The 144,179-nt window shown below is 45.0% G+C and overlaps 3 protein-coding genes and 1 non-coding gene across 11 annotated transcripts; 3 read left to right on the top strand and 1 right to left on the bottom strand.

Annotated features, from left to right (window-relative positions):
* Positions 1-16,897: 16,897 nt before the first annotated feature.
* On the top strand, positions 16,898-45,355 carry LOC142776279 (uncharacterized). Of its 8 annotated transcripts, XR_012887416.1 has the most exons (9): positions 16,898-21,460; positions 22,242-22,329; positions 22,388-22,477; positions 23,195-23,254; positions 24,025-24,115; positions 24,735-24,857; positions 38,196-38,357; positions 39,249-39,336; positions 45,220-45,243. XR_012887416.1 is itself a non-coding variant. In XM_075879651.1 (8 exons), the coding sequence occupies exons 1-8, from the start codon at positions 21,416-21,418 to the stop codon at positions 45,223-45,225; spliced, it is 591 nt and encodes a 196-aa protein (XP_075735766.1). In that variant the 5' UTR covers positions 16,898-21,415; the 3' UTR covers positions 45,226-45,355. The 8 variants fall into 8 exon arrangements, 6 of the variants coding, with proteins under 6 accessions (XP_075735766.1, XP_075735770.1, XP_075735767.1 ...); XR_012887417.1 differs by lacking the exons at positions 24,025-24,115; positions 38,196-38,357 and adding an exon at positions 24,489-24,629 and having other exon boundaries at positions 45,220-45,259; XM_075879651.1 differs by lacking the exon at positions 38,196-38,357 and having other exon boundaries at positions 45,220-45,355.
* LOC142776278 (uncharacterized) lies at positions 45,273-60,406 on the top strand. The gene is made up of 4 exons (XM_075879649.1): positions 45,273-45,407; positions 46,449-47,150; positions 50,433-50,543; positions 60,146-60,406. Exons 2-4 carry the CDS (start codon positions 46,553-46,555, stop codon positions 60,295-60,297), a joined length of 861 nt encoding a protein of 286 aa, XP_075735764.1. The 5' UTR covers positions 45,273-45,407; positions 46,449-46,552; the 3' UTR covers positions 60,298-60,406.
* Positions 60,407-69,430: 9,024 nt separating this feature from the next.
* On the top strand, positions 69,431-83,894 carry LOC142777248 (uncharacterized). The gene is made up of 4 exons (XM_075881573.1): positions 69,431-69,524; positions 70,569-71,270; positions 73,502-73,612; positions 83,651-83,894. The coding sequence occupies exons 2-4, from the start codon at positions 70,673-70,675 to the stop codon at positions 83,800-83,802; spliced, it is 861 nt and encodes a 286-aa protein (XP_075737688.1). The 5' UTR covers positions 69,431-69,524; positions 70,569-70,672; the 3' UTR covers positions 83,803-83,894.
* A 21,097-nt stretch (positions 83,895-104,991) lies between these two features.
* TRNAT-UGU (transfer RNA threonine (anticodon UGU)) lies at positions 104,992-105,064 on the bottom strand. Its single transcript has one exon. It is a non-coding gene; the product is annotated as a tRNA-Thr (tRNA).
* Positions 105,065-144,179: the final 39,115 nt, after the last annotated feature.

A 144,179-nucleotide genomic window follows, 5' to 3' on the forward strand; every position in this document is an offset into this window, starting at 1 on the left:
GTATAAATCTGTATCATGTTTTTGTATCTGTGCTCGAATCACATTTATCTGGTCCTCGTACAATCCCGGCTGTTGACTTTCAAAAGTATGGAGCTTATGAAGTAATTCATAAAGAGCGCGCTTTTCAGCTTTTTTTCTTTGCGCTATTTCGCATGAAATACTAATTGCCTGATACTTGACTCTTTCTTTGAACCTTTCCCTTGAGCGAAAATTGGCAGCTGTCGACACTGTGTTACCTCTTGTACCGATTCTTTTACTATTTTGACAAAACAATCTTCGCGCAACAACTGTATGTTAAGCTTCCATAGGTCCCAGTTTAGAGGGGTTTTACAAAAATTTTTAGGACCCCAAGAAACAGTGACCAAGCAATGGTCTGTAAAAAATATGGGCTTTACAGCATAATTATGAATGTGAGACCATAAGCTTAGAGATACATATACACGGTCAAGCCGAGCATGAGAGATGCCTTGAAAGTGCGTGAACCTCACCGAGGAAGGTGCATGCGCTCCCAAATCTATTAAATTGTGGTCATTCAATAGTTTCTGCAATGAGGCTGCACTTGCATCATAACAATTTGTTATATATGAATGATCTCTAGCGTCACAAACACAATTAAAGTCTCCAAAAACTACCAAAGTTTTGTCAGTGTTTAGTAGTGAAGTTAAAGAAAGGAAAAAAATTCCTTTCATTCACTTCGGAGGGAGCATAGACACAGATAAACCTCCAATTATGGGAATGAAAAGATAAGTCGCAACAAATGAGGCGTCCTTCCCCATCAACATGTAGTGACGTCAAAATATGATTCAAGTGCTTTCTAACTAATATAAAGCATCCAGCGGATACACCACGTGCTGGGCTGATGTATGAATTGTAATCACGGAAAACTTCCTGTGCAAGATCGGCGTCACGAGCAGCGGAAATCTTAGTCTCTTGCACTGCAAGTACATCAATCTTGTAATGTTCAAGCACGTGGCGCAACTGCTACTGACGCCGTACATTCCTCAAGCCACGTACGTTGAGTGTCGCTACACACATGGGAAACGTTAGCGCAGTAGCCATTTTGATATCTTACAACTTTTGTAGGTCACCTTTAGCCACAGGGAAACCTATGGCTTTACCGCCTTTGCACTTTTTAGGAGCACTTTCCTTAGGACGCTGGCATAGGCGGCGCGTCTCTCGGTCCCCAAAGAAGGTTACACGTGGACCACACGAAGACACTTGCTCTGTCGTGTCTGGCGCACTCGTTGTTGCTTCATCGGTGACCGGTGCCTGACGCTTCCTTGTCTGACTGCAATCCATTCCTTCTTGTTCCTCATTGTCAGGAGGCTTGTCTTTAAGGCCTTCCAAGTGTTGTTCGTCAGCAGCATTGCATTCATTTATGCTTTCACTGGCGTCGTTAGCGGTGTTATTTTGCGTGCCAAGCGTATCCATGGACAAGTGTTCCGCTTCCTTTAAGGCACCTTCTGCTCCTCCTGCTGCTTCTCCTGTCGCATCAACTACCTCAGTGACATCCATAACATGCTCCAGACGTTGGTGTTCTGTGCCTTGGCCAGAACGGAGTTTGTTGGCATAAGTTGACACGCAGGCATCCGACGAGTGACCAAAACACTGGCACTGCAAGCACCTCGGTGTTTTGTACTGTCGTCGTACATGCCCCACTCGCTTGCACCGAAGACACAGTGGAGGCCTACCGGGAATAAGTACGAGGCATTGGTGGCCATAAATAAAAGTTTATCCAATCCAATCCAATTGGTGGCCATAGATTGACATAAGGTGTGGTATTTAGCTCACAGTGATGGTGTCCTTGAGCTCCAAGGCAACGTCTCTATTTGTTGTCATTCATTGTTCCATTCCTGCACATCTCCATGCCTCTCTTTCAACGGACTTCACAACGCCGTAAGCTTGGAACGCCTCTTCAACACGTCGCGATTCAAGATGAGGCGTAAGCCAAAGAAGTTTCAGCCTATATTCTTGGTCTCCGGATCTAGCACCATGCACTTCAGCCCTTTTACACGGAGCTCACCACAAGTGACGAGTTTCTGTTTCGCCATGCTGCTTGCACACGTAACCATCCATTCATGGCTCATTTGATACTGGCCAACTCCTATAATGTCCGCTGTGCTCACCACTTTAGGCAGTGCGCCACGGAAGTCTGGGGCACGGTACGGCCTACCACTCAAGTCGGCATGAAGAAAAACGGAATTCAAAACGTCGTTACCGGTTGGAAGACGTGGCAGGACGACTTTATAGCTTGAGTCTTCATCATAAAACGGAGTCGATGATCCTCGGCCGTTGGCCGATACGCTGTTACCAGCAGAGAGCATTTTGGAACGCAGCCGATCGGTGCGGCTCAGCCTCGTCCTGCAGGACGAGGCTGATGGCTCTTGTTGCTTTGGTTATAAGAACTGTGCAGTGCCTTCATCTTCGCCACTCATTATCATCATCGTTTTTTCCAACCATCGTTTCGCGCCTCTCGTGTTGGTCGGAAGCATACTTGACTCCCTGTTTTAGGGTGGTGCCTGCCTTTGACACAATACATGTCACCAACGCCCATCCGCCTGCTAAAACACAATATTGCCAGTTGACAATGCCACGCTATCGCGCGATGATCTGGCCCACCCTGCATGATTCCTGTCTCGATTTCATCTTCGAAAATACGGCCCGGCGTCAGTGGGAAGCCGAAGCAGTAGATGCATCAGGCGTGAAATTTGTCCGTCGGTGGCGTTCAGCGTCAGGGTCAACAAGAAACAATAGATGAATTAAGCGTGAAATGCAACCGTCGGTGGCATCCAGCGTCGGCGTCGCCAAGAAGCATTAAGCGTATCAAGCATGAAATGTGTCCGTCGGTGGCGTCCAGCGTCAGCGTCAACACGAAGCATTAGATACATCGAAGTCACAGGTAGCACAAAAAAGATCACAGCATATCCATGGAGTGAATGATGATGAGTGGGGCCAAGCGTCTATCAGTCCGTCCACGCTTCCGCCTATCTCATCCATTCGTTCTTGCTTCCGTCCATCTGGCCTTCCATACGTCCATCCGTACTTGAGTCCGCCCATGCGTGCATCTATCCATCAGCCTGTTTGTGCACCCATGCGTGTGTCCCGGTGTTCACCTGTCTGTGCGTCAAACAAACAGACAGACGACGGATGGACGCCGCCAGCAGATGATTGATGATTTGCCTATGAAGCTCTGCGAAGCATCGCCCCACTTACCATCATTGTCTCCGTGGATATGCTGTGAGATAGTTACTACATACTTGCGTGCATACAGGTGACGACCGACCCACGCCTTAAGAAACTTCGCACCTAAAAAATCATGGCATATCCATAGGGTGATAGATGACGAGTGGGGCGAAGCGAGCTGGTGGAGAGAAGGACGGACGGACGCACGCACGCATGGACGGACGGTTAAGTTTCAAGCTTGATGCATGTAACATCTTGATGGCGACGCTGGACACCGCCGACGGTTACGTTTCGAGCTTAAAGGGCCTATCAATAGTCTCCGACTTTTTTTTACACCCCCAAACAAGCTCGATACTTTGTAGAGTAGGCAGCCGCAATCACGTTTTCTGAATATTACAATGCTGCGCGCCACGCACAGCCTCCGTTTCGATAAAACAGTTCCCGCGCTCCTTTTCTACGACTGACAAATCTCATCGCACACGCGGTGACGACGACTCGGTGATCGGAGACGTGACGTAGCACACAGCTCGTCAATTGGTCTAAGCCAGGTCTCAAAAAAACAGTACATAGTGAAGCCGACAACAGTTCCTGTTTCTGCCCACACCTACGACAGTTTTTCAATCATACAAAATGCCGAACTACCCATATTCTCCATGCGTCAAAATTGAAACAGTTCACTGTCCCAGTAGTTGGCAATGAACAGATAGTCACCCCACCTTTTGATAGGCGCACCCACTAAGAGTCGCCTTTGTTGTGTTTTTTGTTATTGCTCCCACATGGCAAAACAATCTCCTGCCCCTATATAGTTACTCTATATGCTACCTTTAGGGAGCAGAGTTGCGCCACTTTTTTTCGGGCGCCGCTCAACCGGCTCCTGATGATTTCAGCAACGCTATTGGTCGCGCGCCGTCACGTGGTGATAGGTTTCTCAAATGCACTGCGGAGAAGCCAACTCTATGCAGACGACGCCGACAACGCTGATGCTCCGCAGATTCCGGGCAGCCCAAGCGCTGTTAACATCGGGTGGGGTGTTATTCTCGCGCATTTTCGCGTTTTCGCAACGCTTCTTAACGAATCAGTACTGTAGCGATGTTCCCTGTTGGTCGCGATAAGTGTGGTAGGAAAGGCATTCTATGTTGAATTGTACTACGTAAAGCCCATAGGGTTAGAAGCACCGAGAGGTGTTTCGCAATGACAGGGTGTTGTGTGCCGAACTGTCACAACCGCAGCGGAAATGGCAAGGCGCTTTTCGCGGTGCCACGACCACAATGTGCTGCGCAAGTACGCTGGCGACTCCAGTGGCTTCTGCGAATGGGCCGTGAGAACCTGCCTCCGAAAAGAGCTAGGCTATGCGAGGTAAGTTGCATTCGGTCATTGTGAAAGTCGTTACTTTATTCATTAACAGCGCACAATAGCATTCACTCTGTGTGCGTGTCTAGGTAGAGGCATTGTGACCATTTACGGGCTGTGTTCAATTTTCCTTATGTACTATCGCTGACTGCAAGTTTATTAAAGTTGTTGCAGGGCCATGATAAGAGTTAGCAGCGTCATACGATCGTGTAGCCATTGTGTCCAACTCGCCCTTCCTAATGAGCATGGTTGTCGTTTCTGTGCTTATGAGCTATTTGCGTTGGTGTATTTTAGTTGCATCGTCTTCTTTGTTTTTGTTTTGTTTTTAGTGGACGTTATTGTGTTTCGAATCAGAAATTGCAATAAAATGCATGTAGTTGCTTGCCTCGGGAGTAGTTTACTATATCGGCGCTGCATCGACAAAAATTGGTGGCTAATTAAAATTGCCTAATGAGCCACTATCTTAGCATGCGTATAACAGTTATTAGAAACGAACTGCAGTGTCACATATACCTCAGCCTTGGCATATGATTGTAGCTTCGCTATTGTGAATCTGCTTTTCGCGTGCCTATACAAAAATGTTTTTGTTACCTTGATAAGAAGTACTTTGAACAGCAGGGATAACACTGAGAAGCTAGCTATCGAGTTGTGAACAAATGCTAAATTACAGTGGCATGCATGGTCGTACAGTGCTGTATTTTTATTACTCCATTAGCCCAACAGTGCTTATGTCTTTGATGCATTGTCTTTTGCACTAATTGTTATGGATTAGTCTGCATATCTGGAGGACCACTTCACTCTTGACCGATTTGAAGATGAGAGTCTACCAGGAAGGAAGCGACTAAAGCCAGCTGCAGCTCCCAGCATTTTCTGTAGTGAGGGTAAATTGAAACAACTCTCAGCGCATTTTGCTAACATTCTATTTTTTTATAGCTCACCATTGTGCCATATTATCTGACAATAGCAGATCATCATTGGTTCCTGACAAGAGTGAAGAAGCAGGGTTATCACCATCAAAACTAGGTAACTGTCTAATGAAGTTCACAATTTATCAAGATTACTGGTATAAATGAATACCTGCCTTGGACCTTCATATTGTCTTTACGTGTCTCCGTCTTGAAGGGAGGCATTGAGATGCAGCAGAAAAGAACTGCACGTACATTATCTACTGGTGCTAAAGGCTTGTATTGATCTTCAAATGGTTGACAGATGTCTGCAATGTTTAGCGTGTTTTATGCAATCTTATTTTGCACGTGAGTTGCCAGAAGTATCAGCTACACCTGATATCCCTGCGGCGATGATCCTGGAACATTGATTGATTCCACTGTCTTCAGGCGAGTAAATAGGGTACACTTTGAAAAATGACTTTTTAAATAATTTTCAGTTTCATGCTCGCGTAAGCATATTCGCTTCTATTTCATTTATACTGTAACGGCCACAGCATCAGCATTGCATTCAGACTACAGGGACAATTGCATGAAGAATGTGCTGCTAGTGCATGCTAGCGTTCAATAGCAGTCAATAAAATACTTCTGAACCCAGCGGTCGTGTTGTGTTCGCCCTCCGTCTGTTAAAACCGAGACTTTGCCAGTCTGCCAGGTCGCTCATAGCCACAATACATATGCTTAGTATATCTATTTTGCCACTCTCAAAGCGACACTTTTCTAGTACGACAGCCTTTGCTGGGTCATTCTTGACACAGGTATTCTTGATAATTTCATTCTGTGTTTGCTTTGCAGGAGTGACCGGAGCACAGCAGTCCGTTGATTCTTCTCAGCACTCACTGCCTGCCTCGCAAGGTCTGCTCATTACTCCAGCTTTTCATTGGACAAATTTAAGCTAGTTGTAGTTAGGCAGAACTATTGTTCTATTCATTTACTCTAATAAATGTTCTAGAACATTCAAACTAGCAATTTAAATGTCCCAGAGTAATGATATCAGAGCCTAGAGCTCTGCCTTCTGCATGAGTCAGTTACCTCGTTTACTCTAAGCATGCTTATATTGACAAAAGTTTAAACGAAACAAGCTTAATATTGCTGTAATCTAACTTTATATCTCACCGAATAATATGCTCGGATGTGTAGACGGTATGTTCTTTTTGCTTGTTGTTAGCTTGCCTTTTTTAAACTCAGCACGGGGAAGTAAGCCTGCATATATGCAAAATAATAAAAATATGTCCAGGCATGGAACTTCGTATGACTTATGATTTTGTTGCTCTTATTCAGCAGTAACTATGAGCTGGCTAACTCATGCAAGAGCTGACGTGCTCAGTCTCAAATCAAGTTGTGAGTCTGAGTCAAAGCGTGGCTGTGTAATATTTTGGTGAACTTGAGTATGCTTGAGAAAAATTTTAATGAGTAAGTGAAAGTGAGATCTAAATGAATAACATATTTATTGTGTGATTCTATATTGTGGTGCTACCCATTCAACTCCAGAAATACTGTCAAGGATACATAGACCCATGTGTATACTCGTCTCTTTCCACATACTTCAAAACATGCAGAACATAAAAATTTTGTCCAGTGGTAGAACTGTTAGGACTAAGTATGCATTATATGCATTTTTTTCAGCAACTGTGATACCTGCCAAGTCCGACAGAGTGCTTTGGCTGGAGCGCAGGCTTGACGTGGAGCAGAAGCGGTAGCGTAAAGCAGAAAGTGAGAGAGACAGGCTTCGCGAGCCACTTGGCCGTGTGTTTTCTAGTGGCCAAATCAATGTACTAGAAAAAGGAACCATGCGAGGGAAGTGTTGGTCGCCAGCATCGGTTGAAAAGGCGCTCCACGTAAAAGTTGCCTGTGGCAGCAAAGGATACGAGTTTGTTAGAGAAAACATTGCCCCTTTACCAGCAACAAGATCCCTGCAGAGACACATTGAACGCATAAAGTTCAAACCTGGTAAATACCACTACACTATCAATTCTGAAGTATTTAAGACGTCCCCTGAGAAGCTTGAACCACTAAACTTCAAGCAGGTTGATTTCGTAGAGTTCATAAAAAATGAAATAAAATAAAGCTAACCAACCACTTATATGCAGGTATCCTGCATGAAGTTTTTACAGCCCTGAAAGAGAAGGTGGCTACATGGCCCCAGAAGAGAGACATGCATGTTTTTTAATGAATGAAATGCAGATTTCACCTTGGCTTGATTACGACGTGTCCACAGGGAACATTATAGGTAGGATAACTGGGTGTATCAATAGACTGACTATGCTTAGGTGGTTATTTTCATGCATTTGTGTGGTTTTTTACTTCATTGATTGTATATTTTGTTTTTTTCAGGTCAGCCAACTGTGTGCCCTTCAAATCCATCCACAAACGACCAACTTGCAAATCATGCACTTGTTTTTGTGTGTGCGGGGTTGACAAACAGGCGGAAACAAGCCCTTGCTTATCAGCTGCCATGTAAGTTGTGAAGTTTTTTTTCATGCCTGTGCCCCTTTAGAACATTTCAATTTCCTGGCCCCACTACTTTCTTTACCGCACCTATTGTGCTCTGAGGCTGGTTGCTGTTTTTCCTAGAGATTATATGTCTAGTACCTTCACATAATATGAAATGCAATTTAGAATGTTGCCCTAGCACCTTTGTCTAGAAAGTTGTGCATATAGGCCACACTTCTGCTAAAATCATTTTTACACAGTTATCCGATGTGGTTTTCTGAATTTCTTCTTCGGTAGCTTCATCTTTCGATGCAGGGGAAGTAAAGAACTGCCTCTTCGATGTAATTATGCATTCTGAAGCTGTTGGCATAACAGTCAGCGCTGTTGTGACTGACATGGGACCTGGCAACATGGCCATCTGGCGACATCTGGTATACAAGCTTCAAAGTATGGGTAACCAAAAATCTCATACCCTCACCCTTGCCGGAAAGGAAGGCACCTGTACTTCCTTGCTGATGCACCTCATCTCTTGAAAAATCTCAGAGGTCACCCTATTCGAGGCCAGGAGATAATTTCACATGACACCACTATTAAAAAAGAGAACCCTCCAAGCAAAAATGTAAGATTAGTGCCTTCTAGTTTCACTGCATAGGCTTGGTTTGTGAACACAAGCTGTTCACTGGAATACAGATGCTGTCAATAGTTTTTATTTGTTAGAGAATGGGTGATACCACATTCAAAAGGGTTTCTCCATTTGCAAGTAACTCCGCATACCTTAATGTAGCCACTACGGCAAAGCGGCAACAGCTATTGTCACTCTGCTGTAAACGGCATCTTTTTAGTAGTTTAGTAGTGCTGACAGTTGGTATTGGTTCATGGTTAAGAACGGCACAAGAATACGAGACACAAAAGGAAGAAAACACAAGGACCAGCACCTTATGTTTTTTTTTGTGACCACCTGCTGTCATATATGTGTTAGTCGACTAATAAAAATTGGTTGAGGGTCCGCTGCCCGTACTTTTGCTTTCATAATTTTTGTGTCACATGTTCTTGTGTCATTCTCAACCATAATCAAGTTTGCTTAATATTTGGCGAAACAACTAAATACTGTTGAATCGAGCTGTGCAACATTCTTCAGTATACCTGTCAGAAACCTAAGCCTAAATTCTAACAAGTGTGCCTCTGGCACCGCTGCTCAAACGCGTCCATGCTAGCGACAATATCCATGCGATCGTTGCGCGTATTCATTGCGAAGCCGACATGAGCATATTCAATGCGAAGCCGTGAAGACAGTTCACACAGAAACTGAGCCCTGTGGTCAGTCACAAATAAAGAACACTATCACTCGTTCTAATTGCCAATGGAATCATCAATATTGTCGTCATTTGACAATAAACATCAGTTAAGTAGCCGTGACTTGTAAATATTGCCAACCAATTGCCTCCTCTTTGTTGAAAACTACGCTTGCGAGTGTGCTCAGTGGGTTTTTCTTGTGAATCAAGCATTCGTAGAAATAAAGATATAGGCTGCCATGCATTGTAAATTGGCTTTTGCAAAACAGTGCCAACTGCTATGTCAAAAGCATCCACCATAATGGAAATTGGCACAACTGGTTTTCTGTGCGCCACCAACATTAATTACACAATACATTAGAAATCCAATGAGGATTGCTTCCAAGGGAGGACAGAAGATTTTGAGGAAAATTCCGTTAGCAGGGGCTGTATTGCAGCTGATGTTTCCACAAGTGGGATGTCTGCTTGTCGAAACAAGTTGTCAGCCAGTCCACTTTTCAAAATGCTGGCTCTTTCATAAACCCCATATACGAATTTTTCATCAATAAATATTACAGGCCATTTAAGATTCAGTTTGGTGGTTATTAGACAGAAAGTCACTAATTAAATCGTGCAAGTAAAAACAAATAGTTAGCGGTCAGGGGTCGTTCAACTAGTAACGCACATGCTATGCTATGACAACTGGATAATCATTTAAGTCAAAGTGCATACTTATGTCCTATATTTTTCAGGTCTCCCTAAAGCACATAAAGAAGGACAGTGAACTTGATGCCAAGCACAGCTGAAGCTCTTGCCACACTTGGAGCTGCGGGACTTGGAGCCTTCGCACTTCGATAATATAGACGTTGCTAAAGCACATGCTCTTTTTCACCATGCTAGAGCTGCTGGCCTTCGGTACCTTGTTCACAAAAATCATCTCCCAGAAGAAGCTCTCACTACAGCATTTTTCCTTGAACAAGTTTTCCGATGGTTCGCTATCATTACGCAACAAACCATGAAAACTGCTCTGACTGAGCTCTGCCCTCAGAAAGGAGATGAAGCGAAGTGCTTTCTCATTACTTTCATAGGTATGGTGACAGACATGGTGATTGTCGACAGAACAGGTAAAAGTTCCTGGAAGCCTTTTCAAACAGGTGCGCATCTCTCCACACTTTGTGCTGTGGAGTTGTGCCAGCTGTATATTGCAGAAAGGCAATTTAGGTTTTTGATGTTGAGCACGCTGAACCAAGATGCCTTGGAAAATTTATTTAGCATAATTCGTTTGAAAACGCCAATTCCACGTGCAAGATAATTTAAGGCAACTTTCAGGGTAATCGTGCTGGCACAATTCTCCAAGCAAGCCACCATGGCTCCTATGCAGTCGATGACGCGCAAGATCTTTTAGCTTTTCTGAAAGATAAAGGTGGATGCGAGAAGCAATTAGGTGAACAGGTGGATACCAGCTTTGAGAGCGTTTCAGAGCTGTGTGAGGACGAAGAAGATGGCTTTCTTTATTTTCCTGGATACATCGCATATGCTGTTATTCACAAGTACAACTTTGCTGTATATGCAAGGGGAGCATGGTTGACAGCAACAAGGCCAATCCTGAGCTTTTGCCCTTGAAATGCTACATAAAGGAAGGACGAAATCCACTGAAAGTTCCGTCTGACTTGCTTGTAAATTGCTGCAGCATGAGTGTGAGCCACTTTTTTGAGTGAATGAATCTCTGCTACTCGATTGAAGCTACTCGTTGGAGAGCTTGAGGAAGGCTGCTGAGGAAAAGTTTGAAACTTTCAAAAAAATTTCATCATGCCGCAATGTAGCACAGAGGACTGCAACCCATTTTTTCTTTGCAGGCTGAGGTTCGCATCAAAGAAAAAAAAAATGCTGAGCTTTTGATACAACTTCAGCAATCTGCCAAGTGTGGCTCCAAAAGCGTTGGAATGCGCATGTTATGCCAAAGTGTCAATTAGGGCACCACGTTTATGTTACCATTCAACTCATTTTAGAGATATAGCAAGTATAGTTGTTGGGGTCTGATTTCGCACAGCCACATTATGATTACGAGAGATACCGCAGTGGGGGGGGGGGGGGGGGGAGACTAAACGTTTCGACCACCTGGGGTTCCTCAACATGCAGCTAAATTATTCTCAGTTTCAGCTGATGACAATGCCACGAGAGTCTGCAACATGAAGGGTAAAAGTGTGTTTGCTTCCTAATGGATCGCCATTACTAATTTAGAGTTCATGTTTTGAACTTCTTTTTCACCATTTCAGGCACCACCCATGATGAATAGTTCTCTTTTAGAGCGGAAAATCTGTGTTTCTTATTCAAGGCACTCGGTATTGCAATAACTTTAGTGTAGTATGGTAATTTATGTGTTATAGTAAACATTTTTAATTAAACTTCTTGATTCTGAAGCCATTCATTATTTGTTAATGTATCAGTCAAATGAAATCTGCGGCAAGAAGTATACTTGAAATTAGTTTTTGGTTATTTGGACACTAGGAAGAGATAAGATATACCTTCGACAAAGGTCAAGGAATGTCGCACGACTGGTCGAATATGGTACTTTCTTCATATGCAATTGTAAGCTGCAAAATGAAATTGAATGAAAACAAACTTATTATGCAGGAGGTTACATATGCCCAAACGTCATTGTATTTTGCTCTGTTGTCTCGTTGTAGATGCCGGTGTACTTTGCGATGTCAGTGCACGTTAGACACCAGACGGTCAAAATTTTCTTCGAGTCCAATACTACATCTCTCCTAATGATATCATGGTTTTGGGACGTACAACCCCAAATATTATTTCCTTGCTCCTAGTCAATTCGAATAGCAAATACAAGTGGTGTACAGAAGTTTTTGAATAGCGTGTCAAATGCTAAAGTTTGTTCAGTCAAATGAGCTAGCACTTGGCATATATTTTTCTAATGTTATGGAAGTGCAGTGCAACATGTATTTGCTTGTGTTTATTGTATAAGGATGAGAAAAGTGCACTAAAAGCCTCGATATGTTTTTGTGGTGTTACAGAAAGATTTCACATGTGCAACTGACGCCTCGCTATGTTTTTCTAGTGTTATAGAGATGGTAGTGTTATTAATGTATCTGTTTGCTTGTGTTATTTGTTTTAGGCTGTGGCAAGTGCAATAAAAGTTTCATGATACTTTTTCAATAAGTTATAAAGATGCTAGTGCCAAAAAATTGGTTGTATACATGCTTGTGTTGTGTCAAAATGGAACTAGTGCAATGAAACCTTCATGATATGTTTTCGTGGTGCTATAGAAATGCAGTGCAATAAATATTTGTATGTTTGCTCGTGTTCATTCCTTGAGTATGTGAAGAGTGCACTGAAAGCTTCTATACGTTTTTGTATTGTTGTAGAAAGATGTGACGAGTGCAATGAAAGCCTCCCTATGACTATGTTTTTCAGTGTTATAGAGGTTCTAGTGTGATAAATGATTCCATGTGTCATTGTGTTCATTCATTCAGGTTGACAAGTGCAATAAAAATCTCATGATATGTTTTTATAGTGCTTCAGAGGTGCAGGGCAATATTTGTATGTTTACTTGTGTCCACTGATTTAAAATGTGACAAGTGCAATAAAAGCCCTATGAAGATATCAATTTTTTAGACCATGTGCATGAAAATTTTGAGTACAAGGCACCAGCTATGCTTCGTGCTTGTATAATTACTTTAATTGTATGTTGTGCAGCGGGTGTTGCTTTAGAAATAATAGTGTTCAGTGAGGAATGAGTAAACGCTTTGCTTCTTTTTATTTATGCACGGCACTACAAAACTTGCTCTATTTGCAGTACCCAGATCTGATGAGTGAAGAAAACGACAACGACGGAAGTGCGGGGCAAGGCGCGTGTAATGTGCGCGTGAGTGTCAGCGAATCAGCTGATGACCTGTGGTGGCCCATAGAGGTGGCGTGCCACGATTGGGCCACGGGCGACCATCACGTGGCAGTGGGCTTTGTGGCTGGGGACGAGCCGAAGCAGCGGCAGACGGGAGACAGCGGGCCGAAGCGTCGGACGCAGGCGATCCAGGTTCCGGCCAGGGAACGCGGCCGTCCACGCTACTGCCGTCCAACTACCAGCTGGGGCGGCATTGCCGGCACGAGTACTGCATCTCGGGGCACGGCCTGGCCTGCTGTTCTCTTCCTTGCCGAGGGCATCGCGGATCTCGGCGAGGCGTCTCCACGGTCAGCCGTTCGACACAGGGATGAACGTGGCCTGGCTAATGGTCACGGTTGCGCCGAGCATCGCGTCTCGGCGCACGCTCTTCGCTGGACGGGCTGGTCATGCCCCGCATGGAGCATCGCGTCTCCGATGCGGGTTGACTGCTCCGTGGCCGCACCCATGCCATGAAGCGCCGGTGTCACCAGAGCGTCGCACTTCGGCAAGGGACGAGCGAGATGTTCTGCCGGGCGAGACGCGGGAGTGCGCACAGAGGAGCACGGAGCCGGGCGAGGTTCAGGGTGGCCGAGGATCCAGGTGCCAGGGGAGTTCTGGCTGAATCGAGGATCACCGAGCGGTGCCGAGCCGTACCGAGCGACGCGCCAGACTCGGACGTGGACCGCGAGCTCATGAGCTGCAGTGTGCACCCGAGGGTACCTGGCGGTGCCCTGGCCAAGAAGAAGGAACGTGCGGAAAAGAGAGCTCGAGGGTTGAGGCCACGAAGGCAGAGGAAGCGGTGCACCGCTCGAGAGGACGAGTTCCTGGCAGCGTTCCTGAGCCGGACGTGAGACCCGTACGTGTCGGCCAGGTCGAGCTCCGGTGTGTCTGTTCAAGGTCCAAGGCCGAGACCTGCCGAACGGCTCCTGCCTGGGTGCAGTGGCCGGAAGCAGGTTCGTGGACGAGGCCTACCGGGTGTGGTCCTCGTGAGCCGTGCCCTGATCCTGGACCTCCGGAGTTGCGACCCTGACTGCTGGGTTGGCCGCGACGTCCGACTCAACGGCGCTGCACACGGTAGCGTATCCGTGCGCCGTCAGCCGTTCCACCCATGCCATGAAATAAAAAGTTCATGTTAATCCTTTCTCGTCCGCTATCAACAAACATAGTGACGAACGTCCGTTAACCATCACACCAGAGATGCAGTGAATAGGTTATACGTGAAGAGATGGTCAGCGTATGTCGGCTGCATACGTCCAAATTGGTCTGACTGTTGAAACGCTAAAAAATGGAGAAGTCAACCTAGAATAATTCGAATCGGCAAGGTGTTTTACTAAGCGCGTTCGATTATTGCAGCTTTTAAACCTTAAAAGAAAGGAATGTTGGACGTGTCAGGGCTGTTGAACGATTCAAATCAGATGTCGTTGAGCCGCGATTGTAATACGAGAGCCCTGGGTAACACGGGCGTTGCACGGCCACTCTCGATCGCCATCCAGCTTGGTTCAGTTGAAAAATTAAATACAGCTGGCTTTCTCGCACAGTTTACAAATGAGCCCAACGCAACAAAACATTATATCACTGACTGGCTCAATTGCGATCAGGAGTGCAAAAATAATCTGATATTTGTAAATGGGTTAAAACAGCGGAATTGAAAACGAAGCGAATGTGCGGGCACTTAATATATCTCGCTGTTTCAATGACGAGCCGATCCACTATGTCTCATTATTATATAACAAGAGCGTAAGCATAATAACAAGGCTTGTTGGTGTGAATGTAGCAACTCAGCTTTGCTCATACCTTCCTAGAAAATGAAATGGCAAAAAAAAAAAAAGAATGCTGCTACTCAGACGCGTCAGCGCTGCTCCTACGCGGGTGGTGAGTGGCTTTCCCGCAAGACATTTGAACCCTAGATGGCGTATCTTGGCGCAACTCTGCTACCTAAAGGTAGCATATAGAATTACTTTACTGCCCTAAAATTGAACTTCAGAAAATAGGGCCAACTTCATCTCCGAGTTTTTGAACGCAGTTTTGCTGCAAATCGTTATCGGCTGAAAATCGAGCAATCTGAGTGCGGAGAAGCATCCGCATCGGGTTAGGAAACCTATTTTCCGGGCGACCTTACGTCTGGTTTCAGGAACAACCTAGTAGAATAGAACTGCACAGGGCTGTTCATTGCTGGCATGCACAATTTTGTAGTTGATTCTTCGTTGTTATCCGTTACACGTTATAGACTCATGTCTGTTACGCGTTATAAGTAAGACAAAATGGGTGGCTGTATTTTGTATAGACAGCTAAATATCGTGGAAATGAAGATATATCGAAACACTCGTTCCCTCCTCCACTCGTTTCCTTCGTTTTTTTTCTATGTTTAACCTTGCTGAAAGTATGAAGAAACCAGCTAGCAAGAATGTCCTACTTGGATACATGGCTAAAATATCAAGTAGTATTCAAGAACATAGCGAAAGGGCTCTATGTGAACTTAGACACTAGGTGAAAATAGTTAGGCGAAAACTTCAGGTGAATCATCGCACGCCATAATCGACCGTCAACGGCAACACGAGTGGCACAAAAAATATCACCGGAAGGTGATGACTTCACCATATGACGTCAGCATGATATCAGAGATAACAAACTTATAGGACGTGAATGTGACGTAAAACATGGCGTAACTGGATGATTTCATCACAACCGGCCGTCACCTGATAAAATGTGGGGTGATCACAGAGGCAGTGCAAGACAATGCGAGGTGCATAAAACTTGCATTATTTCCGATCGCTGAGGTAGTACAGAACCACGCTAGTTGGAGAAAACTTTCGGGGGGTGCCCTGGGATGATCAGAGTAACGACAGAGTAGATATAAAGGAAGAATACCTTCGATTTTGAGCAATCCTAAACCAATGCATGCGTGAATCGGAGAGATTTTTAAGATTGGTAGACGAAATATTGGAGTGTCACATCGTGTGACGGCAAAAGTAAATTGCGTGTCACAGGCAGCTAGCGCTATGCAACAAACACGCAATCGGAGCAGCATGTGCCCGCCCTGTCCCTATACACAAAAATCTGAGATGCCATGCTCCACTAAATTCCACGGCAGAAACAGAAGCCATAATCATGATGGGGATGGAAGTAGAGTGAAACACACACACACACACACAACGAGAAGAGAGGGAGAGAGAGATACACGGTAATGTAATTACACAGGCCTCAAATACTGATCGAAACTTCAAGACCCTGTTGTTATTGATAAGTCACTTCCCAGACAACACTCGATGTCCTTAGGTCGTCCTCATATGGTACAATCGTCCTCGCACAGTTCTCATTGACCTTAGTACTTAGTGAGGACGCAAGCTGGTTTGCCCCGGAAACGTCTTTTAGAGTGCTTTCTGAGGACAACAATTGGTCCGGAAAAGGGCCTGTTAAGGATCTTTTGGGGATGACAAAAGCATTGCACTCAGCACTTAGATATAATTCCTGAAGACCTTTGCGCACCAAGTAGATGCATTTTATACGTGAAAACTTTCTCCACGAGTTTGTTTCTTACAGTCATAAAGTTATTGTATATTTTCACCTCGTTTTTTTTGCAAAAAATTTTCAAATTATGCGTTGCGCTTAATGAGATACACATAATCAATTGGCTTAGGTATTGAACACGGTATTGCGAAGTGGCCATATGAAACAGTGTGTTCTTAAATGTCACAGCCTTAAATTATTCATTATACGCCGCTGTAGCGCGTAATAACAAACTAGCAGCTGGAAACAGTTGCCTATACATCACCATTCTTTATAGTCAAATCGCCAAGCCAATCCAAGCCAACTGACTGTCAAAATGGCAGCGGCGGCCCTGTCAGAGTAAGTGCAGTGAACTAGTGAAGGTTCGTGTCCTTTGTTGTTTGTGTGCATGGTTAAAAGTAAGATATGTGTGAGAGTGTAAGTCGTAGGTGATGACGGTAGGTAAATTGCCGTGTTGATGGGTGCACTGGGCTGCTCATCGTTCAGACTGATCATGGATGCATTGTCACCAGCCGACCGCGGCGAGGTGTGGTTCGAAGCAGCCTGGAACAACAGACAATCGAGATCAATTGGGCTTCGAAGCAGCCTGGTCCCAATGTGAAAGGATCGACTTCTGCATCTGACACAAGGCCCGACCTCGGGCAAGTCAACGCCCGTGTCGAGTGCACTGATAGGCTGTCAGAGCGGAGCCTCTAATACTAGTGAGTGCATTGGACGCGATACACGTGGTGATAAGGACACTGTGTCAAACTTTCAAGGAAGATTACAAACGTAGTTGATTGAGCTGTGTTGACTGCCTTGATACTGCTTTTCTTTTTTCAGACTATACGCGTACTCGAATGCCTGACAAAGCTGTCAATTCTGATTAATTACTGTTAAATAAATAAATTTCAGTCAACAAGCTTTGTTAGTTTTACTCTAATAGTCCAGCACTGTCGCCTCTCTGTTGATTGATACAGTATATATACTCGAGACCTCGCAGGTGTTTTTCTTTTGATGTATGGAAATATTATGAAAAGAAGTAAATCATAAGTAGTATCACTGCCCACAGTACCGAACCGGCCACGCTATCGTTGTTCTGAAAAGATACTGAAAAAGTCCTGAATTGTTGTTTTGAGGACGTGCGGAGGTTGTTATGTATATGGACAAGGGGACGGGATTAGCGCATTTCTAGTACCATAAGAGGACATTCTGAGGGCGTCATATTGTCCTCACGGATGCATACTGAGGACGTCCTGAGGTTGTGTTTGTGTTGTCTGCGTTAGGGTCAAATAAACCATTCGTGATAATACCTCGCCATTGCCCGAATAATTTGCTGTGGTAGGTACGCGTGTGAACTAATGATGAACCTTTTGAAAACTTGCTCACAATGAAGGAGCCATCACCGACAGATTCTGCGCGAAAGTTGTTTATTGATAAAACAAGCAAACCGACTATAAAGCATTGCGTACACATTAACGATGTTTAAGGCTCGAGAAGTTTGCGAGCGACCACACAAAATCAAGATTACGGAACTCCTCACGAAAATACAAAATGATCGCCATATCACATAGGTCTAAAAAAAAGAAGAAAAAAATTGCCGTGACCAGGAGTCGAACCTGGGTTATTGCGGCCACAACGCAAGGTACTAACCGCTGTACGACCACGGCTATCCCGCAGGACGAGGGCGATGGCTCTTGTTTCTTTAGTTATAAGAATTGTGCAGTGCCTTCATCTTCGCCATTCATTATCATCATTGTTATTTTTCAACCATCGTTTCGCGCCTCTCGTGTTGGTCGGAAGCATACTTGACTCCCTGTTTTAGGGTGGTGCAAGCCTTTGACACAATACATGCCACCAACGCCCATCTGCCCGCTAAAACACAATGTTGCCAGTTGACAATGCCACGCTATCGCGCGATGATCTGGCCCACCCTGCATGATTCCTGGCTCCAATTCATCTTCGAAAATACGGCCCGGCGTCAGTGTGAAGACGAAGCAGTAGATGCATCAGGCGTGAAATTTGTCCGTCGGTGGCGTTCAGCGTCGGTGTCAACAAGAAATAGTAGATGCATTAAGCGTGAAATGCGACCGTTGGTGGCATCTAGTGTCGGCGTCGCCAAGAAGCATTAAGCGTATCAAGCGTGAAATGTGTCCGCCGGTGGCGTGCAGCGTCAGTGTCAACACGAAACTCTAGATGCGTCAAACGTGAATTGTAACCGTCCTTGTCTTACAGCGTGGGCAACACGAAGCATTAAGTGCACCAAGTGCGAAATCTGTCCGTCGGTGGCGTCCAGCGTCAGCGTCAACACGAACCATTAGACACATCGAAGTCACAGGTAGCACAAAAAAGATCACAGCATATCCATGGAGTGAGTGATGATGAGTGGGGCCAAGCGTCCATCAGTCCGTCCACGCTTCCGCCCATCTCAGCCATTCGTTCTTGCTTCCGTCCATCTGTCCGTCCATGCGTCAATTCGCCCTTGAGTCCGTCCGTGAGTGCATCTATCCATCCGTCTCTTCGTGCGTCCATGCGTGTGTCCCGGAGTCCGCCTCTCTGTGCGTCAAACAAACAGACAGACAGACGACGGATGGACGCCGCCAGCAGATGATTGATGGTTTGCCGATGAAGCTCTGCGAAGCATCGCCCCACTTAACATCATTGTCCCCCTGGATATGCTATCCCCCTGGACATCGACAGCCGTGGAGCTCGCGGCACTCCGCAGCGCACTCCGCAGGATTGACCAAGAGACACCACAAAAATGGGGCATTTTTACTGATTCGAAACCAGCTCTCCAATGTCTACACAATGCTCTACGTCGTGGACCTCAAGACCAATTGGCGCTCGAAATACGACAACTGTACCATCACCTAATAGACGAAGGACATGACATATCTTTTCAGTGGTTACCAGGCCATTGCGGCATCATCGGTAACGAGCATGCCGACAATGCAGCTAAGAATGCTCACGAAAATGGAGTGATGGAACCTATTCCACTATCAAGAAGCGACGCAGCAGCAAAGATTAATACGCTTGCGCAGGATGTCGCAAGGTCTATGCGGAATACGCCCGGTTTTCTCCACACCCGTCTTCACCGCCTGGACCCATGCCTACGACTTACTATTCCATCTGGCCTACCCCGATCCGAGACGACCCTTCTCTGCCGTATGTGGCTTGGGGTGTCTTTCACGAACGCTTTTGCCTGCCGCATCGGAATGAGAGACAGCGCTACATGCGACCATTGCGACAATGACGAAACAATTGAACATATTTTATGTCAGTGCCCCCAGTACAGCTCTCAGCGACAGTCCCTCTCAGCAGTGTTTGCCCGCCTCGACGACCAGCCATTCTCTGAGCAGTCAATCTTGGAATGTCGGAAAGATCGAGCTTCACGCCAGAAAGCAACGAAGGCGCTGATGAAGTTTCTGCGAGCGACCCGCCTCGTTGAACGATTATGACACTACTGTGTGCGAGTGTGTGTGTGTGTGTTTGTGCTTCTCTTCCTCCCTTTTCCCTTACCCCTTCCCCAGTGCAGGGTAGCAAACCGGATATGTTTTCTGGTTAACCTCCCTGCCTTTCCGCATTAAATTTTCTCTCTCTCTCTGGATATGCTGTGAGATAGTTGCTACATACTTGCATACATACAGGTGACGACCGACCCACGCCTTAAGAAACTTCGCACCTTAAAAATCATGGAATATCTACAAGGTGTTGGAGGACGAGTGTGGAGAAGCGGGCTGGCGTGCAGACGGACAGACGCACGCACGCATGGACGGACGGATGGATGGACGGACGGTTACGTTTTGAGCTTGATGCATGTAACATCTTGACGGTGACGCTGGACACCACCGACAGTTACGTTTTGAGCTTAAAGGGCCAGTCAATAGGCTCCAACTTTTTTTTACACCCCCAAACAAGCTCGATACTTCGTAGAGTAGGCCGCCGCGATCACGTTTTCTGAATATTACAAAGCTGCGCGCCGCGCACAGCCTCCGTTTCGAAAAACAGTGTCCGCACTCCTTTTGTACGCCTAAGAAATCTCATCGCACGCGCAGTGACGACGACTCGGTGATCGGAGACGTGACGTGGCACAAAAACAGTACATGGTGAAGTCGACAACAGTTTTTGTTTCTGGCCACACCTACGACAGAGTTTTTCAATCATACGAAATGCGGAACTACCCATATTTTCCATGCATCAAAATCGGAACAGTTCACTGACCCAGTAGTTGGCAGTGACTGGACGGTAGCCCCACCTTTTGATAGGCGCACCCACTAATAGTCGCATTTGTTGTGTTTTGTGTTGTCGCTCCCAGGTGGCAGAACAAAATCTTGCCCTATAGAGTTACTGTATATGCTAGCTTTAGGTTGCAGAGTTGCGCCACTTATTTCCGGGCGCCGTTCACCCGGCTTCTGCGAATTTGCGCAACGCTATTGGTCGCGCGCAGTCACGTGGTTATAGGGGGTTCAAATGCCGTGCGGAGAAGCCAACTCTAAGCAGACGCCGCCGACAACGCCGACGCTCCGCAGATTCCGGGCAGCCCAAGCGCTGTTAACATCGGAGGGTTGTGTTATTCTCGCGCATTCTCGCATTTTCGCCATGCTTCGCAACGAATCGGTACTGAAGCGATGTTGCCTGTTTGTTGCGATAAATGTGGTAGGAAGGGCATTCTATGTTGAATTGGACTATGTAAAGCCCATGGGGTTAGACGCATCGAGAGGTGTTTCGCAATGACAGGGTGTTGTGCGCCGAAGTGTCACAACCGCAGCGGAAACAACAAGGCGCTTTTCGCGGTGTTATGAGCAAAATGTGCTGCGCAAGTACGACGCCGACTTCTGTGGCTTCTGCGAATGGGCCGTGAGAAGTGGCCTCCGAAAAGAGCTAGGCTATGCGAGGTAAGTTGCATTCGGTCTTTGTGAAAGTCGTTACTGTATTCATTAACAGCGCACATGAGCATTCACTCTGTGTGCGTGTCTAGGTAGAGGCGTTGTGACCACTTACGGGCCATGTTCAATTTTCCTTATGTACTATCGCTGACTCCAAGTTTATTAAAGTTGTTGCAGGGCCATGGTAAGAGTTAGCAGCGTCATACTATCGTGTAGCCGTTGTGTCCAACTGGCCCTTCCTAATGAGCATGGTTGTCGTTTCTGTGCTTATGAGCTATTTGCGTTGGTGTATTTTAGTTGCGTCGTCTTCTTTGTTTTTGTTTTGTTTTTAGTGGACGTTATTGTGTTTCGAATCCGAAATTGCTATAAGATGCATGTAGTTGCTTGCCTCGGGAGTAGTTTACTATATCGGCGCAGCATCGACGAAAATTAGTGGCAATCTAAAATTGCCTAATGAGCTGCTATTTTAGCATGCGTATAACAGTTATTAGAAATGAACTGCAGTGTCACATATACCTCAGCCTTGGCATATGACTGTAGCTTCGCTATTGTGAATCTGCTTTTCGCGTGCCCATATCGAAACGGTTTTGTTACCTTGATGAGAGGTACTTTGAACAGCAGGGATAACACTGACAAGCTAGCCATCGAGTTGGGAAAAAATGCTAAATTACAGTGGCATGCATGGGCGCACAGTGCTGCATTTTTATTACTTCCTTAGCCCAACAGTGCTTATGTCTTTGATGCATTGTCTTTTGCACTAATTGTTAATTATTACTCTGTATATCTGCAGGACCACTTCACTATTTACCAGTTTGAAGAAGATAGTCTAGCAGGAAGGAAGCGACTAAAGCCAGCTGCAGTTCCCAGCATTTTCTGTGGTGAGGGTAAATTGAAACAACTCTCAGTGCATTGTGCTAACATTCTATTTTTTGATAGCTCACCAGAGTGCCATAGTATCTGACAATAGCAGATCATCAATGGCTCCTGACAAGAGTGAAGAAGCAGGGTTATCACCATCAAAGCTAGGTAACTATCTAATGAAGTTCACAATTTATCAAGATTTTCGTTGCGAATGAATACCTGCCTTGGACCGTCATAATGTCTTTACGTGTCTCCGTCTTGAAGGGAGGCATTGAGATGCAGCAGAAAAAAACTGCACCTACATTATCTACTGGTGCTAAAGGCTTGTATTGATTTTCAAATGGCATGACAGATGTCTGCAATGTTTAGCGTGTTTTATGCAATCTTATTTTGCACGTGAGTTGCCAGAAGTATCAGCTACACCTGATATCCCTGCTCCGATGATCCTGGAACATTGATTGATTCCACTGTCTTCAGGCGAGTAAATAGGGTACACTTTGAAAAATGGCTTTTTAAATAATTTTCAGTCTCATGCTCGCATAAGCATATTCGCTTCTATTTCATTTATACTGTAACGGCCACAGCATCAGCATTGCATTCAGACTACCGGGACAATTGCATGAAAAATGTGCTTTTAGTGCACGCTAGCGTTCGATAGCAGTCAATAAAATACTTCTAAACCCAGCGGTCTTGTTGTGTCACCCTCCGTCTGTTAAAACCGAGACTTTGCCAGTCTGCCAGGTCGCTCATAGCCACAATACATATGCTTAGTATATCTATTTTGCCACTCTCAAAGCGACACTTTTCTAGTACGACAGCCTTTGCTGGGTCATTCTTGACACAGATATTCTTGATAATTTCATTCTGTGTTTGGCTTTGCAGGAGGGACTGGAGCACAGCAGTCCGTTGATACTTCTCAGCACTCACTGCCTGCCTCGCAAGGTCTGCTCATTACTCCAGCTTTTCATTGGACAAATTTAAGCTAGTTGTAGTTAGGCAGAACTATTGTTCTATTCATTTACTCTAAGAAATGTTCTAGAACATTCAAACTAGCGATTTAAATGTCCGAGAGTAATGATATCAGAGCCTAGAGCTCTGCCTTCTGCATGAGTCAGTTACCTCGTTTACTCTAAGCATGCTTATATTGACAAAAGTTTAAACGAAATAAGCTTAACATTGCTGTAGTTTAACTTTATATCTCGCCAAATAATATGCTGGGAAGTGTAGACGGTATGTTCTTTTTGCTTGCTGTTAGCTTGCCTTCTTTAAACTCAGCACGGGGAAGTAAGCCTGCATATATGCAGGATAATAAATATATGTTCAGGCATGGAACTTCGTATGACTTATGAATTTGTTGCTCTTATTCAGCAGTAACTATGAGCTGGCTAACTCTTGCAAGAGCTGACGTGCTCAGTCTCAAATCAAGTTGTGAGTCTGAGTCAAAGCGTGGGTGTGTAATATTTTCCTGAACTTGAGTCTGCTTGAGAAAAATTTTAATGAGTGAGTGAAAGTGAGATCTAAATGAATAACATATTTATTGTGTGATGCTATATTGTGGTGCTACCCACTCAATTACAGCAATACTGTCAGGGTTACATAGACCCATGTGTATACTCGTCTCTTTCCACATACTTCAGAACATGCAGAACATGAAAATTTTGTCCAGTGGTAGAACTGTTAGGACTAAGTATGCATTATATGCATTTTTTCAGCAACTGTGATACCTGCCAAGTCCGACAGAGTGCTTTGTCTGGAGCACAGGCTTGACCTGGAGCAGAAGCGGTGGCGTAAAGCAGAAAAGGAGTGAGACAGGCTTCGCGAGTCACTTGGCCGAGTGTGTTCTAGAGACCAAATCAATGTACTAGAAAAAGGAACCATGCGAGGGAAGTCTTGGTCGCCAGCATCGGTTCAAAAGGCGCTCCACGTAAAAGTTGCCTGTGGCAGCAAAGGATACGAGTTTGTTAGAGAAAACATTGCCCCTTTACCAGCAAAAATAACCCTGCAGAGATACATTGAACACATAAAGTTCAAACCTGGTAAATACCACTACACTATCATTTCTGAAGTATTTAAGACGTCCCCTGAGAAGCTTGAACCACTAAACTTCGAGCAGGTTGATTTCGTGGAGTTCATAAAAAATGAAATAAAATAAAGCTAACCAATCACTTATATGCAGGTATCCTGCATGAAGTTTTTGCAGCCCTGAAAGAGAAGGTGGCTACAATGGCCGCAGAAGAGAGACATGCATGTTTTTTAATGAATGAAATGCAGATTTCACCTTCGCTTGATTACGACGTGTCCACAGGGAACATTATAGGTAGGATAACTGGGTGTATCAATTGACTGACTATGCTTTAGGTGGTTATTTTCATGCATTTGTGTGGTCTTTTACTTCATTGATTGTATTTTTTTGTTCTTTCAGGTCAGCCAACTGTGTGCCCTTCAAATCCATCCACAAACGACCAACTTGCAAATCATGCACTTGTTTTTGTGTGTGCGGGGTTGACAAACAGGCGGTAACAAGCCGTTGCTTATCAGCTGACATGTAAGTTGTGAAGCTTTTTTTCATGCCTGTGCCCCTTTAGAACATTTCAATTTCCTGGCCCCACATACTTTCTTTACCGCACCTATTGTGCTCTGAGGCTGGTTGCTGTTTTTCCTAGAGGTTATATGTCTAGTACCTTCACATAATATGAAATGCAATTTAGAATGTTGCCCTAGCACCTTTTTTCTAGAAAGTTGTGCATATGGGCCACACTTCTGCTAAAATCATTTTTACACAGTTATCCGATGTGGGTTTTCTGAATTTCTTCTTCGGTAGCTTCATCTTTCGATGCAGGGGAAGTAAAGAACTGCCTCTTCGATGTAATTATGCATTCTGAAGCTGTTGGCATAACAGTCGGCGCTGTTGTGACTGACATGGGACCTGGCAACATGGCCATCTGGTGACTCTGTGGTATACAAGCTTCAAAGTATGGGTAACCAAAAATCTCATACCCTCACCCTTGCCGGAAAGGAAGGCAGCTGTACTTCCTTGCCGATGCACCTCATCTCTTGAAAAATCTCAGAAGTCACCTTATTCGAGGCCAGGAGATAATTCTACACGACACCACTATTAAAAAAGAGAACCCTCCAAGCAACAATGTAAGATTAGTGCCTTCTAGTTTCACTGCATAGGCTTGAGGCTTGGTTTGTGAACACAAGCTGTTCACTGGATTACAGATGCTGTCAATAGTTTTTATTTGTTAGGGAATGGGTGATACCACATTCAAAAGGGTTTCTCCATTTGCAAGTAACTCCGCATACCTTAATGTAGCCACTACGGCCAAGCGGCAACAGCTTTTGTCACTCTGCTGTAAACGCCATCTTTTTAGTAGTTTAGTAGTGCTGACAGTTGGTATTGGTTCATGGTTAAGAACGGCACAAGAATACGAGACACAAAAGGAAGAAAAGACAAGGACGAGCGCCTTATGATTTTTTGTGACCACGTGTTGTCATATATGTGTGAGTCGACTAATAAAAATTGGTCGAGAGTCCGGTGCCCGTACTTGTGCTTTCATCATTTTTGTGTCACATGTCCTTGTGGCATTGTCAACCATAATCAAGTTTGCTTAATATTTGGCAAAAAAGAACTAAATACTGTTGAATCCAGCTGTGCAACATTCTTCAGTATGCTTGTCAGAAACCTAAGCCTAAATTCTAACAAGTGTGCCTCTGGCTCCGCTGCTCAAACGCGTCCATGCTAGCGACCATATCTATGCGATCTTTGCGCGTATTCATTGCGAAGCCGACATGAGGATGTTCAATGCGAAGCCGTGAAGACAGTTCACACAGAAACTGAGCCCTCTGGTCAGTCACAAATAAAGAACACTATCACTCGTTCTAATTGCCAATGGAATCATCAGTATTGTCGTCATTTGACAATAAACATCAGTTAAGTTGCCGTGACTTGTAAATATTGCCAACCAATTGCCTCCCATTTGTTGAAAACTACGCTTGCGAGTGTGCTCAGTGCGTTTTTTCTTGTAATTAAAGCATTCGTGGAAATAAAGATATAGGCTGCCATGCATTGTAAATTGGCTTTTGCAAAACAGTGCCAACTGCTATGTCAAAAGCATCCACCATAATAGAAATCGGCACAACTGGTTTTCTGTGCACCGCCAACATTAATTACACAATACATAAAAAAATCCAATGAGGATTGCTTCCAAGGGAGGACAGAAGATTTTGAGGAAAATTTCGTAAGCAGGGGCTGTATTGCAGCTGATGTTTCCACAAGTGGGCATGTCTGCTTGTCGAAACAAGTTGTCAGCCAGTCCACTTTTCAAAATGCTGGCTCTTGCATAAACCCCATTTACGAATTTTTGTCAATAAATATTACAGGCCATTTAAGATTCAGTTTGGTGATTATTAGACAGAAAGTCACTAATTAACTCATGCAAGTAAAAACAAATAATTAGCGGTCAGGGGTCGTTTAACTAGTAACGCACATGCTATGCTGTGACAACTGGATAACCATTTAGGTCAAAGTGCATACTTATGTCCTATATTTCTCAGGTCTCCCTAAAGCACATAAAGAAGGACTGTGAACTTGATGCCAAGCACAGCTGAAGCTCTTGCCACACTTGGAGCTGCGGGACTTGGAGCCTTCGCACTTTGATAACATAAACGTTGGTACAGCACATGCTCTTTTTCACCATGCTAGAGCTGCTGGCCTTCGTTACCTTGTTCACAAAAATCATCTCCCAGAAGAAGCTCTCACTACAGCATTTTTCCTTGAACAAGTTTTCCGATGGTTCGCTATCATGACGTCACAAACCATGAAGACTGCTATGAGTGAGCTCTGCCCTCAGAAAGGAGATGAAGCGAAGTGCTTTCTCATTACTTTCATAGGTATGGTGACAGACATAGTGATTGTCGACAGAACAGCTAAAAGTTCCGGGAAGCCTTTTCAAACAGGTGCGCATCTCTACACACTTTGTGCTGTGGAGTTGTGCCAGCTGTATATTGCAGAAAGGCAATTTAGGTTTTTGATGTTGAGCACGCTGAGCCAAGATGCCTTAGAAAATTTATTTAGCACAATTCGTTTGAAAACGCCAATTCCACGTGCAAGAGAATTTAAGGCAACTTTCAGGGTAATCGTGCTGGCACAATTCTGCAAGCAAGCCGCCATGGCTCCTATGCAGTCGATGACGCGCAAGATCTTTTAGATTTTCTGAAAGATAAAGGTGGATGCGAGAAGCAATTAAACGAACAGGTGGATACCAGCTTTGAGAGCGTTTCAGAGCTGTGTGAGGAGGAAGAAGATGGCTTTCTTTATTTTTCTGGATACATCGCATATGCTGTTATTCACAAGTACAACTTTGCTGTATATGCAAGGGGAGCATGGTTGACAGCAACAAGGCCATTCCTGAGCTTTTGGCCTTGAAATGCTACATAAAGGAAGGACGAAATCCACTGAAAGTTCCGTCTGACTTGCTTGTAAAATTGCTGCATGAGTGTGAGTCACTTTTTTGAGTGAATGAATCTCTGCTACTCGATTGAAGCTACTCGTTGGAGAGCTTGAGGAAGGCTGCTGAGGAAAAGTTTGAAACTTTCAAAAAATTTCCATCATGCCGCAATGAAGCACAGAGGACTGCAACCCATTTTTTCCTTGCAGGCTGAGGTTTGCATTAAAGAAAAAAAAATGCTGAGCTTTTGATACAACTTCAGCAATCTGCCAAGTGTGGCTCCAAAAGCGTTGGAATGCGAATATTGTGGCAAAGTGTCAATTAGGGCATCACGTTTATGTTACCATTCAACACATTTTAGAGGTATAGCAAGTATAGTTGTTGGGGTCTGACTTCGCAAAACCACATTATGATTACGACAGATGCCGCAGTGGGGGGGGGGGGAGAGACTAAAAGTTTCGACCACCTGGGGTTCCTCAACATTCAGCTAAATTATTCTCAGTTTCAGCTGATGACAATGCCACGAGAGTCTGCAACATCAAGGGTAAAAGTGTGTATGCTTCCTAATGGATCGCCATTACTAATTTAGAGTTCATGTTTTGAACTTTTTTCACCATTTCAGGCACCACTCATGATGAATAGTTCTCTTTTAGAGCGGCAAATCTGTGTTTCTTATTCAAGGCACTCGGTATTGCAACAAATTTAGTGTAGTAAGGTAATTTGTGTGTTATAGTAAACATTTTTAATTAAACTTCTTGATTCTGAAGCCATTCATTATTTGTTAATGTATCAGTCAAATGAAATCTGCGGCAAGAAGTATACTTGAAATTAGTTTTTGGTTATTTGGACACTAGGAAGAGATTAGATATACCTTCGACAAAGGTCAAGGAATGTCGCACGACTGGTCGAATATGGTACTTTCTTCATATGCAATTGTAAGCTGCAAAATGAAATTGAATGAAAACAAACTTATTATGCAGGAGGTTACATATGCCCAAACCTCATTGTATTTTGCTCTGTTGTCCCATTGTAGATGCCGGTGTACTTTGCGATGTCAGTGCACGTTAGACACCAGACGGTCAAAATTTTCGAGTCCAATACTACATCTCTCCTAATGATATCGTGGTTTTGGGACGTACAACCCCAGATATTATTTCCTTGCTCCTAGTCAATTCGGATAGCAAATACAAGTGGTGTACAGAAGTTTTTGAATAGCGTGTCAAATGCTAAAGTTTGTTCAGTCAAATGAGCTAGCACTTGGCATATATTTTTGTAATGTTATGGAAGTGCAGTGCAATATGTATTTGCTTGTGTTCATTGTATCAGGATGAGAAAAGTGCACTAAAAGCCTCGATATGTTTTTGTGGTGTTACAGAAAGATTTCACATGTGCGATTGACGCCTCGCTATGTTTTTCTAGTGTTATAGAGATGGTTGTGTTATTAATGTATCTGTTTGCTTGTGTTATTTGTTTTAGGCTGTGGCAAGTGCAATAAAAGTTTCATGATACTTTTGAATAAGTTATAAAGATGCTAGTGCCAAAAAATTGGTTGTATACATGCTTGTGTTGTGTCAAAATGGAACTAGTGCAATGAAACCTTCATGATATGTTTTCGTGGTGCTATAGAAACGCAGTGCAATAAATATTTGTATGTTTGCTCGTGTTCATTCCTTGAGTATGTGAAGAGTGCACTGAAAGCTTCTATACGTTTTTGTATTGTTGTAGAAAAATGTGACGAGTGCAATGAAAGCCTCCCTATGACTATGTTTTTCAGTGTTATAGAGGTTCTAGTGTGATAAATGATTCAATGTGTCCTTGTGTTCATTCATTCAGGTTGTGACAAGTGCAATACAAATCTCATGATATGTTTTTATAGTGCTTCAGAGGTGCAGTGCAATATTTGTATGTTTACTTGGGTCCACTGGTTTAAAATGTGACAAGTGCAATAAAAGCCCTATGAAGATATCAATTTTCTAGACCATGTGCATGAAAATTTTGAGTACAAGGCACCAGCTATGTTTCGTGCTTGTATAATTACTTTAATTGTATTTTGTGCAGCGGGTGTTGCTATAGAAATAATAGTGTTCAGTGAGGAATGAGTAAACGCTTGGCTTCTTTTTATCTATGCACGGCACTACAAAACTTGCTCTATTTGCAGTACCCAGAGATGCAGTGAATAGGTTATACGTGCAGATATGGTCAGCGTATGTCGGCTGCATACGTCCAAATTGGTCTGACTGTTGAAACGCTAAAAAATGGAGAAGTCAACCTAGAATAATTCGAATCGGCAAGGTGTTTTACTAAGCGAGTTCGATTATTGCAGCTTTTAAACCTTAAAAGAAAGGAATGTTGGACGTGACAGGGCTGTTGAACGATTCAAATCAGCTGTCGTTGAGCCGCGATTGTAATACGAGAGCCCTGGGTAACATGGTGTCACAGAACGAGCGCTAAAAAGAGAGCGCGCCGCCAAATCCTTGCGACAACGGGCGGTAGAAACGCCGCGAGGTAAAAAGAAAAAAAAAAAAGAAAGCAAACATCCAAGGCTCCCGGGCGCGCGCTCTCCCCGCAGAAGCACGGCTTCGCAGACGAACCTCCTCACCCCACAGCGGCGGCCGGGCAAGCGCTAGAAATTTCCAGAACGAAGGAGGCGTGGCTACGCCGAGCTGAGTCACCCGACGCGGAGGGCTGACAAACCGTCTCGCCTCTCTCCAGCCTTCGCTGCGTATCGCGCCGACGAAAGGACGAGAAAATTCTGGAAAGTGGCGCGGAAGGTATTTAATCGAGCGGCCGAGACGGGAGAAAGCAGGTGGTGACGGAAGTTAACGCCAGAGCGCGTAGGAATTCCGCCGTGGAGTCGGCGAAGGTTCTGCCCGTAGTGACAGAACAGGAGGAGACGGAAGTGAGCGCCAGAGTGCGTAGAGAGTCCGCCGTGTAGTCGGCGAAGTTTTGGTCCGTAGGGACGGCTCGAGCTACAGGCAAGAGCGTGAGTTTACCGCTATCGAGCGAAGACGCGGGCAACAGCTGCGTGTGTGAAGCCGACGGATTTCCGGCGAAGAAGTTGAAGTTTGAAGAGTGGCCAATTGAAGACGGGAGGTTTCCTGGAAGAGAAACTCCAGAGAGCTGCGGAACGACAACAACGCTGGACTTTGAGTGAGTGATTCTCGGAAGAGTATCATTCAGACTTTTGTTCCAAGGACTTTGGACTGAATAGGTTTTATATCTCTTTGGTCTTTAAGTGTCTTGGTTGTTCAATGCATGCGACTGCATTGTAGTGCGTATTGTTGTCTGTGTCCGTTGTTTCAAGTGTGGTTGATTGTACTGTGTAGTACATTGTTTGTTTGGTGACGTATTGTATGTAACTATTGTGGAGTGTGCATACGTGTGTATTGCGTTTTGATCTGCCGTTAATGAGAATATAATTTTGTTTGTTTATCAACTCTCGGCTCTGTCTTGTTCTTTGGGCCACAGCCGGCGTCCGCTGGCGCACCAATAAGGACCACTTCTAAATTGTCCACGCTTTCGTGGTGCGGTTCGGGGGGCCGATACTTCGGCTCTTGGAATTAGCCCGGCGATCGCCTCCCTAATAACGGGACAGGTGTGACAATTAATCTGGCGTCCGCGAAACAGGACCTTTTGGTGCACAGTGTGTCCAAAGTAGTGAGAAAGAGCCTCGAGTTGTTGATAGTGCTATCGGAACGATTTTTTGTGTTGTTCAGTGTTCTCGTTAACGAGTGCAGGAGAGTGTTCCGATAGACTGATTTAGGCAGATACTTTTTGCACGCGGCAAGGTTTTAGTTGCGAGTTGCGAGACACAATGGATCTCGAAAAGTTAGTTGCTCTTGGTGAAAAGATGGGTCTTTCTGGCGCCGAACTACGGAAGTGGGTCACCCAGAAGGAAAAAGAAGAAAAAGAGAGAGCCAAAGAAGAAAAAGCAGCCGAGCTGGAAAGAGAGAGGTTGGCGGCAGAGAGGGCCAAGGAGGAAAAGGCAGCTGAGTTGGAGAGAGAAAGGCTGGCCGCTGAAAGGGCGAGAGAAGAAAGAGAAGCAAAGGAGCGACAGCTGAAAGAAGAAAGAGAGGCAAAAGAGCGACAGCTGAAGGAAGAACGAGAGCAGCAATTGAAGTTGGAGCTGGAGAGAGAGAGGTTGGCAGCTGAAAGGGCGAAAGAAGAAAGAGAGGAAAGGGAACGGCAGCGACAGCACGAGATAGAACTCGAGCGGCTCCGTTTGCAACAGCGAAGTGAAACTCCGGTCCAAGCTAGAGTGGAAAGCAGCGAACGAGAGGATCACGGCTTCCGCTTGAACCCAAGCAAGCTGCTCGTAGCGTTTGATGAAAGGAAGGACGACCTAGACGCGTACCTCCACCGATTTGAGACGATTGCGAAGAGCCAGAATTGGCCGGAACATCAATGGGCAACTGCTTTGAGTACTTGCTTGAGTGGTGAAGCGCTCAGTGTGTACGGTAGGCTGACGCCGACCGATGCAGCCAACTATGCAAAGGTGAAAGCTGCTTTGTTGAAGCGATTTAGATTCACTGTGGAAGGGTTCCGGGACAGATTTCGGACAGGAAAGCCAGCTGATGGTGAGACGGCTACGCAGTATGCCGCCCGACTTTGCCATTATTTCGACAGATGGATTGAACTTTCAGGGACAGCACAGGAGTACGATGAGCTTAGAGAGCTGCTAATTAAAGAACAATTTCTTACTAGTTGCCACCCAAGCCTGTCGCTGTATTTGAAAGAGAGGAAGGCGGAGTCATTTGAAGGAATGCTTGAATTGGCTGATCAATTCTTAGAAGCGCAAGGAGGAACTAATTTGGCCAAGGTCAAGAAGGATTGTCCCGATGATTCGAAGAAATTGGCTCCCGAAGAAAAGAAGCGTGCACCAGAGAGCATTCCGCGATGTTTTCTGTGCAACCGAGTGGGTCATCGCGCGAAAAACTGTCGAACGATCTTTACGAGCCCTCCGGCAGTAAAATGTTTTAAGTGCGGTCAGACGGGGCACAAAGCAGACGCTTGTCGGAACGGAGTGAGTCAAACTCACCAGGTATCTTGTGTGCAAGCGGCACCGAAATCTGATAATAATGCCGTCACCGATGGATTCGTAGAGTTGAAGAATGGGGAGAAAATTCCTATTGTGGGGGCTGTAATGTCAAAACAGCCAACCGGTGTTACGAAGGGAATGCCAACGCTTCCTGGAAAGATTGCAGGCAAGAAGATTACGGTTCTAAGAGACACCGGTAGCTCCACGGTTATCGTGAGAAGAAATTTGGTACGGGAAAGAGAGTTGACAGGCAGAACGAAACCGGTTTGCCTAATTGACCGTACGGTCCGGATGCTTCCCGAAGCAGAAATTGAGGTTGAAACCCCGTACTTCAGCGGGAAGGTTACTGCGTTATGCATGACGACCCCCCTGTATGACCTTGTCATCGGAAACATCGACGGGGCGCGAGGGCCAAGTGATCCAGAATGTTTGGGAGAAGACCCGAAAATAGAGCCCTCGCCAACACAGCGGCCGCGAGATACAGTGGAGGAACATCCCGTGACGGGTCTCACTAGAGCCCAAGGGGAAGCTGCGGCGCAAGAGACAGCGAAGGAGAAGACGATCGTGTCGAATCAGTTCACGGGCCGAGCAACCGGACTTACGTCGGCACGCCCTCAACCGACCGACAGTGTAAAGGAGACGGAGTTGGCCAGTCGGGAAAAATGTAGAAGTATGATCAAGCGGGTAAATAAACAGACAGGACCCGTCGAATGGAATGACGCGTTAACGGTGTCGGAAGAGACAACGATGGCTGAGACGACGCCTCAGATATCGTCGTTGGAAAGGGCTCGCCGAAAGGGAACGTGGAAAAACAAGAAGTCGAGCGAGCACCGCAAGAAAGGGCGCAAGCGCTGTTCGAAGTACTCAAGATAGGTGCTGAGGTGGAATCAGATTGTGTTTGGCAGGGTTGAGTGCCATATGTTGTGTTATTGTTCTTGTTATCCTGTGTCTCAAGTGTATGTCGAGCGAGTCAGTGTTCTGTGCGAGGATGTGATGTAAAGTGTTGTATAATTGTTGTATCGACAGAACTTTGTACGTTTGTATTGTTTGGAATGTGGGATGAAGTGTTGTAGGCATGTACCTGTGGCTATATTTCATGTGTTGTGGAATTGAACTACAATGTAAGATTGTATTGCGTGATCTATTGTGAATGTGAAGTGTTATGAGCGACTGATGGTGTTACAGTCTGTGAGAGTGTGTGGTGACTTTCCGCGCTCGTTTGTGTGGTTTGAATATTATGAGATAATATTCTTAAAGTGGGGGGCAGTGTCACAGAACGAGCGCTAAAAAGAGAGCGCGCCGCCAAATCCTTGCGACAACGGGCGGTAGAAACGCCGCGAGGTAAAAAGAAAAAAAAAAAAGAAAGCAAACATCCAAGGCTCCCGGGCGCGCGCTCTCCCCGCAGAAGCACGGCTTCGCAGACGAACCTCCTCACCCCACAGCGGCGGCCGGGCAAGCGCTAGAAATTTCCAGAACGAAGGAGGCGTGGCTACGCCGAGCTGAGTCACCCGACGCGGAGGGCTGACAAACCGTCTCGCCTCTCTCCAGCCTTCGCTGCGTATCGCGCCGACGAAAGGACGAGAAAATTCTGGAAAGTGGCGCGGAAGGTATTTAATCGAGCGGCCGAGACGGGAGAAAGCAGGTGGTGACGGAAGTTAACGCCAGAGCGCGTAGGAATTCCGCCGTGGAGTCGGCGAAGGTTCTGCCCGTAGTGACAGAACAGGAGGAGACGGAAGTGAGCGCCAGAGTGCGTAGAGAGTCCGCCGTGTAGTCGGCGAAGTTTTGGTCCGTAGGGACGGCTCGAGCTACAGGCAAGAGCGTGAGTTTACCGCTATCGAGCGAAGACGCGGGCAACAGCTGCGTGTGTGAAGCCGACGGATTTCCGGCGAAGAAGTTGAAGTTTGAAGAGTGGCCAATTGAAGACGGGAGGTTTCCTGGAAGAGAAACTCCAGAGAGCTGCGGAACGACAACAACGCTGGACTTTGAGTGAGTGATTCTCGGAAGAGTATCATTCAGACTTTTGTTCCAAGGACTTTGGACTGAATAGGTTTTATATCTCTTTGGTCTTTAAGTGTCTTGGTTGTTCAATGCATGCGACTGCATTGTAGTGCGTATTGTTGTCTGTGTCCGTTGTTTCAAGTGTGGTTGATTGTACTGTGTAGTACATTGTTTGTTTGGTGACGTATTGTATGTAACTATTGTGGAGTGTGCATACGTGTGTATTGCGTTTTGATCTGCCGTTAATGAGAATATAATTTTGTTTGTTTATCAACTCTCGGCTCTGTCTTGTTCTTTGGGCCACAGCCGGCGTCCGCTGGCGCACCAATAAGGACCACTTCTAAATTGTCCACGCTTTCGTGGTGCGGTTCGGGGGGCCGATACTTCGGCTCTTGGAATTAGCCCGGCGATCGCCTCCCTAATAACGGGACAGGTGTGACACATGGGCGTTGCACGGCCACTCTCGATCGCCATCCAGCTTGGTTCAGTTGAAAAATTAAATACAGCTGGCTTTCTCGCACAGTTTACAAATGAGCCCAACGCAACAAAACATTATATCACTGACTGGCTCAATTGCGATCAGGAGTGCAAAAATAATCTGATATTTGTAAATGGGTTAAAACAGCGGAATTGAAAACGAAGCGAATGTGCGGGCACTTAATATATCTCGCTGTTTCAATGACAAGCCGATTCACTATGTCTCATTATTACATAACAAGAGCGTAAGCATAATAACAAGGCTTGTTGGTGTGAATGTAGCTACTCAGCTTTGCTCATACCTTCCTAAAAAATGAAACGGCAAAAAAAAAAAATACTGGTACTCAGACGCGTGAGCGCTGCTCCTACGCCGGTGGTGAATGGCTTTCCCGCATGACATTTGAACCCAAGACGGCGTATCTTGGCGCGTCTCTGCTACCTAAAGGTAGCATATAGAATTACTTTACTGCCCTAAAATTGAACTTCAGAAAATAGGGCCAACTTCATCTCCGAGTTTTTGAACGCAGTTTTGCTGCAAATCGTTATCGGCTGAAAATCGAGCGACCTGACTGCGGAGAAGCATCGGCATCGGGTTAGGAAACCTCTTTTCCGGGCAACCTTACGTCTGGTTTCAGGAACAGTCTAGTAGAATAGAACTGCACAGGGCTGTTCATTGCTGGCATGCAATTTTGTAGTTGATTCTTCGTTGTTATTCGTTACACGTTATAGACTCAGGTCTGTTACGCGTTATAAGTAAGACAAAATGGGTGGCTGTATTTTGTATTGATAGCTAAACTTCGTGGAAATGAAGATATATCAAAACACTCGTTCCCTCCTCCGCTCGTTTCCTTCGTTTTTTTTTTGCTATGTTTAACCTTGCTGAAAGTATGAAGAAACCAGCTAGCAAGAATGTCCTACTTGGATACATGGCTAAAATATCAAGTAGTATTCAAGAACATCGTGAAAGGGCTTTATGTGAACTTGGAAACTAGGTGAAAATATTTAGGCGAAAACTTCAGGTGAATCATCGCACGCCATAATCGACCGTCAACGGCAACACGAGTGGCACAAAAAATATCACCGGCAGGTGATGACTTCACCATATCACGTCAACATGATATCAGAGATAACAAACTTATAGGACGTGAATGTGACGTAAAACATGGCGTAACTGGATGATTTCATCACATGAGGCCGTCACCTGATAAAATGTGTGGTGATCACAGAGGCAGTGCAAGACAGGGCGAGGTCCATAAAACTTGCATTATTTCCGATCGCTGAGGTAGTGCAGAACCACGCTAGTTGGAGAAAACTTTCGGAGGGTGCCCTGGGACGATCAGAGTAACGACAGAGTAGATATAAAGGAAGAATACCTTCGATTTTGAGCAATCTTAAACCAATGCATGCGTGAATCGGAGAGATTTTTAAGATTGGTAGACGGAATATTGGAGTGTCTCATCGTTTGACGCCAAAAGTAAATTGCGTGGCACAGGCAGCTAGCGCTATGCAACAAAGACTCAATCGGAGCAGCATGTGCCCGCCCTGTCCCTATACACAAAAATCTGAGATGCCATGCTCCACTAAATTCCACGGTAGAAACAGCAGCCATAATCATGATGGGGATAGAAGTAGAGTGAAACACAAAGACACACACACACAACGAGAAAAGAGGGAGAGAGAGATACACGGTAATGTATTACACAGGCCTGAAATACTTATTGAATCTTCAAGACCCTGTTGTTATTGATAAGTCATTTAGGGCCAAATAAACCATCCGTGAATATACCTCGCCATTGCCCGAATAATTTCCTGCGGTAGGTACGCTTGTAAACTAATGATGAACCTTTTGAAAACTTGCTCACAATGAAGAAGGTATCACTGGCAGATTCTGCGCGAAAGTTGTTTATTAATAAAACAAGCAAACCGACTATAAATCATTGCGTACACATTAACGATGTTTACGGCGCCTGAAGTTTGCGAGCGACCGCACAAAATCGAGATTACGGAACTCCTCACGACAATTCTAAAATGATCACCATGCCACATAGGTCAAAAAAAGAAGAGAAAAATTGCCGTGGCCAGGAGTCGAACCTGGGTTATTGCGGCCACAACGCAAGGTACTAACCGCTGTACAATCACGGCTATCCCGCAGGACGAGGGAGATGGCTCTTGTTGCTTTGGTTATAAGAACTGTGCAGTGCCTTCATCTTCGCCATTCATTAACATCATCGTTTTTTTTCAACCATCGTTTCGCGCCTCTCGTGTTGTTCGGAAGCATACTTGACTCCCTGTTTTAGGGTGGTGCCAGCCTTTGACCACTGGTCCACTAAAAAATAAGAAGGGTGCACACGGGTGGGAAGCTCCGATCACGAAACAACCAAGCGCATCCGGCAGGCCACACCAGACAACGCGGGCCACGGCAAAAAGACACTCTTGCTCAAACAGAAAAAATTATTAAGGGACATGAACGAAATTCGAAGTGACTTTCTGGACAGGCTTTCCGGAATTAGTTTTAAAGTGTGCGATCGGTTAATATTGTAAATTTTTTGTCACGTGCATATGGTGTGCTAAAACAGCCTAGCTGGTCGTGCACCTTCAAAGAACGGAACGACTCCTGAGATGTTTTTTTTCACAGCTCCAACTCCGACGATATCGTGCGGATGGATCATGTACGAGAAATCGGGCTAGGCGCCGTGCGATGTTCGACACTCGTGTCTGGACGCATGAAGCTTGTCTAACTGAAATGATGCAATTTAAACGCAGCACAGGCCAACTTCAGGGTTCACGCCTCCAGTTTGCTGCATGCACTTTGTGTTGGTTAGCTACCACGCATCAGTTTGGTGAATGCTTATGTTGCAGGGTGTGGTTGGAGATTGCATTCATTCTCAGGGTGAAATTTACTACAGATGATCCCTTGCAGCTCCTGCTATGGCACACCTCTGAGCATCCACTCCGGTGTGCGCAATCGATGCAACAAAGTACGACCGACGTATGCGTTTCGCAAATCTGCTGCGTTAAATAAAGAACAGAGCAAGTCGGGCCGACGATCATCGAGGGAGCAAGCAAGATAACCATAAAACGAGTAATTAAATTCAATGCAGCTCATTTTGACATCATGCGAGACAATACAAAAGTCACAGCACTGAACTTTTGAAAAGAAAGCAAAAAAGTATTAAGGCTCGACGAAGGCTTTTGCACCATTTGCGTTCAAGTTTAGACTGCGTGAAGTCATTTTTCAGTGGTACAAGTTAATTGTATACCTATGACGCAGATAGTGAGAAGTTGGTAGGTGCCATTTAACGCTCACGGGGGAGTCCAAAATAATGGTGTTAATGTCGAGAGATAAAAAAAAGCATTTATTTCGGAGACATAACGACAAAAAAAAAAACGTATTCCTGAGGAGATAAGTGCCAATTAAGCAGAAAACGCACACTAATCTTCGCGTTGTAATCTTATCAGCGAAGAGAGAGAAAAGAAACTTTATTGAAATGTCTCTGCTGGGGTCAAAGGCTGCGGGGGGCCGGGAGACAGGCCCCTCTGTAACCCCTTTCCTTAGGCGGCGGCCAGGCCTTGAATTCTGGCGGCGTCTTCGGCCAGCCGGACAGCATCTGGGCAGCTTTTATCTGCCGTCCCCAAATTCCCTGTACAGGATAGAAAACGCGACGCATGCTCGGTTGACCTACCCGCCTTCATTATCCTTTGTCCTTTCTGTCTCTTTCTCGCGGAGACAAGGTGGGAGGTATGCATTTTGCCATATGATCTGATTGGAGATTCTTGCTATTAAAAAGAATAGGAACTATTATAATCAACACAGCTAATTTCTTATCTTTTAGATATTTACTGTATTCGTACTACTCCTATTTCTTGTAGTCGTATTTAGTGTATTCGTACCTCTTTCGCTATAATAGTTGGTTCCAGCTTATATCAGCAGTATACTAAAAAAAAATGCTGTAAAAATTCTCCTTCTACGCAGCCTATCCTCTGCATTGGGTTTGAGCCGTCAGCGAAAAAGCAGGAAGAGGAGGAAGCAAAAGCGGGTGCCAGCGTGTATCCTGGATAAGGTACGGGCGACCTTGCTTACTTCAAATGCAGTTAAAATATATGGGAAAATTCTTATATCAAGCTCAGTGAATTTATTCTGTGTATCCTTTCGTCAAGGCAAACAAGATTTAGACAGCTTTTCTTATGGTCCGCTTATGTTGATTTGGAAAGCAGAATTCGACTTACAAAATCGTCTGGTGAGCTTTGTGCGTTAGTCACATTATATATTGCAAAAGCCTGCGATTACGTTGAACACAGTCTATTGATTCCTATCATTTTAAGCTGAGATATGTGACATTACATCATATCTTGGGTTCAGGAGTTTCTCTTCGAGAGGCAATTTTTTTTTTGCCGTGATTTTTGCATTTTTTTTGCCGTGACGGAATTACTCCTGACTCATATAAGCAAACACTAGGCAAGGATCAGTTCAGTCGCCTCTTTTATTTTACATTCATTATCATCAATCCCAACTGGTGAAGATGTTCATCTTAAAGTCTACGCCCATAATATTGCCCTTTTCTCGTCATCTCGAAATATTATTACTTTGTGTCAAACTTACTGTCTTACTTGAGTGAGCTTGATGTATGGCTTGGCAGGCTGTCTTTTTTGTTTAATGTTAGCGAAGGTGCCTTATATTTGTTGTCCCTGTACCCGTTCTCGTATTTCTTTCGCTGCATTATTGAAATAACGCGGTTTTACAAGTAACGGCACTGAAATATCTAGGTTTTGCAATAAGAATTCAGATATGCGGGGGGGGGGGGGGGTACGTTACTTATGATATAGAAATTTCACGTACGCCTCATTTGGGAGTTTGGTGGTATTCTTTTTTTCCGGAAGTGCTGAGTACCAATTAAGACCTCATATATTGCTAGAAAGGCAAGCTCTGCAGCTGTGTCTCAGGCGACCAAGGTGTGTTGCGAAAAACGTGCTTTATATGGAAGCTCGAATCACTCCACTTGATGCAAGATTGCAACAGCTTGCCGTGCAAACATTTTTAAACCTCTTTAATGCGCTCCTTTCTCATTCGCAGACAGCTTTCATCAAATCTCCAGATTCTTTCTTGAAGCATCTGTGGCGTCGTCATTAAAGGCTCTACGTCATTTTCGGCAAGTCCTTGTTATTGGACATTCACGCTTCTCTTCAGAATTTATTTCCCCAAACCCTGTGTTCCTTTCAACGTGGCCTAATTTCTGATGGACTTTTATCATAAAATGCCAAGTAACTTCCAAAACATATCCTGGAGGGCCTCCTTCAAGACCATCGCATTTTCCTACTCACGTGGTGATTTCTGCGGATGCAATGCAAAATTTTGAAAAAGGCTGGAGAATGCATTTTTTCTCGTCAGCTTAATTGGTCTTTTGCGCTGCGACAGCCTGACTTCACGCCAATGTTTCTCGCGGAATGCCTGGCTATCAAATTGGCTCTTAGAAAACTAAGTACTCAGGATTCAAAACCTATAATATAATATGCCTTGTATATCTGTACGCGTTTGTCGTCTGCCAAACAATCTCCTCTTTGCAGGACATCTTGGTCTCTCGTACCGCGTAGATTATCAGAAGTTCGGCGTCTTTGGGTCAGTGGGCATGCTGAAATTCTTCTGAATGAAACCTCCGACTCTTTCACTTCGGAATATTTATATGTTCCGGTGTTACTAGACGCTCCTCAGTTTTGTTTTATTACTGCAGAACGATTCAAACGCCCGTTAGTCTGAAAAAACTTCGAAACAACGCTCCTACGATCTGAGAAGTTATGGCACTTGCAGTTCACATTGAATACCGCAAAATGCCTTTCCCGTTGATGTGTGATAACCCTCACAAGCTTCAGCTTTAATGTTTCCTCGCTTAAATTATTATCTTCAGAAATTGGGATTCTCAATAACTAACTTATGTGCAAATTTCAATGAACACGAAACAATAGGTCACTTACTTCTCACATGCTGCCGTTTTGCCTCACTCCGCTGAGTCATTTTCGAGGGACCGATGGGTATGCTGGAAGTGGCATTTATTACATGCAGACTTCGGTCGTTTGAACCCAGTAATTAGGTGTGGGCCGCTGCGCTTTTTTTCCACGCTATGTAAATTCATTCCGGCAACCGGAAGGATACGTTGCTAGTGAAGCCGCCAGATGAATACAAATCTTTGTGCATTTCCCACTTTTCTGCTATCTTTAATGTTTTGCTTGTCGAATCGTTTTGCCCTTAAAACTTTTTCCACTTTTTCATGTACGTTTTCCTTCATCTCATTCTTATTTGATTTCTGTATGTTTTAATAAGAATTGAGTTTCAATTTTCATTACAAGGTACAGCGTGGCCAGTCTCCCTTGCGGGTGCGATCCAAGAACTTTTAGGCGACAAGACAAGCTATTCGCTTTCGCAAGCCAGAGTCCTCGGTGAATTCGAACCTGCTGGTGGCCTCAAAGGACACCGGTAACCCTATGAATAGACCGCAGTCCACTTGTCCTCGCGTGGTCACTTCGCCACGCCAGCTGATTCATTAGGCGCGATGCTAACTGCTTGGCGTTTAGCTACTGAAGATATCTCACCTGCTGCCAGCGGCCACAAGCTCTTCTCTGAAGCTCATGTCACTTCAGAGCTGGTTCGTTTGGTTTCCGTTAGGCGATTTGCTCTAGGTAGAGAGCTTCGGCCTGTACACTGGGCGCTGTATTTGATAAAAAAATTTTCATTCTTTATTCTTCTTGTGTTTTGTCCGGTATCGCGGATCTGATAATCGAGAAGATTTCGGCTATTCGAAATCCTACCTCGTTTTCATGAGGTATAATTTGTTCGTTTCGGGAGGAAACGAAGAAATTTTGTTCCGGAATATATTTTGCATGGACGTCACGAGAATGTTAGTCGGAACAATGCGCATTGCAGCGCACTGCACGCAACCTGCCAGCCTGCAGTCGCTGCAACGGTTATTTCTTGTTGACGTGAGCCGTGTTGTTGAAGTTGTAAGAGTGTTCTTCATTTTTTTTTCTCTGGAGTGTGCTGTAACAGCGAAACGAATGAGACCAGGGACGATGAGGTTTTCGGCGAAGGGGAGAACAAGATATCGACGGTGTCAGAGGGACGGCTTGTGCCCACGCTTCGGAGCTCACGAGAGCAGCTAAGGTATCATGAGCATAGTGACCGCACCTGAGCGTGTCACCCTTCACAACAGGAAGATTCATTAACGTCCAATTATGGATTTCTTTATTCCACAGTCTGGTTGACGTGTGAGTTATGTATCTTGAGGGGAAATAAAAAAAAGTTGCGTGATTTTCTTTTTGTCTCCTGAATGTGGCCGTGTACTACCGCGCAACGAGATTCTATGTCACCCGTTATTTGTTTCGGCTCAATGCCAGGCTTTAGTTTCGGAAGGTCCACTTTCGTTATGTCATGGCTGATGTACGAAGCATCATGCTACTTGATAAAACTAGTTCTAACGCACTTCGTGAGTACATCCATCCATCCATCCATCCATCCGTCCGTCCGTCCGTCCGTCCGTCCGTCCGTCCGTCCGTCCGTCCATCCATCCATCCGTCCATCCATCCATCCATCCATCCATCCATCCATCCATCCATCCATCCATCCATCCATACATACATACATACATACATACATACATACATACATACATACATACATACATACATACATACATACATACATACATACATACATAATCCTGGTTATCAGGTGTTGGCACCTCTGTTTTTTTTTTGCTCGGTGCAGGGAAGGGGGATCACCCACGACAAGTGAGTTGCATCAGTTGGACAGGGAGGCATAAAACAGATACGTTTTTGCTGCTTCCTCTTGGTGGTGCAAAGAGCTGTGAAGAAAACTGTAAAGTGCCTCTGATTGATTGATTGATATGAGGAGTTTAACGTATCAATACCAGCATATTATTATGAGAGATGCCATAGTGGAGGACTCTGGAAATGTCGACCCCCTGAGGTTCTTTAAAGTGAACCCAAGTCTGAGCACACAGCCAACTGCATTTCCGCCTCCATCAAAATGCAGCCGCCACAGCCGGGATATGGTCCCGCGACCTGCGGGTCAGCCGTCCAGTACTTTAGCCACTAGACCACCGCGGCGGGGCGATCGAACTGCCCTTAGAGTGCTGAAAAATGCGTTGGATTTAGTAAATCGACCATCACTGTTTTGTATAGTTTGCGATGTGTGAAGAACAAATATGCTGCCAGACAGTGCGTGCGTAATATTCTGCGGCAGTTTTGTGTGCTTTGTCTACCCTCTACACCATATGTATTCGTATATAGACCGGTGAGTTTCGTTTTTAGATTTTGGGCTATTACACAGAGAAAAATATAAAAGTGCTTTTTTTCGTACATATTTGAGCACTGCGTCACTTTTGTGGAATGCAGTACTCACTTCTAACGGGAGAAGCGATAAAGAACCTTGTCATTTTCACGCGGTCGCAGTCATGTTACTCCTCGAGCTGGTGATCCTCTTGTCGCACCCTTAAGCTAGCCTCGATTTCAGATCAGGTCTTCTTCTGCTCCATCAAATTCGCGTTAGATTTCAGTTGACCTTCAAGCCTTCCACTGCCGCCTCTAACGAACTCCACGTTTAGAAAATCCAGCGGTACACAGCTACAAGAGGCAGTCTTCAGCCGTCCAGTCGGTGCTGTTTGGGAGACGGTGGCGCCTTACAAAGCCAGCCGCTCAATCTGACTTCTCTAATGAACTTTCATTGACTTCCCTAATAAACATTACTCATGTCGTCGGTACTACAACCTCATGAGTGTTATTCTTGAAAAAGACAATTTGTCTAACACAATAAGATAGGCCGGGCTGGGTAAGGCTTTGTAGGATCGTGCCCGCGTCGGGCTCGGGCCGATGAGCTTTGGTCTCGTGTCGGGACCGGGCCTGATGCAAGCCCATTTTAGGCCCGGGTTTCATATACCGAGTGTTTGAAGAAATCACAGAAAGGAGGCATCCGCAAGCTACCTGCAGCGTTCTCTTTACTTTACAGATGGAATTTTCAGATGTGCACAAATAACATTACAAACAGCGAATAAATAAGTTGAACAACAAACGCTCTACCAAATATAAAACCATTAACTTATTGCGGATGTTTTCGAAGTGAATGGCAGATGGGCTGTTTGGTGCACCGGTTTTGGTTTCACCAGCTCAATCAGCCAGATTTCATCACCATCATAGCAATTGCCAGTGACCGCCTTTCGAAAATTTCTAAGGGGCTATGAATATTCGTAGGAAGTATATTAATTTGCTCTTTGACTCGACCAGCTATTTTCAGTAGTTAAGAGGTTAACTGTTTTTTTTCTGCAATTACTGTTGTAATTTGTGCAGATAGAAGCTGTCGTGATTCCGTAGAAATATTTCGTGATGCCTTAGAAATATTTCTTAGAAAAATATACTAGAAAATATTTCTTATGAGCAATAGGTACATTAACAATAACCCAAGAATGGACAGTGCCTCATATATGCTCAAAGCACAACTGCTGAAATGGTCCAGGCCGGGCCGGGCTCGGGCTGAACAATCGGCCCGTGCTGTGCTCTAGCGAGCACACGCAAAAGGCTTTGAGGCCCCAACAGCGTGGGACCCTTATTACTTGAAACCTCCTTATTTCTTCCTTCATCCTAAGATATTGCTATCTTAATAGCATGTGTGAGTCATTTGAAAGCAATTCCCTGTTGTTTTTATACTAATTTTAAAGCAATCCCCCGTAGTTTTCTTAATAATTTTGAAGTTCGTTTTTGCTTCATTTATTTTTGTATTTGCCGCCAACCTCTTTTTTTCTACCTTCTATCACTCGCTTTTTAAAATTCTTTTCTCTCTTTCATTTTCTTCGATTTTCATTAGGTTTTTACTCTTTGTTTCTGAATTTGCATATTAAATTTGCTTTTAATTTTCTTTTAACTAAGTGGATTATCTCTTGCAGGTATGAGCCAAATTCACCTAACTTACAAAGCAAAACAAAAGCTCTTGGCCTATGAAATATCGCCATATAGAGCATGAGAATCATCATCACCAAACGTGGTGTCCAGCTCGTGAGTTGGTCGTCCTCACGAGCCATTCGCCTCGGTGATTTGGAACCGGCTGGAGGCCTCGAAGGACATCGGTAGCCCTGTGAGTATACCCTAGCCCTCGTGTACTCTCGTACTAACTTCCGCATAGCAGATGGTTACCTAAGCGCGGCCTAGTCAGTGAGCTCGGCCAGCTAGGCATGGCCTAGTTCATTGCCTAGGCGCGGCCAAGCCTATCAGCTCTACCGGCCGGGCGAGGCCTCGTTAGCACGCCAACTGCTCGACAGAGCTATTGAATATACTTTGGCCATTGCCAATTGCCAGAAGCTCTTCTGTGACACTCACCAGAGATTTGGCTTCAGAGCTCCTTCGTTTTACTTCCATTGAGTGATCAAGAAAATATCGGACACAGGGAAAACAAGTCTCACAACCTATGTCTCCGTTATGCGATGTTTATTTTTTGAGCAGTTTTCTCGGTGAGGGTGCGGTGAGAGTACAAAGCTGGGCGGGAATTTTCAATGACCACAAGTTGTTTTTGTCGATTGATGTCCTTGACGTTGGACATGATTGCTGTGGGTAGCGTTATTCAGCAGGCGTTATCGGCGCAGTCATGGTAGCCATAATATGTGGAGTTTAACGTCCTAAACCAACATGAGAGATGCTGTAGTTGAGGGCTCCGAAAATTTCAACCACCTGGGGTTCTTTAACGTCCACCCAAATCTGTGAACACGGGCCTAGAGCATTTTCACCTCCACTGAAAATGCAGCCGCTGCTGCCACCGGGATTCGATCCCGTGACCTGCAGGTTAGCAGCGAAGTACATTAGCCACTAGACCCCCGCGGCGGGGCAATCGGTAGAGTGGGAAAGCTGCCGCAACACTCCAAAATCACAAAATACTTTTTAATTAATTGTAACATCGCAATACAGCTCCGGCGCTTAACAATACTATGTGTGAGCACCTTTATATAGCTTGGATGTTTTTCACGTTTAGCGAAACAAAACTTTTGTAGGCGAAGACTAGCCACTGGAAATTGCGTAACACGTGTAAAATTATCGTAGCCTTATTTCTCTGTACGTCGACATATGCTTATAACAGTGTTCGTCACTGTGTGTCAATTGTTATTTCCTTACTTGTGCGTTTCAGATTGCAAGAGGATAAGTTACCCGACGGCTCCAGGGCATGAGGTGCACGCCGAGGCCGTAGGGAAGAGCTATCCTTTAGGCAACGAGGGCTACCAGGCATCAGGTATGCAGCGGCAGATGCCACCATCAGTATATAGGGCTATCCAGAATGCCCTGCAGGCGGCTATCCTTGATGCACAGCAGCAACAGCAGCAGTGGTACGCTATGGCAAATCTGGGCTACTATCCAAACGTGACGGGTGCCTTCTACCAGACGTCCGTGGCACCTCGGCAACAGCCACAGCAACAGCAGCAGCAACCACTGTCGCAACAGCAGCAAGAACAGCAGCAGGAACCGCAGCGAAATTTAAGCCAGCAACTGATTCAACAACAGCTACAACAGCAGCAGCATTTGGAAGAACAGCAATGGCTACAACAGGTACAACAAATGCACGAGCAGGTACAACAGCTACTGCAGCAACGAGTACAGCAGCAAGTACAACAGCTTCAGCAGCAGCAACGGCAGGAGCAATACACGCGCCAGGCCCAGATGTACCAGAACTACCCAACGCAGGCCTACGCCATGCCGTACAGCAGCCAGGCGTTATACCAGCAGGCGCCGTACTTCGCGGCTTCCAGAAGCTACGGAGCAGCCCAGACGGGGTACCCGCCGAACGGACCAACGGGGTACTCGGCTAGCTGGCCAGGCGCGTCTACTAGTGCTGGTTAGTATATGTAAATAACGAATTTAATTGAGCATAATGCGGAGAACATCCAAGTGCGATGCTACATATTCACTAAAGCTGTACGTAGTAAACTAAAATTATTTACAGTAGCGTTTCAATACAGGGCCACTCACCATGCTCTCAAGATACAAAAATACTAAACGAGAGCAATACTGTCTCCTGATATTTCTTGTCCTTCTTGCGCACGTCTCTGAAGTTTAGAGCGGTTACTGTGACGTTTATAGTGTACACGCTTTCGATTAGTATATATACACGAAATATCAAAGGTAGTTTGTTTTCTGCTCTGCTTTGCGATGCGGCCCCAATACGCTCTTTCTTGTGTCACATGAATATCGTGAACGTTCAGCCAATAACGCTTGATTTTGTGTGGTTACAACTGTGCAAGCGGTGGGTGTATCCGAGAAGCGTGAAATAGGCCCTAGCGCTTAGTGCTGACATAGTTCACGTGCTCCCAAGAGCTCAGCGGCGAGGAGGGTAGCAAGAGAGAGAAGAAAACTACCCCCTCGTCTTCAAACGCGGGGCGTGGCCCTATAATAGTTTTTTTAAATGCGAAGCATTTCCTAGCGAACTTTATTCAGTTTAGACATATCTATCTATCTATCTATCTATCTATCTATCTATCTATCTATCTATCTATCTATCTATCTATCTATCTATCTATCTATCTATCTATCTATCTATCTATCTATCTATCTATCTATCTATCTATCTATCTATCTATCTATCTATCTATCTATCTATCTATCTATCTATCTATCTATCTATCTATCTATCTATCTATCTATGTATGTATGTATGTATGTATGTATGTATGTATGTATGTATGTATGTATGTATGTATGTATGTATGTATGTATGTATGTATGTATGTATGTATGTATGTATGTATGTATGTATGTATGTATGTATGTATCTAGCCACGTAGGAATTTTAGATTTCCTAGGCGTTTTGATAAAAAGATCAAATCCTTAATAGGTATGACATCAAATGACTGTATGACGAGTTGAAATTACTTGTCATAACATGAATATCAGTTCGTGTATGTCACGAATGACATGATTTACATGTCATGGTCTTGCGGTTCATACAGTGGTTTCGTTCATATAACATATTGAAAAACTGTTGTGGTATGACATGACTGCAAGCACACATAAGTGATAGGCCTAACCTAAACTCATGACACGCATATAACGTAAGACGACGAGTATACGTACCACGCTCATGGTGTGCTCGCGGTCGTTTCACTAGCTTCACATATACCCAATTCGGTAGTGCGTGATGCCAATACATGACGAGGTAAATGACACGTCCAATTATGATAATCATGACACGCATGTGAGGTAAAACATGACTGCATGCTACGCTCATTGCGCGCTCACGGCTGTTTAGCTAGCTTCACATACACCAAAACTGGTATGACGTGACGTGATTGGACAGTAAACACAAATGCCAGGCGCAAACAGGATAATCATGACATGAAAGTTGTGCACGGTAAAATTTACATGACACGCTCATGGTGCACTTTCAGCCCGTTTGAAGCTTCACATACACCTCAGTAGGCGCCGAATGACGTCACTGTAATGCGAACACGCATTACAGGTCCTAACATGTGAATCACGCCATGCTTGTCATGTACGGCATGATTTACATGTCACGCTCATGGTGTCTTTGTGGCTGGTTCGCTAGATTGATATACAACGTATCAGCCTACCACTGTTGTTTGCAAACGTTAGTGGTGCGGTTGTACGCAACTATAAACGACACACTTGCATTTGATCTAGATACGTGAGTGCTCATAACATTTTTACTTGTGTTTACTGTGTACTACCTCCGTTCACCTCGTAACGTTTCGCTGATGCTAAAGTGACATATGCACCTTCCTCCCTCATGATTCGAATGTACACGATTCGCGCTGTTCATGGGATCTGCCAATATTATTCTGCTATATGACGCTGGAAATAAATGTTACGGATTGAATCAAATTGAATAAAATATTATATATCTCTTGTACACTGAAAAGTTATCATCGGCTCATCAGTTCAAGTTATCCAATGGCACTTGATATTTATATCTGGCGCTAAGTTAGAGGAGTAAATATCGGGCAGTATTGCTGGACGAACGCATTGTTAGCAGCAATATCGAAGTTCAGCACTGCACTGGAACTCTTCAGGCGGTTCATTCATCAATCATATGCAGCGACGATATTTTGGCTGAAGGTAGTGCACTGTGCGTCACGAAATGCCTTCTATTTAAAAAAAAAAACTGCGGCTCTAGAAATACATGCACAGTAAGTGTAGAAACATAAACACACATTATAATTAAAATCATATTTAGACCATCAGTTAGGCGGCAAAGAAACGTCATGACAATAAAGAAGTGGCAAATCAAGGGTTTTTTCATTGCTTAAGATATAAAAATAACTGCGGTATTGAGCACATGAAGATGGCAGTTTAGTGCAGTGTTTGCTTACTTTATGCTGCAAAGAGTTGTTGAAAGCGGCTTTGTTACAGAGTGGTGAGTTATATCATGACCGCGGCGAGAGAAGGGGAAAGGTGAACGCTGAATCCACGAGGAACATCAAAACTCACGGATTAATACGGTACATACCTTATGCATTTTGCTGTCAACCAACTTGTCGCAAGCTGACGAAAACGACATGCGTAAACGGCTTTCTATATCAAGTCGGCGTGAATGGAACCTGCCAATAGGTGGGGAAAGGGGGTTGGAGTTATGCAAGTGAATCCCTATATGCTTACGTACACTACGGACTTTAGCAGGCTGGTCTGACGTATGTTTAAGAATCTTAGGTTGACCCAGCCGTCTTACTCAGTTTGCTATACCCGAATCTTGAAGAAAAACGTCGTAAAACTGTGGTAAATGTGTTTACGTAGAATATAAATCTCTTATATTCACTGGCTTGTACTAAACTGAAAGCGACAGCAAGAAGTGACGCAAAGTGTTTAAGGTGAAAAGTTAAGCCCCAAGCAGGACGGACCACATAGAAGAGATGAGGCAAGCGCAGGCTTATAATAGCAAGGCAGTCAGTTTTAAGAAACTTTCATTTTCTAGCGATAATTTCCAGCCATCAAAGAAAACTGCGCGCGTTCACAGCAACAAACCTACCATACATCAAGAGGGCTTCTTTCCTGCTCAATGTGTTGTGAGTGTGAATTGTAAAGCTTGTTATAGCTGTGACAACATTTGCACTTTATGAAATGACTTGAGACGTCGTGGTGGTCCTTTCTTATATTGCGTTCACAGAAAGACATTCAAGAAGTCCGTGGGCCACTTACCAGCAAGCGACCGGGTTTTGGGAGCCTCGGCGTCTCTCACCGCAGAACGCCGACGCCGGTCGCCAAAATTACTACTGCAGTAAGTTTCATTGCGGATTTTCTATGTCATCCTGTCGTCTCAGAGTTGTTATAATACCAGACTTAGCAGCCTTGCAACGGGCACCCACTTCTTGCCTAAGTGCAGTCATACATGCATTGCATAAGGGAATGAGTTGGTCTTGCGTGCAAAATTTTCGTTCGCGTCTGCAATCCGGCCCGGTCCTTTCAGCATATTGCGCACCATGCTCCGATAGCCTCAGCCGCTGACGCGTCGATGCTAAGCTGTTGGTTAACAATAGCTACCTAATGGTTTGCTTAAATAAACGAATGTCAATGCCAAAGTGTTTACACTCCCCCTCCCCCCCCCCCCTTTTTTTTTCTGTAACATAGAAGAGTTTATGGCGCGGTGCTTCAGGACTACTGTGGCGTGTTGCCGTAGCAGATATGACATTGATAAAATGAACGGCAACAGACGGAAAGCGGCTGCATTTCCGATGGAGGCGGAAATGTTGTAGGCCCGTGTGCTCAGATTTGGGCGCACGTTAAAGAACCCCAGGTGGTCTAAATTTCCGGAGCCCTCCACTACGGCGTCTCTCATAATCATATAGTGGTTTTGGGACGTTAAACCCCACATATCAATCAATCAAGACGGAAAAACAGAAAACACTGATGAAATAGTATCTGCTGCCGGGATTTCAACTTGAAACATCTCTATTAACAAAAACATCGCGCTCTGTGCTTTAACTACTATGTCACCTAGGCACACACGCGGCTCTTCACAAACGCGCTTTATATCTTTCGCACAGTCTCTCTCGCATGGTGCTCTCTAGGGGGGGGGGGGGGGCTTGGTGGGGCTGTAGTGTACAACGAAGAGCGCGCCCCAAAGCGCACATCAAGGAACCTTAAATGTGGAGTGGTGGTGCTGCCATCTGCGAGCGAAGTGACGTAATGGGTGCCAACGCTTACTAGCGCTGATTAGCATCGATTGGGCGACGATGCAACTAAAGGTAGGCTCCTAGTTTACGCACATTGGTAAATCGTCTCGATACCAGCGAGGATGCTAAGGAAGAAAACTTGTCTATCTAAGAAACACTGATCTATCTATCTATCTATCTATCTATCTATCTATCTATCTATCTATCTATCTATCTATCTATCTATCTATCTATCTATCTATCTATCTATCTATCTATCTATCTATCTATCTATCTATCTATCTATCTATCTATCTATCTATCTATCTATCTATCTATCTATCTATCTATCTATCTATCTATCTATCTATCTATCTATCTATCTATCTATCTATCTATCTATCTATCTATCCATCCATCCATCCATCCATCCGTCCAAGTATCTATCTATCTATCTATCTATCTATCTATCTATCTATCTATCTATCTATCTATCTATCTATCTATCTATCTATCTATCTATCTATCTATCTATCTATCTATCTATCTATCTATCTATCTATCTATCTATCTATCTATCTATCTATCTATCCGCCTACTACTTTTAGCTCTCCTGGCCATTTCGATAATGGTATCGTTGCGAAATTTGGTACGCCATAACATGATTGTCTGACAAGCGTTAGCGACTAGTCATATCATCAAAATAATGATATGTATGTCATGATTTACATTTGATGCTTTTGCTGCTCTTGCACTGGTTTCATTCACTTGGCATGTTACATAACTCGTATGGTATGATACTACTGCATGACGAGCTTAGGTGACAGGCCCTAACGTGAAAATCATGACATGCACGTCATGTAAGCTATGACTACACGCCACGCTCATGGTGCACTCGCGGTCATTTCACTAGCTTCACATAGAAGAAAATTTGGTATTAGAGACGTGAATGGATGAAGAAGATATATGACTGGTCAAGCGCGATAATAATGACAGTCGTCTCATGTATGAACATGATCGCATGTCCCAATATTGATGCGCTCACGGCCATTTCGCTAGCTTCACATAATCCAAATGTTGTGTTACGTGACGCGAACGGATGACAAAGGTAATAGATTTCCCAAAATGATAATTATGAGATGCATGTTGTGTAAATTATGGCTACATGGTGCGCTCGTAGTGCGCTAGCGGCCGTTTCGCAAGGCTCACATGTACCGAATTGGTTGTGATGTGACGCGAATGGATGACGAAGGTAAATGATAAGTCCAAACATAATAATCATGAGAGGTTTCTCATGTCAAACATGACTACATGGTACGCTCATAGCGTGCTCGCGGCAATTTAGCTAGATCTACATATACAAAGTTTGATATCACGTGACGTAAATAGACAAAGAAGGTAATTGGCACGTCCAAACATGATAATCATAATATGCTTGCCATGTAAAACATTACTACTTGCTACGCTCATGGCGTGCTCGCGGCCGTTTCGCGTTCCACTAGCTCCACGTATACCAAATTTGGTATCACTTGCCATGAATAAACAACGAAGGTAAAGGACACGTCCAAACACATTATTCATGACATGCAAGTCATGTACGGCATAATATGTGCCCACCTGGTAAGGTTGTGTTGATTTTAAAGCGACATGTCAGCCTTCCTTATTCGTGCTTCGCATATAATCGATTCCCACTGTATGTCGCTTCTGCCGATATTTAAAATTTCGCTTCGTGTTATCGGGTGACGGCTCATTGTCGGAGTTGTGAAGCTTCCACATTCACCAACCGTGTTTCTCCGCCGCCGAATGCTTTGAATGTGATAGAAACGATCAATATAACTGCAGAATAAGAATAGTAGAAGCATAACGACGTCCACAGGTGAATCTCATGGCTTGGAATGACGAGACAAAGGCCAGCGGGAAGTGGTACGCCTGCGCGCATTTGTAGTTCAGGCTTCCGATCTGTCTCCCGTGTTTCTGACTCGTAGTATGGTACAGTATGCATGAGCACAGGCGTAGGATAGCCTATTACTCGGGAGTGCACAACCTGGGGTTTCCTCTCCCTATCTTACGATGTTTGGAGGTGTATATTTAGTACTTTCTTTATTACGTGCTTGCTGATGCCATCTTTGCGCGTGATTCACGATACGTTGTATTTAGGTCAAAAACTTCAGCCACTATAGGGTATATGTAATCCAGATCGTTAGTCGTCGCGATGGAGACGTGCCACTAGGCATGAACGTGGGAACATCCAAGTCAAACTGTAATAGATACCGTACAAAGTCACACATATCACTGCCTAATAAGCACTAATTCCGTGAAGATAGTTTTTCCCTTTCATATTTAAACCGATTCTAAGACGGCCCGCCGCAGTACTCTCGTAGCTAGAGCACTGCATGGGCCCGGGCTGGCATTGTTGGATTGTGCCCGGGCAGGGCTCGGGTCGGGCCCGGCCATGGGGCAGGCCCGTATTATGTTCGGGTGTCACGTGGTGGGTTTTTAAGAAATTACAAAAAGGAGGCATCCGGGTGCTGCCTTCGGCGTTTCCTTTACTTTGGCAGAAGGCATCTCAATTGTGTAAAAACTATATTTATGGCAGTAAATAAACTGTACAGTAAACTTTTCCCACAATTTAAAACCGTTAGCTTATTATCCAGGGTATTTTGAGAAGTGAATAGCAGATGGGCTGCTGGGTGCGTCGGTTTCGGTTTCACCAGCTATGTCACCAGATTTTATCGCTCCGCGGTGATCACCAATTGCCGCGTTTAGAAAATTTTGAAGTGACTACTGACTGCTCAGAGGAAGAACGTTAGGTTGCCCGTTTGACTCGACCGGCTATTTCCAGTGGTTAAAAGGTTAGTTGTTTGAATTTCTAGAATCACTGTCGTTATTAGTTCAGATAGAATCAGTCATTAATGCTTTCATCTGTAGCGTCGTCACTGATTCTTCAAAAACGAGTAATTTTCACGAAGCTATCGTTGTAGAAGGTCAACCATTGACGGTGGCAGTTGTTTTCCCACGTGCCTCCTGCGAACCCGGAGTAAGTGTCCTGAGGATCGGACACATTGTGAATTGTAATGTCAAATAACAGCGGAGTTCTTTGGGTGTAGGATAACAGAGCGTTCATCACCAACCAGCTTTCCAGAGACCATCATCCATCGAGGCGCATGTTGGAAACTATGCGAGCAGTGATATCTGCGTTCTGTGAAGAGATGTTTAAGACAGGAGGATGTCTCTAACTTGTCACAAGGAGCTTATGAGCCCGATACCAGTCGTATTGCTGAAAAGACATTCCCGCAGCAGGACATCAATATAACAGGGTTCAACAAAGCCATAAATTTCCGAAATGACTGCAAAGAAGTTGCGCTACCAATGAAATTGGAGAAACATGATGGCAGTGTTGTCATTTATTTGAAGAAAGGAAAAGTTCAACCTTGAGTCACCCATGAAAATATAATTACACCATGGCCTGCTAAAAGGAACCATGTGGACTTGCGAAGCAGTGGGCCTAACACTCACACTGGTGGTGACCTTGACGCTGGCGCTCAGCGTGGGGTTGCGCGGGAGAGAAACCTGGGGAGGCGCAAAGCACGCAGTCGTGGACCGGTGTTGATTACTTGAACATGCCGATCACTAATCGCTGCTAATGGGCAATGAGATACAAAATACTCTAAATGGACACAGAGACCCGCAGTCTGCTTTTGGAGACCGCGCACGCTGCGATTATTTATTGTTAACAGCGCACAGAAAAAGCCTCCCACCGGCAATACCTTAGAGGTAGAGATCCAGTGCTTCTATATATGGTGTGGCCAGTGAACGCTTGTGCAGCGCGATCAGTCGTTTTTTTAGTCAACAAACTCGCTAGCAGACGGTGCCTGCGTCGGCGGTCCGAGGCGAGAGAGGGGGAGTGGACGCGCATGCGCCATAAGGATAGCCACGCCGCACACCGGATTGAGCTCCACCCTAATCTGCTTCACATCTGGAACGGACATGCAGAGAATATCGGCAATGATAAAATTTCAGAAGTAATACGGGAAACATGTATGACCAGAACTTTGGTTGTGTTTGTCGCATCTTGGAAGGGAGCAGAAGAATACCCCTCAATGTCCAACTTGAAGAGGGAGCTGAAGACGAAGACACCATTGGCATCCGTTTTCCCTTCAACAAGGCCACAACTTTCAAAAACGGCAACTGGCCTGAATGGCTTCTGCCATATCAGCAATATGCACACCTCAATTCGAGTGACCTGCATAGATGCTGTCGTCATGGTGGTCTGTGAGCGGTTGTGGTCACCTATGTGAGCGGTTGTGGTCACCTACGTGTTAAACGAGTGCGCAGCAGTAGTGATGCTTGGGCGTATTTTCGCTCAATGGTCACTGAACAGCTAATGCAAAGGAGTTCTGCGGAACTCCACAAGCTGGCGGAATGATTAAGGAAGCGAAACAAAACAACCACCCGTTTGTAGCACGAAGCCACAAAAAATTCGTTCGCATTCCCAGAAAGAAAAGTCTCTTGGTTGCCGAAATATGCGTCCTGGTCCACGGTCAGGACAGCGTCGTCCTGGTCCGAGATAAGGACTCCAGATCAGGACGAGATGTCCGGCAAATAAGAGGCTCTGCTTTCTGAAAAATCCGTACGGATTTCTTCCCTCAACAGCTATAACACATTTCCAAAAGACAGTGTGTCCCGCTCGAAGCTGCTTCAAGTCGGCAGTGTCTACAGTGTTTGTGCCTGTGGCTGCGTGGGAGACTTTACCGTGAAAGGGTATATTGTCATCGTTAAATGTGTGCAGTGGCATTGCGGCCAACGCATCTCTGGTTGCTTTCCATTTTTTATCGCACAGAGTTTCATACTTCGATAAGGAACTAACACTAAAGAAACTCAAGATAGTCATGAACTGAAGTCGAGACTTTTGAAGCACCAGCACAGTGTCGACACATTGCTTTAGGACTTCTCTACACTTATGTGAATATTGTGAAAATCGTGGGTGAGTGTTATTTTATTGTGGGGAAGATTTGTGGAAGGATGATACGCACTGTAAAACGCTGCCTGCGAATAACATTAGGAAACGATAGTGAAATAATCAGGGTGAAGGATGAAAAAAGTGTGTGTGGCACGGATGTAAGAGCTTATTCTGTCCTTGTCCGGTCCGCCATGTATTATTTCGCGCTGGTAAACCTCAAGGACTGAAAAGATGACGAAGGGTAGTGGGGCAGAAGCACGTTTGTTGTTGGACTGCTCGAACGTACGCCATGTTGTAGACGACACTGCGCTGAGATACAATAAAGGCCCCAGAGAGGTTTTGTTCCAAAAACACGGATTTCAAAGATCGAAGGCTGTCACAAGAAGGCGACGCGATACGCATCTTCAGGGAAAATAGTCTCAGCATATCCACGGAATGAATATGATGAGTGGGGAGAAGCGTCCATCCGCCAATCCGTCCTTCTGTTCAGTTGTCTCTCTGTCCCCTCATTAACTATACGAAATTGTCTGTTCATCCTTCCATGCGTCTGTCTGTCTTTCTGTCAACTATACGAAAACCACTAACGCCATCTAATGATATTGTTTCGAAGGGCATAAACACAAAACTCCATCTATTGAACAATTCAAAAACTAGAGGTGGCTACAACAACAACAGCAGCAACAACAACAACAACAACAACAACAACAACAACAACAACAACAACAAGTACTACTACTACTACTACTACTACTACTACTACTACTACTACTACTACTACTACTACTACTACTACTACTACTGCAGAGCAGGGAGTAACCCACACCATAAGGAGCTTCGCCCCTAAAACGAGGATGGTGACACGCTTGTTAATAGGTGTAGCTCGCGTTGACAGAATATGAAACTGTATTGGCGGCTACTAGAGAAGAAGGGTGTGTAAAATAACCTTCTTGTTTTGAGCTCGAACACATAGTATACCTTGGAGACAGCCGAGGAGCCAACGTGACAGCTTTAATTTTTTAACGCTGCCCAGCATGATGTACCTCTGCTAGAAATAGCTAGAGCATGTTTGTAGGGGTGAAGATCCTTTTACTATAACCCTGCCCTGCGTCAGGAATAAACAGCAGATTCTCCTGAATATTATAATAAGTGACGCTGTCTCGTCACCATTCCTCGACTCAGTTCCTAGATGACGCTGGTCCAATGAAACTATGTCATCAGACAGACAGACAGACAGACAGACAGACAGACAGACAGACAGACAGACAGACAGACAGACAGACAGACAGACAGACAGACAGACAGACAGACAGACAGACAGACAGACAGACAGACAGACAGACAGACAGACAGACAGACAGATGGACGGACGAATTGATGCACGCGCGAATGGAAGGAGAGACGGATGGTTGCACGGACGGACGCACGGATGGATGCACGGAAGGACGGCAGAAAGCACGCACGCATGAACAGAGGGATATACGGGTAGACAGGTGAACAGATGCACGGACGGACAGACCAACAAACGCATGAACGAACGCATGGACGGACGAATGCTTCGCCTCACTCATCATTTCACTCCGTGGATATGCTGTGGTTTTTTTATTGCATGGCATAATAAATTGCACCTGTGGTCTCTATCTCTTCGCGTCCAAGTGTATTATGCGCAAGTTTCCAGGAGACATGTTATTTTACTCGACAGCCATGGCTCGCATGCAATTTATGTAGACTCAAAATATGTGTCTGACATTTTCCCCACCCTATGTGGGTCAAGTTTGCAGTGGCTCTTTGAAATGCAAACAAATAAAATTGTGTGGTTAGCACTGCGTACATGAGACAGCCGGCTATGACTACAAATATAATATTTATTACTTTGCAAATATTTCCCAAAAGTGTTACGGGCGTAAATAACCGAAAATGCACAAAGTGCACCAGGTAAAGTCGTGACACTGAAAGAAGTTACAAAAGGCTTCACAAACTATATATTGTGTGAAAAAAAGATACCTTCACCGAAGTGTGGGCTGTGCCTCGTTTATGTTCAAGACGAAACTGGCTGAAACGCGCCCGGCCAGGCCGGGCCCAGACCATGCGGGTCGGGCCTTGTAGGGCCGTATTAAAAAACACTGGGCCGGGTTCGGGCGGGGTAGAGTATGAAGCTTTTGCTTCCCGGTCGGGTTCGGGCCAGAAAAATCGGCTTGTGCACTACTCTCCTAGTGGCTACGGTGCATGACTGCTGACCTGCAGGCCATGGAATCGAATCCCGGCTCCGGTGGCTGCATTATCATTTAAGGCGAAGATGTTGTAGACCCGTGTGCTCAGCCTTCTCTGCACACTAAAGAAACCCGGCTGGTCAAAATTTTTTTCACATACTAATGTGGTTTTGGGACATTAAACCCCACATATCAATCAATCGATTCCATTGATGGAATGATCTGCCATGTTTTTTTTTTCCGCATGCAACTGTGCTTTCTTGCTTTCTTTTTTTTTTTTGTTACGGTGTCGCTGCAGTGTTCATACAGGGTGATGGGACTTCGCAGCATGTTTTTGAGACAGGGAAGCTCTTATTTTTTGCATGGCCCTCTGGAACGCGTTGTAAAGAAATATACAAATAAATACGTTAAAAATCATGAGAGTGATAAAGTATTTATCACGAGTGCCGTTTATTGAAAAAATCATTTGTTTGGGCGTGTGTACATTGTGCTTGAGGAAAACGCCGCAATACCGAGACAGAAAACAGGCATAGAAGCGAAAAAAACCCAGTGAAAATCAACACACAATGCAAAGTAGAGGGCACACAATGTCACCAGACACAAATCATAGGATGAAAGAGTTCTCGTATTTCTATTGACTGCTTTTTCTCGCGCTGGCGCGGATAACAAAATAAATAATGAGACACCTTGAAGAAATCACTCACGAAATTTTCAGGATTGTATAGGTCCTGATGACTGATTTCTTCAAGGTGTCAATTTCTTCATATTGAAATTGGTGATGAAACTGAAAAAAAAAACTATGTATAAGTATACTTGAATGCCTTCAGAAGTAGATGCATTTCTTTTTGAATGAATAAATGAAAATTGATTCAATATATTTCTAAAATTGTTACACCTAAACTTCGCCATTCATTATATGATACCAGACTACAAAAGAATTTCGTGTTACCAAAGTCGAAAACCCACTATGGTTTGTCTATGTTAAGTTCAATTCTGCCAAAATTCTTGAATACCTTATTTATGACCGCCTGAATACTTTGTCTTATCAAGCCATCCGAAAAGCAATATTCAGCAATGTGCGAAGTCTTAGTCAGAAGGTGTTTTCAGATTCATAGCTTCATAGATTGTGAATATGTGTTGCTCTTCCGTACTCGCAGTACAGTTGCTAATTAAGAATTATTAGTCTGTAATGCCACTTTATTTCTTTTTTATTTGTTTTGTAATAAAGAGTGTTTTGTATGAGCCTTCCCTGCTGTACTTCTCTTTGGTAGTGTGCTTTCTGCAGTCATGTATGAATGGCGAGGCCCGTTTAGCGGCTTTGAGTTCGCAGCTTTTTTTCTCGTCATCCCCTGTTTTTGCATACAAGTTTAAATAAAGGCATGGTTGATTGATTGATTGAAATAGGTTGAAAGTTTGGTGGCAGTTTTGCGCGCCCTCTACTTTTTTTGTGCCTTGACTTTTCAGCGGTAGTTTTCGTTTCAGAATTGAACCAACTGGCCTTGGCAATGCAGGCTTACAAGGTATACAGAAACATGTGTGATTGTCAGTTTCATTTGTGCAGGCAACACCTACCCAAGACGAAGCAGATACCCACCAGGCTTCCGCTTTTTCCGCCCAAACAATCCGGCCGGCTACCAGACGCAGAGCTACAGGCAAAGATACCCGCCACCGGGGGTCTACCAAGTGCAGCCCCGTTATCCCCAAAATCGATAGACGTCTGATCCACCCGATGCACAAACCACGGAGACGTCAAAAAGAGAACCGAGCCTGAAGGGTCATCACACCAACGTAATAAAGTAGTAACATTCCGAGGCACAGAAAAGCTCTTCTCTTTATGACACAGATGAATAACAGCAGTTTGACTGAAACACCTGCCTTCGCGTTATTTAAAAAAAAAAGTTGTATTAAACGAAGCATATAATCGGAAACCAAGCTCTTAGATTCGGGGGTAAACTGATACTCGAAGTAGAACGGCAGGAGTCTACAAAATGTGCGGAAGGTCCACTATAGAAGCGAAATGGTTTCCGCCTAAATTTGAAAATACAGACGAAAGCGAGCTCCGTGCCAGTGCTGCCTTTGCAGATTTGAACAACACGGTGATGACAAGAGAAGCAATTGGAGGTGGACATAATTACAACCTATTAATAAAGCGAAGCTGTACAGGGCTGTGCTGCGTAAGTGTGCGCGCAAAAAGACCTAGCCCAGGTATGTCTCGCAAAAATTAGGGCGAATCTCACAGCGGGTCCCTGGCCCTCTAAATGTGAAGTAGTCTTTGCCGGGCGTATGTGCCACATGAGGTGCGTTAACCCCTCACCTAGCACTGGTCCACTGAAAACTAAGAAGGGATCACAGGGGCGGGAAGCATCGATCACGAAACAAACAAGCGCATACATCAAGCCCCGCCAGGCAACGCACGTCACAGCAAAAAGACACTGTCATTCAAACAGGAAACTTCGAAGGCGCATGCACAGAATTTAAAAGCGACTTTCTGGGCAGGCTTTCGGGTTTAGTTTCAAGTTGTGTGATTGGCTAATGTTGTAAATTTTCTGTCACTTGCATATGGTTTGCTGAAACAGCCTGTATGGTCATCCACCTTAAAAGGATGGAGTAATTCCTGCTATGTTTTTTTTTTCACAGCTGCAACTTCGACAACATCGTGCACACGGAATATGCACGAGAAATAGGGCTTTGCGTTGTGCGATGTTCTACATTCGAGTCTGGACGCATGAAGCTGGTCTAACTGACATGATGCAATTTACACGCAGCACAGGCCAACTTCGGGCTTTCCGCTTCCAGGTGGCTGTTATGCACTTTATCCTATCGATGTCATTAGTTACCACGCATCAGATTGTGAGCGATTATTTCGCAGCGTGTGGGTGGAGCTTGCAAGTATTCTCACGTGGGAATCAACTACAGAAGTTCCTGTGCGGCTGCTGCCATGGCATACCTCTGAGCATCCACTCAGCGGTGCGTAATCGTTACGACAAAGTACGACCGACGTATGCGTTTCGCAAATCTGCTGCGTTAAAGCAAGAACAGAGCAAGTCGGGCCGCCGACCATCGAGGGAATGGGCAAGATAGAGATAGAACTGATAATTATATTAAATTGAGTTTATTTTGACATCACGCGAGACATTAAAAATTCACAATACTAAGCCCTCGAAAAGAAAGCAAAAAAAATTAACCCCGTATTTTCATGTAATCTGCAAATGTCGTGAAAAGACGATAGTCTTGGGTGGTAAGAGAGTGAACAAAACATTTATTTCGTGTTCTATGTTCTTGATAGATAGATATGTGGAGTTGAACGTCCCAAAACCACCATATTGTTATGAGAGACGCCGTAGGGGAGGGCTCCAGAAATTTCGCCCACCTGGGGTTCTTTAACGTGCATCTAAACCTGAGCACACGGGCCTACAACATTTCCGCCTCCATCAGAAATGCAGCCGCCACAGCCGGGATTCGATCCCGCAACCTGCGCGTCAGCAGCCAAGTACCTTAGCCACTAGACCACTGAGCTATTTGATGTTCTGCGCAAGAAAATCGGTCGGTGCATGGTGTTCCGGAGGCGCTGCGTTAGAACGCCTCGAGCGTGCAGCGTAAGCGAAACGAGCGCATCAAGTTACGTCACACACGAGACATGAGTGCTGTCTGGCAGTTTTTTTTTTAGAAAACAAAGCGCGTGGCCTTGAGCCGTCTCAGGGGGATAAGTTGTAGAACGCAAGGTGAAGGGTAGGGGCCACCAGCGTGTTTTCTTAGCAAATCGTTGGAAACACTCGCCTTCCCGTGGAAGCGTTGCGTGGTCAGCGTAGCGGGATAAGCGCTATGGTCTTTAGAATTACTTATGCATGCTTTTTCTTGTAAAAGACGAATATGCAGAATACATACGTGTGGTTATGGTGCCTCAGATATGCGCAATAATTGCTTATTGGTTGACAATAGCACGCGTATAAATGCTCATCCTCGAGCAACGTTGGTGGTTGCTTCGGATGGGGTTGGCCGTTTGGAGTATCGGCTGGTGCTTCTTAAAGCACCCGATTCGCTGTAACGGTGGACAAACATACAAATGTACAGACAGAGAGAACAAAGTTTTTGCGTCGAAAGTCCCTAAGAAAGACTATGGTCTTGAAAATTAGGGCTCGACGAAGGCTTTCGCACCATTTTTGCGTTCAAGTTTAGACTGCGCGAAATCAATTTGCACTGGCACCAGTGAAATAAATAACCTACGACGCAGACCGCGAGAGGGCGGTAGGTGCTATTTAACGGTCATGGGAGAGTTCAAAATAGCGGTGTTAAAGTCGAGAGATAAAAGAACATTTGTTTCTGAGATATATTGACAAAAGAAACGTATTACTAAAGAGATAAGTGTCAATGTAGCAGAAAGGCACACTAATCTTCGCGTAGTAATCTTATCAGGGAAGTTTTGTTTACCATCACCATTTTTCCGGTACAGGATAGCAAACGCGACGCATGCTTGGTTGACCTACCTGCCTTTAGTATCCTTCGTCCTTTCTGTATTTCTCTCGTGGACACGAGGTAGGAAGTATGCATTTTGTCATGCGATCTGATTGGGGATTCTCAGCATTAAAAAAAGAGGAACTCATTTCATTAACACAGCTAGTTTCTAATCTTTTAAATATTTCATGTATTTTTACTATTCGTATTTAATCTATTCGTACCTCATTCTCTTTATTAGTTGGCTCCAGCTTATTTATAAAATACTGCTCATATATAAAATGCAGAAAAAAATTCTCCTTCTACCCACCCTATACTCTGAATTGGGTATGAGCCATCAGGGAAGGAGGAGGAGGAGGAGGCAAAAGCAGGGGCTGGCGTGTGTCCTGGATAACATTCGGGCAATCTTCCTTACTTAGAATGCAGTTGAAATATATGAGAAAGTTCTTATATCAAGCTCAGTGAACTTATTTCGCGTCAGTGTATCCTTTCGTCAAGGCAAACAGGATTTAGACAGCTTTTCTTATGGTCGGCTGATGTTGATTTGGAAAGCGGAATTTGACTTACAAAAATGTCTGGCGAGCTTTCTGCGTTAGTCACAATATATATTGCAAAAGCCTACGATTATTTTGAACACAGTGCATTGATTTCTAGATTTTTTAAGCTGAGATATGTTACATTACATCATATCTTGGGTTCAGGAGTTTCTCAACGAGAGGCAACTTTTTTTTTTCCATGACGGAATTAGTACTGACTCATATAAGCAAACACTAGGTGTTCTACAGGGATTCGTTCAGTCGCCCCTTTTTGTCACATTTATTATCATCAATCCCAATTGAAGAAAATGTTCATCATAAGGCATACGCCGATAATATTGCCTTTGTCTCGTCATCCCGAAACATGAATTCTTTGTATCAAACTTAATGTCTTACTTGAGTGAGCTTGATGTATGGCTTGGCAGGCTGTCTTTTTTGCTTATTGTTAGCAAAGCTGCTCTCTTTGCTGTCCCTGTACCCGTTCTCGTATTTCTTTCGCTGCATTATTGAAATAACGCGGTTTTACAAGTAACGGCACTGAAATATCTGGGTTTTGAAATAAGAGTTAAGATATGCGTGAGGGTACATTACCTATGATATAGAAATTTCACGTACGCCCCATTTGGGAGTTTGGGGTATTCTTTTTTCCGGAAGTGCTGAGTACCAATTAGGACCTCATATATTGCTAGAAAGGCAAGCTCTGCGGCTGTGTCTCAGGCGACCTAGGTGTGTTGCGAAAAACGTGCTTCACATGGAAGCTCGAATCACTCCACTTGATGCAAGATTGCAACAGCTTGCCGTGCAAACATTTTAAAACCTCTATAATGCGCTCCTTTCTCATTCGCAGACAGTTTTCATCAAATCTCCAGATTCTTTCTTGAAACGTCTGTGACGTCGTTATTAAAGTCTCCGCGTGATTTTCGGTGAGTCTTTGTTATTGAACATTCAAGCTTATCTTCAGAATTTATTTTCCCAAACCCTGTGTTCATTTCAACGTGGCCTAATGTTTGATGAAATTTTAGCATAAAATCCAAGTGACTTCCCAAACATATCCTGGAAGGCCTCCTTCAAGGCCATCGCATTTTCCTACTCACGTGGTGATTTCTGCGGATGCAATGCAAAATTTTGAAAAAGGCTGGAGGATGCATTTTTTCTCGTCAGTTTAATTGGTCTTTTGCACTGCGACTGCCTGACTTCACGCCAATGTTTCTCGCGGAATGCCTAGCTATCAAATTGACTCTTAGAAAACTAAGTACTCAGCATTCAAAACCTATAATAAAATATGCCTTGTATATCTGTACACGTTTGTCGTCTGCCAAACAATCTCCTCTTTGCAGGACATCTTGGTCTCTCGTACCGCGTAGCTTATCAGAAGTTCGGCGTCTTTTGGTCCGTGGGCATGCTGAAATTCTTCTAAATGGAACCTCCGACTCTTTCACTTCGGCATTTTCATATGTTACGGTGTTACTAGTCTATCCTCAGTTTTGTTTTATTACTGGAGTACGATTCAAAACGCCCGTTAGTCTGAAAAAACCTCGAAACAACGCTCCTACAATCTGAGAAGTTCTGGCACTTGCAGTTCACATTGAATACCGCAAAATGCCTTTTCCGTCAATGTGTAGTGAGCCTCACAAGTATTGGTTTGGAGAATCCTTGAATAAATTGATAACTTCAGGAATTGGAATTCTCATCAACTAACCTATGTGCAGTTTGCAATGAACACGAACCCATAGGTCACTTCCTTCTCACATGCTGCCGTTTTGCTTCACTCCGCCGAGTCATTGTCGAGGGACCGATGGGTATGCTGGGATTGACATTCTTACATCCACCATTTCGTCATTTGGAGCCAGTTAATTGGGTTTGAGGCGATGTGCTTTTTTGTACATGCTACGTAAATTCATTCAGGCAACCGGAAGGATACGTTGCGAGTGATACCGACTGATGTATAACAATCTTTGTGCCCTTCCTACTTTTTTTGCTATCCTTATAGTCTGGCTTGTCGAATCCTTTTGCCCATCAAACTTTTTCCGTTTTTTTCAGGTATGTTTTTTCCCATCTCGTTCTTATTTGATTTCTCTCAGTATTAATTAAGCATGGTGTTTCAATTTTCAATACAAGGTACAGCATGGCCAGTCTCCCTTGTGGGAGTGAGCCATGATCTTCTAGGTGACAACACAAGGCATTCGCTTTCGCGAGCAAGAGTCCTCGGTAAATTCAAACCTGCTGGTGGCCTCAAAGGACACCGGTAACCCTATGAATAGACCACAGTCCACTTGTCCTCGCGTGGTCACTTCGCTACGCCAGCTGATTCGTTAGGCGCGATGCTAACTGCTTGGCATATAGCTACTGGAGATATTTTACCTGCTGCCAGCAGCCACAAGCTCTTTTCAGAAGCTCATGTCACTTCAGAGCTGGTTCGTATGGCTTCCGTTAGGCGATTTGCTCTAGGTAGAGAGCTTCGGTCTGTACAGTGATCACCGTATTTGATAAAGAAAGTTTCATTCTTTATTTATCTTGTGTTTTGTCCGGTGTCGTGGATCTGATAATCGAGAAGATTTCGGCTATTCGAAATCCTACCTCGTTTTGACGAGGTATAATTTGTTCGTTTCGGGAGGTAACGAAGAAATTTTGTTCCGGAATATATTTTGCATCGACGTCACGAGAACGTTAGTCGGAACAATGCGCATTGCAGCGCACTGCACGCAACCTGCCAGCCTGCAGTCGCTGCAACGGTTATTTCTTGTTGACGTGAGCCGTGTTGTTGAAGTTGTAAGAGTGTTCTTCATTTTTTTTTCTCTGGAGTGTGCTGTAACAGCGAAACGAATGAGACCAGGGACGATGAGGTTTTCGGCGAAGGGGAGAACAAGTTGTCGACAGTGTCAGAGGGACGGCTTGTGCCCACGCTTCGGAGCTCACGAGAGCAGCTAAAGTATCATGAGCATAGTGACCGCACCTGAGCGTGTCACCCTTCACAACAGGAAGATTCATTAACGTCCAATTATGGATTTCTTTGTTCCACAGTCTGGTTGACGTGCGAGTTATGTATCTTGAGGGGAAATAAAAAAAAAGTTGCGTGATTTTCTTTTTGGCTCCTGAATGTGGCCGTGTACTACCGGGCAACGAGATGCTATGTCACCCGTTAGTTGTTTCGGCTCAATGCCAGGCTTTAGTTTCGGACAGGTCCACTTTCGTTATGTCATGGCTCATGTACGAAGCATCATGCTACTTGATAAAAGTAGTTCTCACGGACTTCGGGAGTACATCCATCCATCCATCCATCCATCCATCCATCCATCCATCCATCCATCCATCCATCCATCCATCCATCCATCCATCCATCCATCCATCCATCCATCCATCCATCCATCCATCCATCCATCCATCCATCCATCCATCCATCCATCCATCCATCCATACATACATACATACATACATACATACATACATACATACATACATACATACATACGTACGTACGTACGTACATACATACATACATACATACATACATACATTCATACATATGATTAATAAGTGTCGGTACCTGTGTTTTTTTTTGCTCGGTGCGGGGAAGGGGGATCACCCACGACATGTGAGTTGCATTAGTGGAACAGGGAGGCATAAAACATATACGTTTCTCCTGCTTGTTTTTGGTGGTGCAAAGGGCTGTGGAGAAAACTGTAAAGTGCCTCTGATTGATTGATTGATTGATATGAGGAGTTTAACGTATCAAAACCAGCATATTAATATGAGAGATGCCATATTGGAGGACATTGGAAATGTCGACCACCTGAGGTTCTTTAAAGTGCACGCAAGTCTGAGCACACAGACAACTTCATTTCCGCCTCCATTGAAAATGCAGCCGCCGCAGCCGGCATATGACCCCGCGACCTGCGGGTCAGCCGTCCAGTACTTTAGCCACTAGACCACTGCTACGGGCCGCCCGAACTGCCTTTAGAGTGCTTATAAATGCGTTGTATTTAGTAAATGGACCACCATTCTTTTGTATAGTTTGCGAAGTGTGTAAATTAAATATGCTGCCAGACAGTGCGTGCGTAATATTCTGCGTCAGTTTATCGTGCTCTGTCTACCCTCTAGACGATATATATATTTGTATAATGGCCAGTGAGTTTTCTTTTAGATTTTGGGTCAATACACAGAGAAAATATTCAAGTGCTTTTTTTTCATACATATTTGAGCACTGCTTCACTTTTTTGGAATACACTACTCACTTCTAATGGGAAAAGCGATAAAGAAGCTTGTCATTTTCACGCAATTTCAGTCATGTTACTCCTCGGGCTGGTGATCCTCTTGTCGCACCTTTAAGCTAGCCTCGGTTTCAGATAAGGTCTTCTTCTGCTCCATCGAATTCGCGTTAGATTTCAGTTCACCCTCAAGCCTTGCACTACCGCCTCGAACGAACGCCGCTTTTAGAAAATCCAGCGGTACACAGCTACAAGGGGCAGTCTTCAGCCGTCCAGTCGGTGCTGTTTGGGAGACGGCGGTGCCTTACAAAGCCAGCCGCTCAATCTGACTTCTCCAATTAACTTTCATTGACTGCCCTAATAAACATTACTGATGTCGTCGGTACTACAAGCTCATGAGTGTTATTCTTGAAAAATACAATTTGTCTAACACAAAAAGATAGGCCGGGCGGGGTAAGGCATTGTAGGATCGTGCCCGAGTCGGGCTCGGGCCGATGAGCTTTGGTCTCGGGTAGGGACCGGGCATGATGCAAGCCCATTTTAGGCCCGGGTCTCATATACCGAATGTTTGAAGAAATCACAGAAAGGGGGCATCCGCCAGCTACCTGCAGCGTTCCCTTTACTTTACAGATGGAATTTTCAGATGTGCACTAACAATATTAACGGCAGTGAATAAACAAATTGAACAACAAACGTTCTACCAAATATAAAACCATTACCTTTTTGAGGGTGTTTTCAAAGTGAATGGCAGATGGGCTGTTTGGTGTGCCGGTTTTGGTTTGACCAGCTCAATCAGCCAGATTTCATCACCACCAGAGTTATTGCCAGTGGCCGCCTTTCGAAAATTTCTAAGGGGCTATAGAATATTTGTAGGTAGTATATTATTTGCCCTTTGATTCGACCAGCTATTTCCAGTAGTTTAGAGGTTAACTGTTTTTTATGCAATTACTGTTGCAATGCAGATAAAAACTGTCGTGATTCAATAGAAATATTTTTTGATTTCTTAGAAATATTCTTTAGAAAAATATACTAGAAAAATTTCGTATGAGCAATAGGTACATTAACAATAACCCAAGAATGGACAGTGCCTCATATATACTCTAGGCACAACTGCTGAAATGGGCCGGGCCGGGCCGGCCGGGCTCGGGCTGTACAATTGGCCCGTGCTGTGCTCTAGCGAGCACACGCAAAAGGCTTTGGGGCCAAAAAAAAAGGTGGGACCCTTATTACTTGAAACCTCCTTATTACTTCCTTCATCCTAAGATATTGCTATCCTCATAGCATGTGTGAGTCATTTTAAAGCAATCTTCGTATTTTTATACTAATTTTAAACCAATCCCCCGTAGTTTTCATACTACTTTTGAAGTTCGCTTTTGCTTCATTTATTTTTGTATTTGCCGCCAACCTCTTTTTTTTTCTACCTTCTTATACTCGCTTTTTAAAATTCTTTTCTCTCTTTAATTTTCTGCGATTTTCATTAGGGTCCTTTTTTCTCTTTCTGAATTTGCATAATAAATTTGCTTTTAATTTTCTTTTAACTAAGTCGATTATCTCTAGCAGGTATGAGCCAAATTCGCCTAACTTACAAAGCAAAACAAAAGCTCTTGAACTATGGAATATCACCATATAGAGCATGAGGATCATCATCACCAAAGTGGTGTCCAGCTCGTGAGTGTGTCGCCCTCACGTGCCATTCGCCTCGGTGAATTGGGAACAGCTGGAGGCCTCGAAGGACATCGGTAGCCCTGTGAGTGTACCCTAGCCCTCGTGTACTCTCGTACTAACTTCCGCATAGCAGATGATTACCTAAGCGCGGCCAAGACAGTGAGCTCGGCCGGCTAGGCACGGCCTAGTTCATCGCCTAGGCACGGCCAAGCCTATCAGCCCTACCGGCCGGGCGAGGCCTCGTTAGAAACGCGAACTGCTTGACATAGCGATTGAATATACTTTGGCCAGTGCCAACGGCCAGAAGCTCTTCTGTGACACTCACCAGATATTTGGTTTCAGAGCTCCTTCGTTTTACTTCCATTGAGTGATCAAGAAAATATTGGACCCAGGGAAAACAAGTTTCACGAACTATGTCTCTGTTGGGCGATAGTTATTTTTATAGCAGTTTTCTTGGTGAGGGTGCGATCAGTACGAAGCTGCGTGGGAATTTTCAGTGACTACAAGTCGTTTTTTTTTCGATTTATGTCCTTGACGTTGGACATGATTGCTGTGGGTAGCGTTATTTAGCAGGCGTCACCGCCAGAGTCATGATAGTCATGATATGTGGGGTTCAACGTCCTAAACCACCATGATAGACGTTGTAGTGGAGGGCTCCGAAAATTTCGACCACCCGGGGTTTTTTAACGTCCACCCAAATCTGTGAACACGAGCAAGAGCATTGTCGCCTCCACTGGAAATGCAGCCGGTGCTGCCACCGGGATTTGTTCCGGCGACCTTCGGGTTAGCAGCCAAGTACATTAGCCACTAGACCCTCGCGTCGGGGCAGTCGGTAAAGTGGGAAAGCTGCCTCAACATGCCCAAATCGCAAAATACTTTTGAATTGTAACATCGCAATACAGCTCTGGCGCTTCACGATACTATGAGTGAGCACCCTCTAACTTTTTACAGCTTGGGTGTTTTTCACGTTTAGCGAACCAAAACTTTTGTGGGCGAAGACTAGCCCCTGGAAATTGCGTAACACGTGTAAAGTTATCCTAGCCTTATTTCTCTGTTCGTCGACATATGCTTATAAAAGTGTGCGTCACTGTGTGTCAATTGTTATTTCCTTACTTGTGCGTTTCAGATTGCAAGAGGATAAGTTATCCGACGGCTCCAGGGCATGAGGTGCACGCCGACGCCGTAGGGAAGAGCTATCCTTTAGGCAACGAGGGCTACCAGGCATCAGGCATGCAGCGGCAGATGCCACCATCAGTATATAGGGCCATCCAGAATGCCCTGCAGGCGGCAATCCTCGATGCACAGCAACAACAGCAGCAGCGATACGCTATGGCAAATCTGGGCTACACCCAAAACGCGACGGGTGCCTCCTACCAGACGCCCGCGGCACCTCAGCAGCAGCCGCAGCAACAGCTGCAGCAACAACAGCCGCAACAGCAGCAAGAACAGCAGCAGGAACCGCAGCAAAATCTAGGCCAGCAACAGCTTCAACAACAGCTACAACAGCAGCAACAGTTGCAAGAACAGCAACGGCTACAGCAGGTACAACAACTGCACCAGCAGGTACAACAGCAACTGCAGCAGCGAGTACAGCCGCAAGTGCAACAGCTTCAGCAGCAGCAAGTCCAGCACCAGTACGTGCGCCAGGCCCAGATGTATCGGAACTACCCGACGCAGGCCTACTCCATGCCACACACCAGCCAGGCGTCGTACCATAGCGCGCCGGACTTCCCGGATTCCAGAAGCTACGGAGCATCCCACACGGGGTACCCGCCGAACGGACCAACGGGGTACTCGGCTAGCTGGCCAGGCGCGTCTACTAGTGCTGGTTAGTATATGCATTTAACGAATTTATTTGAGCATAACGCGGCAAACACCCACGTGCAATGCTGCACATTCAGTGCAGATGTACGTATACAGTGAGCTAAAATAATTTACAGCAGCGTTTCAATACAGGGCCTTTCACCACGCTCTGAAGATACAAAAATACAAAACGAGAGCAATACTGTCTCCTGATATTTCTTGTCCTTCTTGCGCACTTCTCCGAAAGTAACAGTGGTTCCTGTGACGTTTATAGTGTACACACTCTAGATTAGTCAATATAGGCTAAATATCAAATGTAGTTTGTCTCCTGCTCTGCTTTGCGATGTAGCCTCAATACGCTCTTTCTTGTGTCACACGAATATCGTGTACGATCAGCCAATAACGCTCCATTTTGTGCGGTTACAACTGCGCAAGCGGTACGTGTATCCGAGAAGCGTGAAATAGGCCCTAGCGCTTAGTGCTGACATAGTTCACGTGCTCCCAAGTGATCAGCGGCGAGGAGGATCCGTCGTGTGGGATAAGGGTAGCAAAGGAGAGGAGAAAACTACCCCCTCGTCTTTAAAGGCGGGGCGTTGAGTGGCCCTATAATAGTTTTTTTAAATGTGAAGCATTTCTTAGCGAACTTTATTCAGTTTCGCCATATCTATCTATCTATCTATCTATCTATCTATCTATCTATCTATCTATCTATCTATCTATCTATCTATCTATCTATCTATCTATCTATCTATCTATCTATCTATCTATCTATCTATCTATCTATCTATCTATCTATCTATCTATCTATCTATCAATCAATCAATCAATCAATCAATCAATCAATCAATCAATCAATCAATCAATCAATCAATCAATCAATCAATCAATCAATCAATCAATCAATCAATCAATCAACCAACCAACCAATCAATCAATCAACTAACCAACCAATCAATCAATCAATCAATCAATCAATCAATCAATCAATCAATCAATCAATCAATCAATCAATCAATCAATCAATCAATCAATCTATGTATGTATGTATGTATGTATGTATGTATGTATGTATGTATGTATGTATGTATGTATGTATGTATGTATGTATGTATGTATGATGGCAATGAGACGGACGCCGAAGAGTCGGGCCGTGCACTTTCCAACCGGTGTCATGAACTGACCTCCTGCAGTTGTTAGATTGGGTCCATGCCATGGCATCTTCACTTTACTTAGTTTGTCGGCTTCTCTCTTCAAAAAACTGCGGCTCTAGAATTACATGCATAGTAAGCGTAAAAACATAAATACACATTATCATAAATATCCTATTTATACAATGAGCTAGGCGGCAAAAAACATTATGACTATAAATAGGTGGCAAATCAAGGTTTTTTTCATTTGTTAAGTAATAAAAATAACTGCAGTATTGAGCTCATGAAGATGGCAGTTTACTGCAGTGTTTGCTTACTTTATGCTGCAAAGAGCTGTTGAAAGCGGCTTTGTTAGAGTGCTGAGTTATATCTTGACCGCGGCGAGAGAAGGGGAAAGGTGAACGCTGAATCCACGAGGAACATCAATACTCACGTATTAATACGGTACATCCCTTAGGCGTTTTGCTGTCAACCAACTTGTCGCAAGCTGACAAAAACGATATGCGTAAACAGCTTTCTATATCAAGTCGGCGTGAATGGAACCTGCCAAGAGGTGGGGTGAGGGGGTTGGAGTTATGCAAGTGAATCCGTAAATGCTTACGTACACTACGGACTTTAGCGGGCTGGTCTTACGTATGTTTGAGAATCTTAGGTTGGCCGAGCCGTCTTACTCAGTGTGTTATACCAGAATCTTGAAGAAACACGTCGTAAAACTGTGGTAAATGTGTTTACGTAGAATATAAATCTCTTATATTCACTGGCTTGAACTAAACTGAAAGCGACAGCAAGAAGTGACGCATAGTTTTTAAGGTGAAAAAAGCCCAAAGCAGGACGGACCACATAGAAGAGATGAGGCAAGCGCAGGCTTATAATAGCGAGGCAGTCAGTTTTAAGCAACTTTCGTTTTGTAGCGATAATTTCCAGCCATCAATAAAAACTACGTGCGTTCACAGCAACAAACCTACCATATATGAAGAGGGCTTCTTTGCTGCTCAATGTGTTGTGAGTGTGAATTGTAAAGCTTGTTATAGCTGTGACAACGTTTGCACTTCGTTTTATCAAATAACTTGAGACGTCGTGGTGGTCCTTTGTTGTATTGCGTTCACAGACAGACATTCAAGAAGTCCGTGGGCCGCTTACCAGCAAGCGACCGGGTTGTGGGCACCTCGGCGTCTCTCACCGCAGAATGCCGACGCCGGTCGCCAAAATTACTACTGCAGTAAGTGTCATTGAGGATTTTCTATGTCATCCGGTCGTCTCAGAGTTGGTATAATAGCAGACTTAGCAGCTTTGCAAAGGGCACCCACTTCTTGCCTAACCGCAGTCACACATGCATTGCATAAGGGAATGAGTTGGTCTTTCGTGCAAATTGTTCCTTCACGTCTGCAATCCTGCCCGGTCCTTTGAGCCTATTGCGCACCATGCTCCGTTAGCCTCAGCTGCTGACGCGTCGATGCTAAGCTATTGGTTAACAATATCTACCTAATGGTTTGGTTAAAAAAAAACAAATGTCAATGCCAAAGTGTTTACACTCTCTCCCCTTTTTTTTCGGTAACAAAAAAGAGTTTATGCCTTGGTGCTTCAGGACTACTGTTGCGTGTTGCCATGGCAGATATGAAACTGATAAAATGAACGTCACCAGATGAAGAAAAAAGCAATGATGAAATACTATGTGCTGCCTGGATTCGAACTTGAGACATCTCTATCCACAAAAACATCGTGCTCTGTGCTTTAACTACTATATCTCCTTGGCACACACGCGGCTCTTCACAAACGCGCTTTATATCTTTCGCACAGTCTCTCTCGCATGGTGCTCTCTAGGGGCGGGGCTTGGTGGGGCTGTTGTGTACAACGATGAGCGCGCCCCAAAGCGCACATCAAGGAACCTTAAATGTGGAGTGAAGGTGCCGCCATCTGCGAGCGAAGTGACGTAATGGGTGCCAACGCTTACTAGCGCCGATAAGCATCGATTGGGCGACGACGCAACTGAAAGATTGCTCCGAGATTACGCGCATTCGTAAATCGTCTCGATACCAGCGAGGATGCTAAGGAAGAAAACTGGTCTATCTATCTAAGAAAAACCAATCTATCTATCTATCTATCTATCTATCTATCTATCTATCTATCTATCTATCTATCTATCTATCTATCTATCTATCTATCTATCTATCTATCTATCTATCTATCTATCTATCTATCCGCCTACTACCTTTAGCTTTCCTGGCCATTTCGATAATGGTATCGTTGCGAAATTTGGTACGCCATCACATGATTGTCTGAAAAGCGTTAGTGACTAGTCATAACATCAAAATAATGATAAGTATGTCATGATTTACATTTGATGCTTTTGCTGCTCTTGAACTGGTTTCCTTCACTTGGCATGTTACATAACTCGTATGGTTTGATACTACTGCATGACGAGCTTAGGTGACAGACCCTAACGTGCAAATCATGACATGCACGTCATGTAAGCTATGACTACACGCCACGCTCATGGTGTACTCGTGGTCATTTCACTAGCTTCACATAGAAGAAAATTTGGTATTAGGGACGTGAATGAATGATGGAGATATATGACTGGTTCAAGAGCGATAATAATGAGAGTTGTCTCATGTATGAACATGACTACATGTCCCACTAAGGACGTGCTCGCGGCCGTTTCGCTAGCTTCACATAATCCAAATGTTGTGTTACATGACGCGAAGGGATGACAAAGGTAATAGATTTGCCCAAATGATAATCATGAGAAGCGTGTTGTGTAAATTATGACGACATGGTGTGCTCGTGGTGCTCTCGCGGCCGTTTCGCAAGGCTCACATGTACAAAATTGGATGTGATGTGACGCAAATGAATGACGAAGGTAAATGATAAGTCCAAACATAATAATCATGAGAGGCTTCTCATGTCAAACATGACTACATGGTACGCTCATAGCGTGCTCGCGGCAATTTCGCTAGATATACATATACCAAATTTGATATCACGTGACGTAAATAGACGAAGAAGGTAAATGGCACGTGCAAACATGATAATCATAATATTCTTGCCAAGTAAAACATTACTACTTTCTTCGCCCATGGCGTGCTCGCGGCCGTTTCGCTAGCTCGACGTATACCAGATTTATATCACTTGCCGTGAATAAACGTCCAAGGTAAGCGACACCTTCCAAACACAAAATTCATGACATGGAAGTCATGTACGACATAATATTTGCCCACCTGGTGAGATTGTGCTAATTTTAAAGCGACATGTCAGCCTTCCTCATTCATGCTTCGCATATCATCGATTCTCACTGTATGTCGCTTCTGTTATCGTGTGACGGCTCATTGTCGGATTTGTGAAGCTTCCACATTCACCAACGGTGTTTCTCCGCCACCGAATGCTTTGAATGTGATAGGAACGATCAAGATTGCAAAGGTATCAGTTATTTTTAAAGGAGGAGATAAAAACGATCTCGGTAACTATAGGCCAATCTCTGTTTTACCTATGTTTTCCAAGGTTATTGAAGAAGCTATAAACTTCAGGCTTACTAATTTTTTTCAGCAAAAAAACATTATCGTAAAAAATCAATATGGTTTCCAAAAGAAAAAATCCACAGAAATGGCATTACTCGATATTAAAGATAAAATAGTTGACAACATAGAAAAAAAACTATTCACGGTAGGGCTTTTCCTTGACTTTAAAAAAGCATTTGATTCCGTTAAGCATGATGTTTTACTGCTCAAACTATCCAGATACGGTGTCAGAGGTATAGCTCTAGACATTGTAAAAAGTTACCTAGAAAACCGTGTGCAATACACCAATATTGGTAATGCGAAATCTGAATTCGGTAAAATTACATGCGGCGTGCCACAAGGGTCAATCCTTGGCCCACTCTTGTTTATTATGTACATAAATGATATAGTTAACATACCTCTTACACCTGACATTATTTTGTACGCCGATGACACGAATGTATTCTTCTCTGGGCCAGATATTGACGACCTTATGTTGAAAGCGAATATTTGGCTACAAAACTTATCTACATGGCTTAGGGCCAACAGGTTAAATCTAAATGCTAAAAAAACAAAATTTGTTGTTTTTAGACCTCGTAACAAAACATACATTAGTAAGAATATTATTAGCTTTCAGGGACAGCCTATTGAACGCGTTGCGTCTCTTAAATTTCTCGGTGTCTTTTTTCACGAATATTTAGATTGGTCTGTGCATATAAATTACTTGCGAAAAAACATCTCTCGAGCAGTTGGCATACTATGCACGTTGCGCAGCCTATTACCAGTATGGTTAAAAAGACAGATTTATTACGCAACCATACATTCGCACCTTCACTATTGTCTTCTGATTTGGGGAACGACGACAAAAACTAACCTCAAAAATTTATATCTATTACAAAAACGAGCTGTGCGATTAATTGAACTTCTACCTTTTCGTTCGCACACAGCCCCTTTTTTCGAAAAACATAGACTGCTAGTCATTAATAATATCCGATATAAAAAATTAGCAATGATTATATATCGTGAAGTTAAATCTAATCGAATTGAATTTTTCAGGAAGTATCACGAGCGTAACCACAGTCATAATTTACGACATATTAGTTTCAAGAAAGACACGCTTCGTACAAATTACGGTACACAAAAACTAACTTACCAAATTCCCCACTTTCTTAATGAACACCCCACTGTGATGGCATTAATTGAACAAAGTTCCTCCATTTATGTTTTCAAAAAGAAGATACACACATTCCTTCTAAAAACTCAAACAGATTCTCATACCTCTTTCGATTCATTTTATTTTATGTAACTTTTATGTGCTGCTGTGACTTTATGAATTTTTTTTTTTTTTTTTGCTTTTGTCTGCCTGTTTGTTGTGCGTAAATAGTCTCTTATTATTTCTTTATGTGCTAATTCATAATTGCTGTTCATTTCTTTGTTAATACTGGCTTGATGTAAAAAAAAAAATTGTAAATGTTTTTTGATATTGTATGTATCTCAATTTCTCAATTTTTGTACTGCTATATATAACCTGTTTATGTATGTGTGTACATAGGGGGTTGGCGCTTTGTCAGGCTTTCTTTGCCTTTACGCCGATCCCCTAGGCAAACTGTGTACACGGGTTGTCTGAAATTAAATCAATAAAAAAAAAAAAAAAGATAACTGCAGAATAAGAATAGTAAAACCATAATGACGTCCACGGGTGAATCTCATGGCTTGGAATGACGAGACAAAGGCCAGTGGGACGTGGAACGCCTGCGCGCATTTGTAGTTCAGGCTTCGGATCTGACTCGTAGTATGGTACAGTATGCATGAGCACAGGCGTAGGATAGCCTATTACTCGGGAGTGCACAATCTGGGGTTTCCTCTCCCTATCTTACGACGTTTGGAGGTGTATATTTAGTACTGTCTTTATTACGTGCTTGCTGATGCCATCTTTGCGCGTCATTTACGATACGTTGTATATAGGGTAAAAACTTCAGCTACCAAGGGTATATCATAATCCGGATCCTTAGTCGTCGCGATGGAGACGTGCCACTAGGCATGAACGTGGGAACATCCAAGTCAAACTGTAATAGAGACCTTACAAAGTCACACATATCACTGCCTAATAAGCACTAATTTTGTGAAGACAGTTTTTTTCTTTTATGTTATACCGATTCCAAGACGGGCTGCCGCAGTACTCTAGTGGCTAAAGCACTGCATGGGTCCGGGCTGGCATTGTTGGACTGTGCCCGGGCAGGGCTCGGGTCAGGCCAGGGCATGGGGCAGGCCCGTATTAGGTTTGGGTGTCATGTAGTGGGTTTTGAAGAAATTACAAAAAGGAGGCATCCGGATGCTGCCTTCGGCGTTCCCTTTACTTTGGCAGAAGGCATCTCAAATGTGTACAAACAATATTTACGGCAGTAAATAAACTGTACAGTAAACTTTTCCCACCATTTAAAACCGTTAGCTTATTGTCGAGGGTATTTTCGAAGTGATTGGCCGATGGGCTGCTGGGTGCGCCGGTTTTGGTTTCGCCGGCTATGTCACCAGATTTTATCACTCCGCGGTGAATGCTAATATCCGCGTTCAGAAAATTTGAAGTGACTACAGACTGTTCAGAGGAAGGACGTTAGGTTGCCCGTTTGACTCGACCGGCTATTTCCAGTGGTTAAAAGATTAGTTGTTTGAATTTCTAGAATTACTGTCGTAATTAGTTCAGATAGAATCTGTCGTTAATTCTTTCATCTGTGGCGTCATCACTGATTCTTTAAAAACGAATAATTTTCACGAAGTTAACGTTGTAGAAGGTCAACCATCGGCGGTGGCAGTTGTTTTCCCACGTGCCCCTGGGTAACCCGGAGAAAGTGTCCTGAGGATTGGACACATTGTGAATTGTAATGCCAAATAACAGCGGAGTTCTATGGGTGTAAGATAACAGAGCGTTCATCACTATTAGAATTTCCAAGGACCATAATACGCCATGGAGCAAGTTGAACATTATGCGAGCAGTCATATTGGCGTTCCATGTAGGTATGTTTATGACAGCAAAATTTCTCTTACTTGTCACTAGGAGCTTATGAGCCGGATACCAGTCGTATTGCTGAAAAGACATTCCCGCAGCAAAACATCAATATAACAAGGTTCAACAAAGCCATCAATTTCCGAAATGACTGCAAAGAATTTGCGTTACCAATCAAAGTGGAGAAACATGATGGCAGCGTTGTCATTTATTTAAAGAAAGAAAAAGTTCAGCCTTGAGTCAGCCATGAAAAAATAATTACACCATGGCCTGCTAAAAGGAACCATGTGAACATGCCAAGAAGTGGGGCTAACGCTCACACTGGTGGCGACGCTGACGCTGGCACTCAGCGTGGTGTTGCGCGGGAGAGAAACCTGGGGAGGCGCAAAGCACGCAGTCGTGGACCGGTGTTCATTACTTGAACATGCCGATCACTAATCGCTGCTAATGGGCGATGAGAGACAAAATACTCCGTATGGACACAGAGACCCGCAGTCTGCTTTTGGAGACTGCGCACGCTGCGATTATTTATTGTTAACAGCGAACAGAAGAAGCCTCCCACCAGCAATACCTTAGAGGTAGAGATCCAGTGCTTCTATATACGGTGTGGCCAATGAACGCTTGTGCAGCGCGATCAGTCGTTTTTTTTTATCAACAAACTCGCTAGCAGACGGTGCCTGCGTCGGCGGTCCGAGGCGAGAGAGGGGGAGTGGACGGGCATGCGCCATAAGGATTGCCACGCCGCACACCGGATTGAGCTCCACTCTAATCTGCTTCGCATCTGGAACGGACATGCAGAGAAGATCGCCAGTGATAAAGTTTCGGAAGCAATGCGCGAAATATGTAGGACAAGATCTCAGGTTGTGTATGTCGCATCTTGGAACGGAGCAGAACAGCACCCCTCAATGTCCAACTTGAAGAGGGAGCTCAAGACAAAGACACTGTTGGCATCTGTTCTCCCTTCGACAACGCCACAACGTCTGAAGACGGCAACTGGCCTGAATGGCTGCTGCCATATCAGCATTATGCACACGTCAATTTGAGGGACTTGCATAGATGCTGTCGTCATGGTTACCTGTGTGAGCCATGTGAACGGTTGTAGTCATCTACGTGTTAAACAGTTGTGAGAAGCTGTTGTGATGCTTGGGCGTGATTTTCGCTCAATGGTCACTGAACAGCTAATGCAAAAAAGTTCTGCGGAACTCCACAAGCTGGCGGAATGATTAAGGAAGCGAAACAAGCGAAACAAAACAACCACCCGTTTGTAGCACGAAGCCACAAAAAATTCGTTCGCATTCCCAGAAAGAAAAGTCTCTTGGTTGCCGAAATATGCGTCCTGGTCCATGGTCAGGACAGCGTCGTCCTGGTCCGAGATAAGGACTCCAGATCAGGACGAGATGTCCGGCAAATAAGAGGCTCTGCTTTCTGAAAAATCCGTAACGGTTTCTTTGCTCAACAGCTATAACACATTTACAAAAGACAGTGTGTCCCGCTCGAAGCTGCTTCAAGTCGGCAGTGTCTACAGTGTTTGTGCCTGTGGCTGCGTGGGAGACTTTACCCTGAAAGGGTATATTGTCATCGTTAAACGTGTGCATGTTAGCGCAGTGCAAATATGTGCAGTGGAATTGCGGCTGACGCATCTCAGGTGGCCTCCCGTTTTTTTATCGCAGAGAGTTTTATACTCCGATAAAGAATTAACACTAAAAAAACTCAAGATAGTCATGAACTGAAGTCGAGACTTTCGAAACACCAGCACAATGTCGACACATTGCTTTAGGACTTCTCTACACTCATGCGAATATTGTGAAGATCGTAGGTGAGTGTTATTTATTGTGGAGAAGATTTGTGGAAGGATGATACGCACTGTAAAAGGCTTCCTGAAAATAACAATAAAGAACCGATAGTGAAATGATCGGGGTGAAGGATGAAAAAAGCGCGTGTGGCACGAACGTAAGTGCTTATTCTGTCCTTGTCCTGTCTGCCGTGTATTCTTTCGCGCTGTTAAACCTCAAGGACTAAAGAGATGATCAAGGGTAGTGGGGCAAAAGCACGTTTGTTGTTCGACTGCTCGAACGTACGCCATGTTGTAGACGGCACTGCGCTGAGCGCCTATGAAGGCGCCAGAGAGGTTTTGCCACAAAAACACGAGTTTCAAAGATCGAAGGTTGTCACAAGAAGGCGACGCGGTACGCATCTTGAGGGAAAAAATTCTCAGCGTATCCACGGAATGAATATGATGAGTTGGGAGAAGCGTCCATCCGCCCATCCGTCCTTCTGTTGGGTTGTCTCTCTGTCCACCCATCAGCTATACGAAATTGTCTGTCCGTCCATCCATCCTTCTGTCTGTTTTCCTGTCATCTATACGAAAACCACTAACGCCATCTAGTGATAATGTTTCGAAGGGCATATACTTAAATTGCCACGTAATGATGAATTCAAAAACTAGAGGCGGCTATATACAACAATAACAACAACAACAACAACAACAGCAACAACAACAACAACAACAACTACTACTACTACTACTACTACTACTACTACTACTACTACTACTACTACTACTACACAGGAGGGAGTGACCCACGCCCTAAGGAGCTTCGCCCATAAAACGATGACGGTGACAACTTGTTAATAGGTGTAGCTCGCGTTGACAGAACACGAAACTCTAATGGTGGCTACTGGAGAAGAAGGGTGTGTAAAATAACCTTCTTGTTTTGAGCTCGAACACATAGCATACCTTGGAGACAGCCGTTGAACCAACGTGACAGCTTTAATTTTTGACTGCTGCCCAGCATGGTGTATATCTGCCAGAAATAGCTAGAGCATGTTTTTTAGGGGCGAACATCTTTTTACTTTAACCCTGTCCTGCTTTAGGCGTAAACGGCAGATTCTCCTTAATATTCTAATAGATGACGCTGTCTCGTCACCATTCCTCGACTCAGTTCCTAGATGGCGCTGATCCAATGAAACTGTGTCAACAGACAGACAGACAGACAGACAGACAGACAGACAGACAGACAGACAGACAGACAGACAGACAGACAGACAGACAGACAGACAGACAGACAGACAGACAGACAGACAGATGGACGGATGGAAGCACGTGCGGATGGAAGGACAGACGGATGTTTGCATGGACGGACGAACAGATGGATGCATGGAAGTACGAAAGAAAGCACGCACGTACGGACAGAAGGATAGACAGATGGACAGGTGAGCGGATGCACGGACGGACAGAGCAACAAACGCATGAAAGAATGCACGGACGGACTTACGCTTCGCCCCAATCATCATCATTTACTCCGTGGATATGCTGTGCTTTTCTTATTGCATGGCATAATAAATTGCACCTGTGGTCTCTGTCTCTTCTCGTCCAAGTGTATGTTGCGCAAGTTTCCAGGAGACGTGTTAATTTTACTCTACAGCCATGGCTCGTATCCAATTTATGTAGACTTAAACTATGTGTCTGACATTTTCCCCTCCTTAAGTGGGTAAATTTTGCAGTGATTTTTTGAAATGCAAAAAAAAATAAGATTGTGTGGTTAGCACTGCGTACATGAGATAGCAAGCTATGACTACAAATATACTATTTATTACTTTGCAAATATTATCCAAAAGTGTTACGGGCGTAAATAACCGAAAGTGCACAAAGTGCACATGGTAAAGTCGTGACACTGAAAGAAGTTCCAAAACACTTCACAAAATATATATTGTGTGAAAAGAAGATACCATCACCAAAGAGTGGGCTGTGCCTCGTTTATGTTAAAGACAAAACTGGCTGAAACGGGCCAGGCCAGGCCGGGCCCAGACCATGCGGGCCCGGGCCTTGTAGGGCCGTATTTAAAAACCCCACGCCGGGCTCGGGCGGGCCGGAGCAAGAAGGTTTTGCTGCCGGGCCGGGCTCGGGCCAGAAAAATCGGCTTGTGCACAGCTCTACTAGTGGCTACGGTGCACGATTGCTGACCTGCAGGCCATGGAATCGAATCCCGGATCCAGTGCCTGTGTTTTTATTTAAGGCAAAAATGTTGTAGGCCCGTGTGCTTAACTTTCTCTGCACGCTAAAGAAATTGATTCATTTTTTTTAAAATTGTGTCACCTAAACTTTGCCATTCATTATATGATACCAGATTACAAAATAATTTCGTGTTACTAAAGTCTAAAACCACTATGGTTTGTCTATGTTAAGTTAAATTTTGCCAAAATTCTTGAATACCTAATTTATGACCGCCTGAATACTTTGTCTGATCGAGCCATCCGAAAAGCAGAATTGAGCATTGCGGCCAGTTTTAGTCAGAAGGTGTTTTCATAACCATAGCTTCATACATTGTATGAATATGTGTTGCTTTTTCGAACTCGCAGTACAGTTGCTAATTAAGAATAACTAGTCTCTGATGCCACTTTCTTCCTTTTTTATTTGTTTTGTAAATACAGAGTGTTTTGTATAAGCGTTCCAGACTGTACTTGTCTTTCGCATTGTGCCTGCTGCAGTCATGTACGAATGGTGAGGCCCGTTTAGCGGCTTTGAATTCTCTGATTTTTTCCCGTCATCCCCTGTTTGTGCATACAAGTTGAATCAAAGACATGATTGACTGATTGATTGAAATAGGTTGAAAGTCAGGTGGCAGTTTTGCGCGCCCTCGACTTTTTTGTGCCTTGACTTTTCAGCGGTAGTTTTCGTTTCAGAATTGAACCAACTGGCCTTGGCAATTCAGACTTACAAAGTATACAGAAACATGTGTGATTGTGAGTTTCATTTGTGCAGGCAACACCTACCCAAGACGAAGCAGATACCCACCAGGCTTCCGCTTTTTCCGCCCAAACAATCCGGCCGGCTACCAGACGCAGAGCTACAGGCAAAGATACCCGCCACCGGGTGTCTACCAAGTGCAGCCCCGTTATCCCCAAAATCGATAGACGTCGGATCCACCCGATGCACAAACCACGGAGACGTCAAAAAGAGAAGCGAGCCTGAAGGGTCATCACGCCAACGTAATAAAGTAGTAACATTCCGAGGCACAGAAAAGCTCTTGTCTTTTTGACACAGATGAATAACAGCAGTTTGAATAAAACACCTGCCTTCGCATGATTTAAAACAAAAGTAGTATTAAACGAAGCATATAATCGGAAACGAAGCTCTTAGGTTTGAGGGTAAACTGAGACTCGAAGTAAAACGGCAGGAGTCTACAAAATGTGTGGAAGGTCCACTATAGAAGCGAAATGGTTTCCGCTTAAATTTGAAAATACAGACGAAAGCGAGCTCCGTGCCAGTGCCGACTTTGCAGATTTGGAAAACACGGTGATGACAAGAGAAGCAATTGGAGGTGGACATAATTACAACCTTTTAATAAAGCGAAGCTGTACAGGGCTGTGCTCTGTGTGTGTCGCGCAAAAAGACCTAGCCCAGGTATGTCTCGCGAAAATTAGGGCAAATCTCACAGCAGGTCACTGGCCCTCTAAACGTGAAGTAGTCTTTGCTGGGCGTATGTGCCACATGAGGTGTGCTAACGCCTCACCTAACACTGGTCCATAAAAACTAAGAAGAGAGCACAGGGGTGGGAAGCATCGATCACGAAAGAACTAAGCGCATACATCAATCCACACCAGATAACGCAAGTCACGGCAAATTGACACATTCGCTCAAACAGGAAACTTTGAAGGCGTATGCACAGAATTTAAAAGGGACTTTCTGGACGGGCATTTCGGGTTTAGTTTTAAAGTGTGCGATCGGTTAATATTGTAAATTTTCTGTCACTTGCATATGGTTTGCTTAAACAGCTTGTATGATCATCAACCTTAAAAGGATGGAGGAAGTCCTCAGATATATTTTCAAAGCTGCAACTTCGAGGACATCGTGCACACGGAATATGCACGAGAAATCTGGCTTGGCGTGGCGCGGTGTTCGAAACTCGAGTCGGGACGCATGAAGCTGGTCTAACTGAAATGATGCAATTTACACGCAGCACAGGCCAACTTCGGGCTTTCCGCTTCCATGTGGCCGCCCTGCACTTTGTCCTGGTTAGTTACCAAGCATCAGTTTTGTGAGCGCTTATGTCACATCGTGTGGTTGGAGCTTGCAATCATTCTCAGGTTGAAATAGACTACAGATGTCCCTGTGCAGCTCCTGCCATGGCACACCTCTGAGCATTCACTCTGCAGTGCGCAATAGATGCAACAAAGTACGAGCGACGTATGCGTTTCGCAAATCGGCTGCGCTAAATAAAGAACAGAGCAAGTTGGGCCTCCGACCATCGAAAGATCAGGCAAGAAAGCCATAGAACGACAAATAAACTTAATTTAGTTTATTCCGAGATCACGCGAGACATTACAAAAGTCAGAACACAGAGCCCTAAGAAAGAAAGCAAAAAAAAATTAGGGCTCGGCGAAGGCTTTTGCACCATTTGCGCTCAAGTTTAGACTGCGCGAAATCATTTTCACTGGCACCAGTGAAATGCATAACCTACGACGCAGACCGTGAGAGGGCGTTAGGTGGCATTTAACGGTCATGGGAGTGTTCAAAATAACGGTGTTAATGTCGAGATATAAAAGAATATTTGTTTCTGAGGTATAATGACAAAAAACACGTATTCCTAAAGAGATCAGTGTCAATGTAGCAGAAAAGGCACAATAATCTTTGCGTAGTAATGTTATCAGGGAAGCTTTTATTTCCCATCACTCTTCTCCCTGTACATGATAGCAAACGCGATGGATTCTCGGCTGACCTACCCGCCTTTAGTACGTCTCTTTTTTTCTATCTCTCTCTCCTGGAGACAAAGTAGAAGGTATGCATTTTTCTATACGATCCTGTTGGGGATTCTCGTCATCCGATACTTATGCCATATCCACGGAATGAATGATGATAAGTAGACGAAGCTCGAGAGGGGGAAACCATCAGTAAACAGTAACTCTCCCGTAAAAAGTTGGACCAACACATTATTGGAAAACGTTAGACTGTGCGTATTTTGTACAAATCAAGTTTTGTTCGTGCTCGCTGTTGTTTCGTTTCTTCGTTTGTCCTTTTCATTTTTTCGTTTTCGTGACGGCTGGATATTGAGGTTGGTTGGTTGGTAAGAACTTTATTGGAAGTCCGGCACAGTTTTCCTTCATTATTATGGCTTTATGGCCCATGAAATTAAGCTACAGAGGTTCTTGTACTGGCTGCTGTGGAAAGTTTGAGAACACTGAATCTATGCACGCCCATCGAATCGTGGTAGCTAAGTTGCTTTTGGATGCATCGGAGTGCGCATTTAGAAAACATGTGCTGCATGATACAGTTTTCGGCGGTGAAGCGCATCCGTCCATGCGTTTGTCCGTTCGTCCATCTGTGCGTCCATGCGTCCATCTGTTCGTGGGTCGGATTCTCAGACAGTTTTCAACAAACTCCAGATTCCTTCTTGAAGCGCCCGTGGTGGCGTTGTTAAATGCCCCACGTCATTTTCGATGAGTCCCTGTTATCGAACAATCGCGTTTTTCTTCAGAATTTAACTCCCCAAAACCTGTGTTCATTTTAACCTGGCTTAGATTTGGATGGCATTTTCGCAAAAATAAAAAAAAAGCTAAGTAACTTCCAAAACATATCCTGGAGGGCCTCCTTCAAGAACATCTCATTTTCCTGCTCAAATGGTAATTTCTACGGATGCAATGCAAAATCTTAAAAAAAGGTGAGGAGGCATTTTTTATCGTCAGCTTTATTGGTCTTTTGCGCTCCGACTGCCGGACTTCCCGCCGATTTTTCTCGTGGAATGCTCGGCAATTACATTGGCTCTTGAAAAACTAACCTTTTAGCATTCAAAAGCTATTAATATTTCTCATGTGATGTCTGTTTGGACGCATTTAACGTCCGCTAAACAATCACCTCTTCTCAGGGCATTCTGGTCTCTCGTACCGCGTAGCCTGAAGTTTGGTTTCTTTGGGTCGCCGGACATGAAGGAGTTGTACTAAATAAAACAGCTGACAAGCTCGATTCGGCGTCTTTAAATGTTCCAGTGTTACTAGTAGCTCCACGGTTTTCTTTTTTTACTGCAGATTGACTCAAACACCAGTTATTCTTAAAAATTGACAAAGCATCGCTCCTAAATTCTGAGGAGTTCCGGCCCTTGCAGTTCACATAGAACACCGCAAAATGCCTTTCCCGTCAATGTGAGGTGACTTTCACAACTTTCTGTTTCAACTATTGTCTTCGGAAATCTCGATTCTCATAACTGACCGATGTGAAGTTTGCAATGAACCAGAAACAACAGATCACTTTCTTCTCGCATGCCACCGTTTCGCCTCATTCACCAACGATTTCTCTAGGGGCCGATTGGTATGCTTGCTCCTACAATCTGAGGAGTTTCGGCACTTGCAGTTCGTATGAAACCCCGCAAGGCGCCTTTCCCGTCAATGTGTAGTGACCCTCACAAGCTTTCGCTGTAGAGTTAGCCGGTAAAATTTTCATCTTCAGAAATGTGGCTTTTCATTAAATGACCTGTGGGCAGTTCGCAATGAACCGAAAACAATGGATCACTTACTTCTCATATGCTACGGTAGTGCCTCACTACACCGACTAATTGTAGAAAGGCCGACTGATATGCTGGGATCAGCATTTGTCGTTTTGTCGTTTGGAGGCAGTCAATAGGTTGCAGGTCGCAGTGCGTTTTGGTCCGCGCTACGTAAATTCATTCAGGCAACCGGAAGGATACGTTGCTTGTGATACCGCCAGATGAACACAAATCTTTGTCCCTTTCCTACTTTTTTGCTATTTTTAATATCTGGCTTGTCGAATCCTTTTGCCCTTTTCACTTTTTTCGCTTTTTCGTCTCATTTGTATGTAATTTCTTTATCTTTTAACAAGCATTCATTTTGAATTTTAGGTATAAGGTACAGTGTGGCATATTCCCCTTTTGGGTACAACCCGAGATCAAGATCTTCTAGGCGACAAGACAAGGTATTCGCCTTCGTAAGCCAGTCGCCTCGGTGAATTCGAACCTGCTTCAGGCGTGAAAGGACAACGGTAGCCATATGAATAGGCCGCAGCCCACTTGTCCTCGCGTACTCGCTTCGCCACGCCAGCTGATTCGTTGGGTGCGATGCTAACTGCTTGGCGTATAGCTACTGGAGATATCTCACCTGCTGCCAGTGGCCGCAAGCTCTTCTCTGAAGCTCATGTCACTTCAAAGCTGGTTCGTTTGGCTTCCGTTAGGTGATTTGCTCTAGGTAGACAGCTTCGCTCTGTACAGTGGGTGCCTTATTGGATAAAGACAATTTTTATTCCTTATTCACCTTGTGTTTCGTCCTCTATTGTGGATATGATAATCTAGAAGATCTCTGCTACTCTAAATCTTCGTTTGGGCCTGCAACGAACAACATTCGTTCGGGAATGTAATGTTTAAGCAATGCCACGAGAACGTTACGTGGTCAATGCACGCGGCGCTCCGGCCTGCAATCGCTGCAACTGTTGTCGCCGACGTCCGCCCTGTTGTTCAATTTGTGCGAGTGTTTTTTTTTCCCGGAGGCTGCTGTAACAGTGGACAGAACGAGACGAGCGACGAATAATTTATTCGATGAAGGGGAGAATAAAATGCCGACCAACGTTACCAGAATAAACTCAGTTTGAAAGCTCCGATGGAAAGGCGTGCCGCGTGGTGGTCACGAAACTAGTGGCGCTGCAGTGCGATTTTTCTTCCGCGGCCCGGAGTGCGCGTGTTGTGATTGGTGGCGGCGACGGCAAGCGATTACCGCGAATGGTGCGCTGTATTCACACGTTACTTCTCTGGCTCTTCTTTACACGGCGTCGTTTCTCCGACAAAAACGCGTCTGTCATGCATGAAGCGTATGGAGGAGGAGCAGATTTGTCTATTGTGAGGTGCGCCGACTTGCTTTGCCTCAGGCTCCAAGAGCGACTACCGCAATGACGACTCCGCTTCACGAAACTTGTTCGTTTGTTTATTGAATTTTATGCAATTCTTTTTTTATAAGCATGGTTACACAGTCGCAGGAGCCGAGATAAAGGTTGTTATAAGTAGTTAGACCAGGTTATATATATCGCCCTCTGTCTCATTCGCCCCGCGGTGACGCATTATAGCAGATGGATGATCGTAATTTCCTCGATAGCCTTAAACGTTAAGGCCGTTCCACAGGACACAAAAAGTGGTGCTTTTCAGTCTGCAAATTTGCTCGCAGCAAAAAAAAAAAAGCCAGTTCACTCCCACCGCAGCGGTTCTCGGCAAGCATTCAGCATGTTGGAAATTTTCGCTGTGATCGCAGCGGCGGGAGCGATATCTGTTGCGGACCCACCGAAATAAGGCCGACCCGGCCAAGCTGTCGAAACAGCATCAACGTGTTTGTTTTGGTAATGGTCGCTGTTGCGTTGTTGCGCAACAGCGGCCATTGTTGTGCAATCTAACTTCATGAAATGTAGTTAGGTTAGAATATTCGTAAATGACGAAACACAAGTGCTCTTCATTATCGTTTATGGAAACTTAGTAATAACACAACGCATGAATTGTTACATAGTATGTGAAAAATTATGCAATGTCTGCCACAACGAACGGTGGCAAAAAACGTCACTCGCTGCCCCAGTCGCAGAGCGAAAAATGCGGACCATTCGCGGTCCATGTGAAACGAAACCGTCAATAGCTGCAGCTGCGAACAGAGCAATTGGATCAAACAGAATGATTTTTTTCCGCTGAAATCGTGGCATGTGCAACAGTGTTTACCTGAGAGTTAATATTGTTGTGCAAATGAAAAATAAAAATTATCATTCTATTATTATTATTATTATATTATTATTATTATTATTAATACATGCTGAAGCTATTGGTGGATATAGCAGAGGTGACGCCGTAGAATATTATGTATATATTAAGTGAAAAAGTTACACAACAGTTACACACACAGCAATTACAAAACTTGGACCACGCTGGAGCTTCGCCTTCAAGAGTAGACACGACCGCGTAACTGGGCCCTGTGTGAATTATATTCTCAAATACTAGCCTATATAGCTTCTATCTCGGTGTATGCCGCTACCATGCCGTTAGAAAATGAGCGACTGGTTTTCAAATTATCGTAAAATGTCTATTGAAAGGAAAGTTGTTACGTTACAATTACGGCAATCCACGAAGGGCCCTCTACGCGTGCGTAAGGCAACACGCAAACATATATATTTGAACGCTCTGTAATGATTGATGATTGATATGTAGGGTTTAACGTCACAAAACCACCATATGATTAAGAGAGACGCCATAGTGGAGGGCTCCGGAAATTTTGACCACCTGGGGTTCTTTAACGTGCACCCACATCTGAGTACATGGGCTTACAAAAATTCCGCCTCCATCGGAAATGCAGCCGCCGCAGCCGGGATTCGAACCCGCGACCTGCGGGTCAGCAGCCGAGTACCTTAGCCACTAGACCACCGCGGCGGGGCGAACGCTCTGCTATGAGTGGGCCTCTAAACACCCACTCGTCGGGCATTTCACTGTTTGGACGCCTGGCGGAATTGGACGCTTGTACCACGTAATATTGCGTGCGATAAAGAGATTCCTTCTTCTACATGAACGAAAGAAGCGTAAACATAAGCCCTCGATTTTTTTGGTTAGACATATTATGAATGAGAACTGGCACCACATGACATTCATATTATTCTTTTTTTAATTAGTTTGACCATTGGCGTGTCTCTGTAGTAGCACACCTGATTACCAGGCAGAGAGGAGCTTAGGTTAGATTCATATTCCTATTGAAGTTCTATAATGTTTATTTTATTGGCCTTTTTTGCTGATGGTGTTTCTCACTCGCAACCGGAGGCACCGACATCAGAATTTCTGCAAAACGAGCTCTTTAACGCTATGGCGGTCAAATAGTATACAGTGCATAAATAATAAATGTTTTAATGAAGAGACAGTCATTTATCTGACAACGTAATTTGAGTGCATCATCAAGGCACACACTGAAAGAGAATTGTGGCCTCCAACAGAAATACCCAATAAATGTGTGTGGACGGGTGAAACAAGTAGATAACTTGTTACTATAACCAAGTTCTTAAATACAGCATGGTGAAGTAAATCATTTGCATGCCATAGTTTGTTCTTGATTGGAGCATAACCAATGAAAATGAATGTTACTTGTGACAGACCAACAGAGAAATCTGACGCAATTCAAAACGTGCGAGCGAGCTTTGCGTCGCAAAAAAAAAAACTCACTGCCAAACACAATGTCTAAGATATTCAATTTCAGAATGATGACACCATAACGCCCTTTAAATATATATATATATATATATATATATATATATATATATATATATATATATATATATATATATATTGCCACAAGGCAGATGAAGTGGATTGAAACTGGTCCCAGCCTGCCAGTTGTGCCAGGCATTGCCGTCGCATGTAATCATCGTAAATATCTGCAAATATACGTTTCCTTGTAAGATTATTGGTGGAGGTGCTGGGTACGCCTACCAGGCTTTCCCGGCAAACCAACACGGAACTTCGTAGTGGTCGCCACCTTCATTTTCCTGCAATGGCTCAACAGGCCCACCCAGAAGAGCAGCAGCAGCAGCAGCAGCAGCAGCAGCAGCAGCAGCAGCAGCAGCAGCAGCAGCAGCAGCAGCAGCAGCAGCGGCAGCAGCGGCAGCGGCGGCAGCAGCGGCAGCGGCGGCAGCAGCGGCAGCGGCGGCAGCAGCGGCAGCGGCGGCAGCAGCGGCAGCGGTGGCGGCGGCGGCGGCTGCCGCCTCCTCTGATTCTCCTGCCTCCACGAGACCCCGGAACCTTCTCGGGCACAGGCAAGGACAAGGTGAATGTTGAAGATTGGGTCGCATTGTACGAGCGCGTGAGCGAATACTATGGGTGGTACCCTACGTTGATGCTGGCCAATGTTGTATTTTACTTGCGGGATACAGCGCTCACCTGGTATGAGACGCATGAGTCGGAGTTGACCAGCTGGGACGTTTGCAAACTTAAGCTTGTCGACGAATTATTCAGCAGGCCATTTGGGCGACAGCAAGCCGCGAGGAAACTTCCTGGAATGTCGCGTGCAGACATCGACAGAATCATATGTATCTTACATAGAGGACGTATTGGGCCTCTGTCGAAAGGTGGTTGAGAACATGAGCGAAACTGACAAAATCGCTCACATATTAAAGGGAATTGCCGATGACGCCTTCAATCTGTTGATCGTTAAAGATGGCACCACCGTCAACGGGGTTGTGAAGGAATGTCAGCGCTTCGAGCACGCCAAGAACCATCGCATAACTACGCAAGTTTGCGTGTCTGCCTAATACTGCAGCCACTTCGACCTGCGAAGACCGCCCCAAGTTCACGCAAGCTACATCATCCGAAAACGTCACCCGAATCGTTCGCCGTGAACTCGAAGCAATGGCTCCTGCAGCCATCGCCTCCGACGGTCCTCAAGACAACGCATCTACCGTCTCCCTCATCCAAGCCGTCGTTCTCCAAGAAATAGCAAATCTCGGCATCGCACCTGCTTGTGCTGTTTGCACTACCGAGAGCTCGACTTCTGTTAACCAGATTCCGGTGTACCCTTCACGCTACCCTTCCCGCTACCGGAACCCTGCTGAATGGAGAACGTCGGATGATATACCGATCTGCTTTCACTGCTCTCACGCCGGCCACATTGCACGCTACTGTCGCAATCGTTGGACATCCAATTCATCTTAGAACACTGGGACATGGCGTCGCTTTGAAGGCAATTCTCGCCGCTTTTCTACTCCGTACGATCCACAGCCTGCTCCTACTAACGTTCAGGGCCGAAGGTTCAGCCGGTCACCATCACCCCAAGGCCGCCGATCTTTCTCGTCGATGATTTCTCGATCCAGGTCCCCTGCACAACCTGGGCCCTCAACCTCGGGAAACTAGACCATGCAGCTCCCGGAGGTGACGCTGCATTAACGACCCGTTCTGCAAATCCTCTGTCGACGATTCCTACACGCCGCAATATTTTGGACTTTTTGGTGCATGACGTTACCGTTACAGCCCTCATAGAGACTGGCGCACAAATTTCAGTCATGAGCGCTGCTCTCTGTATGAAACTGCGAAAAGTGATCACGCCTCCTATTAAGTGTGCAGTAATGCTTGCTGATGGGAGCACATCTACCGTTCTCGGCATGTGCACCTCTCGCGTGTGTATCACTGGGCGCCAGACCGTCGTATTGCTCACCGTGCTTGAGCAGTGCCCACATGACGTGATTCTTGGTCTCGACTTTCTCTCTGCGCACTCTGCCCGTATCGACTGCTCAGCGGGTCTTCTTAAGTTGGAACTGCCTTTTGACGCCGCTGTTGCCCGTGATGCTCAAAGTCACCTTTGTGCCACCGAGTTCCTGCATCTTCCGCCGCAAGCCGTGACTTACGTGTAGCTCGTGTGTGATCCGCCTGTGCGCGATGGTAAATATGTCGTTTCACCTATTACCTACGTTGTGCTAAAGCACTCCATTGCTGTCCCGCACACCCTGGTGAGAGTACGCCACAACCAGGGCCATCTATCTCTTTTGAACTTTGGTTTCTCCACGCACGTGTTGCCTGCTGGTATTAAACTAGGCGTCATGTCGTCGTTGCAAGAGTGTGATATTTCAGAACTGTCGGCTCAGCAACCTACTCCGCACGTCAACTTGCTCACTGCGCCCAACCTGTCAAGCATTGACATTGCCAAAATGATAGCGCCAGATCTTTCGCCCTCCGAAGCACAAGACCTTCATCGTTTGTTGACATCCTATGCGGACATATTCGATCTTGACAACCGCCCTTTAGGCCAGACATCAGTTGTGACCCATCACATCAACACCGGCGATTCCAACCCAATTCATCGCCGCCGTTACCGCGTATCCACTGCAGAACGCTCTGTCATTCAGAAAGAGGTCGAGAAAATGCTCGCCAAAGGCGTCGTCGAACACTCATCTAGTCCGTGGGCATCCCCGGTATTGCTTGTCAAGAAGAAGGACAACACATGGCGGTTTTGTGTCGACTATAGACATCTCATCAAGGTCACTAAGAAGGACGTTTACCCCTTACCAAGAATAGATGACGCCCTTGACTGCCTTCATGGCGCAAAGTTTTTCTCGTCCATTCACCTTCGATCTGGTTATTGGCAGATCGCTGTTGACCCACGGGACCGAGAAAAAACAGAATTTGTAACCCCCGATGGGTTATACCAATTTAAAGTAATGCCGTTTGGGCTTTGTAATGCGCCGGCCAACTTTGAGCGCATGATGAATTCCCTTCTGCGCGGCTTCAAATGGTCCACTTGCTTATGCTACTTTGATGATATAATTGTTTTTTCACCGACGTTCGCAAGCCATCTTGAGCGACTGTCCAGTATTCTCCAAGAATTCCGCAACGCTGGTCTCCAGCTGAACTCCTCCAAATGCCGTTTTGGCTGTAGCGAAATAACTGTACTTGGTCACCTCGTTAACGCATCTGGAGTACAGCCCGATCCGGACAAAATTCTTGCAGTGACTCAACTTCCCGTGCCCTCTTCTGCTAAGGATGTCCGGAGCTTCCTTGGTTTGTGCTCCTATTTTTGCCGCTTCATCCGGAATTTCGCTGATATTGCGCGGCCTCTCACCGAGCTTCTTAAAAAAGATGTCCCTTTACTTGAAATTCGCCTCAAAGTGCTGCATTTTCGGCGCTCATTGCAGCCCTCATGACTACGCCAATATTAGCCCACTTCGATCAGACTGCCCCGACAGAAGTTCGTACGGACGCGAGTGGCCACGGAATTGGTGCTGTTTTAGCTCAGTGTCAGCATGTACGTGACTGTGTCATCGCCTACGCTAGCCGCCTTTTATCCCCTGCCGAGAGAAACTATTCCATCACTGAAAGAGAGTGCCTTGCTCTTGTTTGGGCTGTCGCTAAATTTCGCCTGTACATATTCGGCCGCAGTTTTATTGTTGTAACTGATCATCATGCACTCTGCTGGCTTTCCTCGCTCAAGGATCCTACGGGACGTCTTGGTCGTTGGTCTCTCCGCCTCGAAGAATACGCCTTCTCGGTCTTGTATAAATCTGGTCACCTCCATCAAGACGCCGACTGCCTGTCACGGTATCCAGTGGATCCACCAAACGCCACAGAGAGAGCTACGGAGGCTTGCGTCTTATGAATATCAGACTTTCTTGATATCGCTTCTGAGCAACGCCGCGACCTGGATTTACTTCCCATCATAGAAAGCCTGAGTTCCGCTACTCCACCCACTTCTCTGAACTTGTATTTCCTTCATGAAGGTGTTATCTACCGCCACAACATGCGCCCTAATGGTCCTGACCATCTTCTCGTCGTGCCTTCCCATTTGCGTGTAGATGTTCTCCATCAGCTTCACGATGAACCTGCCGCTGGTCACCTTGGACTCACCCGCACTTATGATCGCGTCCGGCGCCGTTTTTTCTGGCCATGCCTAAATCGCTCTGTGCAAAAGTATGTCGCCAGCTGCGACCTTTGTCAACGTCAAAAACAACCAACATCGCTTCCAGCTGGCCTTCTTAACCCTATTGAGATCCCTGCTGAACCATTATACCGCGTAGGGCTCGACCTTCTCGGGCCATTTCCCACTTCTGCATCCGGGAACAAATGGGTTGCCGTGGCGACCGACTACGCGACACGTTACGCGATCACCCGTGCTCTTCCAACCAGCTGCGCTACCGATGTCGCCGACATTCTACTGCATGACATCATATTGCATCCCGGCGCTCCTCGACAGCTCGTTACTGACCAAGGCCGATATTTTTTATCTCGCGTCGTCCAAGATATCGTACGTTCCTGTTCCACGAAGCACAAGTTCACAACAGCATACCATCCACAAACTAATGCACTTACAGAGCGCCTGAATCGCACTATCACGGACATGTTGTCAATGTATGTTTCTGCAGACCACCGTGACTGGGACGCAACGTTACCCTACGTCACCTTCGCTTACAACTCCTCCAGACATGACACCGCAGGCTACTCCCCATTCTACCTTCTTTATGGACGGAAACCCTCTCTGCCTCTTGATACACTCCTTCTCGCTGGTTCAAGCTCCCCTGTCACATACGTGCGCGATGCCATAGAGCGAGACGACGCAGCACGACAGATTGCCCGAGAACGACTCCTACTTTCTCAAGCCTCTCAGAAAGATCGATACGATCGTCACCAAAGCGAAGTTTCCTATGAACCAGGTTATCTCGTACTCTTGTGGACCCCATGTCGTCACATCAGCCTCTCACAAAAACTTTTATTTCGCTATGACGGACCATACAAAGTCCTGCGCAAGAACACCAACCTCACCTACGAGATACAGCGAGTCATCGACGAAGCGCACTCAATGCCACCACCCATCCACTGTTGTGCACGTCGTAAGACGGAAGCCTTATGTGTCACGCAACACTCCCCTTTCGTGACAAGCGCCGGGTCGGCGCTTTAACGCCGCGGGGTAGTGTCACAAGGCAGTAGTGGAATTGAGGCATAAAGTGGTAGAGGGTCCCTGCCTAAAAGAAAGACTACGAAGTGAATAGAGACTGGTCCCATCCCGCCAGTTGTGCCAGACATTGCCGTCGCGTGTAATCATCGTAAATATCTGCAAATATACATTTCCTTGTAAGAATATATATATATATATATATATATATATTGTAAGCACATTCCAAGCATTTGATCGTTCTCACTTGGACATACCCATCATCATCGTCCTCTCTCTTGGTGTGGTTCTGAGCGGAGCCAGACATCGCAGAATAAACGCTTCTGCTCGCCCTGCCTGCTCGCCGTACCTAGTCTGCCTGCGTCTTTCAGAGTGGTGGAAGTGCCGGGGTAAGATCCCGACGTCCTCCTACGTTCATTTCCCACCTGGAGCTCCGATCTGGTCGCCGATTGCACCCAGCCACCCACACAGGTATGCAGACATCGGACCTAACGCCTAGCCCTAACGCTACAGCCCCTACGCCGGCGGCTGCCCGCTCTTCATCTACTGTCACCAGCCCTCAGCGCGAACCGCCCGTGTTCGCGGGTCTTCGCGGTGACGACGTCGAGGAATGGCTTGACCTTTACAACCGTGTGGGTTCAGCCAATCGATGGACCGAAGCAGAGAAACTGAGCTACCTTCCTTTCTATTTGACCAGCGTAGCCAAAACCTGGTATTTTAATCACGAAACTGACTTCGTTGATTGGTCGACCTTTGCCAACAAACTGCGACAAATATTCGGATGCTCATCGGGTCGTTCCGAAGCCGCGAAACAGAAGCTGGCTGTGCGTCTACAACTGGCACATGAGTCGTACACTTCGTATATCGAGGATGTTTTGGCCCTCTGTCGCCGTGCGAATAAAGACATGACGGAAGATGAGCGCGTTCGCCACATCCTTAAAGGAATCGGCCCAATCGCATTCAACGCCTTGGCTGTTGGCAATCCCGCTACGGTTAACGACGTCATTTCGACATGCCAACGCCTTGACCAGTTGCAGTCCCTTCGGCTTCAACAAGACAGTGATCCACGCCTGATGCCTCCCTCTGAATTAAAAACCCTTATCCGCACAATCATCCGGGAAGAACTTCGAGACCTTGAACAGCAGCGGTCCACTGTCGCCTCCGCTCCGTCTCCACCATTCGACCTGCGGAATCTTGTTAAGCAGGAGTTAGCGGCAATGGCGACACCGACATCCCCGGTCGCTCCGCCAGCACGCCCGATGCCCACATACGCCGATGTGACGCCCAGGTCGACACCGGCAGCACCGGTTGTTCAAACGGTAATGCCCACATATGCGGAGATCGCTGCGATTCCGCCTGCTCCCGGGGCATCTAGCTCTACGGATACTGCTAGTAGCCATTTGGCTGCTATGCGAGGTGGAATGACTGCTGCACCCTTGTATCCTCAGTGGCGTCAATCCCGTCCTGTTTGCTTTTACTGCGGTATACGAGGCCACATTTCTCGTTACTGCCGTCGCCGCCAGCAAGAGGAACGACGAGGCTATGCTGAGTTCGAACGAGACCGGTTCCGAAGACCAGATCTTTATGCTCCAGACACCTACCCGTCCGCGCAGTACCGGTCTCCGTCTCCTCCAGTGTCCCCTCGTCAACATCAGGAATACCGCTCCTCCAGACGACGCTCTCCATCGCCCTATCGCCGCTCCGCATCGCCGCTTCGTCCAATCATCTCCCGTCCTGTTGACCAATCTTCGGAAAACTAAGGATTGCAGTTTTTGGAGGGAAAACTGCGTCCCGTCGACCAACAAAAATACCTCCTGTTCGCCCAGCTAATATGTTGTCAGTGATTATTGAAGGTATTCCTGTGCAAGCTCTCGTTGACACCGGTGCAACCACTTCTGTTTTGCGTAGTGACTTGTGCTCGCGCCTCCGTAAAGTCAGAACGCCCTATGTGGGACCTGTGTTGCGTGGGGCAAATAACGTGCTGATTCAACCTGACGGACAGTGTACGGCTCGTGTTTCTATTGATGGTATACGTCACCACATCGAGATGATTGTGTTGCCCACGTGCATTCATGAACTTATCCTTGGTTGGGACTTTCTGCATTCTGCTTCCGCTGTTATATCCTTTAAAGAGAACGTCATTCACATAACGGATACAACGGATGCGCCCATTCCAGTTTCATCACCCTCGATCTCCAACTTGGTCATTGTTGAAGACTGCGTCCTGCACCCTGGTCACGAACACGTGATAGCTGTCGCATCTACCCAAGTAACCGACGGTGATGCACTTGTGGCTCCTTCGTTTCGCTGCACCTCCCGTGGAATTCTCGTCGCCTCTTGCCTCCTCCGGTTTTCCTCTGGCTGCGCTTTTCTGCCCGTTTCTAACACAACTGCAGAATCTGTGCTGCTGCCCAAGGGAATGACAGTGGCAAAGATTGACTTCTCTCCATTGACCTCCATCGCGACACTCTGCCCGTCTTCGTCACCAGTACCAGCTCCAGGTTCACGTTCTTTCCCTTTTCGACCTGTCATTGGTTCAGACCTCACACCAAAACAGTCTGAAGCACTATTGGCCCTTTTGGCTAAGCACAAAGCCTGCTTTGATAGCTGTACCACAACACTGAGTCAGACTTCCGCGGCTGTACATCGCATTGAAACCGACGGTTCTCGTGTGATACGCCGTCGCCCATATCGGGTTTCGCAATCAGAGAGAGAAATAATTGAAAAAGAAGTGAACGAGATGCTATCGCGAAATATAATACGACCTTCTTCGAGTTCCTGGGCATCTCCAGTCGTTTTAGTTAAAAAGAAGGATGGCTCTGTTCGTTTTTGCATTGACTACCGCGCGTTAAATAAGATCACACGCAAGGACGTATATCCTATGCCTAGAATTGATGACGCTTTAGACACACTGCAAGGGGCGAACTATTTTTCGAGCCTTGACTTACGATCAGGTTACTGGCAAATCCCCATGAACGAGGCTGACAAAGAAAAAACTGCATTTGCCACACCGGACGGCCTTTATGAATTTAATGTAATGCCATTCGGCTTGTGCAACGCTCCAGCCACGTTTGAGCGAATGATTGATACTGTTCTTCGTGGCCTAAAATGGAAGACCTGCCTCTGTTACTTAGATGATATCGTTGTTTTTTCAAGTACCTTTGCCCAACATCTTCAACGATTAGACGAGGTGCTACAATGTCTCTCCAAGGCTGGCCTTCAGATAAATACAAAGAAGTGTACATTTGCCAGCAAAAGCATCAAAGTCCTCGGTCACGTCGTTTCCAAAGACGGAATCCAACCAGATCCCGAGAAGATCGCAGCTGTGCTACAGTTCCCTCGACCGTCCAACCAAAAGACGTTGCGCAGCTTTCTTGGTCTCGCGTCCTATTTTCGTCGCTTTATACGCAACTTTGCTACCTTAGCGGCTCCGCTAAATAAGTTATTGGCCACTGGTGCTCCTTTCTCATGGTCCAACGACTGCGAATCTGCATTTGAAATTTTGAAAGAACGCCTGACTTCCGGACCAGTGCTGCGCCACTTCGATGAGAGAGCGCCTACCATACTCCATACTGACGCAAGCGCACAAGGCATTGGAGCAGTCCTTCTGCAGCGTGATTCCACCTCTAAAGAGCAGGTTGTGGCCTACGCTAGCCGGACTCTGTCAACAGCTGAGCGGAATTACACCATCACGGAGCAGGAGTGCTTGGCTATCGTATGGTCGATACAGAAATTCCGCCCGTATCTCTACGGTCGGCACTTCACCATCATCACCGACCACCACGCACTCTGTTGGCTTTCATCAATGAAGAATATGTCAGGACGTCTTGCGCGCTGGATACTGCGCTTACAAGAGTACGACTTTACAGTTACGTACAAGTCTGGCAAATGTCATCATGATGCCGACGCGCTGTCCCGGTGCCCACTTTCGCTCTCTCGTGACAATACGTCCACCGCATCGCGTTCGAATGACTCTGACACCCAGCTTGCCTCACAACACGTATCGCTCGCATCGCTGGATCCAATGCAGCTATCTTCGAACTCCGATTTACGTTCACTTCAGCTGGCAGATTCCTACTGTCGGTCTTTCATTGATCGCCTTCGCGGTGTCACTAAACCACCCAACAGCCGCTTGCGACGCCAGCTTCGACAATTTCGCCTTCAGGACGGTGTGCTTAAGCGCTACATTTACCATCCCACCGGTAACAAGTGGGTGCCAGTTCTTCCCCGCTGCCTTCGTCTTCGAGTTTTGGAAGCATTCCACGATGATATTGCTGCCGGTCATCTAGGCTTCCACAAGACCTACGATCGCATCAAGACGCGCTGCTTCTGGCCTGGCTTGTCCACAACGGTGGCCAAATACGTGGGCTCGTGCGCGTTGTGTCAGCACCGCAAGCGATCCACATCCCCGCCTGCTGGTTTCCTTCAGCCTCTTCCCTGTCCCACCACACCATTCGAATTTGTCGGAATAGACTTGTATGGTCCTTTGCCGTTGACACCTTCCGGTCACCGTTGGATCGTCACTGCAGTCGACCATCAAACAAGATACGCCGAGACTTCACCTCTTCATTCTGCTACCGCCACAGAAATCGCCAATTTTTTCTTGAACTCCATCGTCTTGCGCCACGGAGCCCCTCGCGTCCTTTTGAGTGACCGTGGCAAAGCCTTCCTTTCCAAGGTCCTGGATGAAGTCCTGCAGGCGTGCAATACAGTCCATAAAACCACTTCTACATACCATCCGCAAACGAATGGCCTTACCGAGCGCTTCCACCGAACACTCTCTGACATGATATCGATGTACTTGCATCCTGACCACAAAAATTGGGATAACATTTTACCGTTTGTCACCTTCGCATACAATACTGCGGTACAACGATCAACTGGCTACAGCCCGTTTTTTCTCGTGTACGGCCGATCTGCCTCCTCGGTCTTCGACACGGCATTTTTCTTTGCACCGGCTCCAAGCAGTACCTCGCTCCCAGAAGAGTTCGCAGCCCGAGTCACACAATGCCGTGAAATTGCTCGCAAAAACACGGAAGCAACCCAAAAGGAGAGAAAACATCGCTGTGATAAAAAACGACGCGACGTGGCCTTTAATGCTGGCGATAAGGTTTTACTATGGACCCCGGTTCGAGCGTCGGGCCTTTGCGAGAAATTTCTTCACCGGTATGTTGGCCCATACACCGTTGTACGACAGACATCTCCAGTTAACTACCTCGTCACCCCGCTTCAGTCTGTCACTGACCGCCGTCTGCGCAGCACGGAAATAGTTCACGTCTCACGCATGAAGCCTTTTGTTACTCGTTCGGCCGATCTCTGACTGGCGGCCAGGTTGGCCGCTTCGCAGAGGGGGGGGGGGGAAATTGTAAGCACATTCCAAGCATTTGATCGTTCTCACTTGGACATACCCATCATCATCGTCCTCTCTCTTGGTGTGGTTCTGAGCGGAGCCAGACATCGCAGAATAAACGCTTCTGCTCGCCCTGCCTGCTCGCCGTACCTAGTCTGCCTGCGTCTTTCAATATATATATATATATATATATATATATATATATATATATATATATATATATATATATAAAGTCATATTTTTCTGGACAAGACCTTTTGATCTCACGTTAAAAACGGGAGCTACCACTCGGTATCCTTCCGCGCTTGTTCCCAGAAACTCCGCACCACATATCGAAGCCAAAATGTTTATAACCAAGCGCCGAGCCTCCCTCTCTCCCTCTCTCCCCACCTCAAACGCCTGGTGCCCCTCGAATGCCCAGTACTGAGTCCCAGTTTGGAGGAGCGGCCAGAAATAGAACACAAGATGAAAGAAAGGCACGGGAAGAACAACGCTCTCGATACTTGCGAAATTTCACACAGCAATATTCGACCAATTATCAACTGTCGCGTTGCCTTGAGAGCAGTGGTTATTTTTACATTATTATATATTTACTTCATGAACCAACACAATGATATATAAATTGTCATCTTTTACCAGTGACCGCGTTTTGTTATATGTGCTTCATATTACCGCGGTGAATATTTTTTCTCAATCATAGCCCTATCATTTTTCAACCTTGTATCAGATAACGGGGTGTGGCACATGTTGGTTGCACTTTACTCGGTGCAGCATCGTCCACCAGCAACCAACTGCGAGTGTACTACATTTGTGGGTACGTTCGCGAAACATTCAATAAGTGTCAATGTGGAGAGTGCCTAGCATCTCTTTCAAGTACCCCTGGGCCAGCCACGCCCAAACCACACGAAAGTGCACTCACTCAGATGAGGTATTTTCAAGAAGGCTGCTTCTGTCACCCCTTAGGCGGCCTTCCTTCTACATATAAAGCAATTGAGAAATCTACGTAAGGGCATTTCACAAAAGCCCTATGGCTGGGGACCTCTTTTGGGTTGTGCTTGAAAGGTTGGAGTGGGTTCGCTGCATCTTCAGGTTACACCACTCATAATAGGAGCGATATGACTGGAGTAGCAATTTTTCATATTGCCATGAAAATACCCTTTCTTTTTTTATTTTTGCAAGAAAATCAACTAGGAGTGTTCTGAAAGTGTGGAAATGCGAGAAAGAAGGTCCCGTTCCTGTAACATTTCCCACTCCGCTATCGATTGATAGCCATCGCGAAGACTTGTCTAGTAAGCAGTGTAAAGCGTGGGTACTGTTTTTTCGAGAACGTCTTTTTCGTAATTAGTAGAAAGCTTGAGCACTGTCTTTCAAGAGCATTTTTGTATTCTAGTAAGTCAACTGGTTTGAGATCCATACAGACGTTTTGGGCCGTTTTTCATATAGGCAAGACGGCTCTGGGTAAAATAGTAGTGGTAGTCATAGAAACTACACTGAAAGTGCCAATTCATCTAGAACTCAACGTACTTTGAGGTTAAACACAAAGCAGACATGTAGCTGAAATATAGGCAGAACGTCGAATCTCAGCCAACTTGCAATGGGCAACGCATCCAGGCCAATCTATACATGCGACTTCGTGCGTATACACATAACCAATCCACAAATTCGACATGAAAATGTCGACTGTAAGCACGATGAATGGTTCAGTTTGATAATATTACAACAAGAAAGCCGCCGTGGGAAACAGCACGGCGGACTGCCGCGGTACGCCACCGTAATAGATGATGCAGTGAGAGTAGCGCAAGATCTGATGGCAGTGCCGCTAGTTCTCGCGACCATCGTTAAGCCCATCCTCCTCCGCTGACGGAGATATGAAGCTTTGAATTGAGTTATTGGTATGCCAGTAAAGTTTAAGCCGAAGAAGTCAGAAGACGCGTCGGGGTGTTGTGCATGCATGCTTCAGCGCTATCGAGAGCGCCAAAGGTATCGTGAGCATAGTGACCGCATGTAGCTGACTGAGTCACCCTTCGCAACAGCAAAATGCATTAACGTCCAGTTATGAATTTCTTTGCGGCTCAGTCTAGTTGATGTGCGAGTTATGTATTTTGAACGGCAATAAAGCAGTTGCGTGCAGTTTCCCTTCCTGTTATCTCCTGAATGAGGCTATGTTGTGCACCTCCGCGCAACGAGCGAGATGTGATATCGCCCGTTGTTTGTTTCGGCTTATTGCTGGGCATGATGATAGGTCTCTCTCTCTCTCTCTCTCTCTCTCTCTCTCTCTCTCTCTCCCCATATATATATATAAGGGAAAGAGGTGTATACCTAAGGGCTTGTTTTTCCGTGTTTTAACACAATATTAATGAGGTCTAACAGACAGTAATGCCAAGGAATGTACAGGGGAAGTTATCAGAACCAACGGAATGTAAATAAGAAGAAAGAAAAGTGGATGAAAACATAACCAGCCATGAGCAGGAATCGAACCTACGACCTTCGAATAACGCGTTCGATGCGCTAGCCACTGAGCTACTACAGCGGCCTTCCCTCCATCCACTTTTTTGGGTTTATATGTGAATTTAGAAGTAGGAGTGACAGTCAGCGCCATCTATAAGCCAAGCGACGAGTGTGAAAACACTCTTATGCGCATGTTTGGCGTCACGTAGCACGCGAGCTTATTATGAGCGGGCAGCTGAATAATTGTCCCTTTTATACAACCTAATCACACCAAGTCTGCCAGTACGAGACCCTCGTTCAATGAAATAAGGGAAAGGAGTGTATACCTAAGGGCTCGTTTTTCCGTGTTTTTTAACACAATATTAATGAGGTCTAACAGACAGTACTGCCAAGGAATGTACAGGGGAAGTTATCAGAACCAACGGAATGTAAATAAGAAGAAAGAAAAGTGGATGAAAACATAACCAGCCATGAGCAGGAATCGAACCTACGACCTTCGAATAACGCGTTCGATGCGCTAGCCACTGAGCTACTACAGCGGCCTTCCCTCCATCCACTTTTTTGGGTTTATATGTGAATTTAGAAGTAGGAGTGACAGTCAGCGCCATCTATAAGCCAAGCGACGAGTGTGAAAACACTCTTATGCGCATGTTTGGCGTCACGTAGCACGCGAGCTTATTATGAGCGGGCAGCTGAATAATTGTCCCTTTTATACAACCTAATCACACCAAGTCTGCCAGTACGAGACCCTCGTTCAATGAAATAAGGGAAAGGAGTGTATACCTAAGGGCTCGTTTTTCCGTGTTTTTTAACACAATATTAATGAGGTCTAACAGACAGTACTGCCAAGGAATGTACAGGGGAAGTTATTAGAACCAATGGAATGTAAATAAGAAGAAAGAAAAGTGGATGAAAAAATAACCAGCCGTGAGCAGGAATCAAACCTGCGACCTTCGAATAACACGTTCGATGCTTTAACCACTGAGCTACCACAGCGGCCTTCCCTTCGTCCACTTTTTTGGGTTTGTATGTGAATTTAGAAGTAAGAGTGGCAGTCAGCGCCATCGATAAGCCAAGCGACGAGTGTGAACACATTCTTATGCGCATGTTTGGCGTCCCGTAGCACGTGAACTTATTATGAGCGGGCAACTGATTAATTGTCCCTCTTATACAACCTAATCACACCAAGTCTGCCAGTACGAGACCCTCGTTCAAGGAAATAAGCGAAAGAAGTGTATACCTAAGGGCTCGTTTTTCCGTGTTTTAACACAATATTAATGAGATCTAACAGACAGTAATGCCAATGAATGCACAGGGGAAGTTATTAGAACCAATTGAATGTAAATAAGGAGAAAGAAAAGTGGATGAAAAAATAACCAGCCGTGAGCAGGAAGCGACCCTACGACCTTCGAATAACGCGTTCGATGCTCTAACCACTGAGCTACCACAGCGGCCTTGCGTCCATCCACTTTTTGGGGTTTATTTGTGAATTTAGAAGTAGGAGTGACAGTCAGCGCCATCTATAAGCCAAGCGACAAGTGTGAAAACACTCTTATGCGCATGTTTGGCGTCACGTAGCACGTGAACTTATTATGAGCGGCAACTGATTAATTGTCCCTCTTGCCCCGCCGCGGTGGTCTAGTGGCTAAGGTACTCGGCTGCTGACCCGCAGGTCGCGGGTTCGATTCCCGGCTGCGGCGGCTGCATTTCCGATGGAGGCGGAAATGTTGTAGGCCCGTGTGCTCAGATTTGGGCGCACGTTAAAGAACCCCAGGTGGTCGAAATTTCCGGAGCCCTCCACTACGGCGTCTCTCATAATCATATGGTGGTTTTGCGACGTTAAACCCCACAAATCACAAATCACATCAATTGTCCCTCTTATACAACCTAATCACACCAAGTCTGCCAGCACGAGACCCTCGTTCAAGGAAATAAGCGAAAGAAGTGTATACCTAAGGGCTCGTTTTTCCGTGTTTTAACACAATATTAATGAGATCTAACAGACAGTAATGCCAATGAATGCACAGGGGAAGTTATTAGAACTAATGGAATGTAAATAAGAAGAAAGAAAAGTGAATGAAAAAATAACCAGCCGTGAGCAAGAATCGAAACTAAGACCTTCGAATAACGCGTTCGATGCTCTAACCACTGAGCTACCACAGCGGCCTTTCCTCCATCCCCTTTTTCGGGTTTATATGTGAATTTAGAAGTAGGAGTGACAGTCAGTGCCATCTATAAGCCAAGCGACGAGTGTGAAAACACTCTTATGCGCATGTTTGCGTCACGTAGCACGTGAACCTATTATGAGCGGGCAGCTGATGAATTGTCCCTCTTATACGCCCTAATCACACCAAGTCTGCCAGTACGAAACGCTCGTTCAAGAAAATAAGGATATATATACTGGATTTTTGAAGTGTGGAGTTCGTTGAAAGTGGTAGAGCAAATCTTGATGGCCAACATAAGTCTAACACAAATTTGATGGAGCAGAGAAAGAGCTTATCTCAAACCAAGGCTAGCAAAGGATGCAACGAGTAAAGAAGGTAGATTTCGAGCACAAGTAGTCACATTTTTCCAACAGCATTAAATGGCATGGTTATATGGTTATTTATCCTTTCTTTGAGAAGGCAGTGAAAACAGAACGCATATATATATATATATATATATATATATATATATATATATATTGATGTTCTGGCTGTGCAAGCGTTTATTCGAGTGAAGCCCTCGCAAAATGAACGGTCAGAGCCTGTACATAGACGATGACGATGATGATAACACAGAGTGGCCACGAGGACAAAGACACAAGCGGATGATGGCGATCATGATCATGCAGGGATGAGCACAATGTAAAAAAGAAACGCCCACACTGATTCCCCCCTCTTAGAAGCGGACACCTTGGCTGCCGTAAGTCAAAGTGACGGGGAACGTCGCGTGAAAGGTTTCATTCGAGAAACGTGGACAATCTCGGTGCTGCGGTAACGGCGGTCGGTTGGGGCGACAAGTGGTGCCACACAATAATACCGGTGATGTCTGTTCTAAAACTATGTATGGCCTGATGAAGCGCGGTTGGAATTTGTCACAGAGTCCAGGAATGCGTATATGCGTTAAAAGCAGGACCTCATCATCAGGTCGGAAAGACACAACGTGATGGAATGCGTCATAGATGATTTTCCGCTCGTGCGGTTTCACTTCAGTATTGATGTCAGCACCATGGCGAGACTGGGCCAGGTGAGAAATGTATTCTTCTCTAGAAGACTGGCATTAATTAACATGGCTTTTAAGGAAGGAGTCGTCGAGAAAGGTAGTAGGAGGATGTCCGTAAACAAGGTAAAACAGTGAGTAACCAGTTGTTCACTGAACGGTGATGTTGTAGGTGAAAGTCAAGAATGGTAGAACAGTATCCTAGTTTTTGTGCTCGGGTTGGGTGTTAACGGCTACCATGTCAAAAAGCCTCGTTCGATGAAATCTTTCTGTGAAACCATTAGTCTGAGGATGGTAGCTTGAAGCTGTCTTGTGAGCAGTCTCAGAAGTTTGCAGAACTTTATTTACCATATGTGAAAGGAGCACTTTACCATGGTCACTAATCAGTGTAATAGGAGTCCTAAGGCGCAGGATTATGGCATGAAGAATAAAGTCAGCTACTTCCGCAGCGGAGCCTGTGATGACAGAGGCCGTTTAAGCGTACGGTGTCAGGTGGTCTACGGCGGTCACTATCCATTTTTTGCCAGTAGTTGTCACGAGGAGAAGCCCGTAAAAGGCAATACCTACAACCTTGAATGACATTGAAGGCCATGGAAATGGCTGTAAAGGTACAGCAGGTGCAGATGTTGGGAGTTTACGACGCTGGCATGGGGAGCAGGAACCGACATACCACGCTACGCTTGAAGAAAGGCCAGGCCAGTAATATCGACATCGAATGCTGTCAAAAGTTTTTTGAAAATCAAGATGGCCGGCAGTCAAGTCATGGTGAAGGGCTTCGAGCACCTTAAGGCGAAGAGAGCGTGGCAGCACAGGAACCGAGCGCTGACCATCAGGATGGTAAATGTGGCGGTAGAGAACCCCATTGTGCAGCCTAATGTGCTGGAGTTGATGACGACGTCACGCGTTAGGTGGATGAGAAGCTCCTGAAAGGTGTTTCATAATGCGTCTGCAGTATAGATAAGACCACTGGCGGGAGCTAAAGATTATCTCGTCGTCCGAACAGGGTTGCCCTATTGAGGTGAGCGTATGAACTACTGTAGATGTGGCGGTCTAGCTCTCGCCAACGCTTATATGGGGAGTAGGAAGCGGGCAACGAGATAAAGCGTCGACGTTTTCATGTTTTCTGCCAGACATTTAAAGTATGTCAAAATTCTACTCCTGCAAGCGTAGTATCCACAGACCCGAGTTTCCGGACAAGTTCTTCGGTGTAGAAAGCCAGCATAAGGCGTGGTGGTCCGTAACGATTGTGAAGTGACGGCCGTGGAGATAGGGACGGAACTTCTGGACCGACCAAACCACAGCCAAACACTCTTGCTCAGTTATAGTGTAGTTCTTTTCAGCAGCGGTGAGTACGCGACTGGCATATGCAACAACTTTCTCTAGGGAAGACTTGTCGCGTTGTAGAAGAACGGCTCCTTTACTACGGCCGCTAGCGGCGGTATGAAGCATAGTCGGTGCGGCTTTGTCAAAATGACAAACCACAGGTTCAGACGTGAGGGCACCCTTTAACAGGTCGAATGATGTTCGACATTCTTGAGACCACAGAAAGGGGACGTTGGAACCAAGTAGCTGGTGTAAAGGAGCAGCTATGGAGGCGAAGTTCTGGATAAACCGGCGAAAATACGAGGTGAGGCCAAGGGAACTGCGCAGCTCCTTCGGTGTTTCGGGACGCGGAAAGTGAAGGACCGAAGGAATATTTCCAGAGTCGGGCTGAATTCCATCTTTGCTAACGACGGGTCCTAAGACCTTGATAGATTTGCTAGCGAAAGAGCATTTCATAGTGTTTATTTGGAGACCGGTGCTGGCAAGGCACATCAGAACTTGATCCAATTGTTCTAGGTGCTCAAAAAACGTCGACAAAAAGGTAACATTGTCACCTAGGTAGCAAAGGCAGGCAAGTTTTTCATTTCAGGACGCATCGCACGGTGTCTATTATGCGCTCAAAAGTCGCGGGCGCGTTGCAAAGCCCCAAGGGCATCACGTTCAGTTTGTATAGCCCATCGGAGGGTGTGAACGCTGTTTTCTCCTTATCGTCTTCATGCACGGGAATCTGCCAGTACTCAGAACGCAAGTCGAGGCTTGAAAAGAATTCCACGCCACAGAGATTAGAGGAAGTCGTCAATGCATGGCATGCGGTTCACCGGACACGTCCTTGCTAGTGATCTTATTGAGCACCCGGTAGTCCACGCAAAAACGCACAGAGCCATCCTTTTTACGAAACAAAACAACTGGAGACGACCAAGGGCTAGATGACGGATGGATTACTTCCCATTCAAGCATGTATCAACGTTTTCTTCTATATTTTTCTTTCAGCTAGATACACGCGGTAGTGTCGGTGGTGTACAATAGATGTGCCAACTGTTTAAATTCGATGTGCTGTAGTAGTAGTGCGGCCTAGGGTAGACGAGCAAACATCGAATGAATTTCTGTGTTTCTGTAACAATGCCAGCAGCTGCTGCGTCTGTGAAGTTGTCAAGTCGCTGCTGATGGCGGTGGTAAAGGCGGAGGAAGAAGCATGCTAACCTAGGGAAGGGTCTTTGGATGCGATGGACTGAAGCGGCATGACAAATACAGGCTCGTAGTCTTCAACATGGCCCACAGTAGTGCTCTGTGGCAGTAGGATCTTCTCCGGTGTAGAGTTTAGGGCCGGGACGAGTGCAAATCCATTGCGAAAACGAACGACACGGGATGGAAGAATTATGCCTTTACGAACGCAAAGGGGTGACGGGGAGACCAATATATCACCGTGGTAGATGTTGTTGGACGTAATGCTGACAATTTGCTCTTGTAGTGGTGGCAATTCGATATCTTTCGCAGCAACCAGACGAAACGGCTTCTGATTGTCATCGTCAAGCATGTAGTCGGTGTCAGTAAGGTGAACGATGTGTTGTCCACAAGAAGTAGCCGCGAAAGCAGATGACAGGAAATCCCGTGCACCCTAAAATTAGTTGGTGAGAGCAGTGAGACAGGACAGCAAACTGGACATGATGGCGTATGCCGTCCATGAAAACACGCACAGTACAAAACGCGGAAGGCTGAATGATGTTCCTCTGGGCAGCAACTAACGTGGGAACATAGAATGGCGTCAGTACTTTAATTAGATGTTTACACAAATCAGCACGTATAAGAGAAAATGTCGCACCCGTGTCCACCAAAGTATCGACACACACTCCTTCCACTTAAACTAAAACCATGTTACACGCGCTTTATGGAGGAAGATCAGTTCTTATTCTGAATGAAGTTTCTCCACCAAAAACTGCACCTAGTTCTCTGAATGACTACCGGAGGAGAATGAGGCGGGACGAAGTGGTGAAGAGGAACGGCGGAAGGGCGAAGGCGAGCGGCGTCTGGTTTTTCGGCTGTTCCGCGGTGAATTTGATTCCGGTGGGGATGGAGACCGGTGCGGAGGAGACGAATAGCGCTGACCTTGATAAGAGACCCTATTGAACCAATTCCCTTCACGCAAGTCGTGACCCCGACGTTAATCTTGCTGGCGCTTTCGGCAGAAACGAGATATGTGGCCGCGATAGCCGCAGTAATAGCAGACATGGCAGGACGAGCGACAGGGTGTGGAGTAAAAGGCGTTAGGGGCACCTGAAGTTAGTGTGGTCAGGTGGGTCGACGAAGGGCCAGGTGGCATCGAACGGTAGTTTACCGGGGGAGCAGCAGCAACCGACGCGTTGGATGGTTGCGGCAATATCACGTGTACGTTGCTCGGAGGCGCGGCCGCGACTTGAGCGTAGGTCAATATGGGGTGAGAAACAGGTGGCTGTGCAAGATCAGGGCCGGTCAGGATGTAATTTTATCCCTGATGAGTTCACGCAAAGGAACCCCCGAAGACTGTGTTGCACGCGGTGAAGGAGATGTGAAGCCACTAGACCACAAATCTTCTTGTATAATGTCCAGGATGAGGTTACGCAGATGGCCATGAGACGTAGAGTGGTGGTCGACAATGTCGGGTTGGAGACGAACGGAGTCCAGCGCATCGAGGTGCTGGCATGTCGGAACGACGTCAGCGATGGTAGCTGGTTTTGCGCAGCGAGGCCATTAAAGGCAACAGGTCTAATGCCTTTCAAAATGTGGTGTACTTTGTTGGATTCTGGCATAGATGAATTGACACGCCAGCACAGCAAAATCACATGCTCAACGTAGGAAATGTGAGATTTACTGGGATGTTGTCGGCGAGTATCGAGGGTCCTCTCTGTGACGGCGGATTGAATGGCCGATGTCCCCAAAACATGTCGGAGCATGTGCTGGAAGGTCGCCCAGCCGGGTAAGTCAATGACGTGGTTGAAATGCCATGTCTTTGCGACTCCAGTTAGATAGAAAGGAACGTAGCACAGTTTGGTGGCCTCGTCCCACCAATTTGCGACACTTACTTGGTCGTAGTCATCAAGCCAGTCTTCTACGTCTTCTCCAGGAAGACCAGCAAAAGGGGGGTTTACGCTAGTGTCCGGATATAAAAACGGGAGGGGCTGTGTTGTATTTAGAACATACAGAAACGATGCATCCGATGTCATTCTCTTTATTATCCAATCCCACGCGCTCATCCTCATCTTCTTTCCTAATACATATATTCTTCTTTCATAATACATAAAAAAACTATCACTTGCGTAGCACATACTCCCTGAGCTTCGATGGAGTTTTTTTCACTCATTGGCTCAGCCGTGATGGATGGCCGGACATTTTGTTCTGCAGTGAAGATGGTTCCGACTGCAGTGAAGATGGCTCTCACTGCAGTGAAGATGGTTATATGGTTTGGCTGCTGTCCCTTGCCCTGGCGTAGGTAAACATTTTTCGTGTTGTTCACTCGCAGGTGCGCTACCTTGAAAAGGTTCGTCCGATGAGAACAGATTGAAATTTAGAATTCTAAGCCAACTGCTTTTCAGCTTCCCCCGTGGCTTCTGCATGTACTGCTTGAAATTCGGAGGAGTTCTATAGGCGACCGTCTTCCAAAATAAATGAGGTTGGCCCTCGTTACTTAATGATTTTCTTCGGTTCCGAAAAGTGCAAGGATATTTTCCCGTGAACAGATGGCTTTCTCGCGCGGACGTAGTCACCGATGGCAAAGTTTCTGGTCCGAGCTCCACGATGGCAGTCAGTGTGAAGTTTGGAACAAGCTTGTTTTTGTTGGACACGCTGACGCAGTCGTTTCTTCGACTCTACTGGATTTTCGTGAAATGAAGAATTCGATAATCCAACAGCGCTTGAGCAAGTTCGTGGCAGTCGTCCGTGCAGGAGAACCGCGGTTGCCACTCGCGTTGTGGCATGAGGTGTGCATCGGTGGACGCCCAAATAGTCCGTCACGGCGACACGGATATCATGCCGCTCATATACTGCCATCTGGACAACAGACTTGAGGACTCTGTTGAGCCTTTCTACAAGACTGTTTGCTTGCGGGCGGTAGACAGAAGAAAAACCAACGGCATATGCCGTGTTCCCAATTGAACTCCACAAGTTCAGCTAAACTGAATTGTGGTCCGTGATCCTATACTATGTTATTCGGGTAGCCATAACGAGCAAACACATGTAACAAGAAGTTCTTGGTATAACTGTCGCCGTATAAAGTTGTCTCGAAAAAAAAAACTTCTGGCCATTTGCTGTCACAATTGATTGATTGATATGTGGGGTTTAACGTCCCAAAACCACTATATGATTATGAGAGACGCCCCGCATAACGGCAACTGATGGGAGCTTTCTCAAAGGGGCCAATCATATCCATGGTTATTTCCTCCCAAAGCTTGTCAGGGAAAGTTACTGGCTGCATAGGGGCTGCAGTAGGCCGTGCAGATTTGTGACATGACTGGCAAACAAGACATTATTTAACCATTTCTTCTACATGGTCATCCATTCGAGGTCACCAGTACGTTTCTCGCCGTCTACTTTTCGTACGACTGGGATTCATCGCGACTTCCATCAAACGACGAGTAAGGCTACTTGGAACTACGATGTTTTCACCACGGTAAAGCAAGTTGCTCACAACAAATAGTTTGGCACGCCGATGACAATATGGCATTATCCCTATTACCAGAGGCTTTTTTTCAGACCCAGATGACAAAATGAAGTCCATGACTTTTGTGATTATCTTGTCAGATGCACTCGCTGCTTGTAATTCTGCCCGTGTCAACATTGGAGTAAGCAGGCAAACAAACTGATCGTCAGTGACCTGAGAGGTTTCTCCGGGTAAACGCAGTCGAGAGCGTGCATCAGCCACCACAGTATTACTTCCCTTTCGGTACTCTACAGAGTAGATGTAACCCAGCAGTCACGATGACCAACGTGAAATGCTCATCAGTCAATGTCCAACACCCTTAGTAGACAACAAGGTAACAAGGGCACTATAGTCAGTTCGCAGAACGAAGGGGCGCCCTCATAGGTACACTTACCAATGTTCACAAACCCAAACACATGCTAAGGCTTCGCGTTCACCTGCAGAATGTTTCTGTTCTTGTGGGATCAAGGACCGGGAGGCAAAGGTAACTGTCAGTAAAATACTCTTGCTCTCTTGTTGTAGCACAGCGCCTAGGCCATATCCAGAGGAATCGGTCGTGACGATGACGGGAAGGTTCGGATAAAGAAATATAGAACCTTGCAACTTGTCAACAGTGATTTCAAACGAACGAAACCCTCTTCGGCAGCTAAAGTCCAAGCACATGGTTCGTTGCCTCGAAGCAAAGCCCGTAGAGGTTCCACTACATCCAAAAAAATGGGGAACAAACTTGAAGTGAAATCCCGCGAGGACAAGGAGGGAACGAAGTTAATTTATATTCGAAGGCGCCGGAGTTTCTTTCATCGCTTGGATAGATGACGCTATCGGAAGAGTCCTTTGCCATTAACCACGTGTCCCTGGAATGTGAATTCCGTGACGTTGAAAACGCACATCTGATTTAGTTTCAGGCCTGCTTTAGAAAGTCGCTGCAAAACGTTGCGAAGGTTTTGCAAGCTTCTCTTTTCGAAAATGGCCATTGACGAAAATGTCATCCATTCAAAAAACGTACACCTTTCCACCATTTCAGTATGAGATGCATCATTTTCTGAAACACCGACAGTGCTGAAGCAAAGCCGGAGCATACTCTTTTGAAGCGAAAAAGCCCGTCGTGCTTACTGACAGTAGTCATGTCATCACATTCAGGATCTAATTCATGTTGATGGTAACAGGCGCGAAATCCAGCTTCCAGAATCGCTTGGCGCCAGCTAAGTTGTGCAACAGCTCTAATGTCTGTGGACATGGAAATCTATCAACAATAATAGCTTTATTAGGCTCTCGCAGATCAAAACACATTCGTACTGACCCATACTTTTAGCTCACAACCACTATCGAAGAAACTCACTAAAAGGCATCAATGCGCTCTATTATTTCTTGAAGTTCAAGTTTCTGCAGCTCAGCCGACACCTGCTCAGGTATAGGGTAAACGGCAGCCATCGTAATTTTCTGACAACAGGTGGAATGAACTCACGAACCTTGACTTTGTGTTTGAATCTTTTGGCGATTCCAAGCGGTCGGTCAAAAAGATGTTCATACTCGGAACGTAACTCAGTTGGCAATGTAGGAGTCCTTGATGAAAATGCAAGGCACTGAAGTGATTTACCTTCAATGATCATTTGAAGTGCCGCAATGGCGTCTAAGCCCAATACAGTGGTGCCTTCAGATACAAATACATAAGAATGCAAGCAGTTCTGTCTTGAAACGTCGCTGAAGCGACTACACATCCTGGAATCTTTATGTTTGGCTTGGAGTAGTCGAAAATCTGCACTGAGGTTGACTTCTAAGGGCAAGTACTCACAAAAAACTGACGATAGAGTTCTTCAGCCAAAATAGTGTCAGAAGATCCCGTATCAACTACAAACAAGATAGTGTGACCTTCCACTGCGATGGATGCGTAAATGCCATGCTTGTGTCCCTTAACAACACAAACTGTTTTGTCGCTACACTGAGAGCTACTGTCATCTTCGTCATCAACTTGTCCGAATTTCGCAGAGTATCCAGACCACCTGCACATAACGTATAAGGGTGTGTTCCAATACTCACCGTAGGTGGCTAACTAGACAGCTAAATGAACAGGGGCCATCTTAAGACCCATTACAATTCTCACGTAGCCGGCAACATAGACAGCTCCGAGAAGACCACATCGTAGAAAAATACGATGCAGGCTACTTTGCTGCCTAAACAACATGGTTGCTCAGCCAATCACTCAGATAAATAAAATCTCACCAGAGTAATTGTCTGCACACAAGCAGACGCTTTCGCAGACGCTCAATGTGAGTAACGTTTATTTTCTTTAATTCATCACGTAATAAGCCAGAAATTACAACTATTGTGTTTGTTTATTGTAACTTTTTTTCTCGTCGCAAGGTGGTGCATCGTCGCGTAAAAGCCGTGTAAATGTGTTCCATTTCTCGGACAGCATGCGCTCGATGCTGTCGTCTAAGCAGTCTGCGTAGACATTCTACGTGCTGTCTAAGAATTAGAACAAAGCGCAAGTGCCCAATCTTCGCGCAGAGACGACATCTGCGCCGACAAGCCTTACATGCAGGATTATTTGCAAGGTGATCAGCCGCCCCACAAAAATAACAAGCTCGAAAGTTTGTGGCGCCTTGTACAGAATACTCCAATGGTTTGGCTTTGCACTTAGCACAGCATGTACTGTACATTCATTTCTTCGTTCTGGAGGCAGAGAAGAGCAGTGCGCCTTTTTAACGTGCCGAACTGAAGCATGGTCACAAAACTCTTTAGCTTGACTCACGGCTTGTTCGTACTGGTTAGCGAGTGTAATAGCTCGTGAGAGTGTCAGTCATGAGAGCGCCTTCAAAAAGTAAATGCTCACGTAACTGATGATTCGTAGTCTTCAAGAAGAGCTGGTCACGTAACATCTCATCAGCGACACTTCTAAAATTACAGTCAGCGATGAGAATTCGCAAAGCAGTGACGTATTCTTCCACTGTATCACCTGCATGGCGACTTAACCGTTTTCGAGCCACACTGACGTTGACTGAACGGTTGAAATGATATAAAAGCAAGGATATTGCAGAGTCATACGCATCGTTTGTCGAGCCGCTGTCACCTGTACCCGAAGAGCTGGAAAGAGTGGTGGTAGCAGAGCTAGACTGCAAGTCCACCGGCTTCAATACGAAGAAGATACACTGCCCCTTCATGCGAAAACAGGTGAGCAGGATCGCTTTCCGGTGGTCAGCTGGAAAATCTGGCGCTCCAGAAGCCACCATGTACGTCTGAAAGGCCTGCTTCCACTAGTCCCATGGAACAGCCGGATGACCAGGTGAAGGCAGGAAAGGCGGTGGTGGTTGTAAACCCGGATCACTCATTGTTATGATGCAGCAGCAATCAGCAAGAACGTTGCTCTTTCATGGGTATAAATCTCGTCGCCAATATGTTGTATTGTAAAGGGTGTGTTTATTTTCCCGGCAACCGGGATAATTGATCATGAAAATTTTTGCCGGGGCAGTCGCCTCCCTTCGGCTCTCATAAGTCACGTGACCAGGATAATATTTGTATGATTCTCCCAGCAACCAGTAGAACTTAACCTAACCTCTTCAACATAACGTAACGTAACCTAACCTAAACCAACGCACGCTGGGCCACGTCTGTCCAGTCTGTCCCAAAGCCTAACATAACGTGATCTAACGCACGCTAGGCTACGTATGCCCAGTCTGTCCCGCAGCAACCAGATTTTCCTCTTCTAACATGAGTTAGTGACGTAACATTTGAGAGCCAATGGGAGGCGACCGCTGGGAGAAATATTTTCGAACAATTATCCCGGATACCCGGAGAATAGACACTGCGTATTTAGAACATACAGAATTGATGCATGCTTTGCTTTGCTTTGTTTCTCTAGATACATGGCACGTAGCCACTTTGGGGGACTGGCCAAGAGTGCAACGTAGAGACTGCTAAATGTTATTTTAGGTAAGCTATGAAACTTCAAACCAAAAATAAAGAACTGAAACGGCAATAATACGTAATATATTCAATTTAACTACAAGTATTATGCTTTTGAGCCTGTATTCCAGACTGCCGTATTAACCTGACGGGAAAAATTTTGAAAACATAAGTTTCAACTTAGCCAAATGACGAAGAATTTCAAATACTAGATTAAAATGGTACTCGTTGAGTAGTTTTAATGAAATTGCACACGACATCAAAGGCATCCCTGTGGCAGTACCCCATACCTGAGGATCCGAAGCTTAAACCATTTTCCTCCATTGCCTTAACATCATTCTCTCTATTCTGCGATACCACGCGCACATCCTCATCTTCTTTCTTATATACACCAGGCGGCATGCGGCGGTGCGTGGTTGATGACATCAGCTCCGGCAGGCTTCTTCTGCAACAAGCTGCCGGACAGTGAACGTAAGCGGTGGCCTGAATGAACCTACAGGGGGTAGATCGGGCTGCGGGAGGACAGAGGACAGAAAATACACCTCCACCACGTATGATATATTGGTTGCGACTGCGTCTATTCGAGCGAGGACCTCACAAAACGAGTGGTCAGAACCTGTACACAGATGATGACGATGATGATGACACACAGAGGCGTTGAGGACGAGACAATCACGCAGGTATGAGGACGATGTAAAGAAACGCCCACTATATATATATATATATATATATATATATATATATATATATATATATATATATATATATATATATATATATATATATATATATATATTGTCACGGTTGAATAAAAGGATAGGTGGATTTATTTACAAGGTGAGGATGAAGTTCGGCAGTCGCGGTAAAGATAGAGTCCTCAGGCCACACCAGACAACGTCGTCTTCTTCTTCTACCTACCCGGCACATACTACAGCCCGGCTCATACCGTAGCAATCCCCGGTTCAGAGACGAAGCCCGCTGGGCGAGTTTATGTCACTGGAGGGATGAAACTTCTTGAGGCATGCCACGTGCACCAACTGCGTTCGATTTGACCGGCGAGAAGGTGTCGACAAGCGTGTCACAACGTACTTCAAGTCAGTCAAGCGATGTACAATGACGTAGGGGCCTGTGTACTGCGGTAAAAACTTCTGACATAAACCACGTTTTCGTTCGCGGTTCTACAACCACACGAATTCACCTTTGCGGAATGAAATGGCTTCATGGCGTTGATCGTACCGTTGCTTGGAGCGATGTTGTGATGCCAGTGTGCGCAAGCGAGCAATTTGGCTAGCTTCTGCAGCCCGGCACAATGTTTAGGCCACGGACTCATTGGTATAGAGCTTAAATTGGAGGATTAGATCAAGGGAGCTACCTGGTGATCGAGCGTATAGCAGGTAGAAGGGCGTGAAGTCCGTGGTCTCGTGCTTCGCTGTATTGTATGCATGAGTAATAAATGGTAAGATCTCATCCCAGTTTTTGTTACTGGACGCGACGTACATTGCGAGCATGTTAGTAAGAGTTCGATTGGTACGTTCTACAAGACCATCCGTCTGGGTATGGTATGGTGTCGAATGTCTGAACTGTGAAGTGCAGAGGCGAAGCAATTCTTCCACAGCGTGCGCGATGAATTGGCGACCACGGTCACTGATGATTACTTGAGGTGGACCATGGCGAAAGACAACGGAGCGTAACAAAAAGGCAGCGACGCCATCAGAAGATGGTATCGCAGCGGTTTCGGCGTATCTTGTAAGGTGGTCGACGCACACTATTATCCAGCGGTTGTTGTTCGAAGATCGCGGAAACGAGCCCAATAGGTCGATGCTCACTTACTCGAAAGGCGTAGTAGGCGGTTCTACGGGATGTAGAAGGCAGTGCGGTGCACTGGTAGGTCGTTTGTGGCGCTGGCAATTCTCGCAGCTCGAGATGTATTTTTTCGTAAAATCTCACATTCGGGGCCAGTAAAAACGCTGCTGCACTCGATGCAAGGTGCAAATGAACCCAAGGTGTCCTGACGTTGGATCATCGTGCATAGTACGGAGGACGTCGCATCGAAGACTTTGAGGTACAACCAGTAAATAACGTGCGCCGGTTGCTGAGTAATTTGCTCTGCACAACAGTCCATCACAAATGCGAAAGCGACCACTGCCTTTGAGATTTCGAGCGTCAACGAACAAAGGGTCTAAAAATAAATCATTCAATTGTTCTCGTTTGAAGATATTGGCGTCAGGAAACGTGTGAAAGACCACAGTAAATTAGATGTCAAGGGTATCTGCACTGTCCTCTGTCGAGGCCATAGGTAGGCGAGAAAGGCAATCAGCGTTCGAATGACGTCATCCACTTCTGTACGAAATGCTGAAGTCAAATTCTTGGAGGCGCAAAGCCCATCGAGCAAGGCGGCCAGAAGGGTCTCGCAGGGTAATAAGCCAACATAATGAATGATGGTCTGTCAGAATTGTGAATGGACGACCATAGAGGTAACATCGGAAGTTCTGAATGGCGAATACAGCCGCTAAGCATTCTTGCTCTGTCACCGTATAATTCATTTCTGCCTTGCTTAGAGATCGACTCGTATAAGCAACAACTTGCTCTGCATTATCATAGCGCTGAACAAGCACACCTCCGATGCCAATTCCACTTGCGCCACTGTGCACTTCTGTAGGAGCAGAAGGATCAAAATGACTAAGAATAGGCTCAGATGTTAGTAGAAATTTCAGTTCAGAAAATACGGCATCACACTCAGGTGTCAATTCGAATGGGCTGTCTTTTCCAACAAGCTCGTCAGTGGGTGTACTACGTCCGCGAATCGGGGCACAAAGCGGCAAAAGTAGGAACATAGACCCAAGAAACTGCGAAATTCCTTCAGTGTCTGGGGTGATTTGAATGTGCCGACTGCTTCGATTTTGAGGGGATCCGGCCTGACGCCATCTTCGTCAACTAGGTGACCGAGGACTAAAGCTTGTCGTTCACCAAACGGGCACTTCATAGAGTTCAAAATCAATCCAGCCTTTCCGACACAGTCTAAAACAAGGCTTAAACGGACGTTGTGCTCTTCGAAGGTACACGCAAAAATGACGACGTCATCCAGGTAGCATAAGCACATCTCCCATTTAAGACCACGAAGGACAGAGTCCATAAACCCTTCCAAAGTGGCGGGGGCGTTGCAAAGCCCAAACGGCATTACATTGAACTGGTACAGTCCATCAGGCGTCACGAATGCGGTCTTCTCCTTGCCTGAAGGGTGCATAGGTATCTGCCAATATCCTGATTGTAGGTCTATTGAAGAAAAGTACAAAGCCGAGTGTAAGCAGTCAATAACATCATGAATCCTAGGCGGCGGATATACATATGTTTTGGTCACGGCGTTGAGTCTTCTGCAATCAAAGCAGAACCGCCAGGCACCATCTTTCTTCTTAACCAAGATGACCGGTGCTGCCCACGGGCTACACGACTCTTCAATAACATCCTTCTTCAGCATTTCCTGAACCTGGTCGGCAACAACGTTTTGTTCTGATGACGACACTCAGTAAGGCTTTTGTCGGATCGGATGGGCAGTGCTGGTGTCAATCCTATGGTGAGCGTGAGAACATGGTAAAGGTAGTGGCTTCTGCTCTTGGCAAAAGCCAAACACAGAAGCATGTCGCCTCAACAGATGGCTTAACGTCTGCTGCTCGTGTGACCGCAAAGTGACGCTAATTATGCCTAGGATCGGCGACTCGTAAAAGCAACTGCGCTTGCCAGAGACTGTACCTTTCTCGCTTTCATCCTTGTTAACGACCGCTACAGAACCTTCAGTGAAATGTTCGAAGACGCCAAGCTTCATTCCTCAAGGGAGCACAACCGGCATTGGCAAACAGTTCAGTGGCCACAGAAAGGTTGCTCCTTCATCAACAGATACCAAACAACGAGGGACGAGTATGCGTTTCTTAGCACATCGAAAGATGGGAGGTTCAACGATGGCGTCAAAAGATGCGGAAGATTCTGGGGTGAACACCGCAACAGACATCATTGACCATAGCGACACTGTGAGCTCATCGGAAACAATCAGAGCGTCCTTCGCGGCCTGCGGCACCTCATCGACGAGGGCAGGAACAATGTCACCGCTGACGGAAAGTTCACCGCTTCTACAGTCGACGAAAGCGCCATATCCTTGAAGAAAGTCAAGACCGAAAATCACATCGTGGGTACAACGTTTCAGCACAAGAAACTCTGTTGGGAACACCTTTCCTGCCAATAAGACATTGGCGGCACAAACTCCGAAAGAATAAAGTACTTCCCAACCAACACCACGAAACCTTGTTGATTCGCCCCAAGAAAACATAACTTTGCGGCCAATGCGACTTTTGAAAGTCGGGATTCGACTTTCAAAAAGTCGAATCCCGACTTTTTGAAGTCGCCTTTCAGAAAGGTGACTTCAAAAAGTCGACTTTCAGAAAGGCCCCGGGATTCGATCCTGCGACCTGCGGGTCCGCAGCCAAGTACGTTAGCCACTAGACCACTGCGGCGGGGCAATATGTAGAGTGGGAAAGCTGCCGCAACATGCCGAAATCACAGAATACTTTCGAATTGTAACATCGCAATGCAGCTCCGGCACTTAATGATACTATGAGTGAGCACCTTCTGCCTTTTTATAGCTTGGGTGTTTTTCTCGTTTAGCGAAACAAAACTTTTGTGGGTGAAGACGGGCCCCTGAAAATTGCGTAACACGTGTAAAGTTATCATAGCCTTATTTCTCCGTACGTCGTCATATGCATATAACATTGTGGGTCACTGTGTGTGAATTGATATTTCCTTAATTGCGCGTTTCAGATTGCAAGAGGATGAGTTACCCGACGGCTCCAGGGCATGACGTGAACGCCGACGCTGTAGGGCAGATGTATCCTTTAGGCAACCAGTGCTACCAAGCATCAGGTATGCAGAGGCAAATGACACCATCAGTATATCGGGCCATCCAGAATGCCCTGCAGGCGGCCATCCTCGATGCACAGCAGCAACAGCAGCAGCGGTACGCTATGGCAAATCTTGGCTGTTACCCAAACGCGACGGCTGCCTTTTACCAGGCATCCGTGCCACCTCAGCAGCAGCAGCAACAGCAGCACCAACAGCAGAAAGAACAGCAGCAGGAACCACAGCAAAATCTCATCCAGCAACAGCTTCAACAACAGCTTCAGCAGCAGCAACATTTGCAAGAACGGCAACGGCTACAGCAGGTAGAACAACTGCACCTGCAGGTACAACAACTGCACCAGCAGGTACAACAACTGCACCAGCAGGTACAACAGCAACTGCAGCAGCGAGTACAGCAGCAAGTACAACAGCTTCAGCAGCAGTAACAACAGCAGCAACAACAGCAGCAGCAACAACATCAGCAGCATCAAGAGCACCAACTGCAGCACCAACAGCAGCAGGAACAGCAGCAAAATTTCATTCAGCAACAGCTTCAACAACAGCTACAACAGCAGCAACATTTGCAAGAACCGCAACGGCTACAGCAGGTACAACAACTGCACCAGCAGGTACAACAGCAACTGCAGCAGCGAGTACAGCAGCAAGTACAACAGCTTCAGCACCAGCAACCACAAGAGCATTACGCGCGCCAGGCCCAGATGTACCAGAACTACCCGACGCAGGCCTATGCCATGCCGTACACCACCCAGGCGTCATACCAGCAGGCGCCAGACTTCCCGGCTTCCAGAAGCTACGGAGCAGCCCAGACGGGGTACCCGCTGAACGGACCGACGGGTTACTTGGCCAGCTGGCCAGGGGCGTCTACTAGTGGTGGTTAGTATATTCATTTATCGAATTTAATTGAGGATATTGCGGAAAGCACTCACGTGCGACGCTGCACATTCACTGCAGCTGTACGTAGTAATTTAGAATATATTGCAGTAGCGTTTCAATACAGGGACACTCACTATGCTCAAAATAACACAAACAAAACGAGAGCATTATTCTCTCCTGACATTTCTTGTCCTCTTTTTGCAGTTCTTCGACGTAGACAGTGATTCCCGAGACGTCTGTAGTGTAAATGCTCTGGATTAGTGCATATACGCAAAATATCAAATGTGATTGGTCTCCTGCTCTTTTTGCCATGCAGCGGTCTATGCGCTCTTTCTTGTGTCGTATGAATATCGCGCACGACCAACCAATCACACTTCATTTTTTGTGTTTACAACTGCGCAAGAGGTGCATGTAGCCGAGAAGCGCGAAATAGGCTCTAGAGGTTGGTGTTGACATTGTTCACGTGCTCTCGAGAACTTAACAGCGAGGAGGATGCATAGCGTGGGGAAAGGATAGGGATTGAGAGGGGAAAAGCACCTCCTCGTTTTTGAACACTGGGCGCTGAGTGCCTCTTTAAATCTATCTATCTATCTATCTATCTATCTATCTATCTATCTATCTATCTATCTATCTATCTATCTATCTATCTATCTATCTATCTATCTATCTATCTATCTATCTATCTATCTATCTATCTATCTATCTATCTATCTATCTATCTATCTATCTATCTATCTATCTATCTATCTATCTATCTATCTATCTATCTATCTATCTATCTATCTATCTATCTATCTATCTATCTATCTATCTATCTATCTATCTATCTATCTATCTATCTATCTATCTATCTATCTATCTATCTATCTATCTATGTACCCACTTACAAGTTTTAGCTCTCTACGCAGTTTTGATAATGGAATCTATACCAAATTTTGCATAGAATAACAGGATATCATGTCAAGCATCAGTGACTAGTCATGACATGAAATTCATGACATGTATGTCATATATATTGCGACTTATATTTGATTGTCTTGCTGCTTCCACAGTGGTTTCGTTCACATGACATAATGGAACACCGGTACGGTAACATGACTGCTTGGCGATCATGAGTGACAGGCCCGAACTTGAAAATAATGACTCGCAGGTCATATAAGTCATGACTATATGCCAAGCTCATGATGCGCTCGTGGTCGTTTCGCTAGCTTCACATATATCAAATTCGGCGATGTATAAATGGCGAAGGCATATGAGTGGTGGAAACATGATAATCAAGAAATGCGTGTCATGTAAGAACATCAAAACATACCACGCTCAGCTCACGGCCGTTTCGCTGGCTTCACATGCAACGAATTGGGTAATACTTTATGATAACGGACGATGAAGGTAAGTTACACGTCCAAACAAGATTATCATGACATGCGTGCCGTTTGAAACATGACTACATGCTACGCTCATTGCGCGCTTGCGGCCGTTTCGCTGGCTCCACACGTGCCGAATTCGGTATGACGTTACGTAATAGACGGCCAATGTAAATGACGCGTTCAACCATAATAATTGTGAAGTGGAAGTTTTGTACGCTATAATTTACGTTCCCCTCGTAGCATTGTGCTCATATTAGAGTTACATTTCGACCTTCCCGAATCATGCTTCTAATATCATCGATTCCCACTGTACGTGGGTTCTGGCGTATTGTTTCGATATGTTAAGATAACGTTAAAAGAGGATTATTGCAGATTTAGAGAATGGTACGCTATCCAACTGTTTCGTTAACCTTATTTTTTAAGCTTTGTGACGCCGGAAATGAACCTAATGCGCCGATTTGCTTTGAATAACTTGATATATATCTCATGTACACCGAAATATTTTTGTTGTGTCAATAGTTTAAGTCGTCCGATGGCACTTGGTATTTATTTATGGCGTTAAGGAAAAAAGTGAATATTGGGAAGATTGCTGCACGAACGCATTGTTAGCCGCAATATCGAGGTTTAGCACGGTCCTGGAATTGTAGGAACGATATTTTGGCCATACGTAGTTTACTGTACGTCACGGAATGCCTTATCTGTGGCTGCGGCTCTAGAAACACAAGTATGGCAAGCATACTAACATAAATACACATAATAATAAAAGTTTAATTTAGACCATCAGCTAGGCGGCAAAGAAATGTCATTACTATAAATAAGTGGCAAATCAAGGGTTTTTGTATTGCTTAAGTAATATAAATACCAGCATTACATGAGCACATGAAGATGGCAGTTTATTTCAGTCTTTGCTTATTTTATGCTGCGAAGTGTTGTTGAAAGCGGCTTTGTTTCAGAGTGGTGTGTTAACGCATGACCACGGCGAGATAAATTGAAAGGTGAACGCTGAATCCAGGAGGAACATTAATACTCACGGATTATTACGGTACATCCCTTAGGCATTTTGCTGTCAACTAACTTGTCACAAGCCTATGAGAACACCATGCGTAAACGGACATGTATATCAGGTTGGCGTGAATGGAACCTGCCAAGAAGTGGGGTAAGGGGGTTGGAGTTATGGAAGTGAATTCTTATATGCTTACGTACACTACGGACTTTAGCAGGCCGGTCTGACGTATGTTTAAGAATCTTAGGTTGACCCAGCCGCCTTACTGAGTGTGCTGCACCAGAATCTTGGAGAAATGCATCGCATAAATATGGTAAACGCCTTTACAGATAATATAAGTCTCGTATTTTCACTGGCTTGGACTAAACTGGAAGCGCCAGCATGAAGTGACGCATGGTTTTTAGGGTGAAAAGCTGAACACCAAGCAAGACGGACCACCCAAAAGAGATGAGATAAGCGCAGGCTTCTATTAGCGAGGCAGTCAATTTTACGCATCTTCAGTTTGCTAGCGAAAATTGCCAGCCATGAATGAAGAACTTGCACGTTCACAATCGCAAACCTACCAAGTCCCATTTAACAAGGGCTTTTTGGTTCTCGATATGATCTAAGTGTGGATGTAAAGGATGTTATAGCTGTGACCACATTTGCGGTTCGTTTCATGAATTGTCTTGAGACGTCGTGATGGTCTTTCTTTTTTTTTTATTTTGCGCTCTCAGACAGACAGTCAAACAGTCTATGGGCTGCTTTCCAGCAAGCGACCGGGTTGTGGGAACCTCGGCGTCTCTCACCGCAGAACGCCGACGCCGGTCGCCAAATTTACTACTGCAGTAAGTGTCATTGCGTTTTTTTTTATCTCATACTGTCGTCTCAGAAGTGTTATAGAGCCAGACTTAGCAGCCTTGCCACTGGGACCCCCTTTTTCCTAAGCGCCGTCATATATGCATTTAATAGGGGAAGGAGTTGGTCTTTCGTGCAAATTATTCGTTCGCACCTGCAATCCTGCCCTCTCCTTTAAGCATATTGTGCACCATGCTCAGTTAGCCTCAGTTGTTGACGCGTCAATGCTAAGCTGTTGGTTCACAATAGCTAATTATAGCTTTCGTTAATTTAAACAAATGTCATTGCCAGGGTGTTGGACGTCCCCCCTTCCCCATTTTTTTTTCTGCGAAATGAAATGGTTTTTGCCGGGTTGCTCCAGGACTACTGTGGCATATTGCCGTTTTAGACATGACATTGATAAAAGGGACGTTAACGGATTGCAAAGAAAAAAAGTTGCAGAGAAGAAAGAGTATCCGCTGTCGGAAATCGAATCTATGACCTCTCGGCCCGCAACAGTAGGGCCAGGTGCCTAAACCATTACGTTTCCGAGGCACATGCGCGATACGTCAAAAACGCGCTTTTTATCTTTCGCACATTCTGTCTCGCATGGTGCTCTCTGTTGGCGGGGCTAGTTGGGGCTCCAGTGTGCATCGAGGCGTGCACCCCAAAACGCTATTCAAGGAACCTCCGAAATGCGCGGTTGTGCGAGCATCTGTGAGGCAAGTGACGTAACGAGTCCTAACGCTTACTAGCGCCGATAGGCATCGATTCGGTGTCGACGCAGCTGAAGGATTGCTCCGAAATCACGCACATTGGTAAATCGACTCGATACCAGCGAGCATGCCACTGAAGAAAGCTGGTCGTGCAGAGGAGTGTTGCTCAAGACGCAGTTAGGTCAAATAAATTTGCTTCCTATTATTGTGGCACGGCTCGTTTTCGGAGTAATGAGGCTTCCGCATTAACCAACGGTGTTTTTCCGCCGCCCACCGCTTCGAGTGTGATAGAAACGACTAATAAAACTGCAGCAATAAGAATAGCAGAAACGTCCACGGGCCAATGTCGTGCATTGGTAGAGCGAGACAGACGCCAGAGGTACGTGGAATGCCAGCGCGTGTTTGCGGTACAGGCTACGAACCTCTGCCTCCCGTGATGCTGACACGCAGTGTGGTGGAGTATGAATGAGCACAGGCGTAGGTTGCCCTAATTCTCGGGAGCGCAAAACATGACATTTCTCTCCTTAATTGAGGACGCTTTGAAGGGCATATTGAGTTCCGTGGCGACAGAAAATAGCGCAAAGAAACGGGGACACAAGACGAGGACACACGGCACAGGCGCTATCCCCGTCTTGTGTCCCCGTTTCTTTGCGCTATTTTCTGTCGTCACAATGCACCAAAAAGCCCAAATTTCGACAGTGTTGAGTTCCGTGGGTTTTTTACGTGCTTGTTGATGCCATCTTTGTGCGTGATTTACGATACGTTGTGTCTGTGTATAAAATTTAAAGACTTAAGCTATCACAATGGTTATATCTGGGTAGTATCACAATGGTTTTATCTGGGTAGTATAACAATGGTTATATCATAATCTGGGTCGTTAGTCGTCGCAATGGAGACGTGCCACTAGGCCTCAAAGTGGGTGCATCCTCGTCAAATGGTGCTGTAGCTTCCAAACGGCAGACTCTGTACAAAGTTTGTTTCACAATAAAGAAGAATTAAACTGATAGATTGATTGCTTGCTGGATTGATTGATATATCGTTACGCAAAAAACACTCATTTCGTGAAGACAATTTTCCCTTTTCCTGTTATACCGATTTCAATGATGGAGGGATCAGCCACGTTTTTTTTTTCAGAACGCAACTGTGCTTTTTGCTGCTTTTGTTTTACTTACGTTATCGCTGCAGTGTTTATAGATGGTAATGTAAGTACCCAGCATGCTTTTGAGACAGTGAAGCTCTCTTTCTTTTTTCATGGCCATCTTGAGCGCGTGGTAAAAAAACATACAAATAAATACATTAAAAAAATGAGCGCAATAAATTGATTCTCGCAAGCGTAGTTTATGGCGAGTCTCGATCGTGTTTTGGAAACACGCCGCAAGAATGAGACAGAAAACATGCATAGAAGCAGAAACAAACAGCGAAAATTATGACAAAAGGATAAGTAGAGCGCATACAATGTCACGCCGCTTAAAATTTATGGCAGAAGAAATCATTGTAATTCTATAGACTGCCTTTTCCCGCGGTGGCCCATATGACAAAAAATCATTGAGACACCTTAAAAAAGTCACTCTCGATATTCTTAGTGTTGATTATTTCTTGATGATTTATTTATTCGAGGCGTTAGAGTCCATCGTTTTGAAATGTGTCATGAGTCTTAAAAAATACGATGCATAAGAGTAAAAGAATATCCTAATAAATGAGGTGAAAGTTATGTGGCAGTTTTGCGTGCCCTCTACTTTGTTTTGTGCCTTAACTTTGCAGCGGTGTTGACCGCTTCGAACGTGGACCAACTGGCTTTACCAATTCATGCTTACAGGTTATACAGAAACACGTGTTATTGTGAGTTTCATTTGTGCAGGCAACAGCTACCCAAGACGAAGCAGATACCCACCAGGCTACGGCATTTCCCGCCTAAACAATCCGGCCGGCTATCAGACACAGAGCTACAGGCAAAGATACCCGCCACTGGGTGTCTATCAAGTGCAGTCCCGTTATCCCCATAATCGATAGACGTCTGGTGCACCTGGTATACAGACCCCTACCACCACTGCCACGAAGACGTGAAAAGAGAACCGAGGTTGAGGGGTCATCATGCCAACGCAATAAAGTAGTATCGTTCCGAGGCACAGAAGAGCTCGTGTCTTTTTGACATGGATGAATTGCAGAAGTTGGACAGAAGCACCTGCTTTTCCGTTATTAAAAAAAGTAGTAGTAAAAGAAGAATAGAATCGGGACCTACCCTCGTAGGTTGGGCGGTAAACAGATACTCGAAGTAGAAGTGCAGGATTGATATAAGGGGTTTAACGTCCCAAAACCACTATATGATTATGAGAGACGCCGTAGTGGAGGACTCCGGAAATTTAGACCACCTGGGCTTCTTTAACGTGCACCCAAATCTGAGCACACGGGCCTACAACATTTCGGCCTCCGTCGGAAATGCAGCCGCCACAGCCGGGATTTGATCCCGCGACCTGCGTCCAGCAACACATAGGTGCTCTCAACAGTGGTTGCCAGAGCAATTCGCAAAGGCCCCGCACCTGCTTCCATGAGCTCAAGGAGTAGCCAATCACGATGCATACTGCGTTTCTCTTGTCAGCAGCCGAGTACCTTAGCCACTAGACCACCGCGGCGGGGTAGTAGAAGTGCAGGATTCTACACGATATGCCGGATGCCAACTACAGAAGTGACATGGTTACCGCTTGAAATTGGAAACACAGACGAAAGCGAGTTCAATGTGAGTGCCGCCTATGCAGATTTTGACAACACGGCGAGGACAAAAAAAGCAATTGGAGGTGGACGTAATTACAACCTATTCTGATGACGGAGCTGTACATGGCTATGCTATGTGCGTGTGTTCGCAAAAAGCTCAAGTCCAGGTATATCCTGCAGATATTAAGGCGAATCCTACAACGGGTCACTGGCATAATAAAAATGAAGTGGTCTTCGCCGGGCGTATGTGCCACATGAAGTGGGCTAACCCCTCACCTACCACTGGTTCACTGTTAAACTAGAGCCCACGGGCAGGAAGCACCGGTCATGAAAAAACCAAGCGCATACATCAAGCCACACCAGACAACGCAGGTCACGGCTAGAAGACACTGTCGCTCAAACAAAAAGCTTTAAAGGGGCAAGCATGAAATTTAGAATCGACCTTCTGGACAGCATTTCCGGGTTTATTTTCAGGATGTTTGATCGGCTAATGTTGTAAATTTTCTGTCACTTGCATATGGTTTGCTGAAACAGCCTGGCTGGTCATACACCTTCGAACAATAAAACGACTCCTTACATGTTTCTTCGCAGCTGCAACTTCGATGGCATCGTATGCATGGATCATGTACAAAAAATCGGGCTTGGTGCCGGGCGATGTTCGACACTCTAGTCCGGACGCATGAAGCTGGTCTAACTTGAATGATGCAATTTACACGCAGCACAGGCCAACTTCAGGCTTTCCGCTTCCGGGTGGCTGCCCTGTACTTTTTCCTGATTAGTTACCACGCATCAGTTTTGTGATCGCTTATGTCGCATCGTGTGGTTGGAGCTTGCAATCATTCTCAGGTTGAAATGGACTACAGATGTTCCTGTGCAGCTCCTGCCATGGCACACCTCTTAGCATCCACTCTGCAGCGCGCATTCGATGCAACAAAGTACGAGCGACGTATGCGTTTCGCAAATCGGCTGCGCTACGTAAAGAAAAAAAGCAAGTTGGGCCACCGATCATTGAAGGAACGGGCAAGTTAGCCATAGAACGGCTAGTTAAATTTAATTTAGTTCATTCCGACATCACGCGAGACATTACAGAAGTCGTAACACTGAGCCCTAGGAGAGAAAGCAAAAAAAATTAGGGCTCGACGAAGCCTTTCGAGCATTTTCGCTCAAGTTTAAGACTGCGCAAAATCACTTTCACTGGCACCAGTGAAATGCATAACCTACGACGCAGACCGTGAGAGGGCGGTAGGTGCCATTTAACGGGCATGGGAGAGTTCAAAATAACGATGTTAATGTCGAAAAGTAAAAGAACAATTGTTTCTGAGATTTAATGACAAAAAACGTATTACTAAAGAGATAAGTGTCAATCTAGCAGAAAAGGCACACTAATCTTTACGTAGTAAATTTATTAGGAAAGCTTTTATTTCCCATCACTCTTCTCACTGTACAGGAAAGCAAACGCGGCAGATTCTCGGTTGACCTACCCGCCTTTATATTCCTCGTCGTTTCTGTCTCTGTCTCCTGGGGACAAGATTGGAGGTATGCATTTTTCCATACGACCTGATTGGGGATTCTTGCCAATAAAAAAAGAGTTATTATCTTCAGAAGAGCTAAATTTTCATCTTTTAAATATTTATTCAATAATAATTTGTACCTTACTTCGCTATATTAGTTGGTTCTAGCTTATACCAGCAGTATACTAAAGAAAATGCTGAAAAAATTCTCCTTCTACTCAGCCTATCTTCTGAATTTGGTGTGAGCTATCAGGGAAGGAGGAGCAGAAGAAGAAGAAATAGAAGAAGTAGAAGGAGGAGGTGCAAATGTTGGCGCTTTGGACACAGTACTAAAGGTTGTCGATCGGAGACTCGATGCCGCATATGCGGAGCCATATACGGGGCTGGTCATAGTACTGCTGAGTGTCAATCAGACAATAAGACATGCTGTTTGTGCAAGGCAAATCACGCTGCAGACGATCCTAACTGCCCTGCAAGATCAAAGGAACTTCAGGTGATTGAAATCATCGAAAGGAGACGATGCTCTCGTAGAGAAGCAATTGCAGAAATTCAAAGCAGGAGTCAGGGTTATGCCGGTATAGCAGGTCGTCCACCTCTTTCTATGGATGCATCACTTTCTCAGTCCATTTCCGCTATGGTAGAAAAGGCCGTAGAAAAAGTATTAGAAAAATTTTTACTCAATCTGTCCGACTCACTCAATAGTATTATGAATTCACAGATGTCGGGTACATCTGATCGAATAACTAAGCGTATCCAACCTCCTAGTGCCTCAATTAGTAAACCTGCCGAACATCAGTCAGATGTCTCTATCGATAATGAGGCAATGCTTTCCAGTCCTAACACAACTGAGCAGGAAGGTATATCTGATTCAGAATCAATAATTAATCGAGATGTAGATATGGATGCTCGCCTTTTGAAACGCACCAGATCACCCACTAGCAAACTTAATAATTCTTCTCATCCGAAAACAAAAAAGAGTGTGAAGGAACCTAGGACTAAAGCGGACTTCTTAAAAGATAGTATCTTAGATCAAGCAGTTGCTACTGCTTGCTTATCATCATAGGGTACCTTAGAGTACTTCAGTGGAACTGCCGTTCAATTCTCTCTGCAACTACAGACTTATTATATCTAATTTCTCAACAATCTCCAGACGTCATAATTTTACAAGAAACTTGGCTGTCTTCTGATCAAAACTTCTATCTAAAAGACTATCAGTGCTTTCGACTGGACCGAGACTCACGTGGTGGAGGATTAATGTTTTTCATTTCATCCAAAATTTGCCATAAAGCACACTTAGTTTACCAACAAATATCACACGATTATGAAGTATTGGTTCTGGAAATTCACTTTCCCGGATGCGCGCCACTATCTATAGTCAACAACTACTTTCCGGCTGGAATACAAGATGAAAGAGCCCTTGACGTGACTGCGAGTTTTTGCAGAAACAGTATGCTATTTGTGGGAGACTTCAATTCCCATCACGTTTCATGGGGATTCCGCACTGATTCATCAGGAAAACGGTTGTGGGACTGGACTAACCGGAATAACCTTATTTGTTGGAACTCCAGAGTTCCGACATTCGTTCGATGTAATTCGAGGTCCGTCTTAGACTTGACATTTGCTAGCTCAAGTGTGACAATATTGTCTTGGACTGTTCTTGATACTGCTACAAGTAGTGATCACTGCCCCCTGGTATTTGAAGTCAGCATTCCTTTAGTGACGGTGGATCGCCAGGTGCAAAGTTTTGTAAACTACTCTAAATTTAAAAAGAACTTACAGTCAACGCTGTCTTCCTTGCCCAATATGGAAACAAATATGAAAGCTATGAGCCTTTGTTCCACCCTAAAGTGTACAATTAAAAAATCACAGTTCACTATATCTTCAACAAAGGGAAAATTCATATCTGCCTGGTGGAATGCGGATTGCGCCAGAGATTATTGACGCCGCAACGCTGCATGGAAAAAACTCCTCACCAACCAATGTCCGACTAATTGGAGAAATTATTTATTTGCTAAAGCTAGCTTTAGGAGAACAGTTTCATTAGCGAAAGACGATTATGAAGAAAAACGGTACAGCTACTTATCCAAGAGTGGCAACAAGAAAGCTCTATTCAGATTTCTCCGTAATCGTAAAGCTATTACAGCACACGTAAATATTGACTCAGTTATTTTTTCTCCAACTGATTTGGAAAATACATTAACGGAAATTGCAATAGGATTGGAGAAGAGATTTACATCACAAATCAAAATAAAGTGTGCAAAACCGTCATTCGAAAATGATTTTATTGAAGTAAGTAGGAATGAACTTGCGCACGTCGTTCGTATTCTGCCAAACACAGGTCCTGGACCAGATGGCGTCATTTCGGAAATGTTAAAAATATTATTCGACATCTCTCCTGAAGACCTCCTTAACGTTGTCAACTATTCACTTGAAAATAGTTGGATACCTCCTGACTGGAGACTTGCAAAAATAATACCGCTTCTTAAAAAACAGGGACTAGGAATGCAGATAGATAACATTAGGCCAATCGCTTTAACATCACACGTAGTTAAGTTAATAGAAAGAATACTTTACATTAGAGTTACGAAGTTCATAATAGATAATGCGATACTCAGTGCGTGCCAGATTGGATTTAGACCAGGTTACTCTATATGGTGGGCGCATGTTGATTTAGAGGCTCGTATAAAGCTTGCTCGGCACAGACGACAATATGCGGCCCTAGTAACCCTTGATTTAGCCAAGGCATATGACAGTGTTGAACATGCTATTCTTATCAATGTCCTAAAAGATCTTACGTTCCCGCAGAACATAACAAATTGGATATACGAATTTTTAAAAGACAGAAAATTTTATTGCTTCCAACGAGGTATTTCCACGCCGAAGTATAGCCAAACGAGAGGTGTTCCTCAAGGCTCTGTTCTATCGCCTGTGCTATTTAACATTTTGTTAAGTTCAATACCACAGAGTGATAAGGTACACGTATATGTATATGCAGATGATATCGCGTTCTTTGCATCTGACAACGATATTTATTCACTACATTCGACTTTACAGTGTTATTTGGCAACATTAGAAACCTGGTTTCAGAAAATTCATATGAACCTGAACGTAACTAAAAGTGCTATAATAGTTTTTCCGTTGGACGCACCAGTTACTATTTCTCTTCAGTACGATCAAGAAATAATACCCCAGGTTAATTGTATTAAATATCTGGGTGTACTGTACGATCAAAAACTGAGCTGGCGTGACCACATTGAATATATTAAAATTAAGGCTACACGCGCTGTTGGAATGATAAGTAGGCTTGGCCGCCTCCGTTCCGGTCTTCGCAGAGATACGATGATCATGATTTATCGCATGTACGTTCGTCCGATTCTTGAATTTGGATGTGTACTATTCTCTGGTGGACCAGCATACAAAATAAACCCCCTCATTCTCTTAGAGCGGGAAGCCCTACGTAGTTGTTTAGGTGTGCCAAAATTCACAGCTAACAACGTTTTGTATCAAGAAGCTCGGATACCCACCCTTGCTTGCAGATTTCGTATTTTAACAGTAAACACCTATTTAAAATTTTCTGAATCCACTTTAAGAAGGCGACAATTTGTATTCTTTGCCGAGCCTGGTGTCTTTTTCAATGAGCATTGGTCCCGTGTATATAAACCCCAAGTGCTATTTGTTCAAACACTTCTAGATGCTTTAAATGTTAATATATTCGAGATCACACCATCTGTCAAACCAATCGGCCAAGTGCAAATAGAATTTGACGATATCTTTCCCATGAACGCTAAACACTTGCCCTCTAAATATTTGATTGGTTTATTAGAACAACACTTGTCTCAATTAGGTACTAATACAGTAATTGCAACGGATGCATCTATGAGTGGCGAGAAGGCAGGTGTGGGTATTTTTTCTCTCTCATTATTCTGGTCATTTTCATTACGCCTCCCAGATTATACACCAACATTTGAAGCGGAATTAACGGCCGTTATACTAGCTATTCGTAAACTTCCTGTGACTCATTCGACAGCTGTGATAGTGACTGACTCGTATTCTGTGTGTTCATTCTTATCATCGTCGTCGACATCAGCAGTACTAGAGACTTTTAAATCAATAATCCCAGCAAACATCCGTCTAGTGCGAATGATATGGGTGCCAGGCCATCGTAGTATATTTATAAACGAGATGGCTGACAAACTTGCGCGAACATCTCTTGATCTTCCCATTGTGCCAATCATGCCTCCTACAGCTTATGTAACAGCAGCGAGGTTTAGAAAACTTTCCCTTCTTGAAGACTCATCAAAAACCATGATACCGAATCCAGATTTCTCGCACCTGCACTTCACATGGAATAATAAATGGTGTCCCACGCGTAAATTGGAAGTCTTGGTAACAAAATTACGTTGCCGTGTACCACCTCTTAATTTCTACTTAAACATGTCTGGTCTGGTGCCATCCCCTCTGTGCTCAAGCTGTAACGAACCTGAACATATCGACCATTTTCTTATCACATGTCACCGATTCAAAAATCAAAGAAAAAACTGCTTCGTAATTTTATTCAGAAAATTAGGAATACCACTTAATACTCCCAATATTTTGTCTTTTGGGGCCATTTCATTGGGACATAGCGACAGGAACATCTGCGGGGCTCTCTGCGATTTCATATATAACACAAGAAGATTACCTTGCTGAGTCAGCCATCAGCTCTCGAATTTTACTAGTCACACTACCACTTACTATTTAGCTGATACACTGCAATGATTCAACTTTCAGGAGAATTTCATATCACGATTCCACCACAGATATTTAACAAATTCTATTATTTCTGCCCCCCCCCCTTTTTTTTCTTTTTTTCTTTTTTTTAACATTGCGCCAAGTTAATTTCACAGTCAAAACACAGTATTCATATTCCCCTAATCTAGAAAATCTATAGGTATTTACTTGCATTAACCACCGGCTTCTTGGCCAATCCCCCTTAGTGGGTGAGAGCCACAAAAGAAAGGAACAAGCAAGCAAGCAAGCAATCTCTTAGATTTTTGACCACTACATCAAACGATTACTTGGTACATGCAGAAACAAAAAATATAATAGCTACAGATGCTTCTGTCAACAATGAAAAGGCAGGCGTAGGAATTGCGTCTGATTTCCTCGGCTGGTCTTTTTCAGTAACCCTTCGAGATTTCACTCCTTTATTTGAAGCCGAGATAGTAGTTATTATTTTAGCTCTTCGTAAAATTCCTACGAACGAGACCACTGCAATCATCCTAACAGACTCACTTTCGGTGTGTGCAGCTCTGACAACCTCTGAAAAATCTTGTGCCCTAGCAGCGTTCCACACATTAGCACCGCCGCATTTAAAACTCCTCGAATTTGTGTGGGTCCCAGGTCACTGCGGATTACAATTAAATGAATTGGCAGATGCTTTGGCACGAGCATCACTCGATGGACCAGTAATTTCAGTACTTCCCGAGTTAGAATACTTATCAGGGGTTAGATATAGGAAATTCGCTATTTTTACAGATAGTTTAAAAATATCACACAATGGCCAGATTATCAGCACCTCATATTTCCATGGAAAGCCCAGTGGAGTCCGTCAAAAAAACTTGAAATTATAATCTCCAGATTCCGGTGCCGTGTTCCCCCCTTAAATTTTTATTTACACAGAGCTGGTCTGACACTTTCCCCCCTTTGTCCGTTCTGCGAAGAATCAGAAACTATTGAACATTATTTTGGCTCATGTCGTAACTATGCATTAATTAGGAAACGACTTTTAGATATTCCGTTTGCGATCTAGGTTTAAATTTAACCACAGAAAATGTTCTAAGTTTTGGTGCCTCTATTTTGGGAAATAACCACAGAGATGCATTTGATGCGGTGTGTAATTTTATTCAAGACTCTAAACGTTTTTCAACATAAAGCCCACGTTAACAGATACTAAAAAAAAAACCGGGTCGAAAAGTAATTTTCAATTCTGGATAAATCCGTGACATACCAAATTAAACGGGTTTGGCAAAACCAGCTGTCTGGTCGGCTCCCGAAATCAAGTTGTAGCGATTAGTGTTGTTGATTCTTTTTTCTCACTATCTAAATCTTTGGTTTCTTTCTTTTTTTAACATACTGTCTTCACTATACAACTCTCCCCCCCCCCCTTTTTTTTTCGTTGTAAGCAATAATGCAGTTATCGTCCATATGAGACTATATGTTCTCTTGGCTGATCCCCCAGAGTGGGTATGAGCCATGGATTAGAGGGTACAAACAAGCAAACAAACAAACAAACAAACAAACAAACAAACAAACAAACAAACAAACAAACAAACAAACAAACAAACAAACAAACAAACAGGAGGAGCAACAAAAGCGGGTGCCGGCGCGTGTCCTGAATAACGTTCGGGCGATCTAGCTTACTTCGAAATTATTTAAAATAATTGGAGAACTCTTGATATCAAGCTCAATGAATTTATTTCGCGTCTGTGTGTCCTTTCGACAAGGCAAATAGGATTTAGACAGGTTTGCTAATGGTCGGCTCATGTTTGTTGGGAAAGCAGCATTCAACTTGCGAAATTATCCGGTGAGCGTTCTGCGTTAGTCACATTAGATATTACAAAATCTTACGATAGTGTTGAACACAGTATTTTGATTTATACATTTGTGAGCTGATATGTGTCAAATTGCATCATATCTCAGATTCAGGAGTTTAGTTTCATGTTGTAAATTCTCATCTTGTAGATATTTAATCAATAATAATTTGTACCTAACTTTGCTATATTACTTGGTTCCAGCTTGTATCGGCAGTATACTATACAAAAAAAGTGGGGGGACCCTTAAGCTTAACGTTTAAGTGTTGAATGTGATAGCGAAAACCTGCCCCTAGGTTTCCCTTCAACCACTAAGTGTATACTAATTAATAGGTTTCGTTACATACACACGCACGGAGTAGATTGTACACTTTTAAAGTATCCATGGAATCAATTTGCTAGAAGAGCTTATTTCCTCGCGAATTCAACACCGCGAAAATTTTAAGAATCCATCCAGTGCAGGTGGAGTTACAAAGGTTTGTCACATGCTGCAAGTGCATATCTCTTCTCTCGTCCCGACGAAAGCGCTGGAAGCTAAGTAGGGAATTGTGGCAGGGGCAAAGAAACTACGTTACCTGTGCCTCGTGACCTTGAGCACTTTTTTTTTCTTCGATTGTGCGGCATCTTCAATGTGATCGCACGCGCACGCGTGGACAAGTCGCGGCCTCCCGCGGTTATCTCTGTAACTTGCTTTTCGCTCACGGACGATTTTTCGCTCACAACCAATGGGGCCGACGCTGATGGCAGAATTTCTGTGACAGGAGCTCTCTAACGCTATCGTGTTAAAACTGCAAAAAATTCTCCTAGTACTGAGCCAATCGCCTGCATTGGGTTTGAGCCATCAGAGGGGAAGAACAAGAAGAAGAAGAAGAAGAAGAAGAAGAAGAAGAAGCGGGTGCCAGCGCGTGACCTGGATAACATTGGGGCGAACGCGTTTACTTCCAAATAAGTTAAAATATACGGGAAAGTATTCATAAAAAGCTCAGTGAATTTATTTCGCGTCGTTGTATACTTTCGTCAAGGGAAATAGGATTTAGACAGGTTTGCTTATGGTCGGCTCATGTTGATTTGGAAAGCGGCATTCGACTTGCAAAATTATCTAGTGAGCTTTCTGTATTAGTCACATTAAATATTGGAAAAGCCTATGATTTTGTTGAACACAGTATATGGATGTCTAGATTTGTGAGGTGAGATGTGTAAAATTACGTCATATCTTGGTTTCAAGAGTTTCTCTTCAAGAGGCAATTTTTTTGCCATGACAGTATTACTCCTGACTCATATAAGGAAACAATTGGCGTTCTGCAAGGATCAGTTATTTTGCCTCTTTCATTTAACATTTTATAATCATCAAGGCCAACTGTTGAAAATGTTCATCCTAAGGTCTACGCCGATCGATATTGCTTTTTTCTCTTCATTGCGAAATATCAATACTTTTTATCAACTCTTACTGTCTTAATTGAGTGAGCTTGGGGCTTGGCTGGGTGGACTGTCTTTTTTGCTTAATTTTAGCAAATTCGCTCTACTTATAGTCCCTGCACCCGTTCTCGCATTTCTTTTACTGCATTATTGAAATTATTCGCATCTACAAGTAACGGCACTAAAATATCTAGGCATTGTTTAGGTGGAGAATTTAAATAGGCAGCAACAAATAGAGTGGAAAACTCATACAACAGAAGACGCCTCAGAATTGTTACGCCGAATTGGATAGAAGAATTCAGGGATGCGTAGGCATACGTTACTTATGATATACAAAATTTACGTACACCGCAGCATAGTGTTTGGTGGGAATCTTTTTTCTGAAATTGCTCAGTACCAATTAAGACCTCTTATATTGCTTGAAAGGCAAGCACTGCGGCTGTGTGATGGGTGAGCTAGGTGTGTAGGGAATACCGTGCTTTATTGGGAATCTCGAATCACTCCACCTGATGCAAAAATTCAACATCTCACCTTACAAACATTTTTAAAGCCCTGTGATGGGCCCCTTTCTCGTTCTCAGACATTCCTAATCAAATCTGGAGATTCTTTTTTAAGCGCTCATTGCGTCGTTAACAAAGACCCCACGTCATTTTCGTCGAGTCCCTGTTATCGAACCTCCTCGCTTCTCTTCAAAATTTAACTCCCCCAACTCTGCGTTCGATGCAACTTGGCTTAGTTTTCGATGATATTTTTGCAAAAAAAAAAATGCTAAGCCACTTCCAAACCATATTTTATAGGGCCTCCTTCATGGCCATCTCAGTTATTTTCCTGTTTACGAGGTAATGTCTATAGATGCAACGAAAAGTCTTCAAAAGGCTGTAGGAGGCATTTTTTCTCGTCAGCCTAATCAGTCTTCTGCGCTCCAACTGCCTGACTTCATGCCGATTTTTTTTCGCAGAATTCCTGGCAAATACATTGGCTCATAGGAAGCTAAGTTATCATGCATTCAAAAGCTATTATTATTTCTTATGCCTTGTCTGTTGGTACGAAATTAACGTCCACCCAACAATCTCCTATTCTCAGGATATTTTGGTCTCTTGTACCGCGTAGCGTGTCAAAAGTTCGGTTTATTTGAGTCCCCGGGCATGCTAGAATTGTATAAATAAACAGCTGACTCACTCGCTTCAGCGTCTTTTAATATCGCGGTGTTACATGTAGCTCCATAGTTTTCTTCCATCACTACAGAATGATTCAAACGCCTGTTGGTATCAAAATTGACGAAGCATTGCTCCTGAAATCTGAGGAGTTCCGGCCCTTGCAGTTAACATGGAACACCGCAAAATGCCTTTCCCGTCAATGTGACGTGAGTTTCGCAAGCTTTCTGTTTCAATTATTATCTTCGAAAATCAGAAATTCTCATAACTTACCGATGTGAAGTTTGCAATGAAGCAGGAACGACAGATCACTTCCTTCTCACATGCCACCGTTTCGCCTCATTCACCGAGGAATTCTCGAGGGGCCGATTGGTTTGCTGGGATTGGAATTCAATACATCCACCGTTTTATCGTTTGGAGCCAATCACGTGGGTGTGAGCCCCAGTGCTATTTTGTCCGCGCTACGTAAATATATCCAGGCAACCTGTAGGATACGTTGCTAGTGGTACTGCCAGCTGAATGTTGTTGTTGTTGTTGCCCCTTCGCACTGGCACATACCCACTATGGGGGATTGGCCATGAAATCTAGAAGTATCCTAAATGATATATATTAAAAGGTTTATCCTTAATCAAAAAACTAATGATGTAATAGAAAATAATCATTAACTAAAAAGGAATATTAAACTAAACAAATAATTAAAGATTGAATCAAGAAGAGAAAAGGTGAGGTAATACTACAGTGGAAGACAGAAATTTTGAGTAGACCAGACAATCGAGCTTATCTCACCCGGTCACAATCAAATGAATATGCAAATTTCATTCAAAATTAGACAAGTGTCGTCAGAAATATATTTAAGCAGGCATTATTATGACATGCGCTTTGATTCTCGAATGAAATTGCATACAGCATCGAATACGCTCCTGTGACAATGTCCCAAGCTAAAGGCACCGAAACTTAGAACATTATCTGCAGTTAAATTTAAACCTACTGCTTGAAAAGGAACAATTAAAAGTCTTTTCCTAATTAATGAATGCCATTCTTTGTCTTCTTCCTTCTCATTTTGGTATTTTTAAAATCTGGCTTGTTGAACCTTTTGGCTTTTTCACTTTTTATTTATACGTTACTATACATCTCTTTCTGATTTGATTTGGTTTTCTTTCAAAAAAGCATTGTATTTAAGTTTTTGATACATGGTACAGCATGGCTAATCGCCCTTGTGGGTATGAGGCACGATTTGTTTAGGTGACAAGACAAGATGAGGCATTCGCCTTCACGAGTCAGTCTCCTCGGTAAATTCAAACCGGTTGTTGGCCTCAAAGAATACCGGTAGCCCCATGAGTTGACGGCAGCCTGCTTGTCCTTGCGTACTCGCTGGGGCACGGCAGCTGATTCGTTAGACGCAATGCTTGCGGCTTGGCGTATAGCTACTGGAGATATCTCACCTGCTGCCCGGGGCCGGAAGCTCTTCTCTGAAGCTCACCTAGCTTCAGAGCTCCTTCATTTCGCCTCCGTTCGGTGATTTGCTCTTAGTGGACAGCTTCGCCCTGTACAGTGGGCGCCTTATTGGATAAAGATAATTTTCATTCTTTATTCACCTTGTGTTTTGTCCTGTATTGTGGATCTGATAATCTAGAAGATCTTGTCTACTCGAAATCAAACTTTGCTTCGATAAAGTATAATTTGTTCGTTTCGAAATGCAAGGAGAAGGAACCAACTTGATTGAAAGAGAAGGTGTGGTGCTCAAGGTGGCTCCACGCGGGGAGAGACCCTTTTGGCCCAGGCAGCAATAGGGAGCTGCTTCTCCTTAATGGGAGTTTTGGTCAGCTCCTACCACGCCGACTGTGAGCGAGCTGGCAGGAGCGTTTTGGAGGCAGGAAAACCACCACAGCCCTATAATTTTTTATTTTGTGTGGCCAATTTTTGCGCACTATAATTTTGACAGATGGGGTTCACCGATTCACTTGCAATAAGCGCCAGCCAGCGATGACTAAGAAAAGAGTTAGTTTCAATGTGGCACCGTATTACAGCCTGCGTTCTCGTGAAGTCTTCATCGGGCGATGACAGACGCGCCGATCACTTTTGTAAAAGTTCATGATGTCATTAAAGAAAGTCGCTGCCTCACCAGGGAAACCTGGGTTCGAGAGACGCGTCTTGCGGTTTGTTAAGACCTTGCGATTCGCCTCCTCGTTCCCAGGGTCTGTCGGGTATTTAGGGGCCCATACTAATTCAGTGGGCTTGTCAGAGGGACAGTCTTTAGAGTCCTGGCTTCTCGGTTGTTGATGTTCCCCTTCGAGAGATTATTTATGGCTGTCTTCCCATCACTTAATATTGTTCGGGGGGAGGCACTCGTCATCGGGAGGCGCTCGTCGGATGGGTTGTGGCCTAGCTTCGGTGCTCAAGAGAGTGGTGAAGGTTTTGTGAGCAGTTATCACAGCTGAGCGAGCCGCCTTACACAAGAGCAAGATGCTTTAACGTCCTTTTTCAGATTTCACAAATTTTATTGTGTTTCAGTCTGGTTGATGTGCGAGTTAAGTATTTTGAACTGCAATAAAGAAGGTCCGTACAGTTTCCTTCGTATCTCCGGAATGTGGCTATGTTGTGTACCACTGCGCAACAAGATGCTATGTCAACCGCTATTTGTTTCGGCTCAGTTCCAGGCATAGGTTGCGGGAAAGTCCACATTCGTTAAATGGTGGGTGGTTGATCCAAACCAACCGGTGGGTGGTTGGTCCTTTACGGTATCTTTTGTACCGAGTAGTGCCACCACTGAGAAAACCATAAACAAGTGCACACACACACACACACACACACACACACATACATATATATATATATATATATATATATATATATATATATATATATATATATATATATATATATATATATATATATATATATATATATATATATATATATATATATATATATATATATATATATATATATATATATATATATATATATATATATATATGTGTGTGCACTTGTTTATGGTTTTCTCAGTGGTGGCGCTATTCGGTACAAAAGATACCGTAAAGGATCAACCGCCCCCCGGCGTGGTGGTGTGGTCTACTGGTTGTAGTGCATCACTGCTGACCAGAAAATCACGGGATCGAATTCCAGCCGCAACGGTCACATTCCAGTGGAGGCGTAATGCTAGACCCGAAGGTTGCTGGTTCGATCTCGGCTGCTGGGTTCGCATTTTGGTAGAGACGAATTAGCAGGCAGCCGTGTTCTGTGCGATGTCAGTGCACGTCAAAGAACACCAGGTGGTCGAAATGTTGAGAGCCCTCCAGTACGACGTCCCTCGTAATCACATCTTGCTTTTGGCACCTAAAACAGCGGATGTTAATTTTTATACTGAAGATTCAGAGATGGAATTTAAGCCGCTACGATGGTATAGTGTTCGTGGCACTTTACTGCTGACACGATAGTGCTGGAATTGAATCATGCACGTAGCGGCCGTGTTTCGATAGAGGCGAAATGCTAGTGGCCCCAGTATTTGCACTTTGATGAACGGTAAACAACATATTATGGTAAAAATTTCCCGAATACCGCGCTGCGGCTCCCCTTATACTATACTTACATTTGGTGGTGACGTTGACGGAGGCAGCAGTCGGGGTGTTCGGTGGAAAAGTCTTCATTTGTGTCAACCTGAGCTCATGAAAGGAAGAACCTAACTGTAGCAAAATACAAATTGCACACTACACTGATTGCAGCGAAAAGAGCGTCGGTCGTCGATGAAAGTGATCTGCGGTGAGACGCGTCGTCATTTGTACTACATGTGTCAGCGAACATTCGAGCCTCATCGCTTGTGGCCGCGTTAGACCCACAATGATTAATCGCGTCCTGCACGCAAATGTAAAAGGCGAATCTTTTGAAACACGGTGGCGTCGACTACGCCGAACGTTTTAAACACTCGTTACGCGTGAATTTCCAAATCATCCAAATACCACTCATACTAACATCA

Source organism: Rhipicephalus microplus, chromosome X, assembly GCF_043290135.1.
Source record: "Rhipicephalus microplus isolate Deutch F79 chromosome X, USDA_Rmic, whole genome shotgun sequence".
Lineage (NCBI taxonomy): Eukaryota > Metazoa > Arthropoda > Arachnida > Ixodida > Ixodidae > Rhipicephalus > Rhipicephalus microplus.

Coding starts and splice junctions, on each gene's coding strand:
- LOC142776279 (XM_075879651.1), top strand. CDS start 21,416: ATGGGCCGTGAGAAGTGGCCTCCGAAAAGAGCTAGGCTATGCGAG. Junction 22,478..23,194: donor GTTATCACCATCAAAGCTAG/GTAACTATCTAA, acceptor TTGGCTTTGCAG/GAGGGACTGGAGCACAGCAG. Junction 23,255..24,024: donor CTCACTGCCTGCCTCGCAAG/GTCTGCTCATTA, acceptor GCATTTTTTCAG/CAACTGTGATACCTGCCAAG.
- LOC142776278 (XM_075879649.1), top strand. CDS start 46,553: ATGCAGCGGCAGATGCCACCATCAGTATATAGGGCTATCCAGAATGCC. Junction 47,151..50,432: donor AGGCGCGTCTACTAGTGCTG/GTTAGTATATGT, acceptor TTGCGTTCACAG/AAAGACATTCAAGAAGTCCG. Junction 50,544..60,145: donor TCGCCAAAATTACTACTGCA/GTAAGTTTCATT, acceptor TCATTTGTGCAG/GCAACACCTACCCAAGACGA.
- LOC142777248 (XM_075881573.1), top strand. CDS start 70,673: ATGCAGCGGCAGATGCCACCATCAGTATATAGGGCCATCCAGAATGCC. Junction 71,271..73,501: donor AGGCGCGTCTACTAGTGCTG/GTTAGTATATGC, acceptor TTGCGTTCACAG/ACAGACATTCAAGAAGTCCG. Junction 73,613..83,650: donor TCGCCAAAATTACTACTGCA/GTAAGTGTCATT, acceptor TCATTTGTGCAG/GCAACACCTACCCAAGACGA.